Source organism: Trichomycterus rosablanca, chromosome 6 (genome assembly GCF_030014385.1).
Source record: "Trichomycterus rosablanca isolate fTriRos1 chromosome 6, fTriRos1.hap1, whole genome shotgun sequence".
Taxonomy (NCBI): domain Eukaryota; kingdom Metazoa; phylum Chordata; class Actinopteri; order Siluriformes; family Trichomycteridae; genus Trichomycterus; species Trichomycterus rosablanca.
In genome coordinates, this window is record NC_085993.1 from 6,996,301 (window position 1) to 7,140,479 (window position 144,179).

General features: G+C 40.3%; 3 protein-coding genes across 6 annotated transcripts in view; 2 read left to right on the top strand and 1 right to left on the bottom strand.

Annotated features, from left to right (window-relative positions):
• Positions 1-11,925: 11,925 nt before the first annotated feature.
• hs2st1b (heparan sulfate 2-O-sulfotransferase 1b) lies at positions 11,926-88,907 on the bottom strand. The gene is made up of 7 exons (XM_062996546.1): positions 88,461-88,907; positions 24,436-24,674; positions 19,893-19,978; positions 18,204-18,342; positions 17,464-17,561; positions 16,893-17,050; positions 11,926-12,704 (listed from the first exon to the last, which is right to left on the bottom strand). Exons 1-7 carry the CDS (start codon positions 88,582-88,584, stop codon positions 12,478-12,480), a joined length of 1,071 nt encoding a protein of 356 aa, XP_062852616.1. The 5' UTR covers positions 88,585-88,907; the 3' UTR covers positions 11,926-12,477.
• Positions 88,908-105,711: 16,804 nt separating this feature from the next.
• Positions 105,712-138,140, top strand: LOC134316834 (myosin-9-like). 3 transcript variants are annotated; one of them, XM_062997325.1, is made up of 40 exons: positions 105,712-105,803; positions 110,699-111,030; positions 111,947-112,103; positions 112,806-112,833; positions 114,677-114,770; positions 114,853-114,873; positions 115,513-115,605; positions 116,393-116,456; positions 116,580-116,678; positions 117,276-117,419; positions 118,825-118,920; positions 120,016-120,287; positions 120,836-121,009; positions 121,122-121,295; positions 122,096-122,497; positions 123,239-123,360; positions 123,609-123,678; positions 123,916-124,076; positions 124,432-124,540; positions 124,719-124,850; positions 125,170-125,376; positions 125,544-125,681; positions 126,018-126,141; positions 127,261-127,432; positions 127,614-127,826; positions 128,073-128,217; positions 128,784-128,990; positions 129,218-129,322; positions 129,523-129,675; positions 130,168-130,416; positions 131,380-131,592; positions 131,993-132,205; positions 132,911-133,072; positions 133,224-133,352; positions 133,663-133,751; positions 133,844-133,967; positions 134,292-134,500; positions 135,360-135,468; positions 135,587-135,759; positions 136,662-138,140. In XM_062997325.1, the coding sequence occupies exons 2-40, from the start codon at positions 110,704-110,706 to the stop codon at positions 136,765-136,767; spliced, it is 5,979 nt and encodes a 1,992-aa protein (XP_062853395.1). In that variant the 5' UTR covers positions 105,712-105,803; positions 110,699-110,703; the 3' UTR covers positions 136,768-138,140. The 3 variants fall into 3 exon arrangements, with proteins under 3 accessions (XP_062853395.1, XP_062853396.1, XP_062853394.1); XM_062997326.1 differs by lacking the exon at positions 105,712-105,803 and having other exon boundaries at positions 110,661-111,030; positions 122,096-122,210; positions 122,307-122,497; XM_062997324.1 differs by lacking the exon at positions 105,712-105,803 and having other exon boundaries at positions 110,661-111,030.
• A 2,084-nt stretch (positions 138,141-140,224) lies between these two features.
• slc25a38b (solute carrier family 25 member 38b) overlaps positions 140,225-144,179 on the top strand; it is an 11,091-nt gene continuing 7,136 nt past the window's right edge. The window contains exons 1-3 of one of the 2 annotated variants that reach the window (XM_062997328.1): positions 140,225-140,305; positions 141,183-141,309; positions 142,343-142,468. In XM_062997328.1, the coding sequence (XP_062853398.1) occupies positions 142,454-142,468 (15 nt within the window). In that variant the 5' untranslated portion in view covers positions 140,225-140,305; positions 141,183-141,309; positions 142,343-142,453. Of the gene's footprint in view, positions 140,306-141,182; positions 141,310-142,342; positions 142,469-143,171; positions 144,138-144,179 lie in introns of those variants that run through there. The other variant, XM_062997329.1, reaches the window with a different exon arrangement.

Below are 144,179 nucleotides of genomic sequence, written 5' to 3' on the forward strand. Positions count from 1 at the left end.
TAAGATTTTCACTCAACCTTCACACCTGTGTTAATGTGACATGACAATAAACGTGATTTGATTTGATTGGATGTTTTGAAGTTAAAAGAGAAAAAGGACGGCCAGCAACAAGATGGATGGATACAAATAGAGGAATGTTAAACGAGCCATTAAAAAGCCTGAAGACTTGCTGGCACTTAATAATAATAGCTGGTAGTTTGATTGCAACTAGTCTTGTGATTTTTTGCTTAATGGTAGTTGGGAACAAAGTCTTAAAAGGAGAAGAAATTTTAAATGTCTAAGCAAATGAATAAAGGCAGAGTTCAAAGTTACAACAGCATTTAAATTGGTTCCAAGTACTGTGCAATACAACTGTTTATTACAGGTTAATGTGTATAGCATAATGTGTACTACATCAAACGTTGTCTCATAGGAACTTTACAGAGTCCAGCTCCAAAAACCTTATCAGAACAAGGTCCATCACAGTGGTAGCTTAGTGGGTAGAGCTTTGAGCTATCAATCGAAAGATTTTCGGTTCAAATCCAGGCTCTGCTGTGCAGTCACTGTTGGGCCCTTGAGCGTGGTCCTTAACCCTGTCTGCTCTAGGGGTGCCGTACGATGCCGTCCCTGCGCTCTGACCACAGCTTCCAAACAAACCGGGATATGCAGAAATACAATTTCATTGTACTGTACTTGTGTATATGTATATATGACAAATAAAGGCATTCTTCTTGTTCTTCAAAAGCCTCTGAAAGTAATCATCTGGCCTACACGGAGATCTGCTCTTAACCCAGCTAGATGCCACTAGGAATGATTTATCATTACAACTAAGAGCCCGGACTTTCCATATAGTATAAGTGTTTGACCTCACTAATGCTTTGGTGACTGATTGGAAGTGAATCCATGCTGTCCTGTTTCAAAAGCAGGTGAAAAGTCTCCTCAAAAAATGAAGACTGTTATAGCGACTAAAGGACACCAACGACATATTAATACAAATGTTCAAGTGTTATGTGACCAACAGTAATGAATGAAAAAGAATTCTGTGTGTACAGAAGACAGGCTGCTCATATTTATTAAAGGAAGACGGAGCACAAGCTTGTAGGCCTGTTGATGTCTCAGCAGTTACTTGAACCCAAACTAGAAACCACGAGTTGTGTTTTAGGGTAAATGTGGAAGCAGCACAGCCTAGTGGCTGGTTTTAGTCACCGCACCCATTCTCGATCACATCCCATAAGCACCACGTTGTCCTGTTAACCTTTTTTGTAATGGAATCGGGCGTGCAGGACCTAAAGATTCATCCATCCTCATGGTAATGAATGTAGGCAATCAGTCAGCACAGTAAGAAAATACTCAACCCAGGCTATAAAATCAATACAGGTTTAGCCTGAGGGTCTGTTCTGACCGCACCAATCCTACTGGTCAAATGACATCTAGGCAGACTATGATACGCTTATATTGATGTAGAGGTGAAATATTAAGGGGCAGTCTGTGTCCAATTGAGGTTGCAACTGGGACTTTTTACACAAATTGGTTAGGCTTTTTCAGCATAAATAAGGTCAAATCAAATGTGTGTAAAATAACAGTTGGGTGGAACAGTGATGCAGCTGGTAGTGCTGATGCCACACAGCAACATGGGTCCTGAGGACCTACGTTTGGGCATCACAGTCAATCACTGTCTGTAAGGAGTTTCGTAGCACTGTCACCTCACAGCAAGAAAAACCTGAGTTTAATCCCCCCAGGCGACCAGGGTCCTTTCTGTGTGGAGTTTGCATATTCTCCGTGTCCTTGTGGGTTTCCTCCGAGTGCTTGGGTTTCCTCCCACAAGTCAAAGACATGTAGTCAGGTTCATTAGAGCTTCTAAAATTGCTCTGTTTGTGTAAATGTGTGTGTCTGCCCTGTGATGGACTAATGACCTGTTTGGGGTGTTTCCTGCCTCTCGTTCAATGAATAGGACCCACCATGGTCAGTGGTAAAACAGACAATTAACGAATGACTGTTGCCAATCAGAAAGACTTTGTCCACCAGGGTAACTAAGGAGCCACCCTAGCTGTGTGCTTCCCTTGATCACCAACTTCTCTCCTACTTTCTTTCTAAGTCTGAGAGCACATTTGAAATCATGTCTGGTGACGTCTGGGGAAGATTCATGAACTTTTTAAGATTTTTGCTGTAACTTTTTCTGTTCAAGTGGTGTCTGACAATTTTGTCACTAAGAACTTCAGGAAGCTCTTAAATCTCCCTATCCAATAGCAAAGCTTTTAAATAAAGAAACCTGGTTTAATTGCATTTTTGTGTTTATCTTCATCAATCACTTTATCCTGATCAGGAAATGCAGGCTTGGTTCTACACAAATCATTGGACCGCAGGGGAGAATACCCTGGACGGGGCACCAATCCATCACAGGGCCTCGGTCATCTACCCCAGAGACATATTAAATCATGTCTGCGTAGACACCTGGCCAGCAGATAGCGGATAGATAGTGATGGGCTAGAATATTAGACCACTTTACCACCTTAGCAGCTTCATTTTTATTCATTTGATATTTTTTAACATAACCTAGATGTTTTTGTGACAGAATACTTTTTCACCCAACCAATTATTTTTTAACAATTTTTGTTACTGCATATTGATCAAACTAAGCCTAAACTTTTACAAAGCCCAGATAACCAAACTTAAACTTCTTATTTTGGACACATTAGAAGAACTGATTTATTGAAAATGACAATTATGCTTAGGAATGAGAAAAGTAAAAGAGGAAGAGGACGGCCAGCAACAAGTTGGATGGACACAATTAAATAAATAATGAATGAACCATTAAGAAGCTTGAAGACCCAATCAGAAGACAGAAAAGTCTATCCATATGGTCACCAGGAGTCAGAATCAACTTGACGGCACTTAATGATCTTAATGCAGTCCTTTTACTTGTGTTTATTGGAAATACATTTGTAAAGAAGTCTATAACACATTTTAAAGTGGATATTTGCACAGGATGTATATTAAATATCAAAAAGAGGTTGAATAATTGTTTCCTGTCAGTGCAATGCCAACCCAGCTAATTGTAACATATGGACAGTAGTGAGGATGCAGACCTTCACCCGGTAACCTCTAGACGTTCACCTCACCAACACAATGCTAATAAAGGAGAGTCAGCAGAGCATGAGAGATGATGGAGTAAATAATGTAAACCTGCAGCATTATCTGCTCGGCAGGCTCATCAGTGAGCTGCTACAATAGATACAATTGAGCTGCTGATTGCATCTCTTTCACTGCCTCACTGTCTGTGACACTCAGACTCCCCTCCGTATCTGAACGGTGCAGAAAAGAAAGCAGCGGGCCGTCATCTGTCAAGGTCAAACTGTTAAGGGTTGATTTACTGCAAACAGATGCTACAGACAAACCGGGTACAAAGTGTCATTAAAGGTGAATGAGGTGAAGTTTTCTACCCCTGGGGAAGAAAAGCTTCTGAAGAATTGTAATATTACCTGATCTGAGGTTTAACTTTCTCTGTACAGCAGACAGTAGAATACACATGCACTATACACTGATTAGTCATAACATTAAAACCACCTCCTTGTTTCTACACTCACTGTCCATTTTATCAGCTCCACTTACCATATAGAAGCACTTTGTAGTTCTACAATTACTGACTGTAGTCCATCTGTTTCTCTGCATGCTTTGTTAGCACCCTTTCATGCTGTTCTTCAATGGTCAGGACCTGCACAGGACCACTACAGAGCAGGTATTATTTAGGTGGTGGATGATTCTCAGCACTGCAGTGACACTGACATGGTGGTGGTGTGTTAGTGTGTCTGGTGCTGGTATGAGCGGATCAGACACAGCAGCGCTGCTGGAGTTTTTAAATACCGTGTCCACTCACTGTCCACTCTATTAGACACTCCTACCTAGTTGGTCCACCTTGTAGATGTAAAGTCAGAGACGATCGCTCATCTATTGCTGCTGTTTGAGTTGGTCATCTTCTAGACCTTCATCGGTGATCACAGGACACTGCCCACGGGGCGCTGTTGGCTGGATAATTTTGGTTGGTGGACTATTCTCAGTCTTGCAGTGACAGTGAGGTGTTTAAAAACTACAGCAGCATTGCTGTGTCTTATCCACTCATACCAGCACAACACACACTAACACACCACCACCATGTCAGTGTCACTGCAGTGCTCAGAATGACCCACCCCCCAAATAATACCTACTCTGTGGTGGTCCTGGGAGAGTCCTGACCATTGAAGAACAGCATGAAAGGGGGCTAACAAGGCATGCAGAGTAGCAGATGGACTACAGTCAGTAATTGTAGAACTACAAAGTGCTTCTATATGGTAAGTAAAGCTGATAAACTGTGCAATGTGTGTAGAAACAAGGAGGTGGTTTTAATGTTATGACTGATCGGTGTATGTACAAAAGTATTGGGTAATTATTGAATAAATGTATTTCAGTCACAACAACTGCTAACTGGTGTAATAAATCAACTATATAAAGAATTTTATATGCTTTCAATTTTACTGCAACAGTTTAGGGAAGTCCCTTTTTTGTTCCAGCCTGGCTGTGCCCCTGTGCACAAAGCAAGCTCTATAGTCATGAAGAAAAAAGGGTGGGGTCTGGTCCTTCTGTCTGCTTTGTTTGCTGTGTAGACGAGCAACATTGTCCAGTCTGCCAAAGCAAGAGATTTTTCCCCAGCTGCCAAACGTTATGGTTGTAAAACCCAGCCAGACTTATTTAAATAAATCTGATATAGGGGCTATTTCTGTAAAAACACTGCACCACTCAAAACAAGAACAGTTAAGAACATGGGTTCATGTCCTGCCTGTGGCTTAGACGTGGTTCCTCGACTACACTAATCCTTTAATACTGTGGAGTTTGAGCTTCCAACCCAAGCCACAGAATCACTGCCAATCTTTTCCATCTTTTCTATTGTACAGATGCACATTAGTGTGCTTAGCTGACTCCAGACCTTTATGGGTACGATGTGTAAATTGCTAGTACAAGTCGGACCTTTTCTTACAGAGGCCATTTATGGGGGGAAAGATTCTCTAAAGCACTCAACTTGTCCTCTGGAACAAGAAAGTCACATCGGTGGCACAGCATTTGCACACGGTGAATTAAGCAGTGCTGCGTCATTATGCCAGAGCACTGAGAGAGGGCCACAAATTGCCCAGAACGGAGCAAAGTGCCTTATTTATAGACGCCACCAGAGCTGAAAGCCAGCGCTGCACTAATAGAGCAATCTGTATTCTTAATGGTAATGCCTCAGTTCGTTTGTTCCATTTGGCTTGGTACAGGTGCATTAAAGGAGCTTGTTGATCACGTCCAGCTGAGAGGATACAGGGCACGAGCACAGCACGCCCTCTGCCGAACACAGCGGGCATAGAAATGTGGCCTGATCCCAAGTTTGGGTCAAAGTGACCCAGAGTGACCCAAAGTGACTAATCCTATTTACTATTTACTAACATTCTCATTTTTTTATTTAACCCTTTAGTAACCACATAATCTTGATCAGAACCTTTTACTAAATCTACAGGCAGAAGGCAGAAGTGCTTGTGTACTAAGGGGCTATTTTGAATAGCCAGTCCACCTGCTGGTATGATTTTGAAAGTGGAAGTAAACCTAGAGAAAACCCATTTAAAGACAAATAGATTGTATCCAACCAGTGCTTCATTTTCTAGACTCTAGCAATCTATTTTAAGTGCAATTTAATGGCAATAAAGCATGTATGTATCTGGTAAAATGGTGTAGCTAAGATATAGAAATCACTTTCTTAACCACTTATCCAGTTAAGGACGCGGGGGGGTGCTGGAGCCTATCTCAGCTTTTCAATAGGCGCAAGGCACACAGTAACACCCTGGACGTGGCGCCAGTCCATCGCAGGGCGCAGGGCACACGCACACACACACACACACACACACACACACACACACACACATTCACCTATAGGGCAATTTAGTGTCTCCAATTAACCTGACTGTATGTTTTTGGAATGTGGGAGGAAACCGGAGCTCCCAGAGGAAACCCACACAGACACGGGGAAAACATGCAAACTCCGCACAGAAAGGACACGGACCGCCCCACCTGGGGATCAAAACCTGGACCTTCTAGCTGTGAGGCGACAGTGCTACCCACCAAGCCACTGTGCCACCCTATAGAAATCATAACTAAGAATATATTATGCATTTTAAAATTAAAATACATGCTTTTTATGCCAATAAAAAGACTCTTTTAAATAACTGCATTAAATTTTGACTAGAAAAACTACAAATGATGTTCAGCAACTGCCCAAATATTAATAGATTCTCCATCTAAGCTGCTTTATCCAAATTTAATACTGTATAATATAAATTACCTTGAAGTTTAGCTCATAAGATCATAATTAGTTTGCTCATGGGGTCCAGGTTATGTGCTCCTTTCATCAAGTTCAACATACAAGATTTCAGTATGGCTGCCCTGCTATCAATTCCAGCTTTGTAAAGCTAATGATGTACAGTTTTTGTTAAGGCTGGATCGTAGAGGTGCTTTATTTTATAGCTTTACTTTTAGGGCATGTAGGTAATGACCACCTATCCCTGCCAGTTTGAATTCTTTAATTTGCCCTGCCGCAAACAGAAGCTATAGAAAGCATTTGGCCTCTACCTGATAAACACTGGTTATTTGTTATACTGATATTGACATGGATTCTCCAGGTGAATAGGAGCATTCAAAGCTAGCCGTAATATTACAGACGCCTCCGACAGACTCGATTATTTATCGAAGGATGAATGTTTAAAGCTCCTCCAGTGGGGCGATCAGTATCAATGCACAAAATCAAATCTGTTTGTGGAAATAAAAATCCATCATTTTAGAGTCATGGGAATCGAAACCTGAGCAGCAGCGAATCTCCAACAATAGAATGCTGTAGAGCTTTCTGCTCCTAATTAACCTTCAAGCTCATCAGTCACGATCAATAAGCACACAGACTTGTTTTAATTGAGAAGCAGTAATTATCAGCCTCTATTCATCGGATTGATGAAACAAAGCTCCAGTACGCCTGCAGCTAGAGAAACAGTGGGGAAAGTTAATTGAGTTCTGGCTTATAAGACAGGAGGGTTCTCCGCTTACTTCAGCGACTGTGGGGGCCAAGAAAATGTATGAGACCCGTCTGATCTATATCATGCTCTGATCAAATAGCCATAAATTAATTAAAACCTACATTTATGTGTGTATGGACACCTTATTTTATTATTGAGGTCAGGTATTTTAGCCAACCCACTGCTAACAGCTGTATTGTATAGTATTGATTTTGTACATAATATGTTTCCAAATTTGGGATAGTTTTTCAACAAGGCCCCTTTTTATTCCTGTATGACTGTACCACAATGAAAGGTGCATAGAACAAGCTTTGATGTGGGAAAACCCAAGTGTCCTGTAAAGCAGTGGTCCCCAACCTTTCTTGCACCACAGACCGATTTCATATAAGATATAATTTCACAGACCGGCAGGGGCGGGGGGGGATTTAAAATAACTGTACTACTTACAGATGAGCTTTTTCGCTGCAACGAGACGCTGCTCCCAACTAGGGGTGATTAATAACAATAACACCCATAAAAAAGTGGTGTTTTCATTGTTGATGTAGCGAATTATTTATTTTTTCTGTGCAGCCCGGTAATAAATGACCCATGGACCGGTACCGGTCCGCGGCCGGTGGTTGGGGACCACTGCTGTAAAGACCCCTAACCTCAACACAACTAAACACCTTCAGAATGGATTGGAACATTGGACTGCAAGGTAGGGCTTCATGACAAAATGTGACCTCACAAATGCTTATCTGGCTGTGTAGGCACAAATTCCCACAGAACCTCTCTAAAAATCTTGTGTAAAGCTGTTATACTTGAAAAAGAGGAAGCTTCAGATTATGCCCATGGTTTTGAAATAGGTGTCCACATACTTTTGACTTTGGAAAGTTTACCTAGGACTTAATTAGCCCAGTAGTCAAGCACAAGCCTAAGATCAACATGTGCAATGCCAATGCCACCATTCACGTTTTGAATGGTATGAGCTGGGATTCTTGATTTAGGTAAAATCTTAATGCTTTAGAACACACTGCTACTCTAGAGAATTGTATGCTTTTAAATGAGCCAAACAGTTTGGGGAATACCTTTTGTTTCAGCATGCCAATGCCTTGGTGAACAATTATTTTAATAATATTATAATAACTCAACTTGCCTTAAAAAAGCCCAGAGCTCTTCATCCAACACCTTTGGGATAAACTGGATTTCAGACTGTGGGTCAAGCATTATTGCTTAATCCACCAGTGGTGGAATGGAAGTGAATTCCAGTAGTCATGCTTCAAAGGATATGAAGGCAAAAAGGGACCAGCATATGTGTTTTTTTGTACCTTATTTTTTAGCTATGTAATATTTACCAAGCATTCATGAATGTAATGCTCAAGTGGCCACAGACTTTGCCAAATGATTTATGAAAGTAATATTCAAAATAAACTACAGTAAAACCTTCAGCTCTATACCAGACTCTAATCTCTGGGTAACTTTCCTTTTCCTTCTGTTATGCATTATTTAGACAGCAACAGAAGACCTCTAGATGAAGAGGCTTTGAATTGTCAGCTATTATTTATAGCCAACATCAGCCAGCTCAGTTTATTCATGTCCGGAAGGCCCAGAAGCTTTTAGAACAGAGTTCTGTGGTTTGTTCCACTCCTACTAGCCAGAAAAGGGGGCCAAACGTCTATTACTTAAACTATCATGTGAATTAATCCAGCAGGACTTATTTCAGGTACACTGTATTACCAAAAGTGTTTAAACACCGGACCATGAACTGGTTGGGTATCTTATTTGAAAAAAAACAAATGCTTTTAAAATAATGTGACCTACTGTATATGTGATCTGTTCAGCTATAACAACAGCCACTCTTTTAAGGATGCATTTCACAAGACTCTGAAGTATGTCTGTGGGAATTTGTGCCCATTCAGTCAAAAGAGAATCTGTATGGCTGGGAATTGATGTTGGTCATGAAAGCCCAGTTCATTCCAAAGCTGTTCAGGTCACTGGAGTTTAAACAGAGCTTTTCTTGTCTGTGTGGCACAGAAGCTCAGTGGGTAGCACTGTCACCTCACAGCAAGCCAAGAAGGTCCTGGGTTCGTTTCCCAGGTGGAGCGGTCCGGGTCCTTTCTGTGTGGAGTTCGCCTGTTCTCCAAGTGTCTGTGTGGGAGTCCTCCGGGAGCTCGGGTTACTTCCCACAGTCCAAAGACATGCAAGTGAGGTGAATTGGAGATACAAAATTGTCCATGACGGTGTTTGACATTAAACTTGTGAATCTTATGAAACCAGTAACTACCTGTCCTGTCATGAATGTAACCAAAGTGTGTAAAACATGATGTTAAATCAAACATTCAAATCACCCTGGTAAAAAGCATCCTATTTCAACATATCTACTAGGATTGACATAGGACTAGGACCGCTTTAAAACTTCAAATCAGTTACTTGTTAGCTTAACTTAATAACCTCACCTCAGCTTCGGCTCACACACAGATGACCATAAATTATCATCTGAAATTCTCTGTTATAGGGTGAGATCCATTGTTTTCTCATAATGGCAAGTCCTCCAGATTCTAATGCAGCAAAGCACCACCACACCATCACAATACCATCACCATGTCTGACTGGTAATGTACCCACTAGAAAACATTAACCACACTTAAGACTCTTGTTGTACAATCAAGATTCAGTTGTCATTTTTCACTCCACTGAATATTATCTCAGGAGGGTTTGAGGATCATTTAGGTCAGGGATGTCCAAACTACAGTCCGTTATCATTTTTGAAACAACCCGTGCAGTATTTCAGAAATTAAATACAAGCTGGCCAGTAGGTTAAAAAACGAAATTCCTAGTTTGAACACTGGGTGTCGCTGTTACAAAGAAAACAGTCTTAAACGCTCATCGTCTCCTCTACCCATATACGTATAAGTAATATTAACAATGCTACACCTACAGTAATGTTCCTGAACCTCTGGGCAGACTGTAGGATCCAAAGAAACTCCAAAAAGATTCCAGGCATGTTGGGAAAATGAATATTTTTAATGCTCCTATTAGGATTATTCACTGGTAAGCAAAATCTTAGCTTACACACAAATAGATTATTACTCACCTAAATAAAAATAACATGTCATTGATAATAATCTATTAGACCTGTTTTTTTTTTTTTTTTACTTGTTTGTCTGTGGCCAGTCATTGCATATCCACCGACCAGACATAACATTATGACCACTGACAGGTGACGTTAATAACACTGATTATCTCATCACGACACCTGTTAGTGGGAGGGATATATTAGGCAGCAAGCGAACATTTTATCCTCAAAGTTAATGTCAGAAGCAGGAAAAAAGGGCAAGAGTAAGGATTTGACAAGGGCCAGTGATGGCTAGACGACTGAGTCAGAGCATCTCCAAAACTGCAGCTCTTGTGGGGTGTTCCCGGTCTGCAGTGGTCAGTATCTATCAAAAGTGGTCCAAGAAAGCAACAGTGGTAAACCGGCGTGAGAGTCATGGGCGACCAAGGCTCATTGATGCACGTGGTGAGCGAATGCTGGCCCGTGTGGTTATGCCTGATCTGTGTATTTTCTACATCTGGCCCTCAACAAGAAAAGTTTTGACACCCCTGATCTCAAAAAGATTTTTTTTTAAATTGTATTTAGAGATTTAAGCTAAACGTCATCTCCACACTGCATAACTAATGCTTATTGATTTTAAACCCCACTAAATAATGCCAGAGATCGGGTGGTGCAGCAGCTGGAGCCTATCCCAGCTTTTCAATGGGCACAAGGCAGACAGTAACACCCTGAATGGGGCGCCAGTCCATTGCAGGGCAGACACACATACACACACACACACATACAGACACCCATTCACCTATAGGGCAATTCAGTGTCTCCAATTTAATCTGACCGCATGTTTTTGGACTGTGGGAGGAAACCAGAGCTCCCGGAGGAAACCCACGCAGACACGGGGAGAACATGCAAACTGCACACAGAAAGGACACGGACCGCCCTACCTGGGGATCGAACCCAGGACCTTCTTGCTGTGAGGCGACAGTGCTACCCACTGAACCACTGTGCCACCGTCCAAAAGAAACTATGGATCGTATTGTGTTTAGACATTTCAGCTGAACTTCATCTCCTCACATCTGAATACTGTGACCCTGACCAGGATAACATGGTGGTAAAACCTGAAAATTAAATGAAAGATTTGTGTAAAAAGGTAAATCCCAGGAAAATGTATAAATGTCAGAATTTCTTTGTATTTGTCATGGTCTTCAAATGTATGAGCTAAAACAAGGTCCTGATGAGTCGATCAAATCCACCTACTGAAAGTCATCCAAGCATGAGCTTAAATAAAGAGCATCAGACTCAAGGAAATCTTAACTTTTGTACAAATGAAATGAGACAGAAGTGGTTTTGGAATTGGTGTCCACATGTTTGACCTTCGAGCACAAGCCTAAGATTAGCATGTGCAATGCCATCACTCGTGTTTTAATTGGTATGGACTGGATTTCTTTATTTAGTTGAAACTTAAATGCTTTACGACAGTGCTATTCTAGAGAATTGTATGCTTTTAAATGAGTAAAAATAGTTTAGGGAATGCCTTTTGTTTCAGCATGACAGTGTCACAGTGCATAAATAAGTCCATAAAAATGTGTGATTTAAAATTAATATGGAAGAACTTAATCTGCCTAAAAAAGGCCCTAAGCTGCTCATCCAACACCTTTCAGATAAACTGGATTTCAGACTGAGGGTCAGGCATTATTGCCCTATCCTAATCCTCCTGTGGTTGAATGGAACTGAATTCCAGTATTCATGTTTCAGATGTGGTCAGTTGCTTTTCAATAGTGTCAAATGTGAAAATCTGAAATGTGTGTATTTTTACATTAGATTTAACACGTCACTCAAATTTAGTGCTGATTTTATGACTTGTAATGAAAAACATTGTCATTAATGTAAAAAAATAACAACATTTTTACTAGGAGGTCTCTTCCATCTGAAGGTAACCCCCACTGTATGTAAACTGTCAATCATCAATATATTGGATGCAGAAGGGGAAAAAAAGTTATGAAAGTTGCTTAAACATGTTGTAATAAAATGAAAGTGCTTTTAATTGTCAGTCTGGTACAAAACTGCACACCCCTTTTACACCCTGTTGTTTTTTTTCCCTTTTAAAAAGTCTAAATTAATTATTTAAAAAAAATTCTGTAAAACATAAAAGAATTGTCCTGCGTCTTACAAAGATTCCACACAAGAACGAAGAGATCTGGACATAAAAGCACTCTAAAATCCTAATGGAGTTCCTGTTATCACCGAGCGTGGTGTAAACTGTATTTAAATCGACTGTACAGGGTTTTTACAGCAAAAATTCACTGGACTAAACCAGAGAAGAAGTGAAATGAATTCCCAAAAGTCGTCCTCTCATCTCCAAGGTGGACAATAAAAAAAGATGGCCAGTCTTTCTGTTGGATTTCAGTTCACTTTTGGGTAGATCTTCTCGTAGAAGAAGTTCTGTCCCAGCACGTAGAGTTCTCCGTCCTTCTCCCTGACGCCGTGAGCTCGTACGAACTGGAACTGCTCGAGTGCAAACTCATAGAACTCGTTTTCCATCTTCCACACGTCTGACTGCTGCAGTTTGGAGATGGACTCTTTGGTGGGAGGTTTCTTCTCTGTAGTCTTCCTCAGGTGGGACTTTTTACCTGTCAGACACATGAAGTTTATGTTAAAAAATATTTTCGTTTAATTGCAGTTGTGGGGTTTTAATGAATATAGAAGATGATTAATTCATCTTTTTTTTGCTTTCTTTTATGTATATATATATGTATATACAGTGTATCACAAAAGTGAGTACACCCCTCACATTTCTGCAAATATTTCATTATATCTGTTGAATATCCAGTGGCCAGTATGAGAGAATTGTACCCAAAACACCAAATTTAACAGCCCTGCTCCCCATTTACACCTGGGACCTTGACACACGACACCAGGGAGGGACAACGACACATTTGGGCACAATTTGGACATGTTCACTGTGGGGTGTACTCACTTATGTTGCCAGCCATTTAGACATTAATGGCTGTGTGTTGAGTTATTTTCAGAAGACAGTAAATCTACACTGCTATACAAGTTGTACACTGACTACTCTAAGTTATATCCAAGTTTCATGTCTATAGTGTTGTCCCATGAAAAGATATAATAAAATATTTGCAGAAATGTGAGGGGTGTACTCACTTTTGTGATACACTGTATATATATATATATATATATATATATATACAGTATACAGTGCCTTGCAAAAGTATTCAGCCCCCTTGAACTTTTCAACCTTTTGCCACATTTCAGGCTTCAAACATAACGATATGAAATTGAAATTTTTTGTGAAGAATCAACAACAAGTGGGACACAATCGTGAAGTGGAACGAAATTTATTGGATATTGTAAACTTTTTTTAGAAATAAAAAACTAAAAAGTGGGGCGTGCAATATTATTCGGCCCCTTTACTTTCAGTGCAGCAAACTCACTCCAGAAGTTCAGTGAGGATCTCTGAATGATCCAATGTTGACCTAAATGACTGATGGTGATAAATAGAATCCACCTGTGTGTAATCAAGTCTCCGTATAAATGCACCTGCTCTGTGACAGTCTCAGAGTTCTGTTTAAAGCGCAGAGAGCATCATGAAGACCAAGGAACACACCAGGCAGGTCCGAGATACTGTTGTGGAGAAGTTTAAAGCCGGATTTGGATACAAAAAGATTTCCCAAGCTTTAAACATCTCAAGGAGCACTGTGCAAGCGATCATATTGAAATGGAAGGAGTATCAGACCACTGCAAATCTACCAAGACCCGGCCGTCCCTCTAAACTTTCAGCTCAAACAAGGAGAAGACTGATCAGAGATGCAGCCAAGAGGCCCATGATCACTCTGAATGAACTGCAGAGATCTACAGCTGAGGTGGGAGACTCTGTCCATAGGACACAATCAGTCGTACACTGCCCAAATCTGGCCTTTATGGAAGAGTGGCAAGAAGAAAGCCATTTCTCAAAGATATCCATAAAAAGTCACCTGGGAGACACACCAAACATGTGGAAGAAGGTGATCTGGTCAGATGAAACCAAAATCGAACTTTTTGGCCACAATGCAAAACGTTATGTTTGGCGTAAAAGCAACACAGCTCATCACCCTGAACACACCATCCCCACTGTCAAACATGGTGGTGGCAGCATCATGGTTTGGGCCTGCTTTTCTTCAGCAGGGACAGGGAAGATGGTTAAAATTGATGGGAAGATGGATGGAGCCAAATACAGGACCATTCTGGAAGAAAACCTGTTGCAGTCTGCAAAAGACCTGAGACTGGGATGGAGATTTATCTTCCAACAAGACAATGATCCAAAACATAAAGCAAAATCTACAATGGAATGGTTCACAAATAAACGTATCCAGGTGTTAGAATGGCCAAGTCAAAGTCCAGACCTGAATCCCATCGAGAATCTGTGGAAAGAGCTGAAAACTGCTGTTCACAAACGCTCTCCATCCAACCTCACTGAGCTCGAGCTGTTTTGCAAGGAAGAATGGGCAAAAATTTCTGTCTCTCGATGTGCAAAACTGATAGAGACATACCCCAAGCGACTTGCAGCTGTAATCGCAGCAAAAGGTGGCGCTACAAAGTATTAACGCAAGGGGGCTGAATAATATTGCACGCCCCACTTTTCAGTTTTTTATTTCTAAAAAAAGTTTAAAATATCCAATAAATTTCGTTCCACTTCACGATTGTGTCCCACTTGTTGTTGATTCTTCACAAAAAATTACAATTTCATATCGTTATGTTTGAAGCCTGAAATGTGGCAAAAGGTTGAAAAGTTCAAGGGGGCTGAATACTTTTGCAAGGCACTGTATATACAGTGTATCACAAAAGTGAGTACACCCCTCACATTTCTGCAAATATTTCATTATATCTTTTCATGGGACAACACTATAGACATGAAACTTGGATATAACTTAGAGTAGTCAGTGTACAGCTTGTATAGCAGTGTAGATTTACTGTCTTCTGAAAATAACTCAACACACAGCCATTAATGTCTAAATAGCTGGGAACATAAGTGAGTACACCCCACAGTGAACATGTCCAAATTGTGCTCAAATGTGTCGTTGTCCCTCCCTGGTGTCATGTGTCAAGGTCCCAGGTGTAAATGGGGAGCAGGGCTGTTAAATTTGGTGTTTTGGGTACAATTCTCTCATACTGGCCACTGGATATTCAACATGGCACCTCATGGCAAAGAACTCTCTGAGGATGTGAGAAATAGAATTGTTGCTCTCCACAAAGATGGCCTGGGCTATAAGAAGATTGCTAACACCCTGAAACTGAGCTACAGCATGGTGGCCAAGGTCATACAGCGGTTTTCCAGGACAGGTTCCACTCGGAACAGGCTTCGCCAGGGTCGACCAAAGAAGTTGAGTCCACGTGTTCGGCGTCATATCCAGAGGTTGGCTTTAAAAAATAGACACAGGAGTGCTGCCAGCATTGCTGCAGAGGTTGAAGACGTGGGAGGTCAGCCTGTCAGTGCTCAGACCATACGCCGCACACTGCATCAACTCGGTCTGCATGGTCGTCATCCCAGAAGGAAGCTGACGCACAAGAAAGCCCGCAAACAGTTTGCTGAAGACAAGCAGTCCAAGAACATGGATTACTGGAATGCCCTGTGGTCTGACGAGACCAAGATAAACTTGTTTGGCTCAGATGGTGTCCAGCATGTGTGGCGGCGCCCTGGTGAGAAGTACCAAGACAACTGTATCTTGCCTACAGTCAAGCATGGTGGTGGTAGCATCATGGTCTTGGGCTGCATGAGTGTTGCTGGCACTGGGGAGCTGCAGTTCATTGAGGGAAACATGAATTCCAACATGTACTGTGACATTCTGAAACAGAGCATGATCCCCTCCCTTCGAAAACTGCCAATTATGCCCGCTGGATGGCGCCCAGCCGAGTTTCGAGTTCCGAGGAGTTCAGAATCTTGCTGCTGGTGTGCTAGCGAAATATCCCGCTACGCCACCAGGGCGCCTCTTCAGTAGCTTTTAAAATTATGTGATGTCATCAAACCTTTTTGCATAGCCACCTAATTCCTTACTAGTGATTATGTCCAGAATACTTGGGAGGAGCAGCGGTCATCATTTCCATACTGTTACAGTTTCTCAAGGTAAGGTCAACCATCAGTGTTATTTACATTTACATGTTATAGTAAAACACAAACATTAAGCAGCAACAGCTCAGTGGTGAAGTCATGCAAGGTTACAGAATCGACTGTTGTACTGCATGAAATGTCAAAACTGTTCCTAAAGCTTTTTTAACTGCCTCTGGATCAACGACCAAGGATTTTTGGTTGTGTCACAGATCAGGTTTCCACCGTTGAGCAGATGCACACAAGCCTGAGATCATCATGCACAAAGCTGAAGTGGAGTCAGGCACACCAGCTTTTTTACTTTTCTCCTCACTATCTACTAAAAAAAATCTAAATGAGCAGATTTAAGGAACACATTCACTGCATGAGTACATACAGGCCATCTTTTAAGTAAGGTGGAAGATGAATAATGGTCTGGGGATGTTTTTATCAGTTTGTGCGATGACATTCCTAAGAATTATGTGCTTCCAGTTTTAAGGAAACAGTTTGGGGAATGATGTTTCTTGTTTCCTGACAAGCACCTGTGCACTACAGGCTCCATAGAGAAATGGTTTGCTGTGTTTGGTGTAAAAAAACAACACACAACCCCTGACCTCAACCCCATGCAACATCATTAGGATAAATCGGAATGCCATCTCAGAGTCGGGATTTGTTACTAATAGCAAGCTGGTATCATCTCATGCCAATCATTTCTGAGCTGAATCTGGTGGTGTAAGACCTGTACGGTAGAGGTCTGTGGCTCCTTTGAAAAAGCGTGGCAGGGCCGCCTCCAACATCATGATAAAATCCTCCAGCTCCTCCGTCACTCCCACCAGCAGGTACTCATTCACCAGGTTATATTTGGCCTGCTCCAGAGCCCAGCGACTGCCCACGTTCCTACACACACACACGGGTCAAGAGCTTCAGTTAATACTGACATCAACATTACATTGAGGAAAAATGTGATGAGACTTTTTACACACAACATGCTACAATTTCCCCCGGTCCATCTGTACATCCGAGTCTATCACTGTCTTTAAAAGACAATTAAAGACCCACCTCTTTACTAAGCACTTTAAAAAGCACTTACACTTCTATAGCATCTTATTTAAGAAAAAAAAATATTCTAACACAGTTTTAGCAGATTTGTATCTTTAGACTGTCTCATGGTCAGGTGTTCATATACTTTTGGCCAGATGGTGTATCATCAGGCTTTCAGCTGGTATTAAAACTCTATACATGATGTAATAAACAAGAGACAGTGAGAGAAAGATGCTGCTTGTGGTGTACATGCATCTAAATTGACCCACCAGCACTCAGAGAAATGACCACAGAAGAATGGAATTTGGAGCCAGAGCTTCTCTGGAGCACAGTCTGATCCTCCTGATGCTACACACTCATCAAACGTCTGAAACACAACACAAACACACACTCTGATCACACACCAAAAATATACACAAAAATGGACTTCTGCTCTTTTCTCTTTCTATCTCTGAAGCTTAATTTCTGTCAAGCCAAAAAGTCTCTCAAAGCTTCCTGTTCAACTCTGTAGCGGTCTACATTTGTCTATTAAATAAATATTGTATATGTGATTTGAGGAGGAGGGTGGTCAAAGGCCAAAAACTCCAAAAGTACTATAATTAAAAAAAAGTATGATTATGTTTGAAATTTGTGTTTTATGTTGTAATGGGACACTAGTAGCTTTTCGACTATCAGGTAATTGTAGACTAAAGACAGACGTTTATAGGTTAAAACAAATGGCAAAATATGCACTTTAGGTAAAAGGAAATGGGTAATTAAAAATGGCTAATGAAAAATAAAATGTAAAGTAAAAATTCAATGAAATAGGGTAAATATCAGGGCTTTCCAGTGAACATGCAGCAATAAAAAGAAAACAATTATTTCATTATTTAAAAATGCAGACCGAATCACATGAATATATGGTGAATATTTACATACTTGTAATACATTGATTTATTAAGTTTTATGTCAGATGCAAGAATAACAGTGACATTCGAGAAAAAACTGTAGCGTTTTACATGGTGCTGACCTTTTTGTCCCCCTGCTTTCGCCGTCTAAGGCCGGGTCGGTAGTCATCTCCAAAGCGCAGGAAGTAGTAGTACGACACTAGCCGTTCAATAGGGTCACGCACCACGTTAATGTAGACGGGGTTCGCTTTCACACCAAATCTAAAGCAGAAAACACAAAACATTTACATTAACAACATTTAGAAGAAACTTTTATCCAAAGCGACTTACAGTTATGACAAGAAATACAAGAAATTGAGGGTTAAGGCCTTGCTGAGGAGCCCAAGAATAGTAACTTGGTGATAGTACGATACTGGACTAGTGACCAGAAGGTTGCTGGTTTAATCTTCACTAAGTGAGCTACCACTGCCAAATCAGTTTGTGATTGATACAAACTGGAACTGTCCTACAGTGATGTAATGTATGTAATGTTTATATAGTACCACTAATTTATCCTGGTTTGGGTGATGTCAATTAGGATGCCAATGCATTGGGGGGCCTTGACCATCCCTCTCTCCTACAGACATAACCAGTCATGTCTTAGTAGTAATCCGGCCGATCAATTAAACCACAAAGATTCAAACCTGGATCTTAAAAAGACTTTAAAATACTGCGAAAGAAGATTGAGGACTCCATAATAACGGCCATTCTTTTAGAATGGGGTTTATCATTTATCATTTACACACTAGGACACTTTTATGTGAATTTTCGGCTCGTCTAATTGACTATAATTTACGTTCAAACACAATTGAAAAAAAGTTTATTATTATTTATTGCCTGTAAATTCGCTTTTAACCACTAGATGGCAGAAACTTTGCTGAAATGACATTCAAAGATCGAATCAGATCAAAACTGAACAGAAGTGAATGTCAGTATGAGGGGAATAAGAAGTAAGCAGTGGTAGAAGAACCAAGTTAACAAAGAAAACAGAAGTTGATAAAGAACTGAAGCCTGAAAAACTTAAATAGTACAGCTGTAAGGTTAATAAAGGCATTAGTGGAACGTGCCTGGTTTTTTCATATTTGTTATTTATATTATATAGTTTTTTGGATCTTAGGGTTGTGTTTTACACCTTCGTTCCATTAAAGACAGGACAGATAGTTACAGGCTACACTCGATTAGTCAGTTCAAGCTCAATGTCTCACGGCTAATTTTGTATCTCCAGTTCTCCTAACTTGCGTGTTTTTGGACCCGAACTTCCAGAGGAAACCCACACAGACATGAGAAAAACACACAAACTCCATGAAAACTCCACATAGAAAGGACCCGGACCGCTCTACCTGGGAATCAAAGCCAGGGCCATCTCGCAGTAAGGCAACAGTGCTACCCTCTGAGCCACCCATTTATAATTGTGAGGTTGATACTACGTTACCATGGACAGATTTTAAGTTAACAGTGTGTGGAGAATGTGTATGATACTTTCAAGTTGCTATTTTCTTTTTCATGTTTTAATACATTGTCAAAACACTATGGCATTTTTTTTCTGATTGGACAGACTACATATAGATCAACTTAGATCTTTAGTATATCTAAAATGTGCCAATCAACACTGTCAATAATTATCCAGCCCCTGTGGCTACATTTAACACAAAAAAGTATGTCGATAGTTCAGAACAATATAATGCTGGTGATAAATGTGTGGGTTACAGAAACAATGCTGTCTCTATATGTAGTTGTTATCCAGAGATAAATCTGTACGTGCATAAACTCACCTGGAGAAATCCAAATAGGCTACATGGCCATGATAAAACCCAGGTTTCATCTCCTTCCAGGTGGTCACATTCCTCACAAACCTTACCTGGAAAAAACACAAACAAATGCATGACTACACACAACACACACTGTATAGCAGGGCTATTTCATTACTACAGTCAGTTTGCAGTGCGTGGGCCATATTACAACAGTGATACAAGGTAAGGGCCTCAGATATGAGGCTGGTCCTTAACACTAGCTATCAGAGCGTATGTATTCAGTTTGTGCTTTAGGTGTGATCTTAAAATGTGCACAATGCAAAGACCACAAATAAATGATTTTTATATGGATTAAGTGCTGTGGTCTGTACAGAGCCCTGACTTCCAACACCACTAAACACCACTGGGATAAACTAGAACAGTGATCACATACAAAGCCTGAAATATTATCCTGACTGGATGGGCACAAATTTCCCACAGACACACTTCAGTGCAGTGCAGTGCAGTATACTGTGGACAGGGCGCCAGAACACTGCAGGGCTTCCCTTTGACATAGCCAATTATGTCTTAGTAGACATCCAGTCAAAATGGTTAAGCATTTTTTTTCCTGACTTGACTCTATACAGACTTATAAAACAATTTTTGGTATATTTAAAATCGGCACACAGACTATAAATAAAAAGCTGTACCATTTTAAGACAATTTACATGCACAAGCTCTCATCAGGTTCTTCTATAATTTCTATGAACATGGTTTTATGTAAACAAACCGCTGTAGCCTGCACCGAGCCCTGGCTATAACTCCAATAAACATCAATTAAACACTGATTAAACACTCATTGTTTGCAAAAATGCTCTAAAAAATTCTTACAGACATGCTTCAAAATACTGTAAATGGGGCGCTCAGGTGGTGCAGCAGTAAAACACGCTAGCACACCAGAGCTGACATTTCGAACACTTTGAAACTCAGCTCTGCCATCTGAGACCTCATAACTGATGCAATTACGACCTCTGCTGGCTGTTTGAATCCAGGAATAATGTGGACAGGGTGTGCCTCTCCATACACAAAACTGATCCACATATATATGAACTCGCTTCGTGCAGGTGAAAAAATGTAGTCGGCTACTGCACACATATCGGAGGGGGCGTGTGTTAGTCTCGGCTCTCCTCAGTCAGGGTGGAGGTCAACATCAGTAGAGAGGAAGCGTAATGCAATTGGGTAATTGGATACGACTAGATTGGGAGGAAAATTGGGCATCTAATGATCTCATGGACTGTATTATTCTATCATTTGCACATTAGGTTACATTTACTTGAATTAATTGCAGCAGCTTTAAGAGATGAGCCGAGCTTTAAAACACCACCACACACCTACCAAACAGATTCTAATTGACGTCTCTCTGTCAAGAGTCTCAGCTCAGTGCACTGAAAAAAAAAGCAGCAAGTGAAGTCAGGCGAATACTACCTAGGCAAAGGCTTCACGAAAAATACCTTGCTGTTCTTGCTCAGAGGCATTTTTCCACCATGTCCTAGACTTTAGTGACATGAATATAAATGCAGTAATACACTCACGCTCTGTGACTGGAGTCCAGCTCAGTCTGTAGAATACAGCACACACAGGCTGAACAGCCGTGTACAAGTGGGTGGAAAACTAGATATAAATTCTCTTTGTCTACGGATGTGCAGGGTTCAGGAGGGTTTTTTCTTTCAGCATATTCAGATTCACCAGCTTTAATCACGGTAGAAATTGGCAGCAATGTGCAGTAATCAGTTCGACCCCCTGCAGCTGCTGCCACTCAATCACTTCTAATCAAACTGCAGCTTTTCAATTTTCCAGCATTTTGTTCCAGTTCCCTATTGAAACCAGTTCATTTATCTACGCATTTCCAATCTTTGGATATTTTTACAGTCCCAGTTCCAGAACATTGGTGCAATAAGTAAAATGCGTATTTGTTTGTTTATTAGGATTTTAATGTCATGTTTTACACATTGGTTACATTCATCACAGGAGCGGTAGTTACTCATTACACAAGATTCATCATTTCACAAGTTTTAATATCAAAAACAGTCATGGAGTCATGGATAATTTTGTATCTCCAATTCACTTCACTTGCATGTCTTTGGACTGTGGAAGGAAACCGGAGTCCCAGAGGAAACCCACGCAGACACGGTGAGAACATGCAAACTCCACACAGAAAGGACCCGGACTGCCCCACCTGGGGATCGAACCCAGGACCTTCTTGCTGTGAGGCGACAGTGCTACCCACTGAGCCACCGGGCTGCCCGTAAAATCTCTTTTCAGGTATTTTATTAAAAACTGCATTGAAAACAGCAGAACTCGGGTGGCACAGCAATAAATTATTCCAGCCCACTACTGCTAGAATCCAGGGGACAAACCCCGAGTGGTGCTCTCAACTGGTTGGGCATTTATATACAGCTATTTATATAATTGGCTATGTCTGAATTGAGTGGTGGCCAACAACCCGTGATGGATTGGCATCCTGACCGGGGTGTGTTACTGCTTTTTGCCCATTGATTCCGTGGAAGCTCAACCCACCGCAACCCTTATCAGGATAAAATAGAGGTAAAACATGACACTGATTAAAGAAATAAATGGAAAAAACAATATAAACCTACTTTAATGCAACACATGTCAGAAAACTTGATACAGGCATAATAAGACTCCGGAGAAAACACACCTGCTTTGGACTTTTCCTCAGATTATGCTATCATGACTGGGTTTCTAAAGAACTTTAACAAAAGGCTCGGTTGTTTATGAGCAAGAATGGGCCAAGATTTGCCACTTTGTAGAAAACTGCATGAGCAAATAGTTCAACTGGTTTTCAACACATTACTGCAAGGAATGTAGGGATATTACCCTCTACAGTCCAAAACATTAAACAACTGTGCACAAAGCGCATGGCTGAAAATCCATATTGAATGCCCGGTGCCTTTGATTCATCAGATGACACTGCATAAAAAAAAAAAAAAACCTGTTTCTGTAGTGAAAATTACGTATACTTCAGAAAACCAGTCGGTACACACAGTTTGTCACTGCAATTACGAATTCAGGTTAAAACTTCACCGTACGAAGCAAAAGCTGTATATCAACAACATCCAGAAGTGCCACAAAATTCTCTGGGTTTGAATAAGATGACTAATGCAAAGTCAGACATTGTGTTATCCGGGCCAAAACAAATAGATGAAAAATATCTAGATTATTACCACTGCAAATTACAAAAAGCCACCATCTGTAATGGTATGGGGGGGTGTAAGTTCCAACAGCTGGTTAAAGACAAATTAAATACAAAAAAGATTTAAAAATCACTGCTTTCAAATGAGGTTAAGATCTAATTCACAGTCTGCACTTCAGTAATTTCAATATAGCTTCTATATATAGATTATACACCGACCAGGCATAACATTATGACTACTGACAGGTGAAGTGAATAACACTGATTATCTCTTCATCATGGCACCTGTTAGTGGGTGGGATATATTAGGCAGCAAGTGAACATTTTATCCTCAAAGTTGATGTGTTATAAGCAGGAAAAATGGGCAAGTGTAAGGATTTGAGGGCCAAATTGTGATGGCTAGACGACTGGGTCAGAGCATCTCCAAAACTGCAGCTCTTGTGGGCTGTTCCTGGTCTGCAGTGGTCAGTATCTATGAAAAGTGGTACAGTGAAAAAAACAATGGTAAACCGGCGACAGGGTCATGGGCAGCCAAGGCTCATTGATGCACGAGGAGAGCGAAGGCTGGCCCGTGCGGTCGGATCCAACAGACGAGCTACTGTAGCTCAAATTGCTGAAGAAGTTAATGCTGGTTCTGACAGAAAGGTGTCAGACTCCATGCCTCGACGGGTCAGGGCTGTTTTGGCAGCAAAAGGGGGACCAACACAATATTAGAAAGGTGGTCATAATGTTATGCCTCATCAGTGTACATATGGTAACAAGGGGGGTCATTACATTCAGGTGTTCATAACACTACTTTTGGATAGTAGTGTTTATTTTCTGCCCTAATTTGTGCGCCTGCTTTGCCAAACTTCTTTTGTTGGCTGTTAAATGACCATGCAAAACAATCAAATGATCAAATGTTTTCTACCAGATGCAGCAGACACTGGGGTTGATGGCATCCTTTCCTTCAAACATAAAACTGTTCAGATGTGTATAATTAAAGTTGCCTTGTCCACTTTATTGTTTCCAACTCCACAGGGATAACCATTAAGTAAACTTGGCCAAAAATTTCTGGACAACCGTGACTTAAACTATCAATAAAAAACTACCCAGTCCTTGTGGCTATGACCTCAACTCTGCTGAAAAGACTTTTCACTTCAAGGAACATGACTGACAGGGTTTGCTAACACTCAGCTGCAGGAACATTAGTTGGTGGGAACGCTGATTTACCACATAACAACATCCTAAATGTGCTGGTTGTCCTTAGTCCTTAACAATTTACCAAAACCAAGATTCTGGGTTGACTGAGGTTGGCAGACCTGTGGCACACACAATCCAGAGTGGCACCTTTTAGATATTATTGTGTGAACATAATGGATATAAACTTACCTGGTCCTGCATCGACATGACGGGGTTGTTTTTAGTGGTGTTGATGTGCAGAACGTGGTAATGGTTTTTGGCACACAGGTCATAGGCAATGTTGGTAAAAGACGTGCTGCCAGTTTTGGGCACTCGATTATAGATGATGACCAGGTCATTGTTTTCGTCCAGCGTTGGTGATTCATGGACCAGATCATGAATCTGCTTCTGCTCCACCTCATGACGTTCCAGTCTGGCTATGGTACGTTCTGTAAAACAGAGAGAAGAAACACATTTTCAAAATTATAAAAACAGGTAATACAGGATCGGACTGGGATGTGTGTCATTTTCATGTTTAACTACTGCTTTATTATGGTCAGGGTCACAGTGGGTCCAGATTTACTGGAATCACTGAGGGCAATGCAGTAACACACTCAGAACAGAATGGCAATCCATCAAGGGTCCTCAGCCATCAATCCTATCAGACATAGCAAATCACATCTGTATGTAGACACCCGACCGGCCGAGAACACCGCAGGGTATTTGAACCATAGTGGGCCAGTGTAATGTACCATGCGCCACCGGAGCGTAACTGGGATAGAATATTTAACAATATATAAAGTCTTCTGATACCAAACCTCTAATCCACAAAAGCCACAATAAAACAATAAAATAATTAAAATACAGAAAATGTGTTTAAGGATACAGAATAATATGTATGCTAATCATTCAGTAACAGAATCCGAGTTTTCCACGTCCTCAGCAAGTGTTTGCAGACGTTTATTGAAATTGATATGAATTTACTTAGTGGATGTGATATTACGCAGCTGTAATGCAATAACCCAGTCAGTCTAATTAAAAATAAAACACTTCAGTTCACACAGACATTTCTGTTCGTCCGACATTAAAAATCTAATTATGTTTAATCTTGCCTTTAATTACATGCTTTACAACATACTTAAATCAAATGTAAATGAACTTTCACTATTATGGACGCCCATTACAGCCTTAAAGATCATTTATCCTTAATTAATGAACCTCATACACACCGCTGTGGAGAAATTACACTTTATCAGAATGTCTGTTATTTTAGATAATTAAAGTCAATTCACTACACCGTTTCGAGGGGAGGTGTGATAGTCTGAGGCGTTTCTCGCTTAAGGTGGGCGAGGTGCGAGCAATGAAAGAGTTACAATTAGAAATGGAATATTTAAACAGAATTAAAAAAGAAAAGGTGGGGTACCCAGGTGGTGCAGTGAGTTATTCCACTAGCACACCAGCGCCAAGATTCTGAACTCCTCGTTTGAAACTGGCGTTGCCATCGGTCGGCTGGCCGCCATCTAGCGAGCATAATTGGCAGTGCCTGCGGGGAGGTATGACCGGACTATGTGGGTGGGGGTCTTCAAACTCTGTGTAAGGACCCTGATTAGCAGATAGAGAGGCGCCTGTGCAGAATGCTTGGGTGAAAAAGCATTCCGCTAAGGGCTGCACACGGGTCGGAGAAGGCGTGAGCAGCAATATACACACCTCGACTGCAATCGGGGATCCCCCAGCAGCGGAAGACAAATTGACTACACTAAATTGGAAGAAAATGGGAGAAAATGCAGAAATAAAATAGAAAAAAAAAAAAGAAAAAAAAGGAAAGGAGAACATAGTAAAGCATGGTGAATGTAAACATCTTTATCCCAGCAAAGCGATTAAATTTATAATGTGTGTTATATACCAAAAAAATAAAAATAAACAAATAAGTGCACATCAAAAGAGACACAAAAATAATCACAGCTGTCTGTTTTTATTATCATTTTTCTACTGTTCCAACTTTTTTGGAATTGCGGTTGTATACTTTTGATTGTAACTGCTTCCTGCCTGTTTTGCAGTTCCTCAGTTTTTAAGTTCTATAATCTTTGAAAGAACAACATATGCAAAAGTATGTAGACATTGGTCTATGAGCTTCTTGGATATTTCAGTCTTCAGTTCATACTAGCTATGTTAAATAATGTTGAGGTTAGGGCTTTGTGCAGGCCATTGGAATTCCGCCACATCAGATAATAACTTCTGGTTTCTCCCGTTAGGGGTAACCACAGTGGATCGTTTGTCTGCATATTTAAACTCATCAAACCGTGTCTTTATGGACCACACAGGGATGCTGAAAGCCAAACTGTTACAACAGAAATGCATAAATATATTGCAACATTTTGGTCATCCTCCCCTAATTGACAATCATCTGAGTCTTGTAGTCATTGATACACTTCAGGTGAGAGTATTTCTATATGTTACAGTTCCTCTCAGACTTGCCAGCTCCTCTGTTGGCAAACCTGCTATTTCTCCGAGTTCCACTCTTGGGTGCCACTTGTGCATTACCAGTCCAGGCTGATTCTAAAGATTCTCATCTTTTATTCCAAAAACAGGGTTGTGGTCGCAGCCCGTTCTTAGTTCTGCACTATCCCTGTTCTATGCAGATTCTCAGTTGTGGGCTGTTTTTGTGTCTTTCATTTATGAAATTAATTCTGTATGGGAGAACGCCTTTTTGTAAGTGCCTTTTTGGCCACAGAACTGTTGTTCTGGTTGTTTTTCCATTCTGTCAGGTGCAGGGCTTCACCTTGACATTTACTCACAAGGTGTGACCAGTTCCATTATATATATTTAGATTTGCAGCATTTAGCAGACAGATATTCTTATTCAAAGTGACTTACAATTATCACCAAAAACAATTCAAGCAATTGAGAGTCTTGGTCTTGGTCTTGTCCAGGGGCCCAACAGTGGCAACTTGGTGATGGTGAGACCTGAACGGGCAACTTTCTAATTACCAGTCTAGTACTTTAACTGTTGAGCTACATTTGCCCCACTTTTAATATAATTAATTTTAATAATTAATTTAATATAATTAATTTTATTATACACAGACTAATAAAATTAGTTTAAAAACGATGTATAGTGTTTTAGAGGAACAAATCAGCTTAAGCAAAGATTCTACAAACAATGAATCTAAAATGACCAAACTGAAAGGAAAAAGAAATTATTCTTACTGATATTGGAAAACACTTAGCCGTCTCTTTTAACTGCAAGCTAATGGAAAACATCCAACCAGAAAATAGAAAGTACACATTTTATCTATTTTCATTGTTCTTTAACCAGCAGGGCTTTTTTTGTATGAGCCATTTCTGTGAATTCTGCCCGATGCTAGGAACTGTAATGGTGAAAGCTGCAGCCATCACTTATTTCTGCTCAGCTCAGGCACAGATTTACTGAACATGAAGACCAACGGGAGTTAAAACCAATACTTCTTACAGCAGGGGTTCCCAACCTGCCGGCAGCCTGTGCACATTTGTACTTAAATCCCATTAATACTATACATCAAACCCACTGGTGCGGCCTGCAAGACAACTGCTTGGTCATTACTTCATATTTAATATAGTTTAAAGATTTGAATTATGTAAGCAAACATAACAACTGTGCAAAAATAAATGAAAGCAGAGAGAAAACTAAGATTATTTTAATGATATTGCAGTGGGTCTGTTTACCTCTGTGACATGGCCTCATTTCCAAAAGTTTTCATTTACTGGTCACATGTTTATAGTTTGGCAGTGCCTGCAGCAGACACAGTTCTGCTAGGGCAGGATGACCGGACTATGTGGGTGGGGTCTTCAAACGCTGTGTAAGGACCCTGATTGGCAGATACAGAGGCGCCTATGCTTAACAAGCTTAACAGCCACCCTATCATTAACATAAAATGATTATAAAGGTAAATGGTTAAAATATTTGAATACTTAAAAATCAGATGGACTCTGCACTCCACAGAAATATACTCTATGACTGGTTTGTGTGGTAGAAGGATTCACATGGTGATAAGCATGCCTGGCCTGGACCATGAATATGAAGTGGGCAGCTTTGACTGCGAGCGTGTTATTCTGTGGCCATCCTACAGCCAGAATGGAATTGTGCAAGCAGCAGAGAAAGGTAATATGCAACAAGGAACTGAAAATGGAAAAGATGGGGGAAAAGATGGGGAACAACGATACAATACAAATACTGTTCAAAACAATTATCCAAATATCTGAAAAAGAAAATGCAGGGATAAAATATATATCTGAGTGAACAGCATGTGTGCAGTATTTTAATAAACAAGAACACATGAGAAGATGCAGTTCCACAAGCTCCACTAAGTTCCATGGTGGCTCGTTCCAATCATCTATTATTTTCCACTTGCTCCCTCTCTTTCCTCCCAATCCGGCAATTACTCCGAGCTCAGGCTGGTAATACACTCATCCGTCTTCTGCAACGATGCATAAAATAACCCACTTCAAATATTGATCAGGTCCTAACAAGCCCCCATACATCAAGCACCGCACTCCCTTATTCACTTTAAGTGGGCTTCCCCTGCGGTGAGGGTGCTACGGAAACCCGGCCTTGGCGGGGGAGTGACAGACGGATGAAAGATGGATGAAAGGAGAGAGTGAGGAAGCGTGGGAGTGTGTTTATCCTTTGAGGTGAAACCAGACAGCTCAGGTTGCTTCACCAAAGCAGGACTGGAGCTTTCTCTGTAGATCAGTCTACAGAGCCAGTATCTCACAGCCTTATTTCCTGATTATTGCAACCCAAAATGCTTAATTTTGTCAATTTGTCTCACTGTTTGCACCTTATTTCTCTTTTAAGTGGCACAACAGAAAGGCATTCACCTTAACTTCCATGAGTTGCAAGTTCAAGCCCCTAAAATGTACTAAAATGGGAGCTACCTGGCTCCACCCTTCATCCAAACTGATGCCTTGCTAGTCAACTTGAAATGAAGTCATGAATGTCAGCCTCTGGCACCTTCTCAAACACCCTTGATCTGCCTAATTACACTGGATAAACTACAGCTCATAAAAAGTCTGTGACTCGTCTGCAAAGAAGCACATGCTAACCTCAACCTCCCGAACTGGTAGCTGTCGTTTAATAGAAAATGAGGAACACATAGTCTGAGAGAAAACATGCAATGTCAATTAGACTAGTGCATAATAACCAAACTTGTACAATGCAACACTAAGCAAACAGATATATCAAGTTTCTGATCAGTCATTTTCTACCATGTTTAAAATCACCAGTCATGTAGGGTTATGTCCCAATGACCAGCTGCAGCATAGTGATTTAATAAAGAAAAAAAAAAACTAAAGATAGGCATATAAACGAATAATAAGTATATGCACTAGGGATGTAACGATACACACTACCCACGATAAAATGCAATGCGATTCACGATATTGGGTTCACGATACGATTTTTTCCCGATTTTTTAAACAAAATTAAATTGAAGACAAATGATGACAGTTTCCTTTTATTATTTCTCTTAAATAATAAAAGCTCAGCTGCAACGCCGAGAGAAGAGGATAGAAAGGCAGTGTAGAGAGAAGAAGGAGAGAACTCTCCAGGAGAAAATCCCGTACTAACCCTCCGTTTTCTCTCTCACTCTCTTTTGCAACAGGCCACACGACGGACTCGGACCCTTAAACAAGTCCCGTTTGACTCTGCTCACTCTCTCTGCACGCTGGGCCATCTCCTGGGCCGCTGCGGACTCCTTCCGTCAATCATTGCCAGGACTCCGACACATGGTGTTTTGTTGCCGCCTCACTTGGGGTGTAGTTTTTAGTTTAATTTTATTTTTTCTTTGAATCCGTTTTCAGAATCAGTGCCTATGTTTTCCAAATTTCTGTTTTCTGAGTCTGTAATAAACTTTATGCTATCTGGCTAAGCCTGTGTCTGGTGTGTGTGTTCAACCCAGATGTCGGTTCCGTTCACAACATGTAAACCAATTTAAATCGTTACACATGTGAATCGATTTTTAACTCTAAGTAAAGAAGAGTTTACTTAGAGTTAAAAGTAAACTTTTAACTCTTTAAAAGAGTTAAAAAAAACTCTTTAAAAAAAATTTTTTTTTTTTTTTACATTTTTTTGTTTTTTTTTTACATTTTTTTTTTTTTTTTTAAATTTAAGTCTTGTGGTGCATCGTTACATCCCTAATACGCACATAACAGACTGCATGTCATTTTTTTACGCATGTAACATTTCTCTAAACTGGCTGCTTTAGGTTCCACATTTATGGAGCAGTGGTAGCTCAGCGCAGCGGTCAGGGCTCTGGGCTGTCAATCAGAATGCTGAGGGTTCACTATACTGTATAAATGCATACAAACACATGACAAAGGCATTTGCCTTTATAAAGCAGAGAAAAGCTGCTGTGTCCCAAATACCATAATATGCACCATAAGGTGTGCCTAAAGAATGTTTAACAGTGGGTTACTATTTGGAGCACACTGTATAGTGAATAGTGTGGTTTAGGACACAGCCGGCTGAAACAGTGGGTGTCAGAGAAAGGTCCTGGACTAGTAATTAGACTAGTGGCCAGCCTGCCACTGCTGGGTCCTTGATCAAGAGTCTTTCCTTGAACTGTCTTCGTTTACACAAGTCGCTTTGCTGTTAAGTTTAAATAGGCCCTAATTATGTTACAAATAGGGAACTGGAAATGACTAAATTGAAAGGAAAAGGAAAAGAAAACACATTTTGTTGCAGCATTTATGCACAGAATGTCTGAATATATTTCAGAAGACTGACTGCTTTGTGTCTGACTGATAAATCATGTGGGCGTATAATGCACACTCATATGATCCTGATATAACAGTTGTTAAATGTACACTGTCTAATTCAATTTCTTAAATCAGATTTTATTAAATCAATTATTTAACCAAAAGAGTAACTGCCCCACTATCCTGCTCTTACCCTGTCCATTGATTTGCACGCTCTTAACATATTCATTTCCCTGTAACTTGATTAGGATTCAGTGATCAGAGCTAAAAAAAAAAAAAAAAAAATAAAAAAAAAAACGTCCCTGTCTCTAAACAAATGGCTGTTAGGGAAGAGAAATGGTGTGTGGGTGTACAGGCGTAATTAGCTGGCCAACCTGCTCTTCTGCACAGACACAAACTCATTTCCAGGTGATTAAAGCTTTGATGATGATGTTGAGGAGACGTGGCTAATTACCGGTGAAGTTTGTGTGTTTTGCCTTTAAACGCAGTCTGGTGGAATTTAATTAGGCTAAATGCTTAGGGGATTTGCTCTGCTGAAGATGGAAACAGAATAATACAACCACACTCCAGATTCTGTATCAAACAATAACACACAATCATGTTGTCTTTCAGGGCAGAAAAATTTACATTGGAATGTGCTAAACAAAACTGAGTCAAATACTCAGATCAGCCATAACATTAAAACCACCTCCTTGTTTCTACACTCACTGTCCATTTTATCAGCTCCACTTACCATATAGAAGCACTTTGTAGTTCTACAATTACTGACTGCAGTCCATCTGCTTCTCTGCATGCTTTGTTACCCTTTCATGCTGTTCTTCAATGGGCAAAACTCTCCCAGGACCACTACAGAGCAGGTATTATTTGGGTGGTGGATCAATCTCAGTACTGCAGTGACACTGACATGGTGGTGGTGTGTTAGTGTGTGTTGTGCTGGTATGAGTGGGTAAGACACAGCAGCACTGATGGAGTTTTTAAACACCTCACTGTCCCTGCTGGACTAAGAATAATTCACCAACTAATAACATCCAGCCAACAGCGCCCGGTGGGCAGCGTCCTGTGACCACTGATGAAGGTCTAGAAGATGACCAACTCAAACAGCAGCAACAGATGAGCGATCGTCTCTGACTTTACATCTACAAGGTGGACCAACTAGGTAGGAGTGTCTAATAGAGTGGACAGTGTCTGATACCAGCACAACACACACTAACACACCACCACCATGTCAGTGTCACTGCAGTGCTGAGAATCATCCACCACCTAAATAATACCTGCTCTGCGGTGGTCCTGACCACTGAAAAACAGGGTGGCAGCAATACTGAATGCTGATTCAATGCTGTTTACAGGAGAAATGGTAATAAGTTTGACGTCACATACCTGTGACGTCACTCAGCCCCCCATCAGAGCCCAAATTGCACCAAAACCACCTCATTCGTTTGTGCTTCGTTTGTGCTGGTTTGTGCTGCTAAAAGAAATATTTGTGCTGGTTTAATTCTCAAGTTATAAAGCTATAAATATTACACCCGTGACGTCACCAGCCCCCCATTAACGTTCAAATTGCACCAAAACCATCTCATTCGTTTGTGCTTCGTTTGTGCTGGTTTGTGCTGCTAAAAGAAATATTTGTGCTGTTTTAATTTTCAAGTTATAAAGCTATAAATATTATACCCGTGACGTCACCAGCCCCCCATCAGAGCCCAAATTGCACCAAAACCACCTCATTCGTTTGTGCTTCGTTTGTGCTTCGTTTGTGCTTCGTTTGTGCTGGTTTGTGCTGCTAAAAGAAATATTTGTGCTGGTTTAATTCTCAAGTTATTACGCTATAAACATTACACCCGTGACGTCACCAGCCCCCCATTAACGTCCAAATTGCACCAAAACCACCTCATTCGTTTGTGCTGGTTTGTGCTGCTAAAAGAAACATTTGTGCTGGTTTAATTCTATAAATATTGGTCCAGTGGCGTCAGTAGGTGTGTGTCAACTTTTGACAGGTAGTGTATTCAGTAGATGTCACTCACCAATGATGAATGCAATACTAATTGAAATGCAAGACACAGAATATCAAGAAGTGGGTTATGTTTAGTATGAATGTAAAAACAGTTACAATTAATTAATTACAAAATTGTTAAAGACAGAACGTAAACATGTGATACAAAATGTATAAAATAGAAACATTGTAGGTTAAACAATCTAGTTCACAATTGATGACTGATCATTTTTCATGGCATCCAGCCATAAAAGTAAAGACTATCAGTCCTTTGTATAAAATACAACATGTGGTTGAATTTTTGTGTTTTCAGGGGCTGTCATGACGCGATTACAAAAGTCATCATATCGCTCCCAGACAAAGTATGACCTCCTGCAGTAGGCCACATAGTGTCCAAGAGTGTCTTTTGGCCCTGGGAGAAATGCCACAATGCCTCTGAGTGTGAACGAGTCTTTGCTCAGACTAATGTTGATGGGGAATTCACTCAGTGGGAAACTGCATTCTGCTGCTGTTTCAATGTACAGTGCTGGACCACTTGCATAACTGTGCGTGACCAAACCAGTGCACATAAATTTCAGTGCTGATGGGTGTTCTGTTTTTAAACTGTCTGGACACTTTTCAGGAGACTTCAGTGGCTGAAGACATTTTGATGGCTGCAACCTCAGACCTGCTTCAAGTGCAGCCTGAAGCCCTCTCATTCCTTCTGTATTTAAAATATCGACATTGACTGGAATCAGAGGAATTTCTCTTGAGCGTACCAAACTACGGCTGCAGTATGGAGAGGAGCACTGACTTTTGCTTGTGACACTTGGCGTATGCTTCATTGTTGAGGTGATAATGTGAGCAATGTTGCATTCTGCATTTACTTGCTCCACACCTGACTTAAGTTGAACAGAGTCAAATATGTCTAGCAACAATTTTGCCCTCTGTTTGTACACACCCTGTTGTACTCCTCTTATGGTTGTGGTCTTAACCAAATTGAACATTTCAACATTGTCTTGCTGTTCAGTTACATAGGAGCTAAAATTTTCACTGTCACAGAAGGCACAGCAGAGACACTGGCAAAAGGAGTCAAAGGCACAGGTGTTGATCACGCTCACAAGTGTTTTGTCTACTTTAATGGGCTGTTTTGCAGAGTAATTGCCATTTTTTTAAACACCAATTTGGGTTCTTTGTTTTTTAAGAGATAAATAAACATGTAGCCACTCTGGACAGTGTACAAGGTATGATGATTTTCTCTTTTTCAATGGCAGACCAAGGCCTCTCCAATTTTCAATCGGAGACTCCTGTTCCATTAAGTCTTCTGTAGACTGCTGTATTTGTTTGTTCTCCTGAATCAACTGATCTTTCATGTTTGCAGGATGTCCACATTCATTTGACTTTGATATTGTTTTCTCATTATTTGCAGATGTGGCTGCTGAAGAAAGTCTCATGGTCCCTTCAATGAACCCAAGGTGTCGAGTGATGAAGCGGTCTACTCGAATTGGCAAACTTTCATGTTTGAAGAGGCCATACTTCAAATTTTTGAATTCAGCTTCAGCATGGGCAGAGCTTGCTGTGATGCTGTCACTTTTGAAAAGTGGAACCATTACACCTGTCCAGAGAGGTAGATAAGAACCTAGTCTTATTAGATGGGGAATAAATTCTGGAAGAAAATGTAAATTATCCCGATCACCGTCGTGAACAGCCAGAATCTTGCTTTCCTCGCAGATGTCAATCACCCACTTCTTAACATCAGTGGTACATTCTGTCACAGGCTCCTGAGTCTTCACTGTGTCCAGACTGTCATCAGTGCATGTGAATGGATCATATCCATCAGCAATTCTTTTTTTCAGATTTGTTTTGCATATCTCTGAGATGACAGGCATGCCCTTTTTGTCATTACCCTCAGATTCACTCAGTGCAACAATTGCAATAGAGTGTATGAGCTGCCTTGCATCCTGGATTGTCACAGACTGAAGAAGCTGTGCCATGGCTCTTAGATAAAAATCTTTAACCCGCCTTGCTTTCTTATGGAGACATTCCCATTGACTAATCATCTTTATGCAGTGTGCAACATCTACTCTGATGAAGCAAGGAGGCAGTTTTGTTGACTTCCAGCTGTTTAGTACACCAAAACACTCATTTATATAGGTCTTCAAATCAGAGTAAGGAGTAAAGGCCTTAACAAGACCACCCAGCAATGCAAGGGAGAAATCAGAAACAACTTCTTTTGGTACAGATGCTCCTGCTCTTAGCCATTCGGAGAGCCAGTTTGATATGGCGTTAATGTCATGCCGCTCAGACAGCATTTGCACCACTGGGATATGAACAGAAGTATCTCCATGTGAGGACAGAACTCCTTGATACAAAAATATATGTCCTGATGTTTCTGTTGGTCTAGTGAGCCTTTTGACTACTGTACCTGTAGCATCAAAACTTACACTTGAACCTTGAGTCTTTACTAATGTTTTGTAGACTAGTAGTTGAGAGGGGGTCCAATAATGGCAAAAAAATTTGTCAAGGCTGATGTCATGAATACTGCCCCTGTATTTTATCAGATGAAGGGAAAGGATAGGGTCTTTGTGTCCTACCTCCTTATCCCCTCTCTCTTGTTTTGCTTTTCTTAATGTATTCAGGCTTGGTAGGTGGCTAGGCTCTGGGTGACCGAGTGCCATTATTTTGTAAGCCTCTGCGGCTCGCCACACATGTGGCAGTTTTTTACCCTCCCAGAGTTCTTTAGAGACCTGCAGTCTTTTCTCTCCAGATAGCATGCATTTTGCCTTTCCAGTATGAAGACTTTCATCAATGTTATCAATACTGCATTTTAGCACTGCTGGTGTGCTCACCTCTGGTAGACTATCACTGGAAATGCACAATTTTGCATTGCATTCAGTACAGTGGCCAGCAATGTCAATGCACTTAGATGTACTCTGGGTACACTTTTGCTCTTTTAAAACTAAGTGTGCAGGCTAATTTGGTCATGTTCCAGATCTTTTCATTTAGGACATTAGACCATGTGCCACGTTTCAAGATGGTGTAAATTCTTTCATTTGACTGTGCAGCTCTGTTCTTGTAGACTGCTTCTTCTTGCCAGATGTCAGTCCACTCTTGAAAGGGGATGGTAAGTTCAAAGTTGATGTTATTTGTCTTTTGTGTGGAATGTTTATCAGAATCAGAGCTGTCACTGTCCTCATTTACCTGAATACCTATACCTAGGCTTTGCCAAATGTTGTGTCGATCCATCTTGACCAACGTGTACAAGCTTTTAGGACATTAGGTCATTTTTCCACCAAGCTGTTCACTAAGTTCTGTCCACACCTTTTCAGAGGGGTGGGCAATACACTGTGCTCTGACAATTGTATCCCTAGCAGCTTGGATGAGTTTTATGACATCATCCTTGTTACAAACTGGCAGCTTCGGCATCTATGTAAAAGAACATCAGTTATTTTTGATGCAATCATTTTCAGTTTTTTTTTTGTTCCACGTGTCTATTAATATATATGTACAGCATATGTTTGTTTTATATTTTTCACAGAACTGTCCAGTCTTGTTTTAAATGTCATTAATATGATTTAAATTCTCGCAGGACTATCACAGGGTTTTATTAGAAGCAATGAATTACCTTGAAATGAGAATTATGTGTTTGTGTTATAAAAACACTTTCCTGTTTTGTCAACAGTCGCCTGAGGAGAGGACAAAAGAAAAGTATGCTCAGACCCTCAAACGTGACAATCAACATTTTGTTGCTGGGACAATGTTCTTTCTCATATGTGATTTTTTTTTTTTTTTTTTTAATAAAGGTTGCATAAAAATAATGTTTTATCATGCCTTGGATTGTTGAAGCCCAATTTACTGGCCAGTGAGCATAATTAAAATGTAGGTATTCATAATAACGTGGTAATGTGGTGTATAGTGGAGCAGAATGACATTCTGCCAGGGTTTTGGTGCAGCATGCTATCTAGTGAAAGGGTACAAAGTAAAGTACAAAATTAATGAGTGCAGTGTAATTAGAAAAGACAGTGCATCTTAATACAATAAATATGCAGGGCAGCATGGTGGAAAGTATAAATGTGTAAAGTATGAAGATGTGTGAAGACCTAACAGAACTGACAGCAAGTTGCACAGGGAGACAGATGGATAAATAAGTATAACCTGAATGACTAATATGACGTTATATGGCGAGGGTTATATATTTTTGTGTTTTGTAAGTGGATGCTGCAGTAAATTTTTGCTAACAATGTTAATGATCTGAGGATATTACTTCTTTCCAGTGTCATTACAGTGATACACATATGGGAATCCATTGCCCCAAGCAATGACCATGAAAACTTGATAAATTTCCCACAGTCTAGCAAACAATTTGCTGATCCCCATTAAACTGCATGACAAATCATACATTGCATTTTTCATAAAATACTTTCTGTATTCATACAACAAACAATCCAACTCTGCCTCAGTATTTTATCACTGATGTTGAGTCTACTAGAGACTTTTCATTAAGTGAAAAAGTGTAAAATCTTGAAAATAGGTTATGTTACTGTTACTTTATTCATGTTTTTACCTGGAAAAGAAATTTTGGGGGTTGGGAAGAACTGCTGTCTGAAAATGACTGCTTACAGTCACAACAGGTCCCCACCCCTTTTCTGCATCTCGGACTGGAAACACATGGAAACCGGGCTTAAAATAAAGATTCCCCTCATAAAGAAGTCACATAGAGAAAATAGGTTTATCACAGAAAATTTGACATTAAAATTATTGCTGCTAAGTGTCATCACTTTACATATTATTTAGCCTATAACTTGAGAATTAAACCAGCACAAATGTTTCTTTTAGCAGCACAAACCAGCACAAACGAAGCACAAACGAATGAGATGGTTCTGGTGCAATTTGAACGTTAATGGGGGGCTGGTGACGTCACGGGTGTAATATTTATAGCTTTATAACTTGAGAATTAAAACAGCACAAATATTTCTTTTAGCAGCACAAACGAAGCACAAACGAATGAGGTGGTTTTGGTGCAATTTGGGCTCTGATGGGGGGCTGAGTGACGTCACAGGTAATAAAATATAATGCTTAATTTCTCTAAAACGGTGCCAGCACAAACGATGATTCCTACGGCACAAACCAGCACAAACGCAGCACAAACGAATCATAATATTTATATTCCATTTTTGACCACATGGGGGGCCAGCTTCACGGAGGTAAGGTACAGGTGTTCCTGGTTAAGAGCACAGAACATTTGATGTAGCCACTTTAGTGTATCTGTTCAGTGCATTGCGATCAGATTTACTTCCCTCTAAAAGGTCGCTGGTTCAAGCTCCACCACTGCCAGGTTGTCACTGTTGGGCCCTTGAGCAAGGCCCTTAACCCTCAATTGCTCAGACTGTATACTGTAACTGTAATGCAAGTCGCTGTGCATAAAGGCATCTGATTAATGCCGAAAATGTAAATGTAAAACTCAGGAACACATTTATCTAGGAATTGAGGCCAATGTCGCCCCATTTTCCCTTTATCTGCATCAGACACCGGGTTGGAAAAGATGGCACAGCTATAATTGAGGCAACCTTTTTTATCCTGGAAGCAGGTGCTAGACCTGATGAACAGCTCCACAATAGGTAGGGTTAGCAATAGGTTTTAAATTTAGAGATTTCATTACACAACTATGTTTCATTTATCTAAACAAATACATTTGGATTGGACTATTTATTTATTTATTATGATTTTAACATCATGTTTAACACACTTTGGTTATATTCATGACAGGAACGGTAGTTACTGGTTACACAAGGTTCATCAGTTCCCAAATTTAATGTCAAACACAGTCATGGACAATTTTGTATCTTCAATTCACCTCACTTGCACGTCTTTGTACTGTGGGAGGAAACCGGAGCACCCAGAGGAAACCCATGCAGACACGGGAAGAACATGCAAACTCCACAATGAAAGGACCACTTGGAAAATGAACCCAGGACCTTCTTGCTGTGAGGTGACCGTGCTACCCACCAAGCCACCATGCCGCCCAAGTTGGACCTGGATTGGATTTTTTTTTTTTTTTTGCATGTTTCCCCCAATTTTCCTTCCAATCTAGTTGTATACAATTACCCGATCGCATTACGCTTCCTCTCTACTGATGCTGATCTCCACTGCTGATTGAGGAGAGCGAGATCATCACACGCCCCCTCCGACACTGCATTTTTTTCACTCGAACGAGTTCACATGCCATCAGCCTTGTGTACGGACAGCCACACCCTGATCAGCATTATTCCTCCACTCTGTAAAGACGCCATCAATCAGCCAGCAGAGGTCGTAATTGCATCAGTTATGAGGTCCCTATCCGGCTCTTCACCCTGAAGGAACAACAGCCGGATGGCAGAGCTGAGATTCGATACGATGTATTCGAAATCCCAGCTCTGGTGTGCTAGTGTGTTTTACTGCTGCGCCACCTGAACGGCCTAAAAAATTATTAAAATGTCATTTTAAGTAAGTGTGTGGTACTTTCATTTTGTGTCTCTGTAGATTCCACCATAGAATTTTAAATTGGTTGGTTTTCTGGCACAAGCTTCACTTTTTTAGTACAGGTAATATTCTTTATGGGGACTTTCCCATTTTAATGCTTGAAATTAACCCTGGCAAATCATGTCAAACTTTTTACAATGAACATTTTCCTTACAATGAGCACAGGTCTAAAAATCCATAATAAGCAAGCCCATGGTAACCTCCACAATGAAACACAATCAACAACGGAAAGGAATTACAATATAAAACATAGAATCAGAAAATCACCAGTCGATCCTTTATTAAAAGGAACGATATAAAATAAACCTTGATTCATTTATTTCCATTCTGCTAACATAACCCAGCTTTGGCTAGAACACAGTCGTTTTATAGTGTTAGATCATTTGCCGAAAATGGCTTTCTTCACTGTGCCCCTAACTCACCCGTTCATGATCCCATTCCGAGTGTCACTCCTATAAAGTTTGATAGAGCAATTTAACGTGGTCTTTTATTACCTATTAATGCGTGATTGAAAAGTGGCATATCGTTTTTTATCATGCTCATAAAGCAGAAATCCGTTCAGCTCAGAGGTCTGATTCATTGTGTTTGGGCACTCGCGGACCCCGGACTCTCATAAGCGCTGATGATAAACATCGCCGATGACGAGCTTAACGGTGTGGGACGCTCTTTCAGGACAATTCACGTCCTCGGTGTGTGATTTACAGAGACAAACAAGACAGGTGACAGAGGGATGAGAGGAGCAGAATGAAGGGCAAAGTCGTGACCGTGCTGAGCAGCTCTCTGGAACCGACAGCATGACCAGGGCGTAGAGGAAATACATTCTGACAGGACAGTCGTACAACAGGCTGCACAGAGTGCTTTTGCTAGTTTCACTGCGGGTCCCTAATCTGGAACTGTTTGTCAAAAATATACCATTAATACTGTAGGGAATAACAACTAGCGCGCATTGTGTCCAGGGTGGGAATGCAAAATTTGCCAAATTCATAAAATCAATTTAATTAATGACTTTATTCTGACAGTGCACTGGGTCCAAAATATACGTACACCTTCTTAAATGGGCCCCACCCTTGGCTACACCCTTTAAAAAGTACATGGATACATGACAGGCCAGGACACTGAAGTGGACTGGCATTCTCTCTCTGGTGTGTTACTGAATTCATCTAGTAATTCCTGGGAAACCAGACCCCCTGCAAATTCTTTTTTTTAGCATTTTCTCCCCATTTTCCTCCCGATTTAGCGCACGCAATTTGTCTTCTGCTGCTGAGAGATACCAGATTGCATCCGAGGAGAGCACGTCGCTGTACACGCCTGTTCCGACACGTGCACAGCCGTCCTCTTCTCACCCCTGCATTCTGCACAGGATTCTCTTCTGCCAATCAGGGTCCTTAAACAGTGTATGAAGTTCCCACCCACACATAGTCCGGTCCCCACCCTGCAGATACGGTGGCCAATTAGTAATTGGCACTGCCAATTATGCCCGCCAGATGGTGCCCAGCCAACCGGTGGCAATGGCGAGTTTTGAACAGAGGAGTTCAGAATCTCAGCGCTGGTGTGCTAGCAGAAAATCCTACTGCGCCACCTGGGTGCAGCACCCCCTGCAAACTTGACCAGGATAAAGCAGTGGTAAAACATGAAAAAAAATGTATTCATTCATAGTTCATATTCATGTTTTACCACCAATGAATGGATGAATGTATTTCATGTGAACAATTTCACAAACCAGGAATGTAGCTTGATTGTTGTATCATTGCATAGCAACAAGCAATCCAACTTTTTCTTATTAATTTATTAATATAGTCCTATTCTATTAACCATACTCTTAGAAGCACTACTACTAAAAACCATCCACATGCAGTTAATTACATTAAGGTTCTGTCAATACAAGGTGACAAGCTACTAAATCACATCGAGAAATGTATCAAGTACAGACTGTATCAAGTACAGAATGAGTTATTAACATTTGTAAAGAATAATTTGTACCACGTGTTTTTGGGCAGTTATTACAGAATTAAGCTTGTTTGTTTGTTTATTAGGATTTTAACGTCATGTTTTACACTTTGGTTACATTCATGACAGGAACGGTAGTTACTCATTACACAAGATTCAGCAGTTCTCAAGGTTATATCAAACACAGTCATGGACAATTTTGTATCTCCAATTCACCTCATTGCATGTCTTTGGACTGTGGGAGGAAACCGGAGCATCCGGAGTAAACCCCCGCAGACATGGGAAGAACATGCAAACTCCACACAGAAAGGACCCAGACCCATTTTGGGATCAAACCCAGTACCTTCTTGCTGTGAGGCGACAGTGCTACCCACTTAGCCACAGTGCTGCCCTGAATTAAGCTTGTAGGCGTTATAAGATGAGTCTTGGTTTTAAACAGCAATTACTCTTTTGGCTTTGAGACTAGAAGTGCATTGTCTGCATCATGTTGTCTTAATGTTGGAAAACAAGCAAAGACAAGAGCCAAATTCGCCCTACCAGACCTCTTAAAAATTAAAAGTATAAGATATTATACACTTTGTTTCTGTATGTACTGAATACATGTTATTTCATCAATGTAGTTTGGCATCTCTTAGTTATTGCTTATTAATGCAAACATTTTTCTTCATATTCATAAGCACAACATTTAAAGATAAGCATGTGTATAATAGATTTTGTGGTGGGTGTGTGTATTTAACAAAAAATGTTGAGTACAATGTCAAACCTGACCTTACGACTTCCAGCTGAGCATAAACACAAACTCCACAGATGATGGACTTAAAACACAGCACAAGGGTTAAAACAAAAAATATTACTGAGGTTTCATCCTCATTTCATCATTTCACTCAGCTATGGAAGAAGAAAGTGAAGAGAACAGAGAGAGCGTTACCTCGCTGTGAAGCCTCAGGACAAAAATCCACTTTTGAAGAAAAACTCCTAATTACAAGGGTTTTTATTCATGTGAACCAGCGCCAAACTCTTTTCTCCCACGGGTGACTGAACGTTAGGTGGTTGTTTATTCATTTATTTTATTTTAAGGGAGCACAATTTCACCCCTGTAAGTGAACTGGAACCCTTTTTTAATTTTCGACGCTCTCTTAGTATTCAGATGATAAACGGTAAATAAGCAGCAGCCGGAGCAATTTGGCAAAGAAAGCTTTCGTCCTTCACCCCCAACCATTGCGCAATAGGGTTATAGAGAGGCCTGACCTCACACTTCACCCAACTTCTTCAGCTCCAGTAAATCATTAGTCCCAATTAAAGCTAAGCCAAGGTTTTCTTTTAAAAAATCTCTTGTGTTGCTTGGCTCTAGCAGCCCTGACAACATCTACTCTGTTCAGTCACAAGATTAGATGAGCCCTTACTAATGCTTGTTGCCAATTAGAGAGTGTAACGCTTGCAGCTGCTAAAAGAAAATCACAGCAGCTAATGAAATTACAGCAATGAGGCAGTAGGGTAGAAGAAAAACAAACCCAGGCTAGATACAGTGCACCCTAGGCCATGTCCTAGATTTTTACTACCCTCAAAAAGTCCTCATTCAGTAAAATCACACTCACAGAACCTATAAAGCCTTATAAAAATGTGTAAAATTCAGCCTGGATTTGGGCAGCAACTGATTCGTACAAAATATAATAAGGAAAAGAGAACAAACAACCTACACAAGCATCTGATCTACTCACTTCCAGGTTGTGTCTGCTAAGAGTCTGCAGTGTAAACAATTCTCACTTGGACTGACGGGTACAGAGGCCAAACCTTGTTCACATAAAGTAACAAGCACAAAAGCTACCTGGAGTGAAAGGTACAAAGACCACACCTTCTATATTTGTGCCTCTCAGTTCAAGTGAACAATGCTTAGCCTCAGTACCCATCAATCACAGGACATGTTATCGGTACCACAAAGTTCACTTGGACTGACAGGTACAAAGGTCATAGCTTGTTTACTTGGACTGAGACACAAGGGCCACATCACTTTCAGCTAGACTGACGTTAAGCAGAACCACAATCTATTTACTTGAACCCCTGCTTGTTCACTTAGACTGACTGGTACAGAAACCACATCTTGTTTAATTGGACGGACAGAGACCATTTTTTTCCCTAGGCAGCATTCTTACTTGGACTGACAAACACAAAGGCTCCAGTGTCCCTACACTGACTGACAGCCAAAATGTAGTCTCTGTACCTGACAAGTAGAGACACAACTCCCCCTTAATAATAATCAATAGAATGCTAATGTCTACAAGAACTAGTTATTGAAAATGGTCAAACTGATGCTGCACATGGTTTTCACTTTGACTGCCAAGCCTTCGTTATGCCTTAATTACTGGGGTTGGCCCAATAAGCCATGGATTCTTTACAGGGTCTGGCACATTAGGCATTGCCATTGCCTTACTGGGACTGTCATGGTTGAAAAAGCCTTCGTCTATAACCACTGCGCAAATTCACCACAACCCCTTAACTGGGAATCACAAATTCAAAGGCTATATATAAAGTACTGGAGGTCACACCTTTTTTTTACTGGGACTGACAGATACAGGACCATGTGTTCTGCACACAACATCACTTACTGGTTCTAATTCAGCTGACCACTGCATTTTTACTGGGATTGACTGACACAAATACTATTCCCCCTTCACTTAAGTGACAACATTGGACATTCAGGGTGAACACCACAACCATTCATGCTATAATAATGCTGGCAAAGTAACAGTGCTGCCAAGCCCATCAGACCTGAAGCCCAGACTTCTCTAATGTCTGTCGGTCTGTCTACTTGCTATCCTGTCATTTCTTGCACAACATGGGGCATTTCAGTAACACAGCACTTTAGAAGAGTAAATGTCTTGTCATAACTAGAAGGTAATGTCTTGAAAGTGGGTATAAATAAAGCTCGAGCCACCACTCTTAGCAATGCATCCTAATGGCAGGTTTCTGCTGATGGTAAAAAGCTTTCAGCAGAACTCAGAAAGAAAAGAGTTACACCCATCACTTTAAGCAAAGTAGTTTATTTTAGTTTGTATCGTGCCTGAGAAAGATGGAAATACACCAATCAAGCATAACATTATAACCACCTAAGCAATATTGTGTTGGTCCCCCTTTTGCTGCCAAAACAGCCCTGCAACTGTGATGCACTGTGTATTCTGACACCTTTCTATCAGAACCAGCATTAACTTCTTCAGCAATTTGAGCTACAGTAGCTCGTCTGTTGGATCGGACCACACGGGCCAGCCTTCGCTCTCCTGGTGCATCAATGAGCCTTGGCCGTCCATGACCCTGTCGCCGGTTTACCATTGTTCCTTCCTTGGACCACAGCAGACCGGGAACACCCCACAAGAGTTGCAGTTTTGGAGATGCTCTGACCCAGTCGTCTAGTCATCACAATTTGGCCCTTGTCAAACTCGCTCAAATCCTTACACTCGCCCATTCTTCCTGCTTCTAACATCAACTTTGAGAATAAAATGTTCACTTGCTACCTAATATATCCCACCCACTAACAGGTGTCATGATGAAGAGATAATAGGTGTTATTCACTTCACCTGTCAGTGGTCATAATGTTATGCCTGATCGGTGTATTGTGCATATAGTAGAAGCAATTTGCAATACTATCATTAGATCGGGACTGGACGAGATCTGATAATTGTTCTTCTTTCATCTGACCTCAGCTGAGGAAACTACTAAGAGCAGCAAGTCAACTGTTCTTTAAAAAGTTCCTTTCTTGTGCTGGTGGGAAAACAGAGCCACTCAGAGGTATTGATTTTTTTTAGCTTTAAGGTTTAAGGCTCTCTTGGCACAGAAGTTCAATTGTTCATGACAACCGACTCCATCAAAACATTGCTTCATGAGCCTGAGCGCTATGTACCAGCGTACGGAAGAATGTTTAAACTTGGCCCAAATACTTAAATGCTACCAAGGATCAATTCTGGGCTCACCTAGAAGATGTAATCACAAATCAACATCACAAGTTTGCATTTTCACAGTTATTCTAATATAAAAGATTTTTTTGTGAACACAAAACATTCTGACAGACCTATCAGGAGAGCCATTGTTCCCAGACCAAAGAAACCTGATCTTGATCCATCTGTGCTGTCCAATAATTAGCCAGTATCAAACCTTGTCTCAAAGATTTTAGAAGAAACCAATTATGCTCTTATGCACAGAGATAATATTTGTAAAACATCCAATTCCACCCGGCTTTAGACCAAACCATAGTTCTGAAACTTCATTAAGGTAGTTAATGATTTATCAATGCCCTCTGATAATGGATGCATCTCTTTTCATGTTTTTTTTAGATCTTAGTGTAGCCTTTGACACTACAGAGCATAATACACAGACTAGGCATAACATTATGACCACTGACAGGTGAAGTGAATAACACTGATTATCTCTTCATCACTGCACCTCTTAGTGGGTGGGATATATTAGGTAGCAAGTGAACATTTTATTCTCAAAGTTGATGTGTTAGAAGCAGGAAAAATATGCAAGCGTAAGTATTTGAGCGAGTTTCACGAGGGCCAAATTTTGGCTAGACGACTGGGTCAGAGCATCTCCAAAACTGCAGCTCTTGTGGGGTGTTCCCGGTCTGCAGTGGTCAGTATCTATCAAAAGTGGTCCAAGAAAGAAATAGTGGCGACAGGGTCATGGGCGGCCAAGGCTCATTGATGCACGTGGGGAGTGAAGGCTGGCCCGTGTGGTCCGATCCAACAGACGAGCTACTGTAGCTCAAATTGCTGAAGAAGTTAATGCTGGTTCTGATATAAGGGTGTCAGAATACACAGTGCATCACAGTTTATTGCGTATGGGGCAGCAAAAGGGGGGCTAACACAATTTTAGGACGGTGGTCATAATGTTATGCCTAATCTGTGTATATTACTGGATAGGCTAGTACATTCGACCTACAGCAGAACAAAGATCATGATGATCACAATTTTTTTTTTTTTTATTATTATCTATTTTTCCCCACTTTGTTTCCCCTCAATTTTTAACCCCCAGTCTAGTCATGTCCAATTACCCTGATTGCGTCCTCTACACTGGTTCGACCCTTCACCGACTGACCGGCTGACTGAGGACACCTCTCAACTGACTTGCGCCCCCTCCGGTACGCAATCAGTACAGACTGCATTTTTCACCTGCATGAGTCGAGTTCATACACTAATGGACGCTGTGTACGGAGGGTCACACCCCCATCAGCATTATTCCTCAGCCCTGTGCAGGCGCCATCAGTCAGCCAGCAGGGGCCGCAGTTGCACCAGTTATGAGGACCTATGATCCGACTCTCTACCCTCTAACCCTGAACAACAGTCAATCGTTGTTCATGCTGCCGCCCAACCCAGTCGTAAAGGTAGAGTCGAGATTCGATGTGATGCGTTCAGAACCCCAACTCTGGTGCACTAGCGTACTTTACCGCTGCGCCACCTGAGCGGCAATGATCATAAGTTAGTTATTTTTATTTCCAATATTGTGCCAACTCTCACCACCTGCACTGCAAAGGACGAGAGCTAAAAATTCTAATCACTTCCCTCGCTTGGTTTTGAGAATCAGAACTTACTTTAAAATGACATATGGAGCAAAGAGGAGAATGAGCAACTTCTGCTAGTGTGTGGAAATGTCAGTCAACCCCTGGATGTCATCAACTGTTTCACAACTGACACAACACAGTAAACACTATGACAAAAGCTAAAGAAGAAGTGTCCCCAATGGGGTCAAAAATCCAACACCAGACACCACCTTCTGAGGTGCCAGTCTAGCTGTCATTTTGCCATTGGCAAGATGCTGCCATAAAGAGTCAAATACTTGACCCAAAATTTTATCAGCTCCACTTACCATATAGAAGCACTTTGTAGTTCTACAATTACTGACTGTAGTCCATCTGTTTCTCTACAGTGTATCACAAAAGTGAGTACACCCCTCACATTTCTGCAGATATTTAAGTATATCTTTTCATGGGACAACACTGACAAAATGACACTTTGACACAATGAAAAGTAGTCTGTGTGCAGCTTATATAACAGTGTAAATTTATTCTTCCTTCAAAATAACTCAATATACAGCCATTAATGTCTAAACCACCGGCAACAAAAGTGAGTACACCCCTAAGAGACTACACCCCTAAATGTCCAAATTGAGCACTGCTTGTCATTTTCCCTCCAAAAGGTCATGTGATTTGTTAGTGTTACTAGGTCTCAGGTGTGCATAGGGAGCAGGTGTGTTCAATTTAGTAGTACAGCTCTCACACTCTCTCATACTGGTCACTGAAAGTTCCAACATGGCACCTCATGGCAAAGAACTCTCTGAGGATCTTAAAAGACGAATTGTTGCGCTACATGAAGATGGCCAAGGCTACAAGAACATTGCCAACACCCTGAAACTGAGCTGCAGCACAGTGGCCAAGATCATCCAGCGTTTTAAAAGAGCAGGGTCCACTCAGAACAGAACTCGCGTTGGTCGTCCAAAGAAGCTGAGTGCACGTGCTCAGCGTCACATCCAACTGCTGTCTTTGAAAGATAGGCGCAGGAGTGCTGTCAGCATTGCTGCAGAGATTGAAAAGGTGGGGGGTCAGCCTGTCAGTGCTCAGGCCATACGCCGCACACTACATCAAATTGGTCTGCATGGCTGTCACCCCAGAAGGAAGCCTCTTCTGAAGTCTCTACACAAAAAACTGTTTGCTGAAGACATGTCAACGAAGGACATGGATTATTGGAACCATGTCCTATGGTCTGATGAGACCAAGATTAATTTGTTTGGTTCAGATGGTCTCAAGCATGTGTGGCGGCAATCAGGTGAGGAGTACAAAGATAAGTGTGTCATGCCTACAGTCAAACATGGTGGTGGGAATGCCATGGTCTGGGGCTGCATGAGTGCAGCAGGTGTTGGGGAGTTACATTTCATTGAGGGACACATGAACTCCAATATGTACTGTGAAATACTGAAGCAGAGCATGATCCCCTCCCTCCGGAAACTGGGTCGCAGGGCAGTGTTCCAGCATGATAATGACCCCAAACACACCTCTAAGACGACCACTGCTTTATTGAAGAGGCTGAGGGTAAAGGTGATGGACTGGCCAAGCATGTCTCCAGACCTAAACCCAATAGAACATCTTTGGGGCATCCTCAAGCGGAAGGTGGAGGAGCGCAAAGTCTCGAATATCCGCCAGCTCCGTGATGTCGTCATGGAGGAGTGGAAAAGCATTCCAGTGGCAACCTGTGAAGCTCTGGTAAACTCCATGCCCAGGAGAGTTAAGGCAGTTCTGGGAAATAATGGTGGCCACACAAAATATTGACACTTCAGGAACTTTCACTAAGGGGTGTACTCACTTTTGTTGCCGGTGGTTTAGACATTAATGGCTGTATATTTAGTTATTTTGAAGGAAGAATAAATTTACACTGTTATATAAGCTGCACACAGACTACTTTTCATTGTGTCAGTGTCATTTTGTCAGTGTTGTCCCATGAAAAGATATACTTAAATATCTGCAGAAATGTGAGGGGTGTACTCACTTTTGTGATACACTGTACATGCTTTGTTAGCCCCCCTTCATGCTGTTCTTCAATGGTCAGGACCCCCACAGGACCACCATAGAGTAGGTAGTATTTGGGTGGTGGATCATTCTCAGCACTGCAGTGACACTGACATGGTGGTGGTGTGTTAGTGTGTGTTGTGCTGGTATGAGTGGAGCTTGTTACAGTTAACAAAAAGAACCCCGGCTGTAAATTTCTTTTTGCGACACATATAACAATAATATTTCACACTGACACAATAAAGCATATCCAAGCCTTAGAAGATGTATAAAATTGGGCCGGTTAGGCGGCGCAGCGGTAAAAACACACGCTGGAACCAGAGCTGGGATCTCAAATACATCGTATCGAGTCTCGGCTCTGCCTGCAGGCTAGGCTGAGCAGCCACATGAACAACGATTGGCCTGTTGTTCAGATATAGGTGGGATTAAGCCGGATGTGGTCTCTCTCTCATAACTAATGCAATTATGATTCTGTTGGCTGATTGGTGGCGTCTGCACAGAGATGAGAAAAGAGTGCTCTCAGGGTGTGTCTCTCCGTACACAGTGCTGAGCTGCACTGCACTCGTAAGTGTAGGTGATGAGATGCATACGGCATGCTGCCCACGTGTCGGAGGGGACGTGGGTTAGCTTCGTTCTCCTCAATCAGAGCAGGGATCAGCATTGGTGGAGAGAAAGCATGACATAATCTGGCAATTGGACGCGCTAAAAAAAAAGGGAGAAAAAGGGGAAAAAATGCATAAATAAAATATTAAAAACAAAATATAAAAAAAAGATGATGGGTTAAATTGTATCTAATGTTAAATGAAAGTGTAAAAAATGCTGCTGGAAAGACTCAAAGCCCGTCAGAGGGAAAAAGCTGCACTGATGTGAAGTTCAATACAACCTTGAGGAATCCCTGTGGACGGCATTTTAATTACAAGACAAAAGCTCAATCTGGGGGAATTAATCACTTAACCCAACTGGACCGTGGCTTTCAATCTGTTAGCACACCTAATTACAACCAGCACAACCAGAAGTGTGCATCTGAAAGCACTGATTTAAAAAAAGTCAAATTAAAATCAAGATCTGAGCACACAAAGATATGAGAAGAGCTGATCGTTCACGTGGAAAATTAATTATGAATAAAAATTATTCTTTCACCATTAAGAGTAAAATCTCAGTCAGGATTTATAATTGGGATATTCAGTGAATGTGATGTTGGAGAAAATAATGAAAACATACCCTAATAAATGAGCTCCTGTGTAAAACAACCAAATTACAATTCTAAACATGGTCTATTACTGTCCAGGGTATATCTGCTTTGCCTTCATTGATTCCTAGTGGAACCTGACCCAAAACTGACCAGGATAAAGTTGTTGATGAAAATAAAATGAAATACAAATAAAATAACTGATATTACACATCTGTCCGAAATAGATGCTGCTGGAACTTAATAATTAAGAGAGGTGTCCACAAACTTTAGAAGGTATACAGACCCCTTGACTTTTAGATTCAAAAAGTATATAGACCCCCTGACTTTTGGATTCAGAAAGTATACATTATTCAACATTAATAAGTGGAATTTGTTTGTGGATTGTATATGGGGGCTTGAGCATATCTGAATATTGGGAGGAGATGGTGATCATGACCTTGATCAGGCTGCATTTAAAGAGGAAATGAAATCATTCTTAGCAAAGGAACCACAGTGAGTGTGATAAGACTGTTTGCAGAGAGAGACATGCAGCAGTTTATTAAGTGTTCAGAGGAAGACAGCGGGTTGAATGTAGGCTGGCGTTAAATGCCACTGCTTTAATTAGGCTCAGAGGAGTCCACAGCCTGCTGGCTAGAGAAATCACAAGCTCCTATTCCTGCCATCAATTCCCTTTTTTCTCCTTCATCCTTCATTGATCTCTCAATCGTGTGCTTCAGAGAAGTATCCCCTCGTCCCTCAGCCTGAGGAAAACATGAAGAGCAGTTCATTCTGGTCTCAGTTTGCAATAATTAGTCAACCAAATCGACTAGCTTGTTTATGGACGTAATACTTCAGTAGGGACATGAGAAGATGTTTTAATGTGTGGGGCACAGATTATTAACACACACACAAACTCAACAGCAAAAATAAATGGCCTTTCTTATAGCTTGCTCCTGTATTAGGGGTCGCCACAGCGGTTCATTCTGGTCCACAACTGATTTGGCACAGTTTTTACCCAAGAGGCACAACCTTACTTATTGTATCCGGGCTTGGGACCGGCACTGAGAGCACACTGCTGCTTTTAACCTGTTAACCATGGTTGTGAGGAGCAGTTATTTTCTGCTTAACCATAGCCCATGACCGATATTGTGCACATGCAGATGAGACTGCCAGTCCCTGTTACTAAAATATCACCACTTCATTTTACAATGGACATGGTGTTACCTGGCTGTTCTGACCTGATAGAATTCAGCAACTCATACAACTTAGAGGTCAAGTCTTACTGTCCCTTTGTTAAAGAGTCTTTAAAGTCCCATTTTTTATGATTTATATAAAGGCCCTTTTGGTGAAACACCTTGGATATTGTTAATCCATAAACATCAACACAATCCATAAACAACAACACTTCTAACCAGTGACCTCTGTAACCTTGTCAGATGTGTTCCGTACTCATTCTGAAAACCTTAGTGATACCATACATGTCAGGAATAATTACCAGTTAACACACAGCCCAATAATTACCTGCCATTTGTGCTGGGTTTAACAATGAAAATAGCAGTTTTACTTCACCCAGCACTTTGACTTCATGGAGTGTTCAAGCATAAAGTCTACCAAGTATATTACTGCTAAATACCCAGGAAAACATGCAAATGTACAAGGGGTTCAAGACCATATCACAGGCACAAAGACACAAAGAACCATCAGAGCTCACATATAATTCTGCTATTTTAACCCTAATGGTGAAAACTGACATTTATGTCTCAAATCCAGGTACTATTACCTTCAGATTTGGATTTTAAGCCAATTTTATTTACTAAAATAAGAACTATATGCAGTACTACAGACCAAATAATGTGAAAGTCTTTTTCAGCCTATTCAGGGTGTAAAGTCACCCAGCATTTACATTTATGGCATTTAGTAGGGGTGGTCCGGGTCCTTTCCGTGCGGAGTTTGTATGTTCTCCCCGTGTCTGCGTGGGTTTTCTCTGGGTGCTCCGGTTTCCTCCCACAGTCCAAAAACATACAGTCAGGCTAATTGGAGACACTGAATTGTCCTGTAGGTACCCAGCTGCTAGGATGCATAAACCAGTGCATTGTAGTGCCGGTCCCAAGCCCGGATAAATAGGGAGGGTTGTGTCAGGAAGGGCATCCGTCGTAAAAACTGTGCCAAATCAATAATGCGGATCACGATCCACTGGCGAGTCCTAATGGGAGCGGCCGAGGAAATAGAGAGGTAGGCGATTTTATTTAATTGTGACCAAATACAAATTGAGCAATTGAGGGTTAAGTTTCTTGCTCATGGGCAAAACCGTGGCAACTTGGCAGTGATGGGGTTTGAATTGGTAACCTTCTGATTGCTAGTCTGATTGCTAGTCTAGTACCTTAACCGCTGATTTACCACTGCCCTACCTAGCACATCTACAAGGGACAGGGGCAGAGTGTAGGGGTTTTGCAGCAGCCAGTCAGACCGGTTATGTTGTGGATAGTCCAAAAAGTTTACGATTTGGTGAGATATGCAGGAATTGTATTACACCCGGTGTTGAAAGTCAACAAGCTTGGTTGAAAAACGTATCAGATTGAGCATCTTCACAAAAGTATTTTTTGAAATATTTACATTAGACCACTTGACCTCTTTCTGGAAAATGTTTTTGGTTATTAAAAGATGGCAGGAAAACTGGACTCTTGCTGCACTTGTTTTATTCATCAGAAGTTAAAGCAGAGTAGCTAGAAGCCAAATGTCAGATTAATGTGCAGGCAGCAAGACGGACACTGTGATAGTGGGGGCGTTTCAGAGTCTTCTAGCTTTAATAGCCCTACATCTCCAGCAGCTCTGTTCTCAAACAGAAACCTGCAATCCTCCACAACTCTCTGGAGAGTCCAGGCTAGAGGGTAAACACAGCAGGAAATGCTACTGCACTGCACCACAGCGGGGCCTGACAAAGATTAAACGACTTTGCCTGACCGTGGAAGCTCCGAGTCCCACCATGAAGGACGACATTATTTCAGCAGAGAGTTTGCAATCTATCATGGGTTAATTATTCAGTCGAATCAGGTGCGTTTGGAGCCGTTAGAAAGTGCAGATCTACAGGATGAGAATGCTAGTATTGTTTATATTAATTAGCAAGGAAGACCATCCTAATTTATCATGCAACATGGTTATTAATACAAGTACAATGTTGTTGCAGCTGGCTGGTAAGCAAAACATGAAAATCGTGTTTATGCTGCTCAATAGTTGAGCAAATAATCAATCTGGGGGAGCAGCGAAGGTCGGATACATCTGGCAATCAATGTGCAATCTGCTCTACTGTAACAGCTTACTGAGAGCCTGTGATCGGCTTTATACAAGGAAAAATCAAAGAAAATTCAATCCACAGCTAAAAACAAGAGGGGAGCTTTGAGCCACAAAAACAAACATTACTAAGATAAAACTGTAAAAAAAAAAACTAAATGGGTTTGAAGTACCTTGAAATAACAAAAAATACAAAACTTTCACAAAATTATTTAGTATCCATATTTTTTTAGGACTCCTTCACTTTATCTCGCAATTTAATCATTTCTAATTCCTAATTATGAATCCACTGATGCTTACACAACCCCCCATCTGATCAAAGAGAGCTGGTTTATTTCCTGCCAGTGTTGGGTTCTTAAACGGCCGTATCAAGTCAAGTCATGTCAAATTTAATTATATAGCGCTTTTTACAATGAACATTGTATCAAAGCAGCTTCACATAATCCAGGACCTACAGACCAAAAACCCCTTAAAATTATAGGAAGAAACCCTGAGAGGAACCAGACTCAGCATGGACCCCCATCCTTCTTGGCTGGAATCATGTACCATGTACAGAAGCCATGTTAAACGCTGTATGACTCCCCCAACCCACACAGGTACCCGGACCAGTCCCGGAGATCACATATTGCAGTAGCAGCAGGAGGAGACCCCTTTCAACCTTGTGTTTGTGTGGATGCTCAGCCAGGTCAGTGGCCATGTCGAGTTTTGAACTTAACAGTTTGAACACACTGCAGTGGTGTGCTAGCATGTTAGACCATGACGAACACTCCCCATGTTTTAATTTAACAGACCAAAACAAATTAAATAAATATCAAATATTTTGTGCCAATCGTTCTGTGCTAGATTTCTGCATTAGATTAGATACAACTTTTTATTTAGATAGTTTTATAAATAACAAGATCCCAGTCAAAACTAGAGTGAACTCAAGTGAATAAGTTAAGCTAATTTTACTAACAAAAAGTAAAAAGCTCGTTCGAAGGAATAAATTATCTGATACTGATCAGCTATCAGTGGAGTTATGCAAAATGTGGTACCCAATGCCACACAAGTGATACCCAAACCCTTCAAGTATTTAACATTTCAGTATTTGTATTTAGGCGGCACGGGGGCTCGGTGGGTAGCACTGTCGCCTCACAGCAAGAAGGTCCTGGGTTCGATCCCCAGACGGGGCGGTCCGAGTCCTTTCTATGCGGAGTTTGCATGTTCTCAGGTTAATGCAGTCAGGTTAATTGGAAACACTGAATTGCCCTATAGGTGAATGGGTGTGTGTGTGTGTGTGAGTGTATGTGTGTCTGCCCTGCGATGGAGTAGCTCATCTGTTGGATCGGACCACACAGGCCAGCCTTCGCTCCCCATGTGCATCAATGAGCATTGGCTGCCCATGACCCTGTCGCCAGTTTACCACGGTTCCTTCCTTGGTTTACCACTTTTAATAGATACTGACCACTGCAGACCGAAAACACCCCACAACAGCTGCAGTTTTGGAGATGCTCTGACCCAGTCGTCTAGCCATTACAATTTGGCCCTTGTGAAACTCACTCAAAGACTTACTCGCCCATTTTTCCTGCTTCTAACATCAACTTTGAGGATAAAATCTTCACTTGCTGCCTAATATATCCCACCTACTAACATGCTGTGATGAAGAGATGATCAGTGTTATTCACTTCACCTGTCAGTAGTCATAATGTTATTCCTGGTCAGTGTATATGGCTAAAAGCATGTGCACAAATCGAGGTCCATAAAGACACGGTTTGACAGGTTTGTTATAAAAGAGATGCAGTGACCTGTGAAGTGACCTGACCCTAACCCAAATGTACAATTTAGGATGAATTGAAATGCTGGAATGACTGTGAGTCAGACCTTCTCATTTAACATCAGTGCCTTACCTTCTAAATGTTTTTTTAAGTGGGCACCAAGTCCTGCAAAAAGATTTTTTTTTTAATTCCTATAAATTCTTGTGGAAAGTCTTTGCAGAAGAGTAGAGGATAGCTATAACAGGTATCTCAAACACTTCTACATTTTACTTATTTATTTATTTGATTTTTTTACGCCACTTTAAACACTTGACTGTGTTATTTATGGCATGATCAGTGTTCTGTTTAAGTAATTTTATTTTCTTGTTTCTATTTGTCCATTTATATTTATGTTTTCATTTTTTTTGTTTCTGCCAGGAAGTTTAGGATTGTTCTGTTTTCTTGGTTGAGGGTTTCTTTAACAGTTCCAGGCATGTGTAGCAGTTGTCTCTTTCTGGTGTATTTGGGCCATTCAATTGGAATATGTTTTTATTGTGAGTTGTGTTTGGCATCTTGGGGGATTGTCTCCTTTTATTAAGTACTGGTGAGTGATTTTTGTATGACCTATTCTGCATCTTGTGTATATAACTTGGTCCACTCATCTTCCTTAATGTGTTCTTGGCTTATTGCTTATATTTGGATGTATCTCATGTAGTTTGTTTGTTGTCTGTGTGTCCGTACTTCGTCACACTCATTTTTCCTTGATGTATTTATTTACTGATGGCTTAATATCTGATGCAGAGATTTTTGTCAAACACTTCTAAATAGAAAGTTTGCAAGTCAATGTTCAAGTTTATTACCAGCATTTTGTAAGTGGTGTCAGTTTAACTCAATTTTTAAGTAAACCAACAAATTGATTGATTTTATTTATTTTTTAATAAATAAAGTCAACCATGGTGATTTTAAACGTATACATAATTCTGTGCCAAGTGAATACCATTCATCATCAAGCTACCAGTCTGAATTACACAGGGTTCTGTAACAACTCTTTAGTGTAACAAATGATGAGTGACCTCTGCCCAACTGCATCACTCTTGTTGAACACCTGTACAGAAATAAAAAATAAAAAAAAAATCACAAGATGAACTTTCATTAAAAAAAAAGATGGCACAGTTCATAAAATTTTCAAGTCACTGAGCACAACACCAATCTCCTCTGAAATGTAATCTAACCCTCATCATTCTGTTCAACTCCAATAAAACTCTTCTGTCTCTACAGTCAATTTGATATGAGTTAGTGAATTATGCAGGAAGAGGAAACTGAGTTCCTCTGCTTTCTCTCACTGGGTTTGTGATTTTCTTCACTGAAACACTTTAACACATGACAAAGTGAGAGGTCTTTTCACCTGTCGTCGTCTTCTGTTTTTTCTGTGTTTTTATTGTTTTTTTATTGTTTGTTTTTTACTACTTTTGTCGAACAGTATCAATTTTTCGACTATTATAAAGTTCATTGTTCTTTGTAAAACAATGGCATTTTAGGGCCAAAAATTAAAAATAGTAGACATGGGTGCACTTAGAGGACGCTTTTATCCAAAGCGACTTACGGTACTGTGACAGTATACAGTCTAAGCAATTGAGGGTCCAACAGTGGCAGCCTGACAGTGGTGGGGCCTGAACCAGCGATCTTTCGATTACTAGTCCAGTACTAGATTACTAGTCCAGTGCCTTAACCACTAGGCTAAAAGCCAACTTCTCCAAGTGATACAACAGCATGACCGCCCAATTTAAAAAAGAAGGTCAAGTGCGAGACTAGAATTTAAAATAAGTTTATAACAGTGCAGAGATCGTACAGTATTGATACCATGCTTATCATGCATTCATAGTTCATCTCAACCCTGACTTCAATGTGGATTAAAAAACATCCTCAAATCTATTCCTGCTTATAAATGTTGACACAAGGCCTTGGTTTAACACGTCTGCCACCTACGTCCTTACCTGCACAAATCCATAATATTGAATTACAGCTGAACTCTGCGAGCAGCCAGAGGAGGCAGCAAGTTCAACTCAAGCCAAGGAGACCGACACTGTCGCACTGGAGGCGTTTCAATTTGTCAGTATAGACAGACATCGCCAGCAGCTCTATTCTTACAAACACTCTGCACTCGTTTTACTCTTAAGAGAGACTACAGGGTAGAGAGTAAACAACTGTAGAGGGTAAATAATTCAACATTTCTATTCATGTAAGCTACACATCTGCATTATTCTCCAGCAATCACGACTAAAAACATCACTCCGATAAACTAATAAAAATACATTACAAACTAACAGTGGGCAAATAAAGAGACTGTGGAAATGTCTAGAATCTGACATGAGGTTCAGGAGTTGAGAGTAAAAATGCAGTCATGTGGCCCAAATCTGCAGTGACAGTTTCCTCAGCTGAGCCAATTTCACATTCAGGTTCTCACCATCCTCATGACTAATTCATGAAGTTCATAAAAATGTCCATGCAGCCGAGCTTTGCTAATGACCCTGGAAAGACCTTTTCTCATGCAGAAATAGGAGGAACAACAATACACTGCAGTACACAAAGCAAACAAGAACCCAGATCATTTAGGACAGCATTCTGGGACGAAAATACCATGTAAGGATGGGAATTCTTGTTTCCAGTGCTCCACTGCAAAATTTCTTTATTTCTACTAAAGCTCACTTGTAATTCATAGGTGTTTCCAAATTTAAACACACCTCTAATACTGCGAACTGGAGCAAAGGTAGATATTTAAAAGCAAAGATACAATCATTTATCCTCTTTATTTAAATAATGGCAGCAAAGTGGGTTGTACTAAAAAGCTGAATTACTTATTAAAGCTCGATTACTAAATAAAACTGGCATACAATGTCCCCTTCCAAATTGTGATGGTTTTTCTTAACATACACTGATCAGTCATAACATTAAACCACCTCCTTGTTTCTACACTCACTGTTCATTTTATCAGCTCCACTTACCATATAGAAGCACTTTGTAGTTCTACAATTACTGACTGTAGTCCATCTGTTTCTCTACATACTTTTTTAGCTTGCTTTCACCCTGTTCTTTAATGGTCAGGACCCCCACAGGACCACCACAGAGTAGGTATTATTTGGGGGGTGGGTCATTCTCAGCACTGCAGTGACACTGACACGGTGATGGTGTCTTAGTGTGTGTTGTGCTGGTATGAGTGGATAAGACACACAACACAACACACACTAACACACTAACACACCAACACACCACCACCATGTCAGTGTCACTGCAGGGCTGAGAATCATCCACCACCTAAATAATACCTGCTCAGTAGTGGTCCTGTGGGGGTCCTGACCATTAAAGAACAGCATGAAAGCAGGCTAAAAAGGTATTTAGAGAAATAGATGGACTACAGTCAGTAATTGTAGAACTAAAAAGTGCTTCTATATGGTAAGTGGAGCTGATAAAATGGACAGTGTGTGTAGAAACAAGGAGGTGGTTTTAATGTTATGGCTGATCAGTGTATGTATACCCTGCTAGAGCTCTCTTGGACCAGCTACCTCCAAGTGCAGTTATTATGGAACAGAATGTCAAGGAGCAGCAACAGCTCAGCCATGAAGCCACACAAGCTCAAAGAACAAGAGCACTAAATGCAGACACATTAAAAATATCCAGAAAAACATGTATTCTTTAGTTGCAACACAACTCGTATCTAATTTGTAAAACAGCCCCTGAAAACTGCTTCTTTGGTTTTTAGAGTTGATAAGGTACACCCAAGCCTAAGACCATAATGTGCAATGCCAAAAGTTCAGTTTAGTGCTGCCACTAAAGAATTTTAATACTTGGTTGAACTATCGTTTTCCTATAAATTATCAATTAGTTGGGTTATTTATGAAATATATTAAATATTAGTAAAACACGTATTGTAAAATAAATATTTATTTTCAGCAAATCAAGCAACTGCATAATGAACCATTAAAAGAAAATGTTATACTATATTTTAAATAAATAATAAAAAATAAAAACACATTACATTTAAAATTGTTCTCAGAGTTAACCTGGACTTGCATAAATGTAACCATGCACATCTAAACAACTACTGAGGCACAATTAAATAGAAGCAGGTGATTTAAGGACCCAGTATCTCATTGTTCCATATTTTTATATGAAATATAACATTATCAAAAAAAGTCATATGCACCGGCGGCTCAGGTGGCGCTGCGGTAAAAAGTACGCTAGCGCACCAGAGTTGGGGTTTCGAGTACATCGTATCCAATCTCAGCTCTGCCTTCCGACTGGGCTGGGCGGCTGCATGAACAACGATTGGCTGTTGTTCACAGGGGTAAAAATTCAGATCATAGGTCCTCATAACTGGTGCAACTGCGGCCCCTGCTGGCTGACTGATGGCTGAGGAATAATGCTGATGGGGGTGTGGCCCTCCGTACACAGTGCCCGTCGGTGTATGAACTCGACTCGTGCAGGTGAAAAATGCAGTGTGAACTGACTGTACGTGCCGGAGGGGGCGAATGTCAGTTGAGAGGCGTCCTCAGTCAGCGATGAAGGGCCGAATCAGTATAGAGGACGCAATCAGGGTAATTGGATACGACTAGATTAGGGGAGAAAATTCGGGAGGGGAAAAGTGGGAAAAAAATAGAAAATTCTAAAAAAATACAAAAATAAATAAATAAATAAAATAAAAAAATCATATGCATCTACAGTGTTCCTTTGTTCTACAATATATTACTCTAACAAAAATCACTGTGGGTCTGCTGGTGTGACACATTAAGCCGTAGCCTAGTGGTTAAGGTACTGTACTAGTAACCAGAAGGTTGCTGGTTCAAGCCCCACCACTGCCAGGTTGCTGCTGTTGGGCCCTTGAGCAAGGCCCTTAACCCTCAATTGCTCAGACTGTATACTGTAATGTAAGTCGCTTAGATAAAGGTGTCTGCTAAATGCCGAAAATGTAAATGTAAATGTAAATTAACAAGGGATCACAACAAAAACAGTTTTCTGATCAGCACTAAAATGACTTTCTGTATAGAGGAGAATGGATGCACCCCAGGCACAGTCGAAACAGATGAACAGAGACTTCAAAGGCGAGTGTACACAGCGCTATAACATTCAAAGCTTCAGTTCACACACCGAGTTTCACTGTTCTGCTGTGTGAAGAGTGTACAAAGCTAACTGAATCAAACCCAGAGATTCACCTCACTCACCTCATTCAACTTTATCTCATCCTCTGAGAAACAATTCGACCTGAGAAACTGTGCATGAATATCCATCAGTCCCAGCTCATCTCTCTCTATACCTACATCTGAAGTGGCCTGATTTCAGAAATGACTGCACCAGAATACTGAAACACATACTGGGTGATGTGAAGTGGTTGGGAGCCAAAGAGAGCAGAAGTATCCATGTCCATAAGATGAAAACTAGGCAGTAGTGGGAATCTTTTTGCTCATGTTTACAAGTACACGGTGCTGTGAAAATGTAATTGCTGCCTGTGTAATTTCCTCTGTTATTGCATAGTTGTCCCACTTAATGAGACAATTATGTTAAGGACTCACCAAAAAAAGTACTACAGTACTACTACAGTAATACAGATCAAACAAAGCATGCTACTACACAAACAGTGTTGTTATTCCTTAACATACCATAAAATATGTTAACCTTGCCAGGAAACACCATAATTGGCGCTCAGGTGGCGCAGCGGTAAAACATGTTAGCACACCAGAGCTATCTGGCAGGCTGGGTGGCTACATGAACAACGATTGGCTGTTGTTAATACAGGGTGAGAAGCCGGGGTGATTCAGGGTGATTCCTCATAACTGATACAATTACGACCTCTGCTGGCTGATTGATGGCACCTGCACAGAGACGAGGGATAACGCATTGGTAAGGGTGTGGCTTTCCGTACACAAAGCTGATCTGCATATGAACTCGCCTCGTGCAGGTGAAAAGATGCAATTTGCTACTGCACACGTGTCGGAGGGGACGTGTGTCAGTCTCGGCTCTTCTCAACCAGGACGGGGATCAGTATCAGTAGAGAGGAAGCATAATGCACTTAGGTAATTAAATACGCTAAAAAGTGGTGTTTTTATAAATTTTTCTATAATAAATTATTATAAAAAGTTGTATTTTTAATTTAAAAATAAAAATACTAAGGTGACATGGACAGGTAGTAGTATAAATGTCTAATATTTTACTGTCTAAAGTTGTAATAGACTTCCTGTGGTGACTCTTATGTAATACGGTTCACCAGATCATTATTTAAATTATTTAAATGCATTGCCATTTCCCTGCTTGTGATTTAAATGCTTTGCAGTTTCCCCGTTTGTCTTAAATGCACAATAAATTTAAGAAACTGTAATTTAAACTTAATTAAATTGTGAACAGTGTAAAACTAAGTGCTAAGAGGGAACCATCTAACAGCAAATAATCTAATTTTGCTTAACAACTTCTATCTGTACATATTAATAAGGCTGCCGCGATTGGTCAACCTAATCGATGACGTCAATATTTTAAATCGATATATTTATAAATGATCATTTTTAATTTCTACAACGTCTCCATTCATATAACCATTCATATGATTTCCCTCAGCACTACTTGTTGCGTACTACACAGCAGCACTTGCCCGATGTTGCACATCTATATTGTTTCATTAAGCTTCTTAATCGCGAGTAGTAGTATTTCTTCGCGAGTTGGGTTTAGGGCGCATTCACATGAGAAGCAATTTTTGCGGTTGTCGCAGCCCTCAAAGCGCAAAAAGCTTCTCATGTGAATGCGCCATAACGCTAACCACTTTGTTTACATCGCTTAGAATTTGAAGTAAGTTTTGAGTGAATGTGTAGGTTAGAATCTGGGCTCATTCTGTCGTTACTGTACGTTGGACTTAATAAGACATGCCTCCCTCTAACTATTTTACTTCTGATATAAGTTTAAGCACTTTGCTTTGTGTACGGGATGCCATAAACACATGTTGCACTTTGTTTAATATGGAGCACTTGAGAGTTTGATAATGTGGACCATAAACCTGTGCTTGATCTGTGCTTCTCTCTCTCAGCTCCACACCTAGTTCAAATATTAAAAACTGGCTGCTGGAATTTAGTTTAAGAGACAAGTTTTAACTGATAGCATCAGTTCAAGAGTTATTTATTTATCGGTTTCCATTAATCTTTTTAAAATGGGCTGCGTCAGTGGCCAAAAATCTGTCCTATAGACTGCACACATTCAGCAAGATGAGTCCTGTCTATTTTGGTCCTGGTCTTGGAGAATAGTGCTACAGTACAAACAAATACAAAACATCTCCAATTTCTGAACAAGTGCACTTATTAAAGAATATTTTAAAACAATGAAACAGATTGAAAGTCACAAAGTGTAATAATTGTATATCAAATGCAGTTTAAATGTTACTCAGTTCACCTTGTGATAACACAGGGAACAGTCAGTACTCACTTATTAAAGGCTTGCTTATGCAGATCGTTTATAAGAAACAGTAGTTTTAATCGATGCACTGTACAGAACCAGACGGGTGTTGCTGTCTCAGAGTGAGCAATTGATGAAAACTCTTCATCAAATATCCAAAAGTCAGATCATATTAACACTGAGATCAATTCAACTCAACTGCACATCGATCCAAATTACACACCATGATGAGCGCATAGAGTGATTGCATCAATGTGTGTGTGTGTGTGTGTGAGATGCTATTTCAGTCACACATGACCAGCTATAAATAGTCTTTAATAGCATACACAACCAAAGTATGTAGAAGCCTGACTAAAATCTGGCCATCACCACCACCGGCCCATTCCCTCCTCCCATCCTTTTCAGTCATAATCACCTCAAGTCTTCTGGGAACATTTTCCACAAGAGTGTGCCAGTTTTTTCCACAATCTGTGTGCCCATTTAGTCAAAAGAACATTTGTGTGGTCGGGTACTGACTGTGGACAGAAGCTTGGATTCCGATCACTCTGTTCAGAGGGGTTGTGGTCAGGACTGTGTGCAGGCCACTGGAGTTCCTTCACACCACCAAACCATGATCTCAGTTTGTGTACAGGGGCAAAGTCATGCTGGAACACAAGAGATTCTTCTTCAGACTGTTGCCACAAAGCTGGAGGCACGTGATATTTATTTATAAAGTGGCTGAAACACATGAAGGCATTCATTAGGAGTGGTGCCTGAATAATTATGGTTATGTAAAGGTCAGTAGTGGGTGAGTGATGAGTAAGGTCTGAGAAGGCTTAGTGGTTATGATTCTACAGTACATTAATCCCAGGGTAAGAATTTCAATTCTTTAACACTCGATATTACCGTTGTGTACCCGTTTGGACCATTAATTGGAAAGTAATGTGTTACACTTTCTGACCACTTTATTAGGAACATTAAACTAGTGTAGGGCAATCTTTAATCTCAAAACAGTCTTAATTTTTGTGACACATTCCACAAAGTGCTGAAACCCTCAAATAACTAACTTGGCCAATGTTCACATATGATTCCTACTGGAATTAAATCTGGTGACTATTGAGGTCATTAAAGTTCACTGAACTTATTATACATGATGGACCACATGCCTTGTGATTGATTGATTGATTGATTGATTGCCGTATCGGCGCATTGAGGCTATTTATACGGCGGTACATAGGTTGCGTATTGTCCTTTAAAAGAAATTATAGATGTTTTAGATTTAAATGCGTCAAAAAATTTAGTATTTTCCCTGGTGCTGTTGTCTTCAGCAGGTTTTGTAGGTTTTGTATATTGTCCATGTTCATTAAAGAATTTCAGTCTTTCTGTGTTCAGTGTTTGGCAGTCCGTTTAATTGTATGTGTTTAATTGTTAGTCTTTCTTTACATAACTGACAAGTTAGTGCATCTTCCCCTGTAAGAAGGTGCTTGTGTGTTAGATTGGAGTGTCTGATGCGGCATCTTGTAAGGATAGTCTGATTTTCACATGGCTTGTGACATGGTGAATCATTATGCTAGAACGAGCCATGATAAAATGCACTTGGTCAGCAACAACACTCAGATCAGCAGTGGCATTCAAATGATGCTCAATAATGAAGTTATTATGATGAATTAAAAATGAATAAAAATGAGGTTAATGGCACTGGCTACACGAGACCAGAGCAGAACTAAACAGAATGTTAACAAGCTGCTGAGTGCCACTAGTCTCTGGGTTTGCAGTCATTAAGTGACTCATTGCCCCTCCATGCCAAAGCCTTTAAAGAGCAGAACAGAACAACCATGCTGCTTTTGTGTCAGACTACAAAGGTCTTTTAATAGCCATCATCAAGACACCGAAGCTTCTGTAATGGTAATAATCAGCCAGCAGATGTAAAATTAGCCTAATTATAAAGTACAAGTCTCATTCATGAGGATGCATCAAAGAGCACAACAGAGCAGAAACATGGGCAGGCAACTCAGATATTAATAGCGACTAACCCTCGGCTGCCCTAAATGAAGACCTTATATGAATAAAACAACAGATTAACAAAAAGTGCTTTTGAAAGGCAGATTGTACGTCGTTTTAAACAAGAAAGTGTGTAAAAAAGAAGAATAATGGACTTCATTGGACTATTCATTGCTATTTTCACTTATTTCTGAGATCAGACCTGAACAACACACACTACCATTTTATTACCAAGTTAGTGTCATTATAGTTATAAGAATTAGGCACTACGCAGATATCATTACGTCAGTGGGGGTCCTATGGGAGTCTCATATAAAAGTGTACAGAGCAACAGATTTGTGATTGGTAGGTGACTGTCAATTAAAGCAGTGGTGCTGTGGCCCTGTCCTCCAATCAAAATTGACTGCAGGTCAAGTATACTAATACAGTCTGTGACTACTGAGACCCACACAAAGAAAAAGATGCTATCTGCCTTTTGTTCATATATACAGACATGAATGGCTATGTCTGAAGAGACGGGGAGGCGGAAGGGTACGGGAATGAGGCTGGTCAAGGCCTGTGATGGATTGGCATCCAGTCTGGGGTGTGTTACTGTATTACACCCAGTAATTCTGGGGGAAACCAGATCTTTCACGACCCTGATCAGGATAAAGTGGTGGTAAAACATGGAAATTTAATAGAAAAATTAAAATAAATAAAAAATCATGAGTCGTTTTAAACAAGAAAGTGTGTAAAAAAGAAGAAGAATGATGGACTTCATTGGACAGGCTATTTTCACTTATTTCTAAGATCAGGCCTAAACAAAACACTCTACCATGTCATTATCATTAGGTCTGTTGGGGTCCTATGGGGGTCCCTTATAAAAGTGCACAGAGCAACAGGTGTGCTACAAAATAATAAATGAATTCTCGTAGCAGACAGGTGTACCTAATAAATGATTGGTGCATGTACATCAATTAAAGCAGTGATGCTATGACCTTGTCTGCTAATCAAAATTGACTGCAGGTCAAGTACACTAATACAGTCTGTGACTACTAAGACCCACGTAAAGAAAAAGGTGCTATCGGCCTTTGGTTATCTATATACAGACATGATTGGCTATGTCTGAGGGTACGGGGATGAGGCTGGTTAAGGCCTGTGATGGTTTGGCATCCAGTCTGGGGTGTGTTACTGTATTACTCCCAGCTGGGGGGAAACCAGCACCTCAAAGACCCTGATCAGGATAGTAGTGGTAAAAGATGGAAATGTGTCTAATTAGTGTACTGCGAATGGTATAATCATACAGTTTGTAACTAATACATTGATGTAAGATAGTAGTAGATAGTACATAGTAGATTAAATAACCACACATCATTTCAGCACCATTTAGAGCCAATTGTATCCATGACACACACACACCTCATGAGACTAAGAACTGACTTTTTGCCTACATAAAGACAAGTCTTAGACATTCCTAATACACATGATGCTGAAGTAAAGTTCATAACCGTGTCTATTTTTGGATTCCTGTCACAACGTTGAAGAAAAGAGCTGCCAGATTGAGAAATGCCTATGTGCACTTTGTCGAGTGCAGACTATTATGTTTGTTTTTGAGACTATAACTTGAATAAAAAGCCAATCCCCATTTTCTCATTAAGTGCATTTAACGGAACAGCGGTTTCCCTCTCTTTCCGCGGCTTAGACTGTAATGGCTTAAGGATCTTATAGCAGGAGTCGTGTTTCAGTCGACTAATTCGCTGGAAATAAAGCAGCTGTCTAAAAAAAAAAAGAAAAGAAAATCTCATTCAGAACCTGACGGAAGAAATACAGCTAAACTACTGGAATCAGTAGTATCTGTTTCTCCATCTGTAGTCCATCTGTTTCTCTTAATGCTTTGTTAGCCCCCTTTCATGCTGTTCTTCAATGGTCAGAACCCCCACAGGACCACTACAGAGTAGGTATTATTTGGGTGGTGGATCATTCTCAGCACTGCAGTGACACTGACATGGTGGTGGTGTGTTAGTGTGTGTTGTGCTCGTATGAGTGGATAAGACACAGCAGCGCTGATGGAGTTTTTAAACACCTCACTGTCACTGCTGGACTGAGAATAGGCCACCAACCAAAAATATTCAGCCAACAGCGCCACATGGGCAGCGTCATGTGACCACTGATGAAGGTCTAGAAGATGACCGACTCAAACAGCAGCAATAGATGAATGATCGTCTCTGACTTTACATCTACAAGGTGGACCAACTAGGTAGGTGTGTCTAATAGAGTGGACAGTGAGTGGACACAGTATTTAAAAACTCCAGCAGTGCTGCTGTGTCTTATTCACTCATTCAAGCAAAACACACATTAACACACCACCACCATGTCATTGTCACTGCAGTACTGAAAATGATCCACCACCTAAATAATATCTGCTCTGTGGTGGTCCTGACCATTGAAGAACAGGGTAAAAGGGGCTTACAAAGCATGCAGATAAACAAATGGACTACAGTCAGTAATTGTAGAACTACAAAGTGCTCCTATATGGTAAGTGGAGCTGATAACATGGACAGTGAGTGTAGAAACAAGGAGGTTGTTTTAATGTTGTGGCTGATCGGTGTATATATACACTGTTCAAAAAAATCTCTGCACACAGGACTTTTTGCATATACGTGATACATTAATATATTTAAGATTTTTTTATTTATTCAAGTTCTGGCTGCAATTACAGTCCGAATCCTTCCAAAGGTGTTCAGTGGGGTTAAGGTCAGGGCCATATTCAATATAGCTCCGATTTAAAACCCAAAGCTGGCAGGTGATAAGAAGCAGCTGCAGACTTGATGCGTATGGGAGGGGGCGTGTGGTGATCCGTCTCTCCTTGATCAGATCAGGGATTGTGCAAGAGGCAGCAGATTCACAATTTGGAATTGGAAATGATTAAATTGGTAGATTAATGGGGAAAGACCATTTGAATGTGGGTTCAAGTTTGTGTGTGTGGGTTTGAGGTTTTTGAATGGGTGCAGGACAGCATTCATGCCAACACAGAGAATCCAGCAGCAGTTTGCCAGCTCAAAGCGTGACAGGAATGGCAATTACCAACAGTCTCGGGCGAGAATGATTCCGGGGTCTGGCGTACTTGTATGATCTGTCATGTTTTCCAAAATTTAGTTCATTTTAGTCTTGGAAAGCAGCAGAAGTGTTTCAGCTGTGATTGAATCACTTCTTATGAAGTACAAATTGTATAGCTAGAGCAGAGAAAGAAACATCTAAATAAATACAAAAATCTAAATAAGTGCACATGCATTCAGACAGGAGTACCGCCTGGTACGATTGCCATTGTACCATCATCTGTGGCATGTACAGTTAAAATAAAAATAAAAAAAACACCTACACTTGGTAAGGACCTGTATGCCAAGGCAGTCTTAGGATTCTAATTAGTGATGGTACTGATGGTACAATAAGTTAAGTGTTAACCAACCAAAGTGATTGCCTGGCAAATGTGGTGTTGAAAAAGTCATTTAAATTCATTTCCAGCAGCTGAGCTTTAATTTGAAGTGAGAGCAGAGCTACAGATCTCTACACGCAACACAGTGAGAGTTCAGACTGCTGATCTGAGACGTACCTTCAACCACCTCCAGTGAACATGCACCAGAAACAAGTACACATTCAAATCACTAATGTGAGATTTTGTGCCATGTCCTAGTACAAAGAGCTTCAATATACACTGACCAGCCATAACATTAAAACCACCTCCTTGTTACTACACACACTGTCCATTTTATCAGCTCCACTTACTATATAGAAGCACTTTGTAGTTCTACAATTACTGACTGTAGTCCATCTGTTTCTCTGCATGCTTTGTTAGCTCCTTTCACCCTGTTCTTCAATGGTCAGTTCCCAGGACCACTACAGAGCAGGTATTATTTAGGTGGTGGATGATTCTCAGCACTGCAGTGACACTGACACGGTGGTGGTGTGTTAGTGTGTGTTGTGCTGGTATCAGACACAGCAGTGCTGCTGGAGTTTTTAAATACCGTGTCCACTCACTGTCCACTCTATTAGACACTCCTACCTAGTTGGTCCACCTTGTAGATGTAAAGTCAGAGACGATCGCTCATCTATTGCTGCTGTTTGAGTTGATCATCTTCTAGACCTTAATCAGTGGTCACAGGACGCTGCCCACGGGGCGTTTGTTGGCTGGTTATTTTTGGTTGGTGGACTATTCTCAGTCCTGCAGTGACAGTAAGGTGTTTAAAAACTCAATCAGCACTGCTGTGTCTGATCCACTCATACCAGCACAACACACACTAACACACCACCACCATGTCAGTGTCACTGCAGTGCTGAGAATGATCCACCACCCAAATAATACCTGCTCTGTGGTGGTCCTGGGAGAGTCCTGACCATTGAAGAACAGCATGAAAGGGGGCTAACAAAGCATGCAGAGAAACAGATGGACTACAGTCAGTAATTGTAGAACTACAAAGTGCTTCTATATGATAAGTGGAGCGGAAAACATGGACAATGATTGTACAAACAAGGAGGTGGTTTTAATGTTATGGTTGATCGGTGTATACTATTATTTGATTAGCATGTTTATTTAGTACATTCAATGTTGTCTTTCATTTTCAAAAAGAACTAAGCAAAATGACCTTGGCATGGAAAAGTTGTTGGTCTCTGGTGTCAAGCACACTGCTACTGAACTCTGGAGCATTGAAAAGTGTTGGAGTCATGCAAACTGTAAAGTGTGGTGGAGGATGAATAATGATCAGGGTCTGTTTTTGGTTTTAGTGGTAGATCCAGAAAGGTTTATCAACAGTTTGGACACCTCGCAAATATTGCATACCAAATTTAATGTAAAGGAGATTGAGTGGCCTGAATTGAGCTCTGAACTTAAACCTGTTTAACACGTTCATTTCCAAGACTGCTCAACCTCACAGCTGTACTAAACTTTAATGCCAGCTTTGCAGAAAACCATGCTGGTATAACTGAGCTGTGGGTTGGGAGTTAGTGGCACTGCTTGCTTGTACAGTCTACAATCCAGACAGCACCATACATCACCGCAATGCATGATTTATATCACGCTGACCTGCAAGCCTGAGACAAAGAGAGAGACACAAAAGGACAATATAACACACCTACATTAATTACAGGTACAAATATGGGCAAATGTACTCGTGTAGATAAAGCCTAGTGTACACTGTGCAACTCTACTGACCTTCTCACCTGAGCTTCAGACTATATGATCAGTCACCCATGAGTTTCTCATATTACACTATCACAGACAGCATTGATTTTCTAGCTATCGTCATTTAAAAAGTGAAGTGCGAACACAGCTGCCAAAGTAGAACCAAAGACATAAAGGCCAGACAGGGCTCGGACTGATTAAACCAAGTTAGAGCTTTATGTCCTATCATAGTTCAAAGAAATAAACACCATGAATATTATAAAGGAGGAGGCTCAGTGATGTTTTGGGGTTGCTTTGCTGTCTCAAGCACTTGTTGCCTTGAATCGTCCAGCAGGATAATGACTTAAAACACAACAATGCACACTACATGAGCACTCAGCATGGACATGTGGCAAGTCTAGTCATTGATCAAGTACCCAGGAATGGATGAAAAGAAAACATGATCTGAATCCTACTGAAGACTGTAAGGAGCTGAAACTTTCAATTGGTGTCCTTCAAGCTTATAATAGCTTGAACAGTTTGCTTAGGAGTGGGTCTAGCGGGAGAAAATGCTATATTGCAGACAGTGCCTCCATAGGCAGTGCTTTAAAATATTAGGTTAAGGGTACCAATATGTTATCCATGCCTTTTCGTTTGATTCAACACAAAAAACTTGGGGCAACCCGGGAGCAGAGAAGAGGCGCTGTCACAAACAGCAAACTAAAGTGCTGTGTCTCAAACCACACTCGTTGTATCTCAAAACTCACCCTTAAACTAGAACACAAAAACATTCTCTCTCTCCCATTGGCTGTTTCTAATTGTTGGGCTTGCAACTAGTCATTGGGAAGTGCACACTGCTTGACCAACTGTTAAGAATGCTACATTTACCATCAAGCATGCTACTAATGAAGGCTTAGTGACTGGCAAACAAAGAATTTGGTTTGTTAAGTAGTGCACACCACATGAGCACTTGGAATGAGAGTAACACGTCTAGTCGCCAATCCAATAGAAACTGATCCCAAAATTAGTAGCATGCGCTAGGTATAAAAGCAAACTGAATGACAAAGCTGCTTCCCTCTCAGACCCATCTCAGTGCTCATACTTTATTTCAAAAGTGTTCAGTAGGGCTCTGTGCAAGCCACTGTAGTTTAAACACCATGTCCTTATAGAGCTGGCTTATATGTTGGAATAGCAAAGCATCTTTCCCAAACATACCTACAGCAGTAGATTGTGTTTTTTATGGTTTGGTTTATCCCTGCAACTTAAGTATAATATAGGCTGGGTGTACAATCGATTCTGCACTGTCCTAATTTATGAGCATTAAAGACAGGGCTGAAGTTCTATTGGGTGCATTTTAGCACGATTCCCTCTTTTTACAGAGCTCAAGTGGCACTCAAGTAAAACATGCTAGCTCACCAACTGAGATCTGGGTTTCAAATCTCATTGGTGCTTTCAGCCACTCAGTCAAACTTGGATAAAATAAGGAGGGGTGCATTAGAAAGGTCTGTGTAAAGTCTGGTATGTGGACCAGAATGATCCACTGTTGGGAACACTAAATACATGAGCAGTCAAAAAATTGATTATTTACTACAACCCCAAATCAGAAAAAGTTGGGACAGTATGGAAAATGCAAATAAAATAAAAATGCAGTGTTCCTTACATTTACTTTGACTTTTATTTGATTGTAGACAGGATGAACCTGATATATTTTTTAATGTTTTATCTGCTCAACTTCATTTCATTTATTAATATTAATAAAAAAGTTGGGACGGGGCAATTTAGGGCTAGTAATGAGGTGAAAAAAACTAAATGATGTGATTCCAAACAGGTGACATCAGGTGAGTCTTTGATGAGCAAAGATGATCAGAGGATCTCCAATTTGTCCACAAATGTGTGAGAAAATGATTGAAATATTGAAAAACAATGTACCTCAAAGAAAGATTGGAAGGGATTTGCATATTTCCCCCTCTACTTTGCATAATATCATTAAACCATTCAAGGAATCAGAGGAATTTCAGTGTGTAAAGGCCAAAGGCGCAAGCTTAAGCTGACCGTGATCTTCGATCCCTCAGACGGCACTGCATCAAGAACCGCCACTCAACAATATCTGATATAACCACATGGGTGAGGGATTACTTTGGCAAACCTTTGTCAAGCTCTACAATACAGTTACTGCACAAATGCCACTTAAAACTTTACTGTGCAAAAAAGAAGACTTATGGTAATCATGTCCAGAAGCGGCGTTGACTTCTCGAGAACATTACAAAGTGGTAAATGCTTTACTGTCCCAACTTTTTTTGGAATATGTTGCAGACCTGAAATGCAGGAATGGAGGTATATTAATAAATGAAATAAAGTTGAGCAGATACAACATGAAATATCTCAAGTAAATGTAAGAAACTGTGTTTTTTTTTTATTATTTGCTTTTTCAATGCCGTCCCAACTTTTTCTGATTTGGGAGTGTACAATGTCTAAAATAATGATAGGTTCTTTAACAAATACCTACATTTTATTTTAATTTGTATTTACACTGTTTCATTTATCTATGAGCCTCATCCTGGACCAAATATTCGTCACTCTTGAGATGCAGATATCAGATTAATATTAATATTAATATTAAGTGATACTCTGAGCTTTTATGTTGAAATCTAATTTAAATGGGGAAAAGGGAATTAAAACATCCACAGCTAAGCTCACACATTCTGATTTACATTCAACTACAAACCACACCAAATCCTCCTCTGTTCTTTTAACTGTAAAGTCTAATAGACAATTCAGACAGGCATCAGTAACTCCCATGAGGACACGTGACAAAAATCCATTAACCTCCCAGTTCTAACACACTACATTTAGAGACAGTTTTGACTCGTTTTACAACCTGTCTGGCTCTGGCAGGGTTTGACTCAAAGCTGTCATTTTGTGATAAGGCCAAAGGGAGAAACCCAGCATTCCCCAAACAGGAATCAGCTCTGAATGAGAGACGGCTGTCAATCACAAACTCCCCTTTCCTGCCCTCATTCTCTCCCTGGACGATAAAGCCTTTGCTAAAGAGAATCCCCTCAACAGAGAATCCACTCCACAGCAACCGTCTCGCTACAGCGCATGTATGTAAGGAACGAGTAACAAAGGAAAGCAGGCGGTGATTCGTTCCCACAACGTTCTCTAAAGCTTTACTGCTTTCAGCTTCAGTCTCTGAAACAGCACCAGCCACTTCACCTATAGAAAGAAAGATTTTCATTCACAGAGCAGAGCAGGAGTGTGGTTTCTTTCTTCTGCACTGTGACGTGGAGGTTTAAACATTCCTAAAGCTTTGTTAACTCATATTTAATAACTACCTCCTGATCAGGCCCACATTGGGTTTAGACACCAACCAGAAATACCAGACCAGATCAACCAGATTACCATTTCTTTTTTAAATGCATTTTCTCCCCATTTTCCTCCCGATTTAGCTCACTCAATTTTGTCTTCCGCTGCTACCAGAGATACCAGATTGCATCCGAGGAGAGCACGTCGCTGTACACGCCTTTTCCGACACGTGCACAGCCCTCCTCTTCTCGCCCCTGCTTTTTGCACAGGCATCTCTTCCGCCAATCAGGGTCCTTACACAGCGTATGAAGACCCACCCACCCACACATAGTCCGGCCCCCACCCTGCAAATACGGTGGCCAATTAGTATCTGCTGCAGGCACTGCCAATTATGCCCGATAGATGGTGCCCAGCTGACCGGAGGCAACACCAAGTTTCAAACTGAGGAGTTTAGAAACTCGGTGCTGGTGTGCAAGCGGAATATCCCGCTGCGCCACCGGGCGCCAGATTAACAATTTTTAAAAAACGATCAATTTTTTGCATGTTTTTTGGGAGGTAAAAGAAACCTGAGTAGCCACCATGCACCCTGTCAGAGATCAGTCTTATTTCATCAATCCATTCATTCACTAATGAGGCCATTTGCACCTCTCAAAAACAAGCACAAATGATCCACTACAACTCAGATCATGAGAAAGCAGTTTAAAAAATAACTGATTTTATGTAACAGCATTTACAGGACAGTGTCTTTTCTGTGGCATTGCCTCTTTAATGGGATCATTACATTTAAAGCAATAAATTAGCACATTTTACACTAATAGAGCTTAGCATGGCTCTCTGTACGTGACAAGGCTTTGTGTGCCACACCAAAATTTCTAGATTGCAACATGCCATATTTTGAAGGAAGCTTGTGTCAGCCTTCCCCCCAAGACTGCCAGATTGTTAGCTGTCTTTTGACAGGTGAGAATTGGCTAAAATATTGAAACTGACAAAAAAAAGGGGGTTTGAATATACCAGATGAGTCAAAATTATGTTAACTCTTAAATTGCGGAAACCATTTATTCACAAAACATACTTCATATGTGTAAGATGATTTACAGGATAGTCTCAACCTGTTCGCCATCATGTTCAACACACAAAAACCAACAAGCAACAGTACCATTTAAAGCCCGGACACACAATTCACGGAAAATAGATCCATTAGTGTTAACATAATTTTGACCGGTATTTGCAGGTCTCTAGTTGAGACTTAAAATGCAGTTAAAATGATGTTTTTATTGTGCAATACGCACATTCAGTACCTCAATCCTCACTATGGAAAAATGTATATTAAATGACACCAAAGCACCAGTTTTGGTGAAGACTGATGCCAGACTTTACTACCCAGCATCAACAGCAGCAGCATCACTTGACTCTCTGCTGACAGGCAGCAATGCTGCACAAAACTAGCACTGCACTTACTGTCCCACTTCAGTGAGCAGGAGAAAATTAAAATCAGGACCCCCTGTCTATGTTAGATATTCCCATCAGAAGTCAAAGGCTCTGCACATCCCAGCACAATCACAAGCTGAATATGTGCTATATGGCCCATCCAAATTATTACTAAGTATTTTAGCCACACCTACTTTTTTTTCCCAATCTAGTCGTTTTTAATTCGCAATTGTGAATACGTGGCCGCTTGCACAACCCTGATCTGATAAAAGAAAGCCAGACCACCACATGCCCGATCCGACACATACAATCTGCAACCGCTTCTAATCGCCTGCCAGTGTTGGGTTCCCACACTGAGCCACGCTAAGCTTTTTGTGACCCAAAAATCGTGCAGTCCTGGAGATCGCATAATCACAGGAGCAGCAGGTAGAGACCCTGCCCAACCTTCTTTCCCTCAAACACAGCCAAAGTAATTGTGTGGCCCAGCCAGGTTGGTGGCTAAGTAGTGGTGTACTGGAATGCTTGTACTGGAATGCTTGACTGGAATGTACTGGAATGCTTGGAATGGTGTACTGGAATGCTTGACCACTGCACTACCCGATACTATACTATTATGGCAACAGTATGGCTATTTTATGTCCTGCCTGACTGTGCCCCTGTACACAAAGCAAGGTCACGAAATACACACTATGAAGACCCTGGTGTGGAAAAACTGTAGCAGCCCCAACCTTAACTGGAGTATAAAAGAAAAGAGGAGGGTGGAATACCTGTTTCATCTCACAATTTCTCTGTGTACCATCATTCTGAGCGGCTGTGCCATGAGAGTTATGGTCCAGATTTGGAGATAAATCCATAATAATGTGCTGACTGAGACACATTTGGATTCCTCCCTCATTGCCTTCATTAGCTGTAAATTCACTGTCTGCTAGAAGCTAAATTAAACCTTTCAGGCACACTTACGCTAGCCGCGAACATAATCTGTCAGTGTAAGAGAGGTTTAAACGAAATGCTAGAACCAGAGAAGTGTAAACACAGTAACATCAGGTAAACCATACACAGCATCTTTACATTTCCAGCATTTAGCAGACCCTTTTATCCAAAGCAACTTACAATTATGAATGAATACAATTTTGAACAAGTAAGGGTTAAGGACCTTGCTCAAAGGTCCAATGGTGGCAACTTGGTGGTGGTGAGGCTTGAACCAAAAACCTTCCGATTACTAATCCAGTAGCTTAACTGCTTACCTACCACTGCCCAACATCCAAACCATATACATTACCATGGAATTGGTTACTATTTGCTTTTATAACAACTCCCACCCATCTAGAAGGGCTTTTTATTAGATTTAGAATTATTTTAATTTAGCCATAATTAAATCAGATGTTGGGCATTAGCTTTCAGTCAGTGTTCTGTTTGAACCTAAAGATGTTGGTTGCATTTAGATTATGGCTCTGCACACTGGAATGCCAGTGTATGCTGTAGGGCTCAAACCAAAAACAGCCAAATTCGATTGAAATGGGATGTCCAGTATGGACAGACCATGCCCAGGTGTCCAAAAACCATTGGCAATATAGTGTATGGCATTGCAAAATGACTACATCCCGATTTCATCAGAAAAGAAACTGGTAAAAACTACAAAAATACATAAAAATGGCACAAGACCCAGAGAGGGCATTCACCCAGACACAGAGCTCAGAGACGGTAGAGCAAAGCCACTTTGGGAACACACTCAACATTGTTTAAAAGTCAACGGAGCGAGTCCTCTCATTAAAGATTGGATCTCCATGTCCTGCTCCGAGCTGCCCCGTGGGCTTCTGGGTATTTTTTTTCCTAGGCCGCCTGAGATCTCTGGGGGGAACAAGGAAATTCAATCCATGCTAACAAGGCCATCAGAAAGCACAACTGGTAGGATGTAAGAACGTTCCATTGGGAAATTTCCACAGCATGTCCGCTGCATGAGTTGTAATTGTTAAAATAAGATTGCACAGGTCAAACTGTTGTTACTTAAATCCAAATTTGTTCCAGCTGGCAGAATAACGGGTTGTTTTTAGCAATATCTGGATGGTAGTTGATGAGGAACTAGAATTAATGGGGCATATGTGTATCAGGATTTTTACTGTGATCACCAGCAGCTTCTTTAAAAATGAACGAACATTTTGGTATAAACTTCTAAACTTTTAAATGTCTAATTATGTTTATCATTATTCATTGTAAATTACATGCTGCCAATACAGGATTTTCATTAAACTCAATTGAGAACATATGAAATTAACTAGTGTATTATACATGTTCTACTATGTCGTGTTAAACACTATCTAGTAGGAATGTAACAATGCACCACAAGACAGTTAAAAATCGATTCACATGTGTAACAATTCAAATCAGTTTACATGTACCTGTATAATGAATTAATATTCACTTTAAACAGCAGGACACTGGCGCTATTCACCTCGCCTGGTTGACGTCACTACAGGGTTGCCAGGTTCTGAATTTTCCAGCCAAATTTATTTATGTGAGGATACTTTCTTTATTTGTACTATTCATTTATTTATTTAATGTGGGATTTGTTTTAAATTTTCGTTTCAGTTTTTTTTTTACACAAAAAGGGAAATGTGCAGCATTGTTTTGCATAGTTTGTACCTACCTCAGAAATAAAAAGGGCATTCATTATTTAGATAATCAAAATATAAGCATAAATACAGTATTTTATTTATTTTTTATTTTAAAGAGAAATAATAAAGTGAAACTTTGCCATAATTTGTCTTCATTTTGTTTAAAAAATAAAAAAAATAAAAATAAAAAAATCGGGGAAAAAACGTATACCCTGTTACAGCCCTACTATCTAGAGAACAAATGTAACAAATGGTAAGCCATGTGGGTATAATCCTGCAGTGTTTAGACATATTCCAAGAGCCACAAAAATGCCAAAAGGCTGCCATGTAAAACAGAACCCCCTGCTCCTAGGTTGGCACCTTAAAGCTTGACTTACATTCGTTGCTGAATACTAATCAGGGAAAAGTCCTTGTAAAAGACAGATCTTTATTTACTTAGAACAAAGACCACAGTGATCATGGGTCACAGGTATCATGCAGATGCCATGTAAAACATACTTCTGGTCACTCAGACAGCACTACATAGAAAATCTGCATGCTTGTAAAATATAAATATAACCACATGGGCTTGGGAATACTTCTAAAAAAAAAACATGTTAAGACTCATAAACATACCCTCATACTCTCACTCAAGCCGCTCAGGTGGCGCATCGGTAAAACACGCTAGCACACCAGAGCTGGGATTTCGAATACATCGTATCAAATCTCAGCTCTGCCATCCGGCTGGGCTGGGTGGCTACATGAACAACGATTGGCTGTTGTTCACAGGGTGGGACAAGCCGGACCAGGGTTCCTCATAACTGGTGCAATTACGACCTCTGCTGGCTGATTGGTGCCTGTGCACAGTCGGGGAATAATGCTGGTCAGGGTGTGGCTCTCCGTACACAAATCTGATCCGCATATGAACTCGCCTCATGTAGGTTGATAAGATGCAGTCGGTACTGCACATGTCGGAGGAGGTGTGTGTCAGTCACAAGGTTCAGTCAGCAGTGGAGGGTTGTATCGGTAGAGGTGAAGCGTAACGCAATCAGGGTAACTGGATACAACTAGATTAGGAAAGAAAATTGGAGAAAAAAAGGGTTTGCAAATAATTGATGTTATTATTTACGTTTAACTTACTATCCTAATAATATAATGATTTAAATATAAGTATAATTTTAATATAAGCATGTATTAAATATTAAATAAAATCAAGAGGGGTGGAATACATGTGTTCCCCTCACCTTATATATTGTTACTGTATGATTTGAAAAAGAAAACGTAAAAGGTCTTTGGATTTAAAAAAAATAAAAGAAATACTAGTAATCTGAAAACTGCAAGATGCTGCCATTAAAATAAGAACCGACCGGTGCTTAAGCTGTAATTGCACAGCATTAGTATTTAATTGGACGCTGGGGTATATCCGTCCTTCAAGATTGAATTGGCCATGTAGGTGTTCTCTCTTTCTCTCTCTGCTTAAGAAAATTTGATCACCATCACCTACAACATGCTCACTTTTCAGTGTGTATCAAAAAATTCTGAAGTACCGTTCTGAAGCTATTACAGCACAATGGATGCTCTAAAATAGTCCTTTAATCATTCAGTCAGTACGGGTCATATCACTTAATCTTCATACACTCAGCTCTGACACACTGTTAGAGACTCAAAAGTAATGCTCAGCTCTGCTAAAGAATAAATGAACAACAGCAAAACAACTACAGGAACAGCTGAAGTCAAAGGTTTACACACAAGGTTGGTGTGTTAGTGACCATGACATGGTTAACTTATACATATGTTGTTGTTTTTTCAAAGACATACATTTTTCATAGACATACAGTTTTTTTATGTAAAGCTCACATGACTGGGCGCCCTCTAGCAGGCTCAACTGGCCTTCTGTCTGCTGGGTGGGAAAGACCGGACTAAGGGGTGGGGTAATCAACACCGTGTAAGGACCTCGGTTGCCCAGGGTGCCTGAACAGAAAGTGTAGCAGCACAGAGATAGGGGCATGGCTCTCCGTACGTGCCGACCTCACATGCAAATCCACCAAAGTATGGAAGTATGGGACTGCGCAAACATTGTAGGGAGTGTGTGTGTCAAGCGAACATACACCCTCCTTGGATGCTGTCATGGTCCCCAGCAGAGGATTACGCTAAACTGAGAGAAAAGCTCACATGACTGTGGACAGTGACACTCGTACACCCAAGCCCTGCATGGTCGATGGAACAGCTACATACCTTTACAAGCTTGTTTTTGAATAAAAATGAAAGTGTTTGCTGATGTGATCAATAATACTGGGATGATACAAACAGCACTGTTTATGTAGATAAGAGATTCAGCAGTTCTGTATGAATTACTGTTAACAGGACGGGTGTTTCAGTCCGTGATGCAGCGCGTAAATATTGGATATTGTTTTCAATTTGCTTGTTAAAAGTTAAACATACAATGATTTAAAATGCAGATAATAACAGATACCATTAGAAATGCTCAAGAACTGTCCAATCAAACATCAGCAAACAATTTCTGATTATGCACCGAGCCCAGCAGTTTACCGATCATGACGGAACGTCAATACTGCATGTAATTCCCATCCAACTGATTATAATCAATTCCTCAGTTATTTAATCTCTCTACAAACACAAGTGCATCTCAAGTGCAGGATTTTTAACTGACTTTTCTAGTCATGCATTCCATTACAGCGGCTTTGGTAAGCATACAGTACTGAATTATTCTCCCGCTCATCCAGAACGTTCATCCATTTTAATTAGTTTTAAATCACTCTCTTTCTTAGTAATACTTATACAGCACATTATAGTTGGGACAGCAAGAAAAAAGTAAATAAAAGCATCTGACAATGATTTGCAATCCTTTTAGACCTGGCATTTAATTGAAAAATATTTACACCGATCAGCCATAACATTAAAACCCTTGTTTCTACAATCATTGTCCATGTTTTCCGCTCCACTTACCATATAGAAACACTTTGTAGTTCTACAATTACTGAATGTAGTTCATCTGTTTCTCTGCATGCTTTGTTAGCCTCCTTTCATGCTGTTCTTCAATGGTCAGGACCCCCACAGGACCACCACAGAGTGGGTATTATTTACGTGGTGGGTCATTCTCAGCACTGCAGTGACACTGATATGGTGGTGGTGTGTTAGTGTGTGTTGTGCTGGTATGAGTGGATCAGACACAGCAGCACCTCACTGTTACTGCTGGACTGAGAATAGTTCACCAACCAAAAATATCCGGCCAACAGCACCCCGTGGGCAGCCTCCTGTGACAACTGATGAAGGTCTAGAAGATGACCAACTCAAACAGCAGCAATAGATGAGCGATCGTCTCTAATTTTACATCTTCAAGGTGGACCAACTAGGTAGGAGTGTCTAATAGAGTGGACAGTGAGTGGACACGGTATTTAAAAACTCCAGCAGCACTGCTGTGTCTGATCCACTCATACCAGCACAACGCACACTAACACACCACCACCATGTCATTGTGACTGCAGTGCTGAGAATGATTCACCACCCAAATAATACCTGCTCTATAGTGGTACTTTGGGGGTCCTGATCATTAAAGAACAGGGCGAAAGCAGGCTAAAAAAAAGTATGTAGAGAAACAGATGGACAACAGTCAGTAATTGTAGAACTACAATGTGCTTCTATATGATAAGTGGAGCTGATAAAATGGACAGTGAGTGTAGAAACAAGAAGGTGGTTTTATTGTTATGGCTGATCAGTGTATATAAAAAAAATTCAGATAACCCGCCTCCCAATAACTGACAGTAGGTGAACTGACTCTAATACATTGTTCCTAGGCCTGTGTGAGTGAGTGAATGTGTTGCCTGTGATGGACAGACACCCTGTCCAGTGTGTATTACTGCATTTCACTTGGTATTTCTGGTCCATATTTAACATATTTAAAGCAACCAAACCCAACTTAATCTTGAAATAGATCATGACTGATACTAAAGTCAAGTGGTTATATATCCACCTGAAGCAAATACATTTTAATTTGCCCCTTAGTTTGAACAATGCTCAGTGACTCACACACAATCTGATTTATGAATCAGATTTATAACCCACACACCGTTGCTTTATGGAGTAAAATAAAAGCTGAAGGTTTCCATCTCCTAATAAACTATATTATATGAATCAGAGTACTTTTTATTGTCATTGTACATGAACAGTGGACACATTCACGACTAGCCATCTGATCTTGGAGACCAGTCGACCTTTTTCCAGATCTCCAGTATCCAGTTCTAATGCCAGTGTGCCCATTGTAGGTGCTTTCAACATAGGACAAGAATTAGCATGGGCACTCTGACTGACCCGCGAGTATGCCACCCTATTCATAGACGGGTTTGATGCACTGTGAGTTGTGACACATTCACCTCATTATTTGAGCCACAGTAGCTCCTCTGTTGGTCCATACCAGACAACGCGGCTTTCATGGCTTCTAGCACCAATGAGTCCAACAACTTGTTTGTGGTTTTTGGTTTGTCCCCTCTCAGACTACTGCTGGTGGGTACTCACCGCAGCTGCCTGTGAGCAACACTTGCTGTTTCAGAGATACTTTAACTCAGTGGTCTGGGTATAACAATCTGCTTTTTTGTTAAAGTCACTCAGGTCTTTTTTGGAGAGAGGGGGGTGAACCTAACGTTTTGGCACATAAGTGTACATACATACATACCACACACCCGTTACACAACAGCAGCAAAGTACTTTCAGTGAAAGGTTCTGCCAACTTTGCCGCAACAAAGAGCACTATAGGAAGTCATTTCTGCCCACAGCTGTGGCAACCTATAATGACTCCCACTGGTGCAAGAGAAGGACGCAGAACGTATAGTACCCGCAAAAGACAATAAACCTTGGAAATGGTACTACTTGATTCTCAATTTGCACAAGATACTGTTTTGTATTTGCACAGCTTTAATTGCACACAAAGTCTATAACTGCACCTTTTAGGCTTACCCCCCCCCCCCCCCCCCCCTTTAATTTTTGTTCTGTTAGATGTTGTATATTCTTATTTTTTTATATTATTATATTTTTAACAATTTTTTTTGTTTTTATATCTTACTTGTATTACATTTCTGTCTTAAACTTTTTTTTATCCTTTCCTGTACTACATTGTAATGTCATTGTTTAATGTTTGTGACAAATGTAAATTTTATCTGCTGTAACACCGCAATTTCCCTTCAGGAATCAATAAAGTAATCAACCAATCAATACAAAATATAGATGCCTTTATCCATCTTTTTTTTTTTGGGGGGGGGCAACAGTAGTGATTGCGTTGTGTGTATTGTGACGTGATGAGCAGCTGAAACGATGCAAAAACGACTGTGAACCACTAAAATATTAGATGTGTTATGTCTATCCTGATATGTTCTGGACACTCAGAGACTAATGCTTGTCTGGATCAGAATCTTAGCTCTTAGGTAAATCTATTCTTTAGCCTTGATGTTCAAGCATAGATGATCCTATATACACCTCCCTGATGGTAGGAGATCAAACAGCTTATTGAGTAGGTGATATGAATACTTAAAGATGTAGATAGTCTTCTATGGATACCTTGTTTTGTAGGAGACAAAGCAAGGGCATTGTTTATACTTCTTTGAAGGGGCAGCACGGTGGCTAATTGGGTAGCACTGTCGCCTCACAGCAAGAAGGTCCTGGGTTCGATCCCCAGGTGGGGCTGTCTGGGTCCTTTCTGTGTGGAGTTTGCATGTTTTCCCATGTCTGCGTGGGTTTACTCCGGGTGCTCCGGTTTCCTCCCACAGTCCAAAGACATGCAAGTGAGGTAAATTGGAGATACAAAATTGTCCATGACTGTGTCTGATATAACCGTGTGAACTGAAGAACCTTGTGTAATGAGTAACTACCGTTCCTGTTCATGAATGTAACCAAAGTGTAAAACAAAATCCTAATAAACAAACAAACTCCTTTGAAGGGCTATCCATTCTGTTACTGTACAACTGTACTGTGTTTTCCTGAGTATTCTCAGATAGTTCAGTGTTTGCTGCACTGTCTTCACAACCTGGGTTGTGTTGGCTGTCCATGTCAAATTCTCAGAGATATTTCCACCTAACAGCAAAAATTGGACACCCTTTCCACAAGACTCCTCGGTCTTGGTAATGTGCAGGGTTAGATTGTTCTGTGAGCACCACCTCACACAGTTCTGTACAGTCTTCCCTGTATGTTCTATGAAGCAATCTTACACATAATAAAAAATCTAGCAGCTACAAATATAATTCTTCTGAACGAGTATATTTCAGCCGGATTTCATTCGTGTGTCGTGTTCAGAGCCGAGTACAGTGAGAAACCTCAGAGCTCATCCATCAGTTTGTGGCTTCCTCAAACAGCTCTGTTCCATTCCATTTAATCAGCCCCTGTCTTAATAGAGTGATTCATATCGCTATATAAATTATTTAGGTTCTGTAAGGAATGAGAGCAGTGAGGGTACTGCTAGAATATGACGGATCTTTCAGAAGGAAAAAAAGGAGGACAAATCTACTCAGTCAAATTAAAAAAGAACAGTGTGTGCCAATCCAAATTAAATTAGCTAACTGGATTAATATGGGCAGTTCTGCATAATGTATCTTTTATTTAATTATGCCAAGTGCTTTTAGTGAAAAAAAAGGTTTTGTAATATTTCAGTGTTTACATCAGGACTCCAACCAGAGTGTGAATTATACAGTAATATTAGGGGGATGGGGAAGGGGGGAAAGTTTCCATCCAATATTCATGAGTGGAAGAATTTGATTCCGGACGATTTCAGACACCCTTAAAATGTACTATACCATTTCTCATCTGCCTGCCTTCACTTCCATTACTGCTTGCGTCTTTATTAAAGTTGCAGTTGCACAAGCTAAAGAAAGCGCTGTATGTTAATGTAAGTCACTATCGAGCTTTTTTAATACACTTTATTGCTTACTGAGTTCCTGAATTAGATTGTGTCGACTGCATATTGTTGAATGCTAACATCAGCTAGATTCTAAGTTTTGCCGAAGGTTACAGTTTACCTTTTTTTTTGGTTGGTCCAGGTATTAATTAGGAGGATCAGACACCCCAACCACCCCCCATTATTTAAACCACAGTTCCAACAACTCAATTATTTAATTGTAATAAAAAATTATCAGTGAATAATGACATCCATATTAGAGGTAATAATAATTAAGCTGTTAACCAATAACCAACTAAAAAAGTCATTGTTCAATTAATGCTGACAGTAAAAACATCATATGCACATCATCAAATGATCTGCAATTTATGCCACAGTAGCTCTTCTGTTGTTCTGTACCCAGTCGTCTGGCCTTAACAATTTTGCCCTATTAAAGTCACTCAGGTCAATCATACCTGCACATTTTGGGGGGTGGTCCTAATGTTTTGGCACAACACATGGTGTAAAGTGCAGTAGTATGAGGTGTGGACAACTGTATCAGCATCCAATGCACTTTTTACAATAAACCATAAACTAAAGACTTTTAGTTATTTGTTTAAAAAAAAAACCTTGTCAAAACCTTGTGCTAGCGGGATATTCTGCCAGCACACCAGTGCTGAGATTCTAAACTCCTCGGTTCGAAACTCGGTGTTGCCATCAGTCGGCTGGGCACCATCTAGCGGGCATAATTGGCAGTGCCTGCAGCAGACACGGTTCTGCTAGGGCGAGATGACCAGACTATGGTGGGGTCTCTAAACGCTGTGTATGGACCCTGATTGGCAGATAGAGAGGTGCCTGTGCAGAGTGTATAGGAGGAAAAGGGTTCCGCAAAGGGCTGCGCGTGGGTTGGAGGAGGCGTGAGCAGCAATATACCCACCTCGACTGCATGCAGGGATCCCCCAGCAGCGGAAGACAAATTGACTACACTAAATTGGAAGAAAATGCATAAATAAAATAGGGAGAAAAAAACATTATCAAAATATTCAACAAGGCGTCTATGCTCGATAACAGCACAGGTTAAAAAAATGAAAAAGCAAATTAAATTATTTTAAATTAAATTAAAAATGCTGCTTTGTTTCAATGCAAATCAGTCAAGTTCATTCAATTTTGTGGGATTCTCTTAACTAAACAGTACCAATACAAAAAGAGCCAAAAATACAGATCAGAAAAAAAAGAGCTGGTTTAGTGCACTCTAACAAAGCTGTACTGCTCTCATCAGCAAATTACAGAACAGAAAAGCAGCAGGTCTAAAGCTATGAAATCAGCTGTATATGAGGTTTCCCACTTTGTTAAGCACTCAGTGAATTCAGACTGCTTCCTACTGCAGTTTGTACAGAGGCGAGCTGAATTCAGTGCACCTGCGCTGCATCCCCTCCCTCCAACATCTCACACGCCATTACATGATGCACGCAATTACCACCAGCTCCAGCCTTTCATCTCGTACCACCCGGCGTGCAACAGAGAGAGCTGCTTCTACGTACTACTGCGGTTCAGTTCAATACTGAAAAGATTTCTGACCACATCCATTTACAATCACTGCGTCTGTCAGAAGCACAAAAGATGAGTCTTAAATCTTGAAATAGTTCTGCATCAATGCACAGATCTCCAAAAGGAGTGTAAGAGACCGCTCTGAGAGAAATAACTGCAAGCATCTCACAGAAAAACTATTCTGATTTGCAGACATGCTCTGGTCGCTCGCTCTCCTAACTTTTAGGAGATTCATTTGCCTTTATGGAAACAAGGCTGAGTCCCAATCCACATGCCAAACACTCTAAAGTGTCACTACAATAGTAATTACTAAAGTAAAATCTGTTTTTAGTAATGTAGTACATCATTTGGGACACAGCACATGTTATTTATTAATATACAACTGTTCTAAGAATAAAATTCTTCATTGTTTGTCAACATGATTATCTCACACCACTCTTATTTGTTATTAATTTTATCTAGATTGTTAAGGTTAGCTGGTTAGCAGTATGAGCTTCGCTAAATGCTAGCTGACATGATATAGCTGACAATGTGCTAGGAAGAAGCTCTTCATATCTTTCAGAAGAAATCAACAAGAAATTAATTATTAGGGATGTAGCGATGCACCACAAGACAGTTAAAAATCGGTGCACATATGCCACGATTTGAATCGATTATTCATTTAAGATGAATCGATATTCACTTTAAACAGCAGAGGGCACTGGTGCTATATTTTTTTTCCACACAAAAAGTGAAACCAGCATTGTTTTGCACAAGTCTGTCCATGTTGGATGTACTTATAACTGGAAAGATTATAGTGTCTTATCAACAAACACAGCTTAACACAGTTTAAATAAACAAGTCTCGGGGCGCCCAGGTGGCGCAGCGGGATATTCCGCTTGCACACCAGCACCGAGTTTCTGAACTCCCCAGTTCAAAACTCGGTGTTGCCACGGTCGGCTGGGCGCCATCTAGCCGGCATAATTGGCAGTGCCTGCAGCAGATACTAATTGGCCACCATATCTGCAGGGTGGAGGCCGGACTATGTGTGGGTGGGTGGGTCTTCATACGCTGTGTAAGGACCCTGATTGGAGGAAGAGACGCCTGTGCAGAATGCAGGGGCGAGAAGAGGAGGGCTGGAAGACAAAATTGAGTGTGCTAAATCGGGAGGAAAATGGGGAGAAAATGCATTAAAAAAATAAATAAATAATTTTTAAAAAAATAAACAAGTCTCACATGCTTTATTAATAAAAATAATAATAATGTGGCAGTAATGTAGAACATTCAAATGAAAAACCAGTTCAGTAGTCAGAAAGTAGATTTCATTACAAGCTTTAACTAAACTTAAATAAAAAAGAAAATGCAGTCTGTATCTTAAAGCTCTTACTGGCAATAGTAGTGTAGTTAATATCAGAGCAGATGTCTTTTTTTATGGATTTAAACAGGGATCATTATCACGTCCGAACCCACAGTCACACATTGCTCTCTATTATTTACCATCTCTGTGCAGGCACCTTCAACCAGCCAATAAAGGCAGCAAGTGCAGCAATAATAAGGAATCCCTTTAACCACCAACACTCAAGAGTTTTACTTTTAATTTTGCACTAAGAAGATGATAGTTTGCACCAAATTAAAATGCTTAGCTATGAATACCTATTTGTGAATGTGTGACAGAATATGGCTAGAATTATGTGGACACCAGGCCATGAACTAGCTGGTCTTCAGATTTCAAAACAATGATCATTCCAGGTCAGACAGGACACATTCCATTTTTCTGGAAGGGCTTTTTACAAGATTTAAGTTTGTCTATGAGAATTTGTGTATATCCGTTGACGATGTTTAGCAGATGCTTTAATCCAGAACAACTTAAACTTTGTGAATGAAAGCAATCAAAGCAATCCATGGTTAAGAACCTTGCTCGAGGGTCCAACAGTGGTGGGGTTTGAACCAGCGAGACTCCGATCACTGGCATATTCAGTCCAAAAACACAGTGATACTAAAGTAGAGAAATGGCTCCCAAACATCCCACCAAATTCATCAAGCCCTGTCATTTCTGGACCTTGCTTTGTGCGCAGGGGTAAAGTCATGCTGATACAGAAAGGGTTTTCCTCAAACTGTCACCACAAATTTGGCGGTGTATAATGTAATTGGGTAAATTGTTTTATACACCTGTTAGTGATGGGTGCGTCTGAAACACCGGAACCAAATAATTAGGACTGATGTTTACATACTTTTGGCAATATTAAGCACACGCCTGTTCTGCCATAACTGTTGCTTGTAAGACAATTTATTTATTAGGATTTTAAAGTCATGTTTTACACTTCACAGTCCACAAGTTTAATGTCAATCACAGTCATGGACAATTTTGTATCTCAAATTCACCTCACTTGCACGTCTTTGGACTGTGGGAGGAAACCGGAGCTGCTGGAGGAAACCCACGCAGACACGGGGAGAACATGCAAACTCCACACAGAAAGGACCCGAACTGCTCTGCCTGTGGATCGAACCCAGTGCTACCCACTGAGCCGCCCTGTAAAACAATAACTGTACTTTCCAAAAGAACAATGTTTGTAGGATAACGGTGTGAGCGCTGGATGGTCGGTGCACGCGCAAAATCTGCACAAAATTGGTGCGCGCGAACGTTTGCACATCCTGAAGGGTTTTCCTCGCAAAATAAAAAAAACTCAATTGCACAAATTCTAAATGCACATAAAATTAATGATGCATTCATTTATGAATTCATACACCAAGTTGCAAACGTGTTTCGCAGGAAGAAAACAGACCCGTTTTAAATAAACCAGTAAGCACGAGCTCGCACGAGCCTGCACCTACAAATGCAAATTCTACAAATTCTGCATTTTCAGCGCAAAAACACGAATTTAAACATCACTTCAAAACATGAGCACATGGTGTTCTAGTCCATGCACAAAAAGGTGTGTGTCCACAAGTTTACACTCGTGTTCAACGTTGCACCGAGTGTAAAAAGTCCCGTTAGCAGAACACCAACATGCACACGCAAAATGCCTGTATGAGCAATACTGCAAACTGGTAACCAGCACTTACCCAGTTTATCTCGGGACTCCTCCAGTTTGCGGATCTGGTTCTCGATGAAGAGCATGGCCAGAGCAAAACCCAGCAGCCCCAGCAGCTGAAACTTGGGTGGTATCATGATCCTCAGGAGCCCCATTAAATCACACTAGATGAGGAAGAGGAGGATGAAGATGATCTATCTGCATGCCATGCCACAAATGCAGGATCAGAAACGGGGACCAGTTACACGCACAAACCGGACTGGTTCTGACTGCAGGTCGTGTTCCTCAGTATTTCCAGTTGCAGTGCATGTCAGCGGTGCATGTGCTGCATCAGTGAGCTGTGCCAGGCTGAGCGGGTTGGTACTCAGGTGCGAGGGTTAGTGCCACACATGAGATGCTCCAGTGTGTGTGTGTGTGTGTGTGTGTGTGTGTGTGTGTGTGTGTGTGTGTGTGTGTGTGTGTGCGTGTGCGTGTGTGTGTGTGTGCGCGCAGGTTTCCACTGGATTAGTGTGTTTATTACTCGCTTTAACAGTCTGTGAGGTCTGGAGAAGATCTAGCACACATACTGCCATCTACAGTACAGGAGCACACGGAAAAGAACTGGAATACAGTAGTAGACCCTTGACTTCTTAGGTCAAAATGTTCGTTAGTTAAACCTATTTTTCCCATAAGAAATAATGAAAAATAGAATTAATCCGTGCCAGACCTCCCAAATCACCCCCTTACCTAACCTTTCTAATGTCTTAAATGGTCTTTTTTTGTTATAAATACAAGTATATTCTACCTTAAATCTTAAATTATAGAATAGACATTTACATTTACATTTTTACATTTTCTGCATTTAGCAGACGCTCTTATCCAGAGCCACTTACAGAAGTGCTTCCATAGTAAACATTTCATTTCTCAAGTTTTAGTAAACAGTTGAAGAACACAAATCTGCTGAAACCTGTTAGAACCAAAGTGGGGGGTTTTTTTGTTTGTTTTTGGGGTTTTTTTTGGAAATGGAAAAAGAAATTTAGTAAATAAGTACAAGTCAGCTTAAGCGCTTAGTAAAAAGGTGATGAAGGTTTTTAATTGTTTTTTAAAGACAGCAAGAGACTCAGATGTTCGGACAGACAGAGGAAGTTCATTCCACCACTTGGGTGCCAGTACAGAGAAGAGCCTTGATGCTCGTCTTCCTTTAGTCCTGGGTGGAGGCTCAAGTCGAGCGAGACTAGTGGCTCGGAGGTTGCGTGGTACAGAGCGGGGTTTGATTAGACCGCAAAGGTAGCTTGGGGCTGGTCCATTTTTGGCTTTGTAGGCGAGCATCAGGGTTTTAAACTGAATGTGTGCAGCTACATGAAGCCAGTGAAGAGAACGCAGCAGTGGGGTGATGTGGCAGCAGTGGGGTGATGTGGCAGTGTTTGGGTTGGTTAAAAACCAGACGGGCAGCTGCATTTTGAATGAGCTGCAAGGGTTTAATAGTGGACATGGGAGCTCCTGCCAGGAGGGAGTTGCAGTAGTCCAACCGTGAGATTACAAGTGATTGGACCAGAATTCCTGTAATAAACAATAATAAATAACAATACACAGTAGTACTGCACTGTACATAAAACACACCACATTTCAGTACAGTACGTTGCTGTACCATACACCATAATACATTTCCTTCTTTTTATATTAAATGTATCTACCTGAAACAACAATAACTCTCATATTTCTCTATTATTTCCTTCTTTATTTCAATAGTGTTGTATTTTGTAGGTGTAATTGCACGAAAGAAAGAATACTTTACTGAGCCAAATTCCTTCTTCTCTCTCACTCACTGTCCCCTCTGTCTGATACACAGTGACAGCTACTGGCAGGAGTAATTATACAACACAACAAATAGTGATTTTTTTTTTTCATTTTTTCAGCACTACGCTTCGTCTGCACATTCTTTGGGGACATTTTAATATTGAATTTTACAAAATATAAAGAAAACACCGGAAAAACACCATACGCTGTCCGAATGTTTGCTCACTGTATATACATATACAGTATATATACAGTGTATCACAAAAGTGAGTACACCCCTCACATTTCTGCAAATATTTCATTATATCTTTTCATGGGACAACACTATAGACATGAAACTTGGATATAACTTAGAGTAGTCAGTGTACAACTTGTATAGCAGTGTAGATTTACTGTCTTCTGAAAATAACTCAACACACAGCCATTAATGTCTAAATAGCTGGCAACATAAGTGAGTACACCCCACAGTGAACATGTCCAAATTGTGCCCAAATGTGTCGTTGTCCCTCCCTGGTGTCATGTATCAAGGTCCCAGGTGTAAATGGGGAGCGGGGCTGTTAAATTTGGTGTTTTGGGTACAATTCTCTCATACTGGCCACTGGATATTCAACATGGCACCTCATGGCAAAGAACTCTCTGAGGATGTGAGAAATAGAATTGTTGCTCTCCACAAAGATGGCCTGGGCTATAAGAAGATTGCTAACACCCTGAAACTGAGCTACAGCATGGTGGCCAAGGTCATACAGCGGTTTTCCAGGACAGGTTCCACTCGGAACAGGCTTCACCAGGGTCGACCAAAGAAGTTGAGTCCACGTGTTCGGCGTCATATCCAGAGGTTGGCTTTAAAAAATAGACACATGAGTGCTGCCAGCATTGCTGCAGAGGTTGAAGACGTGGGAGGTCAGCCTGTCAGTGCTCAGACCATACGCCGCACACTGCATCAACTCGGTCTGCATGGTCGTCATCCCAGAAGGAAGCTGACGCACAAGAAAGCCCGCAAACAGTTTGCTGAAGACAAGCAGTCCAAGAACATGGATTACTGGAATGCCCTGTGGTCTGACGAGACCAAGATAAACTTGTTTGGCTCAGATGGTGTCCAGCATGTGTGGCGGCGCCCTGGTGAGAAGTACCAAGACAACTGTATCTTGCCTACAGTCAAGCATGGTGGTGGTAGCATCATGGTCTTGGGCTGCATGAGTGTTGCTGGCACTGGGGAGCTGCAGTTCATTGAGGGAAACATGAATTCCAACATGTACTGTGACATTCTGAAACAGAGCATGATCCCCTCCCTTCGAAAACTGGGCCTCATGGCAGTTTTGCAACAGGATAACGACCCCAAACACAACCTCCAAGATGACAACTGCCTTGCTGAGGAAGCTGAAGGTAAAGGTGATGGACTAAACCCAATTGAGCACCTGTGGCGCATCCTCAAGTGGAAGGTGGAGGAGTTCAAGGTGTCTAACATCCACCAGCTCCGTGATGTCATCATGGAGGAGTGGAAGAGGATTCCAGTAGCAACCTGTGCAGCTCTGGTGAATTCCATGCCCAGGAGGGTTAAGGCAGTGCTGGATAATAATGGTGGTCACACAAAATATTGACACTTTGGGCACAATTTGGACATGTTCACTGTGGGGTGTACTCACTTATGTTGCCAGCCATTTAGACATTAATGGCTGTGTGTTGAGTTATTTTCAGAAGACAGTAAATCTACACTGCTATACAAGCTGCACACTGACTACTCTAAGTTATATCCAAGTTTTATTTCTATAGTGTTGTCCCATGAAAAGATATAATAAAATATTTGCAGAAATGTGAGGGGTGTACTCACTTTTGTGATACACTGTATATATATATATATATAGAGAGAGAGAGAGAGAGAGAGAGAGAGAGAGAGAGAGAGAGATGGTTGGAGTCAACTTGTTCGTGACGTCACGTGTTTCGCGAATTTCTGTTCGTACTCCAAAATTTGTTTGTACGTTAAGTTGAAATAGATCGTTCGTAACCCAAAATGTTCGGATGGTAAACCATTCGTAACTCAAGGATCTACTGTACAGTATTTCAAAACCTCAAGTCCAAATGAATTCAGAAGCTGTCTAATAAAGAAGGACATCCCTGTTCCTGTGTTATTTTTGTGTATGTGGTCAGCACCAATCTCCAAGCTTTACGAAAGGTGCAGGCATCTTGACGGTTTCTAATCCAATGATTTTTTATATATATATATTTTTTTTTTTTTAGGATTTTAACGTCATGTTTAACACACTTTGGTTACATTCATGACAGGACAGGTAGTTACTGGTTACACAAGATTCATCAGTTCAAATGTTTAATGTCAAACACAGTCAGGGACAATTTTGTATCTCCAATTAACCTCACCTGCACATCTTTGGACTGTGGGAGGAAAACCACACAGACACAGGGAGAACATGCAAATTCCACACAGACTGCTCCAACTGGGAATCAAACCCAGGACCTTCTTGCTGTGAGGCGACAGCTCTACCCACCAAGCCACCGTGCCGCCCACAATAGTGATTTAAAGCTCACCTGACTGTAAACAGTAAGACCATGTTCCTGCAACTTCTACTTTATTGCAAACCAAAGTTTGATGGTTCTTGGATGATATCTAACAGTCCAGACAAATTTCCTCTCTGTATAAAAGGGTTGTTTTCACCCTTGGCAAAGACACCACATGGTAAACCGCAATATGTCTGAAGGAATTTGGAAATGGAGTGACAAATCAAAATTGGAACTGTTTGGCTATATGGATTAGTGGTTTGTCTGGGGAAAGAAAGACGAGCTTTTGACCAGACGATCAAGTCCCCACAATCATGCCTGGGGGTAAGTCAGTGAATATGTGGGGATGTTTTTCTGTCGCAGGAATTGGCAAATTTGACCATCTGACTGGCATAATGGATTCACAGAAATACCAAGGAACTTTGAGGAGTTCTGCCTTCTGTGGTGAAATTATGTAATGAACCATAGACCCTAAACAAGACAATGGCCCCAAGCACACCTCCAAGTCAACTAAAGCTTGGTTAAGGGATCCGTGTAATATTCTGAAGTGGTGTTCTCAGTCTCCTGATTTAAATCCCACATAAAACCTTTAGTAAGTCGTTGCTCTAAATTGCCCCAGGTATGAGTGATTGAATTAAAGAGTGTGTTGTGTCGTTTAAAAAACTAATGTTCTTTCCAGTGTGATTTCCAGGTGGTGACAAACCCACCATGACCAGAACCAAGATAAAGCTGATGAAAATGAATACACAGCACAGCAGCATGTGTCCTGAGGACCTGAGTTTAATCCTTCCATGTGTTCACTGTTTGTGAGGGGTTTTGTATGTTTTACCAGTGCCCACACAGGTTTTCAGCAGGTACTCTGGTCCCTCCAAAAAAGCGCTATGAGGGATTGGTGTCCTGTCCAGGGTATTCCTGCCTTGCGCCAAGTGTTTCCTGGTAAAATCAGACCTGCTGCAATCCTGACCAGATTTTTTTTATGGAGTGGGGCCATATCCAACCTAACCAGGATGAAGCAGTTACTGAAAATTAATAAATTATGTAATAATAATAATAATAACATAGAAAAACAAGTAAAATCATCATCAGATGGAAGACACTTTGTGTACAGTGGGTTTGTGTGAACAGCTCAGAACCTATAGAAACTTTATTGGTATAGAATTTTGTTCTTTGTGTTTTGTCCCTGGTGTTCAGTGTCCCCTGACTCCTTTTACACGGTGCATGGAGGGATAAGAGATATAAGACTCCAGCTGTGCATGAAATTGCTCCTCAAATCGGCAGCATTTTGTCACTGCTTAAAATAGCCCCGATCACCTTCTGGCACCAGTCAGGTGCAACAGCAGCATGGAGGAGCGCAGCTCACCTGCCTCCAACCTGTTTTGTTCGATGAGGCAGAGCTGCACCTCAATGCAAACGTATTTATTTAATAATTAATTTATCTTGTGTGCAAGGTGGGAAAACACCCTAGACAGGGCAACACACATTTGGTTCTTTTTTAAAACCGAATATCCGTATTTGCTGTCCTGTAGATTTGAACCTGTAGGTCTTAAGACTTCTTTTTGCACACTTTTCTGTGTTGATTTTAATTACATATACACTAATCAGCCATAACATTAAAACCACCTCCTTGTTTTTACACTCACTGTCCATTTTATGAGCTCCACTTACCATATTCTACAATTACTGATTGTAGTCCATCTGTTTCTCTGCATGCTTTGTGGCCCCCTTTCATGCTGTTCTTCAATGGTCAGGACTCTCCCAGGACCACCACAGAGCCAGTATTAATTGGGTGGTGGATCATTCTCAGCACTGCAGTGACACTGACATGGTGGTGGTGTGTTAGTGTGTGTTGTGCTGGTATGAGTGGATCAGACACAGCAATGCTGATGGAGTTTTTAAACACCTCACTGTCACTGCTGGACTAAGAATAGTCAACCAATCAAAAACATCCAGCCAACAGCACCCTGTGGGCAGCCTCTTGTGACCACTGATGAAGGTCTAGAAGATGACCAACTCAAACAGCAGCAATAGATGAGCGATCGTCTCTGACTTTACATCTACAAGGTGGACCAACTAGGTAGAAGTGTCTAATAGAGTGGACAGTGAGTGGACACTGTATTTAAAAACTCCAGCAGCGCTGCTGTGTCTGATCCACTCACCAGCACACCACACACTAACACACCACCAGCATGTCAGTGTCACTGCAGTGCTGAGAATGATTCACCACCCAAATAATACCTGCTCTAATGGATGGCAGTTAACAGATGGACAACAGTCAGTAATTTTAGAACTACAAAGTGCTTCTATATGGTAAGTGGAGCTAATAAAAACAAGGAGGTGGTTTTAATGTTATGGCTGATCAGAGTATTTTGCATTTTCCCCACCAATCTACATTTAATTACAGTTAATCTCCCAAAAAGACAAAGTGAAAACACTTTGCAGTTGCAACCCCAAATTCCCTTTATCACCTTACCTTCTAGCAAGTTAGCCTTTCCACCGCCCTCCCTCTCATTAATGCACAAGTACTCCATTTTACTCCTACTAACCTTTATTCCCCTTCTCTTTAGTGCACTCCTCCATCTCTCCTCATTCTTCTTTCTACTTTTGCTATGAATCACAATGTCATCAGCAAACATTATATTCCATGGAGACTCCTGCTTAACCTTGTCTGTCAGCCTGTCCATGACCATTGCAAACAAGAAAGGACTTAGAGCTGACCCATGATGTGCTCCCACTTCCACGTTAAACCTGTCCATTATTCATACTTGACATCTCTTCACTGTCATCCTGAACCTCCCTCACATACATCTCTACCACTGCCAAATTCCTCATATGATACCACAGCTCCTCTCTCTGCACCTACAAACAAACAATGTTACTCCTTCTGGCCTTTCCTGTACTTCTCCATCAAAATTCTCAAAGTAAACATTGCATCTGTGATTAACTTTGCTGGTATGAAACAATTCTGCTGCTCACAAATCCTCACCTCTATTTTTCACCTAGTCTTCACTACTCAGATCTTCAAGCTGATCAACTTTATGACCCTGCAGTGGCTCTCTGCACATCATCCTAATTCTTCTCCACTCTTATGACATCCTCTTACATTCCAAGATTTTGTTACACAATCTAGTTAACTCCACTGCCATCTCTTCTAAACATTTCCAAGCCTCCACTGGACTGTTATGTCATCTCGGCCAATTGCATTCCCAATCCTAAATCTCTTTATAGATGCCCTCACTTTCTCCTTTCTAATCCGAGACTATCCCTGACTCATCATCTCTATGTTATTCAACCTTCTGTCTCATTTTTTTCAGTCATCAGCTCCTCAAAAAACTCTTGCCACCTTCTCAGTATGCTCACCTTATTTGTCAGCACATTCCCAACTCTATTTTGTATCAGTTTAACTAGCTGAATATTCTTCCCAGCTCTGTTTCTCTGTCTGGCCAGTTGGTACAAGTCCTTTTTGCCTTTCTTAGTGTCCAACTTCTCATAAAACTTGCCATATGCCTTTTTCCTAGCCTTTGCCACTTCTTTCCTTGCCTTACGCAGCATATCTTATTACTCCTGTCTACTCTCTACGTCTCTCTTGAGATCCCAATTCTTTTTTGCCAACCTCTTCCTTTTTAAAGCTTTCTGCACTTCCTCATTCCATCACCAAGTCTCCTTTCTCTTCCTTCTTCTGTCCAGATGTCACATCAAGTACCTCCCTAGCTGATTCCATCACCACTTCTGTCTAGTTTTCTAGCTCCCCTTCACCACCACCTATCCCATCTCACCTCATCTCTGAATTTTACACCACATTCTTCCATTAACCTTAACCATCTGATCCTTGGTTCTGATATTGGACACTGTCAATATAACACAGATCAGCAGTTTCTCAAAGTCACCTGCACCACACGGAGACATTCAGTCCTGGCAGGACCCCTCTATTTTTATAAATGATGTCACTGTTTATAATTTGATATATTTATCACCACGGTTTGGTGAAGAGCTGTGAGCAGTTCAGATTTTGACTTCAGCTAATGTCTAGTTCACACTACACGATTTTTGCCCTGATTGTCGGCGCTAGATTTGCCAGCTCGGGAGCAATTCTGTGTTTGCTTGGCGATCGAAACTCGGCTTTCAATCACTATGTGTGATCTACTCAACAACTCAATCCGAGCGGCTCGCCGAGCGACCGAAGCGAGATTTCTAGCATGTTAGATATCTGAATCTGAGTTGCCCGACTGGTAATGAGTGCTATGTCGAACAGCCAATGAGAACATAAGATACAGGGTGAGGGGAAACGCAGGGGTAGGAGTGTAAACATGTGGGACAGGGCATAATATAGTTTATATCAGAATACATCGGCACACACACGTTTTATACAGTATTTCTGACCTTATCGTTCTCTACAAAACATAACACCAACATCACATTGCAAAAAAATATTTATTAACCTCCAACTCACTACAGAACAATCCATGCTGCTCGCATAGCCAAATCCACTCAGATTCATTTATTTTTTCTACGCTGCATATTACCGCACAAACTTTGATCACTCGCTACTTGTTCACATGCATTTTTGGACGTGGTTTCATTAAACCCCTCTTCACTTCTCGCGTTTGTTTTCATGACAGAACGTAGTTTGAGAGACCAGAGAAGCTCACCTGCGATTCCAGTCGGTGATAGATGGTGTAGTGTGAAACCCCCTGTCGCCGGTCAGGCGTGTAGTGTGAAACACACAATGACTTGAAAGACTCCCGATTACAAGAGATCCAGTCGTGTAGTGTGAACTGTACAGCGACCTGACGACTTGGAAAGTCGTGTAGTGTGAACTTGGCATAACAAAAAGCTAAAATGACTCGCTGTTTGGAAATGACTGCCTGACTAGCAGTTTACAAAATCAACAGTGACAGTTGCTTACCTTCAAAGCCAACTTTAATACTATCTGTCAAATAATGAGCCCTCTCTGTCAGCACTCTTATTCACTTGCTGCAAACAGTAAGGAGAGTTCAAGTTCAAGAGAGGCTTTATTGTTGATTCAGCTTTATACAAGTACATATTGAAACGAAACAACATTCCTCCAGGACCAGGGTGCAACATAGAACTGAATAAAATATTTTCCTTTGTTTGTTCTGAGTTTGATCTTTGTTATCGGTTACTGACTGTCTGTGTAAAGCTTTGCATGGTCTGTCCATTTCTGTTTGTGTTTCCTCTAAGGACTTTAGTCTCCTTTCATCTTCTAAAAACATGCCAGGAGCTAAAATGACTCTTGCCCTAGTAATTGGTAAATTTCTGCCCTGCGCTCAGTGTTTTTAGGTGGTACTGGACATACTGGGACCCTGATACCCAATATGATAGAGCAGATGGTTAAACAAATAAAGGAATACATAACCCAGGGTGACACATCCTTGCACTTGATTAGTGATTGTAAGAGGTTTGGTAACCCTCAGTGGTCCAACAACCTCCAATGGTCAGAACATACATCTATACATTATTGTCTTTTTTACCACCGCTTTATCCTATTCTGGGTCATGGTGGTTACATTTAACCTGGCATAAGGTAGGAAACACCCTGGACAGGTTGCTAGTCCATCACACACTTCTAGGGCAATTTTAGTAGCTCCACTTAACCTGACTGCATGTCCTTGGATCAGTGTTATTGGACCAATTATTATTTTTACTCAGCTCCTTAATAATTGTGAAAAATCTGCAGTACAAAGCAGTTTGGAAGTCGCAGCTTATTTACACAATTACAGCATTTTTACAGGTGTGACAATTCCTACAGAGATTGATGACACAGCAGTAAACCAAACATTCATTTGCAGAGCACACGTTAATGCATTAATCATGCATAGACTTTTAACAGCTGCAGGGAAAATTGCGCACCCTTTGAAATAACCCATCGTTCTGCACAAAGTTAACATTTAAGACCCAGATGTGCATGTTAATGATCCCAAAGAATCCAGGAACTATTTGCCTTGTCCAAGTCTGGATATGCTTACTTCCCTGGCCACTTAGGCTGCAGATTAGTTGGCGCCTTCACACCTTTCAGAGTAGGTACGACTCCTTCGAAGTTTGTCATGATTCCAGTTGATTGGGACTTTTTAATTATCGTGCTAACTGTAGATATGGGGATTTTCAGGTGAGAAGTTTTTTTGTAGAGCCTTTCTCTGACACGTAGGTTCCATGTTAAAAAATGACTAAGACAATTTTACCCCAGTGAAATATGGTCATAGATAACTTTTTTTAACCATCCCTGTTTCACTTTGCTGATTTCTTAATGTTAAGCAAATTAGTTTTTGCAAACGGTATGGTCATGAATAATAAATAAATTAAACTATATAATTTTAGTTTACTGTGAAGTTTATTCTGAGGAAAAAAAAAGAATATAACATTAGTAGGGTAAATTCCAAACTTATATATACAGTATGTATATATGAGAAAATGCATATATATATATATATATGCATTTTCTCCCCATTTTCCTCCAGATTTAGCACACTCAATTTGTCTTCCACTGCTGAGGGATACATGTTTGCATCAGAGGAGAGCACGTCGCTGTACACGCCTCTTCCAACACATGTACAGCCCTTCTCTTCTCGCTCCTGCATTCTGCACAGGTGTCTCTTCTGCCAATCAGGGTCCTAACACAGCGTATGAAGAACCACTCACCCCCACATAGTCCGACCCCCAACATGCAGATACAGTGGCCAGTTAGTATCTGCTGCAGACACTGCCAATTATGCCCACCAGATGTCACCCAGCCAACCGGTGGCAACACCAAGTTTCGAACTGAGGAGTTTAGAATCTCAGTGCTGGTGTGCTAGCGGAATATCCCCCAAACTTTTTATTGCACATAATCCCGCATTTAGGGAACCTGACATGGACAAAGCACTGATGTGAACACAGCCAGTGAAGCCAAGCACTATTTAAATACCAACACTTCTTTTAAAACATCTACAGCCTGTATTTTTAACTGTGAAATTAACACAAGTGTACTTGTAGATTCACATCTCCACTGCGAAGCCAAAACATTAGGACCAGTCATCTAATATACAGTATTAGTAAAACCTGCTGTCAAAATCTGTGCCTCTTAAAAGTGTAGTTTGAAATTAAGACCGTGTCTCAAATCACACAGTACTGTACTAAATGTGTCCAAATAGTGCATGTCAGATAGTATAGTTACACACTATATAGCACATCGGATGTCCAGAAATGATCTTTTCACGTGAACAAAAACACCAAATAACCTGTCAGGCAAGAGTCACACAAATGAGAACAATTTAAACCCTAAAAAATATTAATATTTGTAAGATATAAACTTTAATGTAGCATTATAATAGATCTCTGTCCAAGATGTTAAGGAAATAATGATAGAATAGAATGCTTTCAATTGTCATATATACATATACAGATGTACAGTACAACAAGATTCTTTCTTCTTATATCACAGCTTGTTTGGAGGCTGGGGTCAGAGTGCAGGGTCAGCCATTGTACAGCGCCCCTGGAGCAGAAAGGGTTAAGGGCCTTGCTCAGGGGCGCAACAGTGACTGCGTGGCAAAGCTGGGATTCAAACTCTCAACCTTTCAGTTGATAGCCCAAAGCTCTACCCACTAGGCTACCACTGCCTGATGCTTTAAAGCTGAAAATGTGTGTTGTTATACGAGATAAAATGTAAAAAATACAAAATTTTTCAATATAGAGCTAAACACTTTCAAAAGAATAAATAAAAAAGTAAATCAGCTCCAGAAACATTCAATATTTGGTTTCTTGTTAAACAAACACCTCTAGTGTTGAATTAAACAAAAAATACCATGCTTGAATTTGGAAAGGATGACTGTCCTTAAATTAAATTGTGGTATAAAATACTGGTTTGCCTTATGAGACAAACAATAAAAAGTCTAAACAAAACAGTTGTGTAATACAACAGATCATTTCAGGCCATGTGTAATGATCTACAATATACTATACAGTATCAATGATAACACATCTTTGCTGTATTTTGATTAAAAAAAAAACAGTATTTATTTTAAAATATGAAACCTACAAATTCATACTTGTAACAGCAGGGTGGCACATTAGCTAGCAAAGTGGATAAAAGGTTTGTTCACAGCCTTCTGGCCGATTATATGTATTAAATATAGTTTCCTGTCCCTGATGGAGGGATTTTGGATCTCTAAACATAGCTGTGGATGTGATCCTGTGAGTGAGAGTTAGCAGGTCTGGATAAGAGAGTCCATTAGCTCTCCGCTGAAAGAGAGGAGAAGTGCTCGTTAAACAGACAGTGAAGAATGAACTTGTTGGAAAGGATTGGACGAGGCAGCCATGCAGAGAGAAGGCATGCTGATAGCTCTGTTTCAACTCTCTGAGGAGAGAGGGCTGTAGAGAAACTGAGCTAGATACAGTTGAGTCAACCTGTAGACTACATTTTATATAGAAAAAGTATAAACTCTATACCTCTATACACATAAACACTGTATCTATATCTCTATATCACTGTATCAATAAACATACATTGATTCATCATCCTTTTACCACCGCTTCTTCCTATTCAGGGTAGTGGTGGGTCCAAAGGTAGTTAACACCCTGGACAGGTTGCCAGTCCATCACAGGGCAAACACACTCACACACATTTACACACACTCATACCCAGGCAGACTTTAGTATCTTCAGTTAACCTGATTGCATGGAACCTTGATTAAATTCTCTATACTTGAAAATCTGAGAAATGTTTTAAATGTATGTAAGATTTATTGGGGTCAAAGAAAAAATATATTAAGATTATTTAAGCTGGTTAATTAGCAATGTTTTCTGTGAACGTTAAAGCCTGAGCACGTTTAACTGTTGTCCTGGTCAATTGCGCCCCCTTGTGGTAGAGCTATACTGTGCAATAGTATTCAGGTACAGTACTAACAGATTAACCCAATTCAACAGAATGCTGTCTGAAAATGTAGTATAATGTACTGTATATAGTGTAGGTCAAAGAACTTGGACACTCTTTCCAATTACGGATGGACCTCAGTAATGTGAGCAGTGTGAGCCAATTTAGTCAAACGAGCATTTATGAGGTCAGGCACTGACATAATACGAAGAAGACCTGGCATGTGAGCAATGCTTACGTTTATCCTTAAAGGTGTTGAGTGTTGCTGAGGTCAAGGCTCTAAGCAGACCACTGGAGTTCCTATACATCAACTCATCAAATTTGTGTTAAAGGGGCTATGTCATGGAACAGGAACAGCCAAAATGTTGCCACAAAGTTGCCAGCATAGATTTTTTTAAATGATTAATTTGACCCACCGGATAGAATAGCTGTGGCAGAAACATCTGCACTCAAGAGTTTGAAGGAGTGTCTACATTCTTTTGCACATATTCGCCAGTGTTACCAATCATTGCTGTTAACACACAGTGCTATTATGTGTCAAAATGAGGTTGCACATGTTACTAAATGCAGGGGTGCCAGTAATAGTGACAAATAATAATTAAGGGGAGCAGTGGTCTGTTGTGCTAAGTCACCACTGCAGAGAGAGATCAGGGTTCAAATCTAAATGGTGCTATTAGCTGGCAGGACGTCTATAAAGATTTAATTGGCTGTCTAAAAATGGGATGGATGAAGCCCTGCAATGGATTAACGGCCTGTTCAGGGAATTCCTACATTGGGCCCTTTGTTGCCCAATGTTTATTATCATTATAATAATGATAATAATATTATTACGGATTAGTGCCAGATCCAACATAACTAGAATGAAGCAGTTACTGAAGATTAATAAATTCAATAATAATAATAATAACTTAAAAATGTATGGGAATTTTTACTTTGTGTTTTGTCCCTGGTGTTCAGTGTCCTTCGACTCCTTTTACACGGTGCATGCAGGGATGAGCGATATAAGACTCCAGCTGTGCATAAAATTGCTCCTCAAATCGGCTGCATTTTGTCACTGCTTAAAATAGCCCCGATCACCTTCTGGCACCAGTCAGGTGCAACAGCAGCAGCAGCAGCAGCATGGAGGTGTGCTGTTCAATGAGGCAGAACTTCACCAAAGTGCAAACTTATTTGATAATTAAATTAAGTATTAAGGAGTTAAGGTAGTATATTGCTGATCATGTCTCCTCCGACCCATACGCAGCCCTTAACGGAACCCCTTTTCACCCATGCACTCTGCACAGGCGCCTCTATCCGCCAATCAGGGTCCTTACACAGCATTTGAAGACCCCGCCCACACATTCTGGTGATCGCTCCCTGCAGACACTGCCAATTATGCTCGTTAGATGGCACCCAGCCGACCGCTGCCAATGCCAAGTTTCGAACCCAGGAGTTCAGAATCTTGGTGCTGGTGTGCTAGCGGAATATCCCGCTGTGCCACCTGGGCGCCTATTGATTCATTTTTGAACTAATCTTTACTAATCAAAAATCCTGATCAGGGATAACCACACAGAGCTTCACTCTCCTACTTTGCTCTTTGTAATGCACCACATGTTTTTAAAAGAAGACAGGTCTGTACTGCAGGCAGGTCAGTCTAGCACCCTGATAGCACTCTATGCAGCCATGCTGCTGTAACACGTGTAGAAGAGATATAAGAGATATATAGGTGGTTTTCACAAAGGGATTTTTTGATGACTGTCTAAACTTAATTGCATTTTACTTGATTTGCTTGAAAATAATTGACTTTGCTTAAAATAAAATAAGGTTTATTTGTTTATTAATCAGCGTCATTATTAAAATAGATCAGTGGATCAGAACCTATTGCTGCAGGAGAAAATACGAGTGATGTTAAACATGATAAACCCAGTGAAAAAACATTCAGGTGGAAAATCACTGCAACACTACAGGTACAGACACATCAGCAAATTCCACAACAGACACACATTCTCTCTCTCTCTCTCTCTCTCTCTCTCTCTCTCTCTCTCTCTCTCTCTCTCTCTCTCTCTATCTATCTATCTATCTATCTCTTTATCTCTCATCTGCATATAAGGAATTTGTGCTTATTCAGTGAACAGAATCAGTGAGGTCAGGCACTGATGTTGAAAGAAAAAGCCTGGCTTACAATCCAGATTTTACCAATTTTTATTATTTATTTCATGCTATTTTTCTATTTTTTGTATATATATGCATATTTGACCTAGCATGTTATCATTTGTACATTGTTTGCTTAGTGTTTTGTATACTGTATTGTCTGTATATTGTAGGGAGCTGCCATCAGCCGGAAACAATTCCTTGTAAGTGCAAACATACTGGTAACTCTGATTCTGATACAGACATGAAGAAAAGTTTGGCCTCTAGAAACTCCAGTGTCCTGCACAGAGCCATAACCTTAGCTTCACTGAACAGCTTGAACTGAAATGAACTGGAACATCAACTGAGACTTTCTTGACCAACATCAGTGCCCAGCCATAGAGATGCTTTTTTTGACTGGCACAAATTCCCACAGACATATTTTAACATCTTGTGAGAAGCCTTCTCAGAAGAATGGCTTTTTTTTATATATAGTTGTAAAGATTACATAGAGGTCACATTTGTTTTTGCAATAGAATGTCCAAAAAGCTCAAGGTCAGGTGTCCAAATACTTTTGGTAATGTAGTGTACCATGGTCATTAAAAACCCTGGTTTCTGATGGCTGCTCATTGCTTATTAATTCTTTGCAATAGCACATGCCTAAAGTAGATTACACCAGAATTAATGTTATTTACACATAAATTGCATATTTACAGGCTACAATGTGTACACATGTAACACAGCACATTTATTTAGAGAGAAAATTATATATATACACTGATCAGGCATAACATTATGACCACCTCCTTGTTTCTACACTCACTGTCCATGTTATCAGCTCCACTTACCATATAGAAGCACTTTGTAGTTCTACAATTACTGACTGTAGTCCATCTGTTTCTCTGCATACTTTTTTAACCTGCTTTCACCCTGTTCTTCAATGGTCAGGACCCCCACAGGACCACTACAGAGCAGGTATTATTTAGGTGGTGGATCATTCTCAGCACTGCAGTGTCACTGACATGGTGGTGGTGTGTTAGTGTGTGTTGTGCTGGTATGAGTGGATCAGACACAGCAGCGTTGCTGGAGTTTTTAAATGTCCACTCATTGTCCACTCTATTAGACACTCCTACCTAGTTGGTCCACCTTGTAGATGTAAAGTCAGAGACGATCACTCTTCTATTGCTGCTGTTTGAGTTGGTCATCTTTGAGATCTTCATCAGTGGTCACAGGACGCTGCGCACGGGGCGCTGTTGGCTGGATATATTTTTGGTTGGTGGACTATTCTCAGTCCAGCAGTGGCAGTGAGGTGTTTGAAAACTCCATTAGCGCTGCTGTGTCTGATCCACTCATACCGGCACAACACACACTAACACACCACCACCATGTCAGTGTCACTGCAGTGCTGAGAATGATCCACCACCTAAATAATACCTGCTCTGTGGTGGTCATGTGGGGGTCCTGACCATTGAAGAACAGCATGAAAGGGGGCTAACAAAGCATGCAGAGAAACAGAAGGACTACAGTCAGTAATTGTAGAACTACAAAGTGCTTCTATATGGTAAGTGGAGCTGAAAAAATTGACAGTGGAAACAAGGAGGTGGTTTTAATGTTATGGCTGAACAGTGTATACAGTATATAAAGTATATGAACATATATAGTACAATATAAAGTTTCACCTGTTTCCACACACACCTCTGTTCTTCTAATGAAAATCATTTGTAGGATCACTAAATAATTAGATTTTTTATCTCTGGAACAATCCAGTATAAACTTGTTTATAACTGATCTATTTAGGATTATTAGAATTGTGTGTAAATAGTACCATGTTAAACTGTTTAAACCAGGTAAGGAGTTTAAAGGGTTACGTCTAACAGCCAATCAGATCGCTTGATTTGCAGAGATAACGAGTGGGCGTGGTCAGTGTTTATTTAGCTCCGCCTATCAGCAGTGTGGAGAAAGAGGAAGCTGAGTAAGAGAAGAACTGAGCAATCACACCAACACTACCAACCACAGTCACTCTGTCTACCAGTTCTACCCAAAATTCTACCCCGGATACCCTACTGAGAGGAGCAGCTAGTCCCTGCAACACACACACGTGCATACTCTGAACCAGGTGCGTTATACCAACACACACTCAGCCAGGTGAGTTACATTAACACACACACTCAACTCAGGTGAGTTACATTAGCACACACTTAGCTCAGGTGAGTTACATGAACACACACTCGACTCAGGTGAGTTACATTAGCACACACTTAGCTCAGGTGAGTTACATGAACACACACTCAACTCAGGTGAGTTACATTAACACACTTAAATCGGGTGAGTTACATTAACACACACTCAACTCAGGTTAGTTACATTAACAAAATATGCACACACTCAAACAACACCAGGGTAAGTTACACTTACACATACACTCTTAACCAGGTGAGTTACATTAAAATAATACGAACACACAACCAGGTAAGTTACATGACTATACCATACCACACACACACACACAGTTTCTGATTCCATTTGTTGTTGTGTACCATACACAAACTGTTGTAGAGTTTAGGTGTAAAGTTGAAAGGTGCACTTTGTACCTGAGCCAACACCTGAACAAGTTCAATTAATACCTGAGCTTGTGAATACGTCTTTGTTGATTGATATTTGTAATTCCGACATACACAAGCTTGTATTTCACATAAACACTCAACAGAACTTGTATGTAGAGCTGTATGCAGGTGTGTTTTTCAGTTGCAGTTGTTTAATGTTGTGTTTTAGTGTTACTGGGTGCAGATGTGCACATATCGATATCTCCATAAAGTATTTCCATGTATATGTTGTGCTCTGGTTTGGGTGTGGCTCCAGCAACTTGATATTTACCCTCACGGCTTCATATTTTGCACCTTCAAGCTGGGCAAGTGGATGTAGTTTCAGATTAGTTTTGCATTTACACTGAGCACTATATTTACCTGTGTTTTTATTGTCACACTGTGCAGAAGTATGGTAGTATTATTACCTGTTGGTGTTATGCTGCCTGTGGAAGTTGTGCATTGCAGAAAAAGGTTGGAATAATGAACAGAAGTTTTTTTAGGACGCAATTGGGTGTTCCAGCAAGACGTTGAGCCAGATTGCATGACAAAAGTAAACTAAATAAATCAGTCTACAGTTAAGCTTTTGGAGTGATTGTCCTTAAGTCCTGATCTTAACCATTTTACAAATATGAGGAATGTATTAAAAAGTCTAATCTGTACCAGGAAGCAAAGTCACATTTGGTTGAACTGAAGTAGTAAAAATAAAAATCAACCAGGGCTGTACCAGAAGCTGGTTGATGAGTATCATAAACGTTGATGGTTATCATAAACATCTGATTGCGATGAAAAGAGCTAAAACCTAGAACCAAATATTAAATGCTGTCTTTATATTTTTGACTCAGTAGTTTAGAAGAAAGCTCTCGATAAAATAAATAAAAGTTCATTATAAAAGAGTCGTGGCAAAAACATAAATTCCCAAGACTGAGGAGATACGTTTGTTTCTTATAGGTGTATGTAAACTTTTAGCCTGGTTGTGTTTAAATGCTTGATGATTTAATCAGATTTAAAGTGATCTTAAATAGAGTTGTGTAGTCAGATGGTGTAAAGCAGACACACCCCAAATTTCAGTGCCTGTAGGACACGCATTCAACATGAACACGTCTGGACATGACCATATCCCGAAGTCAGTCTTTTCATTTTCCCTTTAATAAACATTTATTACCGAAGCTCAAACTTTACCCCTCAGTGAGCACCAAAAACAGGATGATGGTAGCATGGGTGCAGAGGGTGGTGAAGGTACTTGCATGATCTTGTCAGTGTTCTGACAAATTCTGTTAAATTTCCGAAGTATTTTAAAATTTTAAATTAAAGACTTTTAAGAATAAAATCCCTAATGCTTCAAAGATACATTGCTTTGCAATAAGGTACTAATGTATTTATTTGTGGTGTCTAACCCACCCCCTCCAATCAGTTTGGTTATTAAAACATAATGATTATTAATAATTCCTGTTTTGTAAAATTACAGTATTACACTAACATTATTAATATTGAGGAATTTGGATCCAGTTCACACTGTAACATGTTGACTGGTTTAATCCATAATTTTGGATGGTCTTCTTTAAATTTGTAATCGGGGGTGTTGTTCAAGATCATGTGCAATGCTGCTAATGTTACCACATCCGTTTGTTCACGATGGAGTAACTTCCTGTTTGGTCTTGCAATTCCTGTCACACTCTTATCAGGCACCCGGGCTCTGCCCCAAAAATAATCGCTTCCATGCCACGTCTCAACTCCTCAGGATGTTTTGCGCCCCTCCGCCCCTTATAGGGAGAGTTTCTCACATTGCACATTGTGGGTTTCATGAGAAACTTCTGGGTCAAAAATTTTTAAACAGCAACTTTTATGTGCTAATGTAGAAAATTCTGTAATGTCATTTGACTTGGTCATAACCTTCTGATTTCTCATTACTGGTTGATTGACTAACGATGGTGACTTCAGTGCCCATAGAGCTAGTCTAAAATCACCCATTAAAAGGAAATGCAACTTTTTTTTTTTTTTTTTTTTTAATTTAAGATAAATTCTAAACTGCCATGCTACAAGGCAATAAAGTAAAAGCTGATGGAACATTTTAATTGAACATGAGCGTCACTGTACACAGTAAAGCAAGCTTTATGTGGTTGTAGCTCAGAAGTTTCTTTTCCAAAACTGGCACCTTAAAGCTTGACTGATGTTTCCTGCTGATCAGATGGACTGTTATATTTACTATTCAGTGGGTGCTGTCAAACTATTTGTATTTATATATACACAGAATTACCAGCTGTGGTTGATGATAATTAGTAATAAGCAATTGGGAGACTATGCCAGTGACCTAGCAAATTTTCGGCTATATTGGGTTTAATGAGGTTCATGCAAAAGTTTGTACACCCCGGTTAAATTTAATGTTTTGTTGATTTTTGTAAGAAAACACATCCTTAAATAAAACCCTTTTTTTTGCCTTTTACTGCAGATTTTATTGCACAATGTCTGTTTACTAAATTTTATACATTCTGGGCATTATTTTTCTTATTGTATAGTTATATTTGGCAAATGAAAATTGCACTGAAACTTGCAGAAGGGTCATGTAGTGAACCTTACATTTTTAACTTAAATCCAAAAAAAAAAAAAAAAGTCACAGTAGAAAATATGGGGAAATAAAATCAACTGCAATACCAAAAGAGGTAACAGACGATGCTGTGGTTGAAAGTCACATTGCCTGTGTAAAAACTCTTGAAATGTGTTTTAAGCATTACATTATGAAATAGTTTACTTTTAATAAAGTTAGGAAGGTAAAATAATTTACAAATCTTTTTTTTTTTTTTTTTTTTTTTTTTTTTTTTTTTTTTTACCTCCTGTTCCTATTTTTTTTGTGTTATTTTCATATATGAAAATTTAATATTTCCGTTTTAAAAAATCACAAATTGTATTTAAACTGGGATCTTATCTTTTAACATGTGCACTGAAGTATTAAACTTTTAGTAATAGTAATTTTTCTTAAATTCTCTTCTGCTCACTTGGTGCATCAAATGTCCAGTACCCACAAATAACACTAACTTTTTAATGAGTAACTTGAAGCTAATTATTAAATGCAAGAAACAAAATAACTGCTAAATCCAATTTCTACTGCTGAACTTCCAAAGTGCTGCTTACAACCACTCTGCTAACCAGCATAAACATTAGCATTATAGCAAACAAATGAGCTTGAATTAAATGCATATTTTTATATTTAACTTGCATGCTTAATTGAGCTAAATTCCACATTAGAGTTCAGCATTAAATCCAGCACAGTAAATTATAAACTAGTAAGTTAGCTTGGAAAGTAGCATGTTCTACAACAAAGCTTGCTTGCTATAGGCTAATGTACTTTTTTTGTATGTATACATAACTCTTGTTATAATTATTAATATAGTTATGAAGCTTTACCAACATGCAGTACAACCTTAAACTGAATATCTTCTTGCTAAAGTGTCATATTACATGAAGTGTTTACAGACTCTGCAGTTTAATATATTCGGCGAACTTCAAGCAATTTATCAGGTTAATATAAACATGAATTATTTTTCTTTGAGGAGTTACTTTCAGTATGGTGGAATGTTTAGTGTAATTTAAATGTGTTTGCTGGCTATTGTGTGTATTTTAGTTTACAGGACTGCAGGTTTGGTGTGCTGGATGTGGGGTGTGATTAGCTTCCTCTGTCTGAACCTGCTCAGGAATTTCTCCTCAGTAATGCTTTTAGCACTTCCTTCTAATCTTACTGCCTATTTAGGACACAGCCACAGTGCTGTTTTTGTTGGGAAATGATGGTAAACTGTGGGTGTCGTGTCAGGACTGGTCCTGAAAATTGTTAGACAACCGAGCATGATGAGAATGTGAGGAATTTAAGCAACAACTGTTTATCAAAGCTGTAGGATGCAACATTTTAGTAGAATTGCTTACTACAGTCAATTTTTTTTAAACTTGTTTATGTGCTGGCAACACTTTGGGAAAGTCACTTTTTTTGTTCCATTGTGACTATGGTCCTTGCTTTTTGCACAGAGGCAGAAATACATCGTTTGACTAGTTTTGTGTGGAGGAACTCCAGTGGACTGCACAGAGCGCTGATTTAACTCCACTAAATACCTTTGGGATGAATTGGAACACTGAGCAAGGCATGTTACAAAATCTTGCAAAAAGCCTTCCCAGGAAACTGGAGGTTCTGATAGCTGCAAGGGGGGGGGGGGGTTTAAATGCCGTTACAATGCCCATAGTTTAATAAGGGGTGTCTACATACCTTTGGCCATATAATGGATGACATGCTTATATTGACTGAAATATGGACTATGGCTCTATGGGGCAGAAGCTTTAGCATCTGCTGGTGGTTCATGTATAACTTTGGAATGTTCCATACCAGTGCAAGTAAAATAAATAAGAATTTCGTACCTCCTTCTAACCAGTTCTGTTTGTTTTTTAGCCATCATGTCTGACGCTGAGAAGTTCCTGTATGGCGACCGCAGTGCCATCACCGATCCTCTGGCTCAGGCTGACTGGGCCTCCAAAAAGCTGGTGTGGGTTCCATCAGAGAAAATGGGCTTTGAGTCTGGTTCGGTGAAGGAGGAGAAGGGTGATGAGTGCACCGTGGAACTCGCCGACTCTGGCAAGAAAATTAAAGTGAATAAAGATGACATCCAGAAGATGAACCCACCCAAATTTAACAAGGTGGAGGACATGGCTGAGCTTACCTGTTTAAATGAGGCGTCGGTTCTGCACAACCTGAAGGAAAGATACTACTCTGGCCTTATCTATGTAAGTATTGTTAAATAAATTGCGTATGGTTTCTCAAAGTAAGCAAATTTAAAAAAAAAAAAAAAAAAAAAAAAAAAAAAAAAAAAAGGTTTCTTTGAAATGCTCTTGCTTGTCTTGGTGTAATGGTTCCATTTAGGTCTTGTTGGTTCCACCTTAAATCTAAGTGCGAATTATATGTTGAACTAAATATGTTCAACACCAAATTTTTGCACACATTACTTAATGCTAAGACATTTTGGGTTCGGCTGAAAGAAAATAATCAGGTTCTGCATGTGTTGATGTGGTTTCTGAACAAAGCTAGCACAGACAAATGGAACACACCCACTTACAAAAATATGTAAAACAATTCAAACAGCAAAAAACTAAAAGTTTAATATGTCTTTGTGATGTGACATTTAAGAAAGTACATGGAAAAGTGGTCTCCTTTCCAAGGATGGGAAGAAAACCCAAACTGTCACCTTGTTCTGAAAAGATATGGATGGTCTCCATATGGTCAGATGTATTTCTAGAAACACCAAAAAACAGATCTGCTCTAAATTAGAAGTTGCTGGAACTGGGTGACGAGCGAGATTCACAGTGCCTTCAGGCTCAGGCTGCCACGCAAGAGCGAAGCACTTGTTTTAAAATCAGCACATTAAAGCCTGGGTCTATTTTGTGTGGTCAGATTGAGTTCTTTGGTTATGATAAGCAAAAATCTATACTGAAGAAATAGATCATTCAGACCCAACACATGTACCTGTAAAGTGTGGTGTAGGTAGCTTTTGACTGGTCACTAGTCCTGGAATGCTACCTCATAACAAAAAACGCACATCCTCAAGCCTTTTGGAAGCCGTTGTGGAGCAGGCCCCTGGATGGATCACTTTTAGAGGTCTTGTATTAAGATGTTGGGTCTAATCTATTCTCTCCCTGCTTGTAGACGTACTCTGGACTCTTCTGTGTGGTGATTAATCCCTATAAACACCTCCCCATCTACACTGAGGAGATTGTCGAGATGTACAAGGGCAAAAAGAGACATGAGATGCCTCCACACATCTATGCCATCACTGATTCAGCATACAGGAGCATGATGCAGGGTAAGTAGATGCTGTGCTAATTTATGCAAGATTTGTTTCGTCTGTTAGCTTAATGGTTTATTTGCCTACCTGTAATGACGATGTCCAGGACCAGGATTGGGCAACACCGAGAACAGAAGATGTAATATGATATGCTGAAACCTTTTTTGGATTGAAGGGGCTTGTGACAAACCATTAAAAACAAATTATATGGGAATGTATGATCATTACATTTTACATTTACATTTTTGGCATTTAGCAGACGCTTTTTTTTTTTTATCCAAAGCGACTTACAGTACAGTATACAGTCTGAGCAATTGAGGGTTAAGGGCCTTGCTCAAGGGCCCAACAGCAGCAACCTGGCAATGGTGGGGCTTCAACCAGCATCCTTCTGTTTACTAGTCCCAGTACCTTAACCACAAGGCTATGGCTTGCCCCTCACTGGTGGAGAGAATCGTTTAATTTTGTCTTGTATTTTGAATCTTTGTGCTCTGATGGTTTGGGATTCTCTGCTATGGCTGGTTGAAATGGTGGCATCACAGGATGTTGTTTTGCTAAACTTCTCACCTCGACCCATTTCACTGCTACCTTCTACAGAGATTGCATGGCAGTTTGATTGTGTGCACCTGTTAACAAGGGGTGTGACTGAAACAGCAAAAATGTGTCCATTTTCCCCATATTTTGTTTATCTTGATTTATTTTTTGTTTTTCTTTGCTCTCCAGATCGAGAGGACCAGTCCATCCTATGCACGTAAGCTTCTTTGAGCATGAAATAAATAATTTAATGTGTACTTTTCTGACTGCACTTGTATCAGACCCACTGTTTAATCTGGAGCTCTTTATCACATTGGAATTTATTCAGTCTAAATACAATAATCACAAGCAGGGAGTGGCTTTGCTTTCAACAGTGGAGTGGACAAAAAGTACTCAATAGCTCCACACACACACTCACACACTTTCTTGGCATTTCAGAGATTCTTTCTGGGACAAATGTAAGATTGTCAAAACAATCTGCTGGGTCAAAAATATAAAAACAGCAACTAAAATGATGAGTTTTGTGGTCTCCTGATTCCTCATTACTGTTAATATTGACTATAGCTGCTGATTTCTGTGTCCATATAAATTGGGCTAGTTTGACTGCACTGCATTAACAAAAAATACATTAAACTGTTGTCTCTTTACCGAGATGGATTGCTGGGACAACAATGTTCACAGTCAAGCTAGCTTTGGGTGCAGTCAGTCTTGCCCTATTTATGTGGCCATCAAAGTCTCCAGCTGTGGTCAGTCATGACGTAATAAAGAATTCGGAGGTCATGATAAACCTGAATGACACATTTAATCACACAAGAATTAATCCTAATAAGCCATGTACATGTCCCCTGCTTGTGAAGTTTTAACCTTAGAAGAATTAAATACATTTGTATTTAATACATTTGTGTTTAATACCAGATATGCAATCTGAGTATATGTAATCCATCAGTGTTGTGGTGGTCACAGAAAGCTTCATTTCATGATTTTGAAGATCACACAGCCAACATTTCTGAAGTCTGGTGTAATAATTTGTGAAATCTTCACTGTCTGCTTAGCTGCTGTATTTAGATTGAAATGTTTTCACTTTGGTAATTACCACCTCCTTGTTTCTACACTCACTGTCCATTTAATCAGCTCCACTTACCATATAGAAGCACTTTGTAGTACTACAATTACTGACTGTAGTCCATCTGTTTCTCTGCATGCTTTGTTAGCCCCCTTTCACCCTGTTCTTCAATGGTCAGGACTCTCCCAGGACCACTACAGAGCAGGTATTATTTGGGTGGTGGATCATTCTCAGCACTGCAGTGACAATGACATGGTGGTGGTGTGTTAGTGTGTGTTGTGCTGGTATGAGTGGATAAGACACAGCAGCGCTGATGGAGTTTTTAAACACCTCACTGTCACTGCTGGACTGAGAATAGTCCACCAACCAAAAATATCCAGCCAACAGCACCCCGTGGGCAGTGTCCTGTGACCACTGATGGTCACAGGTCTAGAAGTTGACCAACTCGAACAGCAGCAATAGATGAGTGATCGTCTCTGACTTTACATCTACAAGGTGGACCAACTAGGTAGGAGTGTCTTAGTGTGGACAGTGAGTGGACACGATATTTAAAAACTCCAGCAGCGCTGCTGTGTCTGATCCACTCATACCAGCACAACACACACTAACACACCACCACCATGTCAGTGTCACTGCAGTGCTGAGAATGATCCACCACCTAAATAATACCTACTCTGTAGTGGTCCTGTGGGGGTCCTGACCATTGAAGAAGCGCATGAAAGGGGGCTAACAAAGCATGCAGAGAAACAGATGGACTACAGTCAGTAATTGTAGAACTACAGAGTGCTTCTATATGGTAAGTTGAGCTGATAAAATTGACAGTGAGTGTAGAAACAAGGAGGTGGTTTTAATGTTATGGCTGATCGATGTATGTGTTTTCATAGCAACTGTCTGGTGAGCAACATACTATCCTATACATATACCTAAGTTCTACATGCATGAAAAAAGTGTATGGTGTTGGTAGTTTAAGTGTTTCTCTCATGATGATTTTCCTCAGTGGTGAATCTGGAGCTGGAAAAACTGAAAACACAAAGAAAGTGATTCAGTATTTGGCATATGTTGCATCGTCTTCAAAAACCAAAAAAGATCCTGTAAGTCGCAGTTCTGTTACTCGCCATCTTTGTTTTGTTTGTGTTCATTGTTAACTAACTTCTTCTCCTTTTCTTTTTTTAGAGCAGCACCAGTCTGTCACATGTAAGAATTCATTATTTCCATTATTTTTTCCATTATTCAGTTTTTCAGCTTTTCAGTGCCTCATTAATTTGCTTCACTGTCGCCTCACAGCAAGAAGGTCCTGGGTTTGATCCCCAGGTGGGGCGATCCGGGTCCTTTCTGTGTGGAGTTTGCATGTTCTCCCCATGCCTGCGTGGGTATACTCTGGGTGCTCTGACATGCAAGTGAGGTGAACTGGAGATACTAAATTGTCCATGACTGTGTTCGATATAACCTTGTGTGAAATGATGACCCTTGTGTAATAAGTAACTATCGTTTCCTGTCATGAATGTAACCAAAAGTGTAAAACATGACGTTAAAATCCTAATAAAACAAACATTAATTTGCTACATTTTAAAAGTAAATTTTTATATTTTTTTAATGAATAAAAGCAGTGAAATGCCAGAGCTTTATTCTCGGCTGCCTCATTGATTCCTGGGATGCGAATTTCTATCCTGCACAATTCATACTGAGCAGTCATAAAGGAAATAAATAATCTGGGCCTGGCTGCATATTTACAAATTATCAAAAACAATTACTTATAGCTCTTGTATTACACAGCTATTTCTGCTATGAATAAAAAGCTAAAGTTGACTTACTCACTTGGTCGTATTGTTGCAGGGTGAGCTGGAGAAGCAGTTGTTGCAGGCGAATCCAATACTGGAGGCTTTCGGTAATGCAAAGACTGTGAAAAACGACAACTCCTCACGATTCGTAAGTCCTTCTTACAGATTTAAAATGATCTCCAGAATTACTGTGCAGCACGAGGATAGTTTTACTTTAATGAGTGATTCATCTTTTTTTAATCAATGAACTTAATTATTGCTGTTCACTTTTTAAAGTATTTTGTTGCATTTTAATTTAATGAGCCAAATCATTACCTTTTAATGAGTATAAACTTAAATATTTCTTTCTAAACATAGCTGATGACCTTGTGAAATGTGAAAAATGTAAAAGTAAGAATTTAAAGTAAGAATTCAGTTCAATGCAAAAAGGATTGATAAAAAGGGTTACAGGACACCCTGCTAGTATAATGTATTGTTGTTAAATGGTGTGTTGAATATCATCATGTATTGGACAATTCATTATTGGTACAGGACAAACAGGGGTAGTGTGATGTCCTTTTTTCCTTCTTTTTCTTTTGAATTTAATTTTCATTACATTCTCATCAATAAAAATATGAAATATATGACAATAGCAGGAGAGCTGACTGAAAAGCAAGAGCTCAGCACAGCAACCTGTTAACCCTTGCCTGACTGTGCACAGTGCCACCTGTGTTCCAGCAGCTTCTAATTCTTGGATTACATCTGTCTGTCAGGACAAAGAGACCACTGTTCCATGTACTTTATACTTGTAGAGAATTTTTAGGACTGTTGAATTGCATAGAAAAGATAATCTAGCTTGACCAAGAGGAAACCATAATGAATAAGGGAAATTAATGCAGGAAGGGACTAGTGTTTGGGTTTTAATCTAGACTGTTTACATTTCCTGCCCGTCACAGGGGAAGTTCATCAGGATCAACTTTGACGTGAACGGCTACATCGTTGGCGCCAACATTGAGACCTGTATCCTTCAATCAACTTTAGGAAAAGCATTTTAATTCTTTCACAGGAACCACATAGTAGGAGGAGTAAAGTCTCCACATACCAGAATGAGTTGGTTCTTGATTCTCCTTGACAATGTTTCAGATCTGCTGGAGAAATCTCGTGCCATTAGACAGGCTAAAGATGAGCGTGCCTTCCACATCTTCTACTACCTGCTGTCAGGAGCCGGAGACAAGCTGCGCTGTAATGAACATTATTTAATGCTCCTCTTTTTCAAAATAATAAAAGATAAAAATTATCACTGCTGATCCCAATGATTGCTGTCTATTGCAGGACCATACTTCAATAAAATCCTAAACCAGACCTTAATTGTTGGACAACAAAGAATTGCTTTTTTAATCTGTATAGGCACCCTAAAATGAGCATCTGAGTGGCAGTTTGGGTTCTGTAAATTTGGTTGCTAGTACTCAATTTTGGCAGCTATGATCAGGAACCATAAATTGGATCCTTATTCCTATCTGAGCACCCTAAATTGGGAGAAAAGGACCAAAGCATAGAGTTAAACATTATACAGCATCTTTAAAGCTGAGAGGGGCCTTGATCAAGAGTCAAGCTGTGGGGCTGGGATTTGAACCATTCAACCTTCAGATTGATGGTCCAGAGCCATAAACACTGAGCAACCACTGCCCCTAAATTACTTTAGTTGTCTGTATGGATTTAAGGTTTTTCAGTTTTTAATGTGGTCGATTTTGTTTGTTTTTGTTTGGGTTTTTTTTCTTTGTGGCACCACAAAGCAAAATGCAATAAGATCTATAATTGTTTCCTATCCTTTTCCCTTAGCCGAGTTGTGCCTGGAGGATTATGGGAAATATCGGTTCCTTTCCAATGGGAAGGTGACTATCCCAGGGCAGCAGGACAAAGACCTGTACAGTGACACCATGGATGCCTTCAAGATCATGAGCATTCCAGAGGATGAGCAGACAGGTTCAGTAGCAACACTCGCAACACTGGGACAGATATTTTACTGTGGCTATTTATTTGAGATAAGTGGTATGAGGGCCCCACAGCTCCAGGGCCTGGGGACCTGGGTTTGCTTTTCGGTGAAAGATTTGGTATGTTCATCCTGTGCCTTTGAGGATTCTATCCAGGTAGTTTGGTAATTTAATTTAATTTGGGGCCTGTGGTAGTCTAGTGGGTAGGGCTTTGGGCTATCAACCGGAAGATTGGCGGTTCAAATCCAGGCTCTGCTATGTAGCCACTGCTGGGTCCTTGAGCAAGGCCCTTAACCCTGTCTGCTCCAGGGGTGCCGTAAGTTGGCTGACCCTGCGCTCTGACCCCAGCTTCCAACACCAGCTGGGATATGCGAAGAAAGAATTTCATTGTACTGTACACCTGTATATGTATACATGACAAATAAAGGATATCTTAATTTGTGTGCTCCTTGCAGCCAGTGAATAGGTGTTGGGCCCACACTGACCCTGATCAGAATAAGTGGCTATTAAAAATAATTGAATGAATGTGGAAGAAGAACAAAGATGGATATAGACAATATGTCTTGAATTGTGTAGACACCTGAACATAAGCTAGTTTGACATCCCATTTTAAAACCATGGGTGCTAATATGTAGCAGGGCTGTGTGGGGGAAAAAAGACCTTTGGTTTGGGGGGGGTTTAGGTCGGACCTTCTTGTCCAAAAACTTACAGTGGGGTTGAGCTCAGTGCTGTATGCAGGCTACTGTAGTTCCTCCACACAACTTCTCAAATCATGTCCTATTACAGCTTTGACGCATCACCTTCACACTGTCTGAAAGGAAATCACAACTTTTACAGTCATTTAATGCAAAGAACGTAAAGATTTTGAACTGAAAATAGGCCAGACCTCCTTGTCCAAAAGCTTGCAGTGGGATATAGCTCAGTGCTGTATGCAGGCTACTGTAGTTTCTCCACACAACTTCTCAAATCATGTCTTTTTGGAGCCCCCCCCCCCCCCCCCCCCCCCTTTTTCTGTGTAATGTAATTTAAAAATCTGTTATTAGTAGTAGTGTCCACATACTTCTGACCGTATATTGTGGATGATGGCTTGGGTTGAATGAATCAGGATGAAGTTAATTTGTTAAATTATAATATTTCTTGTCAGAGGGTAATATGGTAGTAATGCTAAACCCTGACTTAAGATGTTTGAAGATGGTCAGCTCTAGAGATGGATGGTGAGCTTGGAGAATTTATTACAGATGGTAAACAGATGAGGAAGGAAATGTAGAAATAACTGACTAGAAGTAAAAATGCTGTAAGAACAGTAGAATTCAGCTTAACTGTCAGAACAGGAATTATTTCTCATCTGTTATGTTTAATGCTTAATTTTTACATCCAATTCTCTCTGGGTTTCTCAGGATTGTTGAAGGTGGTTTCGTCAGTTCTCCAGTTGGGAAATGTTACCTTCAAGAAAGAGCGTAACTCTGATCAGGCCTCCATGCCTGATGATACCGGTAATAAACGATTGCATCCTATTACAGCTTTGACACATCACCTTCACCCTGTCTGAAAAGAAATCACAACTTTTACAGTCATTTAATGCAAAGAACAAAAAGGTTTTGAACTGAAAATAAAACAACAAAAAGTATTGATTAGCATTAGACTCATCTGACTTAAGGAAGGCAGGGCGTGGCATTTAGCAAAACTGTTAAATTAAATACACATGGCTTTTCTTTGTGTTTCCACTGGCCAAATAAAGCTCTTAAGACTTGGGGCTGCTCAGGTGGTGCAGCAGTAAAAACACATGCTGCAACCAGAGCTAGGATCTCAAATGCATTGTATCGAATCTCAGCTCTGCCTTGCCGGCTGAGGCTGAGCGGCCACATGAACAACGATTGGCCTGTTGTTCAGATGGGCGCGACTAAGCTGGATATGGTCTCTCTGTCAGACTGGTGCAATTACGACCTCTGCTGGCTGATTAGAGGCACCTACACGGAGATGAGGAAGGAGTGCTCTTAGGGTGTGTCTCTCCGTACACAACACTAGGTGGCACAACACTCGTCAATGTGTGGGTGATGAGATGCATACGGCTTGCTGCCCATGTGTCGGAGGGGGCGTGGGTTAGCTTCGATCTCCTCGGTCAGAGCAGGGATTGGCATAGGGAGAGAAAGCATGATGCAATTAGGCAATTGGACGCACTAAAGGGGGAGAAAAAGGGGAAAAAGTGCATTGAAAATAATAACAATAATAAAAGCTCTTAATACTTCATTACTTGTTTTTTAGTCACTTGTGTCTAAAAAATTAAAATTGGGATTTTATTTTCTATTTTGTAGAATTTCTACATTTTAGACATGAAATCATAGACACAATCCACCCAAACCTTGCTAAATAACTGAACACAATCTACAATGAGGGTCTGAATACTCAGATCTGTACATCACACTGATTCTAGATTCTCTGAGTAAGAAATTGACATACAGAATGTAAAAAGGGATGGGAATTAAATTTTAGTGAAACCAAACTTCTGCACTTATGTGTTCTGACTGGAACCAGATTTAAAATGATGGTTTTAAAAGAATTTACTAATAATGGAAATGATTTCTTTTCAGCTGCACAGAAAGTGTGCCACCTGCTGGGCATGAACGTGACAGACTTCATTCGTGCCATCCTTTCTCCGAGGATCAAAGTGGGACGTGATTATGTCCAGAAAGCTCAGACACAAGAACAGGCAGAGTTTGCAACTGAAGCTTTGGCCAAAGCCATGTATGAACGGCTGTTCCGCTGGCTAGTGATTCGCATGAACAAAGCCCTGGATAAAACCAAACGCCAAGGGGCTTCATTCATCGGCATCCTGGACATTGCTGGCTTTGAAATCTTTGAGGTAATACACAATGATCTGGTGTTCAGTGTTTCTATAGATTGGAAACTCAAACCCTGTACCATTACTGACTTTCTGTTCTGGTTATATTGGTGGTGGTTGTGGTAACTGGAAGTAGCATTGTTTATAATGCTGATCCATGTTGTGACCAAAGATATGTGGACACCTGACGATAAGACACCAGATTCCAAAATCATATAAAAAGTCTGTCTGGGAATTTGCTCCATTCAGTTTAATGAGATTTTGTCAAGTCAAGCACTGAAGTTGAACAAAAAGGTCTTGCTCGCAATTGTTGTTTCAATTTATCCTAACCTTGATGTTACAGGAAAGGGCCTTCCCCAAACCACGGTCACGAAATTAGGTCATAATTTATTTTTTATTTATGTTTATTCATCTGTTAGCATTCGGTGTAGCTTAACATTTAAACTTAATAATTAGAAGGGGTGTCCACATACTTTTGGCAATAACGTATGTTATTGTTCCCCTGGTTTGGTTCTGTTCTCATCCAGATTTCCCATAATAGACATTTTCCTCTGGTTTCCCTTCTGCAGTTGAACTCGTTTGAGCAGCTGTGCATTAATTACACTAACGAGAAGCTGCAGCAGCTCTTCAACCACACCATGTTCATCCTGGAGCAGGAGGAGTACCAGCGCGAGGGCATCGAATGGAGCTTCATCGACTTCGGCCTCGACCTGCAGCCCTGTATCGACCTCATTGAGAGACCCGTGAGTTTTTATTAATGGCATCATCGTAAACTGGCTACATTTTTGCAACTGTGTGATTTTTATTAGTGACAGGGTCCTAAACATCATCACTGACTCTGATTCCCCTCTTCAGGCGGGTCCTCCTGGAATTTTGGCGCTGCTGGATGAGGAGTGCTGGTTCCCCAAAGCTACAGATAAAACCTTTGTTGATAAACTGGTGCAGGAACAAGGGAATCACCCCAAATTCCAGAAACCAAAGAAGCTCAAGGATGATTCTGACTTCTGTGTCATTCACTACGCTGGCAAGGTGCAACAGAAATGTTGATTTAATTATTTGAGCATGTTTATTATTTAATCTACTACCAATACATAATACCATGAGTTCTGTCTGGTTTCTAAAGCATAAAGTCCTGCAGGATTCAGCCAATTTTCAAACTGGACATATTTCATTTATGGACATGTGTGGCATTTTGAACTCACTTGATGAATCACTTCAGGTGCATGTGGTGCACTTGCATCCTACTTTAGAGATAATTTGCAGATGACACTTTCTAATTCACTTTTTACAAGTAGGTTGTACCAAAGACGTAAAGAGAGTAAATTGGGTAAATCAAAGAATGTTTAACTAAACAGTGATCTAAAAAGTCTTGAAATTGGCATTAAATGAAACAGACGCATAATCAATGGAGTAAAGCTACTCAAGGAGTTTGGGCTTGCAGCATTTATTAATGGCATGTATGTGTACATGAGACATTTATATACTGTGGATCCCACATCACTCTGTGTACGTTCTTATTTGAACTTAATTTTGTGTGTTTTAGATAGAAAGGTAATTTCCTCAAATACAATTTGTCTCAATTCAGAACAAATAATGTTCTACAAATTACTTGTAATGTACCAGCATGTTCCTTCACCCACATAAAAGATCCTAACAAAAACTAGCTGCTGGCAAGTTTGACTATCAAGAAATGGGAATTGGTCTGTACTTATGATGGGACTGTGTTGTAAATTGTGTGATACCAAAGATAATCTGTACCGTTAGTTGGAATTACTCTCCGTTTGCATGTCTTACTTTTAACCTGTGGATTGTTTGTTTGTTTTTCTTAGGTGGATTATAAAGCAGTGGAGTGGTTGTTGAAGAACATGGATCCTCTAAACGACAACGTCACCACAATGCTTAATCAGTCATCAGATAAATTTGTGTCTGAACTCTGGAAAGATGGTAAGATTTTCTTTCACTTGGCCACATTAGCTCTGTATGTGCTATCGAGTATTAAATTCTACATCTCTAACATTTTTTCTCTCTCCTCAACTTCAGTGGACAGAATTGTGGGACTGGATAAGGTAGCAGGGATGTCTGATTCGGCACCTGGGGCGTTTAAAACCCGTAAGGGAATGTTCAGAACTGTCGGACAGCTTTATAAAGAGCAGCTCGCCAATCTGATGACCACACTGAGAAACACCAACCCTAACTTTGTCCGATGCATCATTCCCAACCACGAGAAGAAGGTAAGAGGAGAAAAGTGTTTCTAGAAAAATCAAAAACTTATAGGTAACTTATATAACTAATATTTTTTAACCTAGCTGAAGCTCCAAACTACCAAAATTTTGCATCCCATATCCGACAAGTGTGCAGCAACCCTCTAAAACATGCTTTCATGCTTTATTCAGCAATAAACAGTGAAGCATAGTGAAGGTAGCAGTGATGTACAACAGTAAGATGAACTGTTTCTGCTTACCATCCTTCTGTTTAGCATTTAGAATGTTGATCTGATACAAGCGTTAACTAAACGTTATTAACAATGTTGTTGGATTATCAGAGGGTTTTTTTTTTTAATGGGCTTCAAAAGCTCTAGATGATTCTGGTTTCTTGCTGGAGGGTAGATGTTGAGCTTTAAGTAATCTGTGGGGTAAAATTTTCTTGCTGCTGCAACAGTGACTCCTCCTGTCTGAGGTGTTTGTACAATTGGTGAAGGAATGCATAGGGAGTTGCATGGTCCTACTGTATGTCTGCCATTTAAGTGCATTTTCACTGCTAAAGTCAGTAAATTCTGAGCAATTTATTTATTGATGCAACAAACAATAGCTGATAATGTAATTCTAGCATAAAATAAAAACATAAGCAGTTTCACTATTAACATAGTATTAGCTGTGTCGTTTTATGATCAGGGACTGAATTGACATCAGTAAGGTGTAGTTTATTTATTTATTTAGAGCCGCTTGAGTTTTATAATTCATTGTCTCTCTCAGGCAGGGAAGCTGGAGCCTCACCTGGTTCTGGATCAGTTGAGGTGTAACGGTGTGCTGGAGGGAATCAGGATCTGCAGACAGGGCTTCCCTAACCGAATCATCTTCCAGGAGTTCAGACAGAGGTACAATACAGACCTTATGACCAAAAGTATGTAGATGCCCCTTGTAATTCTAGAGTTCAGGTGTTTTACTAGGTCATCTAGTAAATGGTACATGTACAATACATGTCCAGACAAAGAGCAGTTTATCTTTACTGGTTACAGATGCAATTTGCATCCTCTTGAATGTTAATGTTTTGCATTACTTTTGTACCTTTTTCTATAGTTACTGTAGCATCTCATTTTACTTTTCTTTTTCTTTTCCCTTTCAGATATGAGCTGCTCACTCCTAATGCGATTCCCAAAGGCTTTATGGATGGTAAACAAGCCTGTGTGTTAATGGTACGTTTATTTACAGAAATTGATTTTTAAACATTTAAAATGCACCAAATAACAGGACGTCATACTGTACGTATATTTAATGCTCACTCTACATCTTAAGCTTAATAAATCAATATCAATCTCATCTGCTGTAAATGTTGTAATAGATATTTATCATAAAGTGTTTGAAATGGAACTTTGGAAAAAATCTGTCGAGTTCAGAGAAGGATTCCTAGTTTCCTTGTTTTCTCCAATCAGATTAAAGCTCTGGAGTTGGACTCTAATCTCTATCGAATCGGACAGAGTAAGGTGTTCTTTCGTGCTGGAGTTCTGGCTCACCTGGAGGAGGAGCGTGATATTAAAATCACAGACGTCATTCTTAAATTCCAGGCCTGGTGTCGTGGCTATGTTGCCCGCAAGTAAGTTTTTATTAATAATTTATTTAATTTTTGATTGATTTCACTTTATAATAATAAATTCATTTAGAAAAGCAAAATGCAAACTGTTACCAAATCTTTTCTTTACTAAAATGTAATTAAAGTTTTTGGAGGGTCAAATAATCTATTTTTAGACCAAAAAACAGAAAAATGCTTACAGTCTAAAAATGCTGATGGTGTGTAAGTCATATTATTAGAACACTTTATTTAAATAAGTGTAATGAAGTGACAAGCTGTTGATTCTACAGAGTTTTGTAAAGAAGCAGTTCTAATTTCAGGCTGGTTGAAGTTTTACTTTAGATCAGAATATCCTTAATGTTCTTGTTTGTATGTGCAGGGCATTTTCTAAACGTCAGCAGCAGTTAACAGCGATGAGGGTGATTCAGAGGAACTGTGCCGCTTATCTGAAACTCCGGAACTGGCAGTGGTGGAGACTCTTTACCAAGGTGGGGGGATACACATGTGATCCACAGATGTATATAATGTTCTATAATCTCAAGGTGTATGGTAGGGAGTATGATAGGGTGTACCAGTGATACAATTATCAGATGGTAAACCAATTAAAGCACTGCAGAAAGCATTCAAATAATGAAAACTTGAACCTGTGTGTGTGTGTGTATGCAGGTGAAGCCTCTGCTGCAGGTGACTCGCCAGGAGGAGGAGATGCAGGCGAAGGAGGAAGAGCTGGAGAAGGTGAAGGAGAAGCAGCAGCAGTTTGAGCAGCAACTACAGGAGTACACGACCAAACAGCAGCAGGTACACACATCCTCTAAATCTGGGCTTGACATCAACCAAATATGTATTAAAGAGTATGAAGGCAGTTGCTTCGACTAACCTTGATAATCACATTTGAGATCAGTAAGTGTTCCATATAGGAGTCCTGAAATAGTGAAGGAATACAATCCATACAGTTAGTGTTAAAGGCCTTGCTCAAGGCCCTAACAGGGAAAACCTGGCATTGGTAGGGCTTGAACCTGTGATCTTCTGATTACTAGTCAAGTTTTATAACAGCTGAGCCAACGCTGCTTGGTTTACGAGGCTGTATTTTATCTTGTTTTCTTTTTCCATCCCTCAGCTCAGTGCTGAGAAGCAGGCACTACAGGAGCAACTTCAGGCCGAGACGGAGCTCTGTGCCGAGGCAGAGGAAATGAGGGCTCGACTGGCCGCTCGGCAGCAGGAACTGGAGGAGATTCTACACGACCTGGAGAATCGCGTGGAAGAGGAGGAGGAACGTGTTGTTCAAATGCAGAATGAGAAGAAAAAGATGCAGCAGAACATTGCGGTAAGAGAGAGGAAGTGGAAGATCTTCAGTAGGATTATGATCTGTCTGTGTTGTGGCTATGTCAATATGATTCTTTCTTACTGTAGATAATGATGGTCTTTGTCTGAACCTGTAGCTCTAAGATAAAGAATATTCAGAGATCAATAACACTGTCTTTAAATTATCAGGATTTGGAGCAGCAGTTGGATGAGGAGGAAGCAGCAAGGCAGAAACTCCAGCTGGAGAAAGTGACCACTGATGCCAAACTGAAGAAACTAGATGACGACATCATGGTGCTCGATGATCAGAATGTCAAGCTTAATAAGGTTTGGAGTGATGATACTAGTTTTGTGTTTGCATAGTGATACTAGTTTTTTAAGGTGCTGACAGTACATGGGTGAGTTGGATGTATCCAAATTGAGACAATGCAGGATTTTAAGAGCAGCATGAATAATTTCTGAGGACCAATGTACTAAAACAGACAGTTTGGAATTGTTGAAGGAAAAGCTGCCTAAAGATCCACAATGAAGCACCAAGAACCAGTAACCATGCCTTGGTCTGGTTCAGAACAGTGTTGTTGTTTATGCAGGTTTTGTTTTTGTAGTGTCATTGTTGGAAATCACTTGGTTTACTGTCTTTTTCATGATCTGTTGTGTTTGTAGGAGAAGAAACAAATGGAAGAAAGAGTTGCAGAGTTCAGTTCTAACCTGGCAGAGGAAGAGGAGAAATCCAAATCCCTGCAGAAACTCAAAAACAAACATGAAGCCATGATCACCGATCTGGAGGGTGAGAGCATCACTCATTTCACTGTCCATTTCCAGTGTTATTCAGCGTAAAAACTGTTTGTTGAAGCTGAGAAATATTAGCAAACTGTGACCAGTGGAGTGATGCAGGTATGCAGACCATCCTTGACTCTTATTTTACCCACCTGGTTCTAACCGTGCAATCTGACTAAAGAACATGAAGATTTCAGAAGAAAATTTATTGATGGAGTTGAACAAAAATTCTATACATGTTTTTTTTATTTTTTTATTTGAACAGGATGGTTTGGTGGGTGTTTCTCACTCATTCTATCACCACTCCAACAAATCATATAATTTATTTGTGGGAAAGCAAAACGTTTTATATTTAAAATGTTCGATCTTTTAAAATAAAGCTTAGCATGTTATCTCAACCAGTCCTGTCGTGTTGTGTTCAAGCCTCCACTCTACTGGAATGGTTTGCAACAAGAGTTTTGAGATTTTTGGATATTTGTGTGCCAAAGGTTCTTGTCCAACATTGGTGCATAAACTCTTAAATGCACTTTGGGGACAATAAATTTTTTATCTCCATCTGCATTGTAGGTATCACTACATGGTGTATTCTATAGTTATGGCTATTTCTCTTATGCATTGCCTCACAGCTTTAGATTGAAAGTTGTGTCATGCCCACAAGTTTGTGAACCTGTGTTTTACAAAGAAAACTCTTATTTATTAAATTAACTAGTTAATAAAAATATAATTTAAAAACCGATTTCTAATTTTACTCATCATACTTGCATCTTCTGAGGAGAACCTATAAACAGTATCTGTAGGAACTGAATCCCAATGAATCAAAGCAATAAAATAATTTTTTCGGGATTTGGGTGGTTCAATGATCTAAGACGCTAACACACCACTGCAAATTGTTGGAACTTCCTAGTTTTAATCTCAGAAGAGCCTCTGACACATTTGTGTGTGTTTGAGGGAGAGTTGCGATCACCAGAACTGGTCCGAACATGGGTGGGGAGTCACATGAAGCATTGTGTGGCTTTCTGTACATGATAACCCAACACTGGAAGGTGATTAGAATCAACCGCAGATTGGACGTGTCGGAGGGAAAATAAATAAATTAAATTAAATTAAAATGTTTATTTTCTAATTCCAGACCGTCTGAAGAAGGAGGAAAAGGCTCGACAGGAACTGGAGAAGAACCGGAGGAAGCTAGAAACTGATTCCACTGAGCTTAATGATCTCATTGCTGACCTTCAGGCTCAAATCGCTGAACTTCGTGCCCAGCTCGCCAAAAAAGAGGAGGAGCTACAGGCAGCTCTTGCCAGGTAGGGTCGCCCCTGATTATACAATCAATCTGCATGTAATTGGGTCAGATTTATTTGACACTTGCAAATTAGCACTGGAGTCTTGTGCTAAAACTTTTTGTGTTTTGTTACATTTGTTCCATGTTAAGTACAAATTCATCTCTAGAGCTAGAAAAGTATCCTCGTGTCTTTATGTGCTTAGAGTGGAGCAGGAAACATCACTGAAAAATGCTGCTCAGAAGAGGGTGAGGGAACTGGAGGCTCAAGTTTCTGAACTTCAGGAGGATCTGGAATTGGAGAGAGCGGCTCGTAATAAAGCCGAAAAACAAAGACGAGATTTGAGCGAGGAACTGGAAGCACTGAAAACTGAGCTGGAGGATACGCTGGACTCCACTGCTGCTCAGCAAGAACTCAGGTAAAAAGTAAACTCATTAAAATCAGCACACTGAAATCTAAAGGATTAGAACTGGCTATGTGCTCCAGCCTCTTCCACATTTACTGGAACCAACAGTTTTAATTTCCTCTTTGATTATTACACAACCAATGCATGTCATCAATTTATGGACTTCACATGGATGTGGCTGAAACACTTGAACGTAATCATTTAAATGAGTGTCCATACTCCATGTAAAACAAGAGTGACCTTGTTTTCTGTTTGCAGAGCTAAAAGAGAGACTGAGGTTACTCAGCTGAAGAAAACTCTGGAAGATGAAGCTCAGTCTCATGAGCAGCTCCTCACCGAAATGCGCCAAAAACACACACAGGCCTTTGAAGAGCTGAACGAACAACTGGAACAGGCCAAGAGGGTAAATGACCATGTCTGATCTCCAGTTAACTAGATGAATTATTAGCATTGCTGGTAAATTTTCAATCCAGAAATCAATTAATTTTAATAATACCTCATTTTCTTTTGTGTTTTCCAAACTGGATATGTTCAGTTCCCTTTACACTCCGGCAACCTCTGCTGGTTGCACAACACTCATGCTGGCCGAGGAGGGCTGCTGGCTAACATGTACCTCCAGCATTGAATTCATACAGAAAGCATACAGTATAAGAGACGTTGCTATGCTCAGTGTTCCTCTGCAACTTGTGCTAATGCGCCAACCAGTCCATAGGAGGCACTGTTGCAGTACCAATTAAGTGCCCCCTTAACCTGGCTGATTGTGCCCAACCACCTGGCCAAGCTGGTGGCACAATGTTTTGCACAATTTCCCTTTGCCCTGAATTTGTAGGCTAAAGCATACGACTTCTGCACCATCCAAGTACCCAACCAGCAATAGCATAGTGTTTTACTGCACCCAGTTTGAATCCTAACTTTCAACTCTTCAAAATCTGATATGTTTCTTTATATCAATCTGCTCATCTATTTCAGAACAAAGCATCAGTGGAGAAAAATAAACACACTCTGGAGAGTGAACGCAACGAGCTTCAAATCGAGCTCCAGTCCCTCACTCAAGGTAAAAACGATTCTGAACATCGTAGGAAAAAAGCTGAATCTCAGCTACAGGAACTCCAGCTCAAACATACAGAGAGTGAGAAACAGAAGAAGGAAATGGCCAACAAGATGAGCAAAATGCAGGTATTTAGTGTGGTGGTGTTTTTTTTTCTTCTTCTTTCAGTGGTTGATTTGTTGGCTGTTTAAGTGTGATGGATGATGGTAGATTTTTAGAAATGTTATACATCTGGATGGTTAGATGTGAAGATAAATGTGTCATCATAAGATTTTAATGTATTGCTCTTTCAGAAGTCTTAGGATGACTTTCTGTTTTTGTGTTGCATATTTATTTGATTTGACTTTGCTTCTAGTTGGAGTTAGACAACTTGAGCAGCACTCTGGCTGAAGTGGAGAGTAAATCCATCAAAGCAACTAAAGACTGGTCTTCTGTTGAGTCTCAACTACAGGATACTCAGGTAACCATCACAAACTGTTTATTAGTGCTATCTTAACTAGTGAAGCGGCTTCAGTCTGTTTTGAAGCCTCAGTAAAACGGAAAATCGACCCCCAGCAAGTTTCAGTTTCTCTTGACTATAAAGACTGAATCTGCATAACCAATGAACTAATCATCCCACTGGAAATGTAGTAACTAAAAATAAACTGTGTTGTTATTCAGGGTTTGCTGCAAGAGGAGACTCGTCAGAAGCTGTCCATGTCCACTCGTGTGCGTCAGATGGAGGATGAACAAAACCGGCTAAAGGAGCTTCTGGAAGAGGAAGAGGAAGGAAAGAAGAGTGTGGAGAAACAACTGCACTCCGCACAGGCTCAGGTACCGAGACCATCCTAATAAATCAAGTTCTAGATATTAATGCTGTATCATAAGTGATTTTCCTTGGTGCTGTATGTGGAAAAAAATCTTCCTAACCAATCATGGTGAAGCTGAAGGAGCTACCAAATGCTCTAAAGACCAAAATGTGAAACATGTGAACATAAAAGGTTACAGAGCCACAGCACTTTCAGCATTGCTGTCTGTACAACTGTTTCCATCGTCTACAAGTAAAAGCTTCAAGGAACCACTAATGGTCACTGGACAGGAGCAGCACACAAGAGCTAACATCACAATTGACAACATGACACTACAATTGACCTGAGGACAGCAGGAAAAGCAGTTAAACATGGAGCAAGCAATCGACAAACTACAATCATCTCTGGCTTCAAAACAACAAATGAACTGTGGGGGAAGGGGGTTCAGACTCCCCAAATTAATAACGTTGGTAGTTTTAACCATTTACTTTGTATTTGTCCTCCTTATATTGCTCAGTTATCAGAGTTGAAGAAGAAGATGGAGCAGGAAGCAGCAACTCTAGAGAATTCAGAAGAAGGAAAGAGGAAGCTGCAGAGAGAGATGGAGAACCTGAACCAGCGTCTGGAGGAGAAAAGCTCAGCTTATGATAAGCTGGAGAAGACCAGGGTGAGGCTGCAACGAGAACTCGATGATCTGCTGGTGGGTCAGGATCAACAGCGTCAGATCGTCCAGGAGCTGGAGAGGAAGCAGAAAAAATTCGATCAGGTACGGATTAACAAGTGTGAACAGAGTGAGCTTTTACTTTACTTTATTTCTGGTTCTTGATTTCAGTCCCACCAGACTCACAGACTTTTTGTAAATGTTGCAGACTGACATACTTGATCATGTAGCAGATGGCTTGATTTTTAGACTGGTTTCATAACTTATTTAATGTCATGGTCTTTAGTTGTATACCTAATTTACCTTTATCAAGAACAGTCATGAACTTCTCAATAAACTCTGTGTCCCAAATTGAGTAAACTGAGCTAATGAAAGTACCTGGATTTTCTTCAATTCAGCATTTTTGTAGATCTTACAGCTTTAGGCCAGGAATGTACTTTTTATAGCAACATGAGGCCAGTGCAGTGCAAGCATGTCTCCTGTTGGGCAAACCTAATAATCATGATAAACATCAATACTCATGGGGGCACTTAATATGCCCACAAATCAGCCCTAAATTAAAATGATAAAGCTGCAGAGCTAATTTAGCACTGAAAACATTTATTAGTCTATGACAAACTGGAGATTCACACACAGTAGTACTCTTTAGTAGATGTACAGATGCTAGAGCACACTTATTGCTGCAGTGCAAAAAATGCAATGTTCATTCCTAGTTGTGCCCTGGAGAACAATGCTTTGTGAAGTCCAGCTTGCATTGCTAGCCCTTGCCACTTGAGTATTTTCATAGTTGTCTTTCAGTCCAGCCTTGTTTACATTGTCATTGCATGGCTATGTCACTCCATCTAAGGCTAAGTGTACGCACTAGGTGTGACTGTTGTTGATCCAGCCAATTGTGGGTTACTGTATTAGACTACCTCACCAGCCGAATGCCAGTTTTAATATTCTAGATATTCTATGATCACAGATTTCTAATAACTTCATGTAACTTAGTGTGTTTGGTATGGAATGTAAAATGAATGCTGTGAGATCTGAGGTCAGGAGTTTGCTGTAACATTTGTGTATTTGCAGTTGCTGGCTGAGGAGAAGACTATATCTGCTCGTTATGCTGAGGAGAGAGATCGAGCTGAAGCCGAAGCGAGAGAGAAGGAAACCAAGGCTCTTACCCTGGTGAAAGATCTCGAGGCTGTAGTGGACCAACGGAATGAACTGGAACGCAGTAACAAACTCCTGAAAACTGAGATGGAGGATCTGATGTCTTCCAAAGATGATGTTGGAAAGAGCGTAAGTATACTTTGTGCCTTTTCAGTCTAAAGGGCATTTGTGAGGTCAGGCCTGGTTTGGAATTGGGTTCCAGTTCATCCCAAATGTCTTCTGATTGGGTGAGTTCAGGGCTCTGTCAAGCCAATGGAGATCATCCACACCAAACTCGTCAAATCATGTCTTTGTGGCACCGGTTTGGCAGCGACCCTTTTCCATTTTATGACTGGCCCTGTGCTAAAAGCAAGATAAATTAGGTTGAAAGCACAACGTTTTCTATACATGTTACTAATGGGTGTGGATGAAACACCTAAACCTAATTATGAGTTTTCACACACTTTTGGCCATGTAGTGTATGTATATACAAATATAATGAGACCCTTTATACATGTGAGTTGATGGTGTGCGTCTGTTCCTTGTGCAGGTTCATGAGCTGGAGCGTGCCAAGCGGGCAATGGAGCAGCAGTTGGAGGAGATGAAGACCCAGCTGGAAGAACTGGAGGATGAACTTCAGCTGACAGAAGATGCCAAGCTGCGTTTGGAAGTGAATCTGCAGGCCATGAAGGCTCAGTTTGAGCGAGACCTGCAGGGACGAGATGAACAGGGAGAGGAGAAAAGGAAACAACTCGTCAAACAGGTGACTGAACTCTGGAATAATTTTATGAAAAGCTTTATTAATCGCTGTTTAGATTAGATTAAACCTACGTTCACATTAATGGCTATAACCTTTTACCCAAATTGCTCCTCCCTGCTTGCTAGTGGTTGTTCCTGACCTCAGGTTTCACCCTGGTAGTCCTAATAAACTTTATGAAATAGGGAAATCTCTGTTGCTTTCATAATCTAGCTCCTGTGGTGCAGGACGTGTGATAAGACAGAATATGGGAGGAATAAAATGCCTGTTGTTGGTTGACGGAGATGAACAGAAGATCTACTGTTGATCCTCTGTTGATCGTTTTAATTTAGGTGATGAGGTGAATGTCACAACACACAGTGCTTTGAACCCTTCTCTGCCAGTCAGTGCTCATGCTAACTCCTGTCCATGATCCAACAAGGAGTGCACAGGCATTGATGATAGGCGGTTCAATTAGTTTGGACCATTTGGACAGAAAGATATGCACCAGGATGCACTGTAGAAAGTTCCAGCTCACAATGTACTGAAGTTCTTCAAAGACCAGAGCCAAAGTCTAAGGACCTGTCCTGGTACCAGAGATCACATGACTTCTTCAGATGTCTTTGTGCGAGTCAGAGCTAGTTTGTTTGACAGCATATTAAGAACTTGGTCTTAAAGTTTTGGCTCACAGGTGTATAAGAATGCGAATGGTGTGTGTGTGTGTGTGTTTAGGTACGCGAGATGGAAGCTGAACTGGAGGATGAGAAGAAACAGAGAAATCAAGCTATAGCAGCAAGAAAGAAGTTGGAGCTGGATCTTTCTGAACTGGAGGCTCAGATCGACCAAGCTAATAAAGCTCGAGATGAAGCACTGAGACAGCTGAAGAAACTGCAGGTATTAAACTTTTCCATGCTCATAAAACCAGGCTCATAAACGGAACCCAAAGCTTCCAGAGGGAGCGTGTGTTCCTTTTCTGAGCCTGGTTCCTCATTCTGGATGTTTTCTCTGCCATTGCTCCACATTTAATTCTGAACTGTGTGTTTAGGCCCAGCTAAAGGATCAGCTGAGGGAGCTGGAGGAGGTTCGTGCAGCCAGAGATGCAGCATTGAACAGCGCGAAGGAGAACGAACGCAAACTTAAGAGTCTGGAGGCCGAGAACATGCAGCTACATGAGGTTCGTCTATCTCTCTTACTGTCCTTGTTTGTCTGTCTACCCTGATCTCATGTGGTCTTGAGATTCACGATCAGGAATCGGAAATGACTTGGGGAAATAAATGGGGGGGGAAAATCCAGACTCTGCTCCGTAAATACAGCAGTGTCTTCTGAACTGCTTAGAGTTGCTTTGGCCTTGTCTTATATTTTTTTATGTTAATATTGTAAACAAAGCATGCTAAAGTTACACGATCTAATACAAACCTTTATGGTTTGTTAATGTTCATCAAATATAATGAAAAAGGATTGACAACTTCAGTTTCTTCGTGTAGAACCTGTCGGCTGCTGATCGTACAAAGAAGCAGATTCAGCAGGAGAGAGACGACATGCATGATGAACTCACCAGCCAGAACTCGAAGATGTAAGTCTTGATCTTCTGTCCCACATCCAGCTTTATATTGTGTAATGTAATGACCATAAATCAGAAAGTAAAACCATTTCAATGTTTGTCAGGTCGCTGGTAGTTGAGGAGAAGAAGAAGCTGGAGGCTCGGATTGCTCAGTTGGAAGAGGAACTGGACGAAGAACAGTGTAACGCTGAGCTTGTTAATGACCGACTGAAGAAAGCAAACCTACAGGTACAAGCACTTACACTAGACTGAACATCTACCAGAAAGAGGTACCCACAAGAATACATCATGAGGACATAATCCCAAATGACTTACTGTTTCATTAATATGGTCCATATTTTTTATGTTTTAGTTCTGTAAGCTTAGTCATGTCATTATGGCATCATCACTTTGTGATGGTTGGCTGCACAGATGGGTCAGCTTTCTTCAATGTCCTGTCCTAGCAGACTAGCCCCTGATAATGAAATTCACATTGTGATGTCAGTCCAGTTTTTTCTTGTCTTTAGTGTTGTCATGTGAAACATCTCTTCGACCATGTGTGTGTACATACAGGTGGACACTCTGACTACAGAGCTAGGGGTCGAGCGCAGTTCGGCTCAGAAGAGCGAGACGGCTCGTCAGCAGCTTGACAAACAGAACAAGGACCTCAAGACCAAACTGCAGGAACTGGAAGGTTCTGTCAAATCCAAATTTAAATCCACTATCGCTGCCCTGGAGGCCAAAATGCTGCAGCTGGAGGAACAGCTGGACCAGGAGACCAAGTAAGCAACACACACTTACACATCAACTATACTCAACAACACAGTGCAGCTAAGGAAGCAGCTCCGCCAGAACGTCCAGTGAACACATTAATGTTCTTTACTGTGGTACTCCCTGCTCATTTGTTTACGGTCAGTGGAGACTAATAGTCTGAGTAGGCCCAGCACACCAGACTGGTCGGATTGAGAGATTTTGGCTGAAAATGGTCCACCATTGTGGTTGAGTTTGTAATTTAGCTGTGACGTTGGGAATTCTGCTTTTGCAGCTTCATTAATACAATTAAACATCTCAATGTACCTGGGGTGTAAAATCAGGTTTTATATGGACACAAATGTTTAAATATTTGGAGTTTGTTGGTAAATTCAGGCCTCAGATACAAAACAACCAGATCTTGGATGATGCTTTGCAATAGTGAGTGCTGCTTTGTGCTCCACCTCTTTCCCACCAATCTAGTCGTTTCCACCTTCTGATTGCAACACCTTTGTGAGAATACTCAACAGTGGTGGATTAGTGCATTAAACCGCTGCACTGTTTTTGCCATTTAGTATCGAATGTGTATTAATGTGAAGCATCGCTCTTTCAGTGGCCTATCAGTAATTGTAAACTTGATGCTAAAGTGCAGTGCCTTTAAAAACTCATTAACGGCAGGTTTGGGAACTTAGAGCAGCTTTTAGCATTGAATGCTTTGTAAATGATTTCAACTGTACAAATTATTACTGTACGAGTTATTAAAATATTTAATTCGCCTGTTTTACATGAGTTTGTCCTTATTTGGTTCTGTATGAGCTCTTTTTAGTATCAGATGCTGTACTGACAAAACGTGAGTGCATTGTCTGATTGTTCTGTTATGACTGTGTGCAGGGAAAAGCAGGCCAGTTCGAAGTTGGTACGACGTTCCGAGAAGAGACTAAAAGAGGTTCTGCTGCAGGTTGAGGATGAGAGACGCAACAGTGATCAGTTTAAAGATCAGGTCAGGGATCATGTTTATTTCACTGTCTTCAGCTATTTGTTTTGGTTCCATTTAAAACTATTGAACATACACATTTTTCCCAGATTTTTAGTGACTAATGTTTTTTCTTGGTGTTCAGATGGAGAAAGCTAACACGCGGATGAAGCAGCTGAAGCGCCAGTTGGAGGAAGCTGAGGAGGAAGCCACACGCGCTAACGCCTCCCGCAGGAAGTTACAAAGAGAGCTTGAGGATGCCACAGAGGCCAGCGACGTAATGAATCGTGAGGTCAGCGTCCTCAAGACCAAACTGAGGTACTGGTCCTGTTTAAGCAGAGATTCTCACCCGGATATTAAAGTGTCTGTGCATTGCTGTAGTGCAACTCTTAGTCTTAACCTTTAAATTCTTGGCTCGAGGGCACTTCGCTGTAGCAGAAGTCTAACAAGCTAGCAAACCACTGCAGAGTGTTGAAACTTGCCAGTTTGAATCTTTGGGTGGATGCCCAGCTCTGCAGTTTGCTGTGTTTGAGGGATGGAAGGTTGCATGGTGCCTTTTTATGTTGCAGCTCCAATATGCAATCTCCCTAATTGGTCTGGGCACATGTTTGAGTAAAAGGGGAGGAGAGTCACATGGACCTTAGTGTGGTTCTTGTTACTCGATACGGCTCTGTGTGGGAACCCAACATGGGCAGGTGATAAGAAGCAGCCACAAATTGGACACACGTTTAAGGGACGTGATCAGATGAGGAATTGGAAATGATTAAATTGGCAGATAAAGGGAAAAAATTCAGAAAAAAGACTTAACCATTAATTTTGTAGACAAAGATGATTCAAGAAATGTAAAAACAAAGACTGAATCACAGGCCAGACCAAGATGTGCAATGTTTTGAGATCAAGACCAATTGTGTAGACAACTCAAGCACCAAGTCTTGGTCCTGCCCAGGACTGAGGATACACTGATCAGTGTAGCTGGCTTTAGCACTAGGAGTTCAGGGTTCTACTGCAACACAAAGCAAAATTGAAACAAATGTTTGCTTCACTTTACATTCGTATTTTCTGTATAACTTGTATAACAGCTTATGTGCATTTTAATGCTAGTTTGCTAGCATCCCTATAGTAACTGTGTTAGCAGCTAGTAATGGCACAAACAGCAGATGTTTTTATTAGAGTTAATGTACATTGCTTTGACCTTACTCTGTATTTGTGGTGATTTACAGGCGTGGTGGTGATTACACCCTGAACGTTCGGCGTGTGGCGCGTGGTGTGGACAGTGAAGAGGACGTGGACATGACGAGTGAGACCTCCGAGACGACACCTGAATAATGCTTTTGTAGGAAAAACTAATCGAATTACACCAAACTTGGGTCTTCTAGTCTTCACACTATTTCAGTCCATCACACTTACCAACCCCACAGCACTTAAAGATTTAGCCAATACTGTAATACATCTGTATTGTAATGGGTTGATGCAGGGTTGCCAGATTGCTTACTAGATTAGACATGTGACTGTGATGGAAGTCGATGTTGGAGTATTTTTACTTTGGCAACCTACATATTTTACTTGCACTTGACTGGGAATAATGGTTGCCTTAGTAATTTGAATACATTATATACATGTAACAATATTAACAATACACTGAGTCAAGAGGGGACCTCTTTAGCCCATAACTTTGGCAAATGTTGATGAATTGTCAAAATTCTTTCACATTAACATTGTAACTTGCAATTGCAAAAACAGATTGCAAGTGTTGAATTTAGTCATAAATTGACATTTTATTGTTCACAATTAAAGTTGTCACGTGTTAATATAAAAATTGTAATTGTGAAAATTATCATTTCACAAGGTATCTTAACTACACGGCTAAGGTGCAGTGGGCAATAACAATCACTTTGGCAAATGTTGATCTTTTTTTTTTTTTATTCACTGTTTCATTCAGAATTAAATTGGTAAAGTTATGGTCAAAGGTACAGAGGTCCCTTTTTGACGGTGTACAAATATACTGTATATCTGCCTGATGTGTTGACATTAAGCATAAACAGGAATAAATAGGGGCTTAAAATGTTCTAACATATTTTTCTAGATTATCATTTTTGTATTTTTGCCTTTGTCAGAAAAAGTTGCTTCACTTTTTAATCTCATCGGTTTATAGTTTTTTTATGGTATATTGGTAGCACCATTGTAATGTACTTATTTCGATCAGAATTTTTGTTCCTTTCGACTATTAGCACATTAATATAGGCATGTTAGCACCGGAGCAAAACAATGCACATTTCAGTTTCACATTCCACCCTCTTTTGCGATTGTTGTTTATTGGTTGTTATGGCTATATTGTCGTTATAAAACACACTGCAGTATTCAAAACATTTAAAGATTGAGCCGTGGTTTATTAGAAGTCTTGTAAAGGTGATATAATAATCGTGTTAATGCATTTGGGTGGAGGGATACAACATTAAAATAGCTTATTGCCAGATTTTTATATCTGTATTCCCTTTGATAAGTCTGAATAGATTTATTTGTTCTTGTATTAAATGGAATCATTGACTGAATTTTCTTCCTTTCACTATGTAATCATGTGTATCTGTATGACTTGATCAGAATTCTGCTTTTCTCCATGTATTTTTAATCACTGCTTTTGTACCAAAACTGCAGCTGCAATTTTTATATCACAGACATATTAAAGATGCAAGTATGAAATGTCTGCTGCCATTCTTTTTAAACCTTATTTGACTCTATTAAAGTGTTATTTGATCTGTCTTAGCTTTCACCAGATTAGATACATTTTAATGGAAAATCTTTTGCTGAAGATGTCTAATATGATGAATGATCCATAATGGTATAACCAACATCAGGTAAAAGTAATTGGGTGGATTTACAGGACCAGGTACACCTTATGGTGCAGACACGTTTTCCTTTTTGGTTTACATATTTTAGGATGGCAACACCCCCATACTGCTTGAAATGTTCAAGGGGAGTTTAACCAACATCAGGCTAAAGTCAAGGCTCCTTCTCCTTAATTACCAAATTTTAACATCATTAAAGTTTTTAGTTTTTTTCCCAGAAACTTCTGGAGTGCACACTAAATAGCTTCAACTCATTTACCCCTTAAAGAACTGGAAGATATTCTTTTTTTTTATGAATCGCATGTATTCCACAATAAACTATTGTAAACTAAGAGCTTTCAGAGAGGAACCGAAGCTCTTATAGAGAAAATGCCTGTTCTGAATATTTATAGTCAAGAGGTTTACATATGCTTCTAAAGTATGTGTATAGTAATTGCTAGAGAGTTTCAATGACTACACATTACTTTAAACATCGAAAACTTTGAATGATTTTCATTGTGGGTTTTCTGAAAAAGTCAAAAATATACAGACAGCAACTTGCTGAATGTGAATGTGGTGTTGAAAGACTGAGAAGCTCTTAACAGAACGGAGATCATACACAGTTAACAAAGTATAGTTCTGGAGATGTCCCTTTTTGCTGGAAGGTGGTTCAGTGGGTAGCACTGTCACCTCACAGCAAAAAGGTCCTGGGTTCAAACCCCAGGTGGTCCTGGTCCTGGTCCTTTCTGTGTGGAGTTTGCATGTTCATGTTCTTGAACATGGGAGCTCCGGTTTCCTCCCACAGTTCAAAGACATGCAGTCAGGTTAATGACTCAATGGTCCAGGACTGTTTGATATTCAACTTGTGAACTGATGAATCTTGTGTATCCAGTAACTACCTGTTATGTCATGAATGTAACCAAAGTGTGTAAAGCATGATGTTAAAATCCTAATAAATAAATAAAATCTTTTGTTGGAAAGATTTCTACACGTTAGAAATGGCGCTTTTTAAGCAACATCGTTTTAAGCGACAGTGGTTCTGGTGGAAGCGAGATGTAACCGGTTCCATCTGAAAAGACCCGCAGACGCGGCTGCATACAATGGTTCAACCCGTTTCTCATCTTTATTCTCTAGACATTTCGCAGCACTGTATGCATAGTCTACATCGTATATTACACTATTTCAACATTACAATAATATTAAATTTTAATAGTAGTGCACTACGTATGGAACAGGGGACTGATTGGTACGAAGCCTTAGTATAGTTGTGCGCATGCGTAGTGCAAAATAAGAGACTTTAAAAGTATTTTTAAAAAGTATTTAAAAGTCACTAGCGTAGAAAGCTTCTCGATTCCAGTAATAACGGAATCGACTCTGATTCTGATTCCAGTGCTTTGTAATAAAAATTTCGATTTTAAGAGTTTAATAAATGTGTTAATGTTCTTGAGTCTTCATCAAACGCTGGTCCAGTTCCACTAGGGAACACGCAGGGCAGCGCAAGGCAGAAACACCCTGGGCAGAGCACCAATCATTCACAACGCTTAATTTTCTAAACAAATATAAGCAAACAAACTTTTATAATATGTACGTTTATCTGTAATTTTACTTCCTCCTGTTTCTCATGTAATTTTAGGGCATACTATTTTTTAATATATTTTTTATATTTGTCATAGCATACAGCCCCATCCTCAATTTAGTCATTTTCAATTCCCTATTGCAATTACTCTGCCATATTCTTGATAAGTACTTGCCTTTAGCGACATGTGTAAATGTTTAGTTTTACTATTATATATAGATTTTGTCATTAAATCCAATGTTACTTCATTTTTTTAGTCGACATTTCTAAATATGATTTCATTTCAGAGACGAGACTTCATGCCCTCTGCGTGAACTTGAGCAGAATCAAGTTTACAGTATTGAATCGATTCCGAAGAGTTAGAATCGACTCCTTAATCTGAAAGACCGGAATCGAAGAATCGAATGTCTCCAACCGCTGGTGAAACGAAGCATTACCGGCGTGTCTGTGTAGAACTTTTATACAGGTGAGAAATTATTTATATTTGTACATTTGTACACTTTATATCTCTCATAGGGCTGATTTTGGCGAGTAGTCTTAAACTAGAGAGCAGGTTAAGGTTTATATCATCTGTAAACCGTTGAGACTAGCTATTAGCGTTAGCTACGTAAGAAATAGCATGTAGCTGAGTGTTAGCCTGTTGGCTAGTTGAGCAGTCAGTACAGTTATACCTGTGTGACAGGGTTACATCAGCTTTTAAATCTTATTTTATTTATATATATATATATATATATACATATTACATGATTCTAACACATGGCGTCTCATTGTGTTGTGTATCCAGTCACTTGCTGTCAGTGATACTGACAAAACATGAACAGTAAATGAAGCAATGCTAATGATATGTATTAAGTGTTTACAATCAGGATCTACTATTTTATTTTTTCGTTAATCTGAGGGTGTATAAAGTTCTACAGTGTAACCTTGCATTATGACTTCTTAATTTCTCATTCTTTACTATGCTGGACTACAGCTGGTGATTCTAGTATGCTTGCCCATATAAATAAGGTTAGTTTGGCTGCACTGAACAGTGGCCTCTTCATCAAGATAGAAAAGAAAACCCAAACTTCACTTTTTGCTGAAAATAATTTTTTTTGAATGGTCAAATGTAATCTAAGAGCCACAAAAAGGGGTGCTCGGGTGGTGCCCACATACATCTTAAAAGCATTTAGATGAAGTCATTAAAATGGTGCCCACATATCTAAAAAGCGTTTCGGTGAAGTCATTAAAATCCTAAAATAATTAAAAAATAATGAGTTAATCTGTGTTACATGATTACTCACCCTTGTTGCTGAGACATTTTCACAAATCTACTCCTTCAGTCACATTTTCTGGATTTTCAGGCTCACGTTGTGAAATACAACCATTACATGATGTTCATCACCAAGCTACCTTTACTCTTCATTACCATCAACGCCAGCAGCAGAAGCATCAGCAGCATCTTCGGCCCTTAATCAGAGATTAACTCAGGTAAGCTTCAGTATTTTACCTTTAGATCTGTCTCATTGTTACCCACTTCTTAGTTCTTGTTTATCCTGAGCTGGATTCCAAGCTCTAATGGACGTTCAGAAGCTCCTACATGTCGATACACATCCTAAAAGGAATAAGGCAGACAGATCTAAATAATAACACAATATCTACAGTATATTGCAGCACTTTTGCACTATAGAGGATTCATGTGGTATCTGGTACCAGAATGTTACCAGCAGCTCCTTCAACTTCTGTAGGTTGCAATGTTGCATCTCTTGGCTAAAAGTTGTTCACATGATCCTAGAGAAAATAAAATTTGTCAGACCAGTTGCTCCAGTATTCAGTTCTGATGCCCATATGTCATGTAACTAACATTGATACACCATATAACCAAAAGTATGTGGACACCCCTTTGTAAATAAATTACATGCTTACAAATTTGTGGCAGCAGCATGAGGAAGGTCCTTTGATGCTGGATTTTTTTGATGTTCTGCAATGTTTGTTGGTGGATTGTTCTGTGATGTTTTGCAATGTTTGTTGGTGGATTGTTCTGTGATGTTTTGTGATGGTTGCTGCTGGATTGTTCTGTGATGTTTTGTGATGGTTGCTGCTGGATTGTTCTGTGATGATTTGTGATGGTTGCTGCTGGATTGTTCTGTGATGTTTTGTGATGGTTGCTGCTGGATTGTTCTGTGATGTTTTGTGATGGTTGCTGCTAGATTGTTCTGTGACATTTTCTGATGAAATGTTATATGCTGCTTTGTAATATTTGTTGCTGGATCGTTCTGTGATATGTGCTGCTGGATTGTTCTACGGTGTTCTGTGAGATGTTCTACGGTGTTCTGTGATATTTGCTGCTGAATTATCTGCGATCTGCAATGTTCTGCGTTTGCTGTTGAATTGTTCTGTGATGTTTGCTGCTGTACTCTTTTGGGTTGTAGCCACTGGATAAGTCTGAACTAGTTTATGTGTATGATTTATGAAAGCTCATGTGTAGTAAATGTATTGGTGTTTGTGTGTGTTTATGGTAAAGGTCATTCAGAGAAACAACACGACGGCCAGGCAAGAAACAGAGAAGAGGGAGTGGAGCGCTTCCTCTCCATCACACTCAGCTCTTTCTTCATCATCATCTTCTTCCTCAGCTATGGAGGTCGCTTTGGTGAGTGATCTTTCATGGAAAATCCACATCTGAAGAACCACGGGTTGGTAAAATAAACAGTTATTAGGGTTTATTCACACTGGATGGACAGCAGCGTGCTGGTAGAATCTTACGACCTAAAAATCAGAGCTACAGTCTCACGGTCATATTTCAGGTTTTGTAAAATTTGAAGTAAAAATGCTTTGTATGAGCAAAAGTATGTGAACATGAGGCATGATGACCATGTGCTTGCTTCTTTTGTGAAGACGTATGCTTCTCTAACGACGGCAACTCTTCTACTGTTGCAATATTGACTCCTGCTGGTATTAGTAATGGAGGAATAGAGATAGTGTAGTGTTCCTCCATACATGTTTGGTGGAGACGTGTGTAGTCTTTAGCCCGCCTCTGAATGTGAGGGTGAGTGTGATGCGCAGAGCTTGGCATGTTTGTATCTGAAATCTGTTTTGATGATTTTAATCTGCTGTGGTGCTCATGTTCTCCACATCACGCACATTACAGAATTCTGTAAGACCTCCATGTTGGAAGAACATTTTGAAAACCATTTGTATAATTGCACATCAAAAAGTGAGGACAAACGGAGAGGAATGAGTAACAATGGAGGAAATGTTACGCTAAAATTACTGAGACAGTCTCCTGTGAAACACACACACAGACACGCACACACAGACATAAACAAGCGAGTCCTGCGGCTATTACATGACTCATGGTCCTTTGAGAAGACTCGATGTGGCAGAGATGCAAAGAGCAAGACGTGTTCGAGAGGAAAGCAGAAACTTGTGGCTTAGGCATTTAGAGGTGCAATCAAAGGTGGAATAAGGTGAAGGAGAGATGGACAGAACAGAGCCTCTGGTTTAATACAGAGGCAAATAAAGAGCAAAAATAATGAAAATGTAATAAAGAAAAACTAAAAATCAGAAGATCAGCAAGAAGAGAGCAAAAAAAAATTTTTTGGATCAATCAAGGAAATGATGTTTAACAGGCTGTGTGATTAGCATTTAGAAAAGCTCAGGAAAAAGAGTGCCTTCAAAAGAAAGAATAAAGCCTGTTGATGTGAAGAGAGAAGAAAGAAAACAGAAAGAAAAAGAGATGCCCAGCCGTCAGCAGTGAGAGAAGAAATCCAGAGAGAAGTGGAGAGGTAGGACGTAACGTGAAGGCTGCAAGAAGTAAAGAGCAACGCTGGAAATGTGACGGATAGAGAAGCAGGAGAGAAGAGCTGAGAAAAAGAAAAAAAACAGGAGACGAGGTTGAATTGAAGTCTGCGAGGAGAGAGGAGAGGAGTGAGGCGTAGAGAAAGTAAAGCACAGAAGGATTTCACATTTGAAAAGAGAAACACATGCAAAGTAGCACAAAAGAAGCTGGTTGATAAAGAAGAAGCGATAGGAGAAAGAATACAGGACGGGGACAGAACAGCTGAGAGAGAAATTAGAGAGATCCTCAGCGGCAGCAGTCAGAAGACTTGCTGAGAAGACACGACAAGTAGCTGTAGAAAGAAAAGCATGGAAGCTTGTAGAAGGAGAGGAGCGACAGAGAGAGGGGAGGTGATCAGTGTAAGGAGAGACATGATAGAACTGTAGAAAGAAAAAAGGAGGACAGGGGTGTCATGAGTGAAGAAGAAGAAATGCAGGATAAAAACGACACACCACCAAAATCACACAGCAGCCTGAACAAGGTACGACATCCTAAAACAACCGTCTTCACTTTGTACAAATTA

Excerpts from the sequence above, each read along its gene's own strand:
- hs2st1b (XM_062996546.1), bottom strand. The coding sequence starts at position 88,584 with ATGGGGCTCCTGAGGATCATGATACCACCCAAGTTTCAGCTGCTGGGG. Across the intron at positions 17,562-18,203 it reads GAAAGCAGGGGGACAAAAAG|ACGTTTGATGAGTGTGTAGC; the intron begins GTCAGCACCATG and ends GTTGTGTTTCAG. Across the intron at positions 17,051-17,463 it reads GGTCATTTCTCTGAGTGCTG|GAACGTGGGCAGTCGCTGGG; the intron begins GTGGGTCAATTT and ends GTGTGTGTGTAG.
- LOC134316834 (XM_062997325.1), top strand. The coding sequence starts at position 110,704 with ATGTCTGACGCTGAGAAGTTCCTGTATGGCGACCGCAGTGCCATCACC. Across the intron at positions 116,679-117,275 it reads AGCCGGAGACAAGCTGCGCT|CCGAGTTGTGCCTGGAGGAT; the intron begins GTAATGAACATT and ends CTTTTCCCTTAG. Across the intron at positions 133,968-134,291 it reads TGAAGAAAGCAAACCTACAG|GTGGACACTCTGACTACAGA; the intron begins GTACAAGCACTT and ends GTGTACATACAG.